Source organism: Mobula birostris, chromosome 3, assembly GCF_030028105.1.
Source record: "Mobula birostris isolate sMobBir1 chromosome 3, sMobBir1.hap1, whole genome shotgun sequence".
NCBI classification, from domain to species: Eukaryota; Metazoa; Chordata; class Chondrichthyes; order Myliobatiformes; family Myliobatidae; genus Mobula; species Mobula birostris.
In genome coordinates this window covers 66463975-66608153 of record NC_092372.1, presented here as the reverse complement: position 1 = coordinate 66608153, position 144179 = coordinate 66463975, and the positions used below count along the sequence as shown (strand labels likewise).

Below are 144179 nucleotides of genomic sequence, written 5' to 3'. Positions count from 1 at the left end.
TTCTGTAGGTGGGTGACCAAATTTGCACACAATACTCCAAGTTAAGTCTCACCAAGGTCCTATACAACTTCAACATAACATCCCATTATCTGTACTTAATATTTGATTTATGAAAGCCGATGTGCCAAGAGCTCCCTTCAGAAACCTACCTATCTGTGCCACCACTTTCAATGAATTATGAACCTATGTTCCCAGATTTCTTTGTTCCATCACACTCCTCACTGCCCTACTGTTCACTGTGTAAGACTTAACCTGGTTGGTCCTACACCAGGGTTGCTGTACTGAGACAGAGAGTTGGTTGAGGGTGGTGAGCAGATGGTCAAAGGTACCGTAGGATGCCACTTAGGGATTGTGTGTTCCTGTTAATGGATGGCTTGTTTTAGGCAAGCAAACTCGGCTGAGTCAATCAACACACACAAAATGCTGGTGGAACGCAGCAGGCCAGCCAGCATCTATAGGAAGAAGTACAGTCAACGTTTCGGGCCAAGACCCTTCGGGTTTCACTCATCCTGTCAGGAAAGATACAGGAAGCTTGAAACAAACACAGAACAGCGGAGACGATTTAGCAATGAGTGATATCTTTAATAATAAGCTGCAAAATAATAAGCGACGATAAGACCATAAGACATAGGAGCAGAATTAGGCCATCTGGCCCATCAAGTTTGCTCTACCATTCAATCATGGCTGATCCCTTTTTTTTCTCCTCCTAACTTCAGTTCCTGGCCTTCTCCCTGGAACCTTTGATGCCATGTCCAATCAAGAACCTGTCAATTTCTGCCTTAAATACACCCAATGACCTGGCCTTCACAGCTGCATGTGGCAACAAATTCCACAAATGCACCACCCTTTGGCTAAAGGAATTTCTGTTTTGAAAGGGCGCCCTTTTATCCTGAGGCTGTGCTCTCTTGTCCTAGACTCTCCCACCATGGGAAACGTCCTTTCCAAATGTATCTCTGTTCCTCATTTCCTCTTCCTGGTGATCATAATTTTCCTATCCTAATTGTACCTGGGGAGAAAGTGATAGTGATATGTGCTCCCATGACGAGGAGTGGTTTGGTATTGCTAGGGAACCTGCTGAGTCTTGCAGAAGAAAATTAAGAACCAACTCTACTCCGAAGTCACCAATGAACCACATGGGGCAAGGTTGGCACATTTCATCACATTTATGAGTCCATAGAACCATAGAACACTGCAGCACAGAAAATAGGCCATTTGGCCTTTCTAGTGTGTGCCGAAACTTTATTCCGCTATTCAAATGGGTTTTGTGGTAATTTCATGCCTGCAATTATGGATTGTGGTCTTTTGTTCTAGATTTATTTCAGGTGTCTACGTACTACTTTCTTTCTCTAAGCCATAAGTGGAATTGGTTTAACGCTTATCTCTGGATCATTAGTCCAGACCTTTGAGTTACTTGATGTTATTGTACTCCTCCATTTATCCATAATCGGAAGTTGGAATTATCTCGATGCTTCTAAACATGGAGCAGAGTGAACCTCAAGGGTTCCAGAGCTGGCACGCTACCATTCGTGAGATGATTCAGGGTCAAGAACCCCTAAGCATGATGGGCATGCCAAAGGTTGGAATCACTTCCTCCTGAAACAAAACTAGAAAGGTTAGCCAAAATGAGAAACGTGCCAGGGCATGAGGTAGCTGAATTAAAATATAGTGCATCCTCAGATTTTTGTTTTTACAGATGTCATTTCCATAAGTTAGGAATTACAAAAATATCACTCAATATGGTAATGGTATCATCAATATATTGTAATAAGTAGCATCAAATGCATATAGGACTGATAAGAAAGAACAATTTCTAAATTAGAGAGACAGTTGAAACTAATTCTGCAATTGATAGGAACGAAAGTACTGTATGTGCATATGTCAGACTTCTGAATTTAATAATTTCATGGGAGCTTGTTCTTATGGGTGAGTGTCCTTAAATTGGGCATTCATTACCCAGTGATGGCTTGTATAGTTTAATCTCATGGTGTTAATGCAAAGAGCTTTCACACATGTTTGTCTCTGGGGTGCACCTGGATGACAGACTTGAGTGGAGCACCAACACAGAGGCTGTTTACAAGAAGAGGGGGAGTCACCTCTACCTCCTGAGGAGACTGAGGTCCTTGGGAGTATGCATACCTCTCCTTTTCGTGTTCCACCAGCCTGTTGTCGCCAGTACAATCTTCTATGCCTTGGTGTGCTGGGGCAATGGCATCAACATGGGTGATGCTGTTATAGGAATCAAACTGGACACACTGGAGGCTGTGGTAGAACAAAGGACCCCACGGAAAACCCTGGCAATTCTGGACAATGTTTATCACCCTCTGCATGCCACCTTGGCTGAACGGAAGAGTACTTTTAGTAATACACTAAGACAACTGCACTGCTCCAAACAGCACTGAATGAGGTCATTCTTACCCTCAGCCACTAGGTTCTATAATGAGTCAACCTATAGCCGGGGAAATGACGACCCCCTCCTGTTACACTGCTAATAGTAACTTATTTTTTATTCTTTCTACTTCTCTTCATAAATATAAATATTTATAGTCATAGTCATAGTCATAGTCATTGTCATACTTTATTGATCCCGAGGGAAATTGGGTTTCGTTACAGTTGCACCAACCAGGAATAGAGTATAGATATAGCAATATAAAACCATAAATAATTAAATAGTAATATGTAAATTATGCCAGGAAATAAGTCCAAGACCAGACTATTGGTTCAGGGTGTCTGACCCTCCAAGGGAGGAGTTGTAAAGTTTGATGGCCACAGGCAGGAATGACTTCCTATGACGCTCAGTGTTGCATCTCGGTGGAATGAGTCTCTGGCTGAACATACTCCTGTGCCCAACCAGTCCATTATGTAGTGGATGGGAGACATTGTCCAAGATGGCATGCAACTTGGACAGCATCCTCTTTTCAGACACCACCATCAGAGAGTCCAGTTTCATCCCCACAGCATCACTGGCCTTACGAATGAGTTTGTTGATTCTGTTGGTGTCTGCTACCCTCAGCCTGCTGCCCCAGCACACAACAGCAAACATGATAGCACTGGCCACCACAGACTCGTAGAACATCCTCAGCATCGTCCGGCAGATGTTGAAGGACCTCAGTCTCCTCAGGGAATAGAGACGGCTCTGACCCTTCTTGTAGACAGCCTCAGTGTTCTTTGACCAGTCCAGTTTATCGTCAATTCGTATCCCCAGGTATTTGTAATCCTCCACCATGTCCACACTGACCTCCTGGATGGAAATAGGGGTCACCGGTGCCTTAGCCCTCCTCAGGTCCACCACCAGCTCCTTAGTCTTTTTCACATTAAGCTGCAGATAATTCTGCTTACACCATATGACGAAGTTTCCTACCGTAGCCCTGTACTCACCCTCATCTCCCTTGCTGATGCATCCAACTATGGCAGAGTCATCCGAAAACTTCTGAAGATGGCAAGACTCTGTGCAGTAGTTGAAGTCCGAGGTGTAAATGGTGAAGAGAAAGGGAGTCAAGACAGTCCCCTGTGGAGCCCCAGTGCTGCTGATCACGTACTGTAGTCTGCCAGTCAGGTAATCAAGAATCCATGACACCAGGAAAGCATCCACCTGCATTGCTGTCAGCTTCTCTCCCAGCAGAGCAGGGCAGATGGTATTGAACGCACTGGAGAAGTCAAAAAACATGACCCTCACAGTGCTCGCTGGCCTGTCCAGGTGGGCGTAGACACGGTTCAGCAGGTAGACGATGGCATCCTCCATTCCTAGTCGGGGCTGGTAGGCGAACTGGAGGGGATCTAAGTCTGGCCTAGCCATAGGCCGGAGCAGCTCCAGAACAAGTCTCTCCAGGGTCTTCATGATGTGCACTTGTAATACTACTGTGACATTGTAATTTCGTTTGGGATATATAGAGTATCTGTCTATCTATTGAGTTTGGCTTGAGACAACCACAGCTTTCCCAAGTTCAAGCTCAAGTGTAAGGTTTAATTTTAACTTTATTGTCACAGACATAGATACCAAGGTATCACCTTGGAGCTATACTCTTCCCCCCCCTCCCCCCACCTTTCTATTCTGGCATCTTCCTCCTTCCTTTCCAGTCCCGAAGAAGGGTCTCGGCCTGAAACATCGACTGTTTATTCATTTCCATAGATGCTGCCTGACCTGTTGAGTTCCTTCAACACTTTGTCTATGCTGCTTTGGATTTTCAGCATCTGCAGATTTTCTTGTGTTTATAAATACCATAAAGTTAGCTTTCTGCCACAGCATCACGGTACAAATGTATCTTAAACTAACATAAAATATACATAATTTTTCAGGTTGGTTCAAGAACCTGATGGAAGTAGCTATTGTTGAACTTTGAGGTTTGGGTCATCAGGCTCCAGTGTCTCTTGCCTGATGGCAATGAAAGGGTGTGGGTTGTGTTGTTGGTAGCCTCTCCGATAGAGAAAGGTTTCCTTATCACCTTACATTAATCATTCAGCATGTTTTAGGTACCACCACTCATTCCTGGGAACTGAGCTAATATGCAGTGACTGATCCAATGATCCAATGCCTGCTGTGGAAGGGCACATCAAGCACGTACTTTCTTTGAAATGTATAACCATGTGGTTTTCACATGTGTGAGGATTATGGTGGGGGTAGCGGATGCTGTCTGCCTTTCCCCCAACATGTGCACGCTTCTGGGCACAAGTGATCTTTTTTCAGCCACATGCGTGTCACGGATACATTGCACTTCATCTGCACTGAATTTTATTTCATTTGGCAGTGTTTGTAGGTCAAGCTCAGTGAAAGAGTACTTTGCATCTCCCACTAAGGCGCTGTGGCCTGCTGCCTGCTTTGCTTGCCTCTATCACTTTGTCTTGTGTTAGGGATTATTGTAAAGCATCACAAAAGCAGCCGTGATCCATGCAGTCAGGCTAATTAATAGACAATTCACTGAGCTATGCTTACGTGCTGATCCCTAGGCTACTGTTGTAATCATCAGCTAGACCTGGATCCTGAAAGCTGCATTTTAGAATCCACTGGACAACATAACCAACCAGCAGCTGTTGAATGCTCAAGAACATCTTTGCATTAACTCATTGAGATCATAATATATCTTATTTTGCCTGCCTTGTAGCCTGGCATAAAAAAAACTAAAGCCTGCACATTGTTTTCATGAGGCTGAGCAGAATGTGCTGGGGGAATCGAAGGGAAATATAAGAACGTAAGGCACAGGAGCAGAATTCCATTGTGGCTGATTTATTATCCCTCTCAACCCCATTCTCCTGCCTTCCCCCTGCAATCTATGATACCCTTGTGAATGATGTAACGTCCGCTTTAAATATACCCAATGACGTAGCCTCCACAACTGTCTGTGGTATTGAATTCCACAGATTTACCATACTCTACTTTAAGAAATTCCCCTCATGTTCTAAAGGGATGTCCCCCTATTCTGAGGCTGTGTCCTCTGTTCCTAGACTCCCCATTATAGGAAACATCTCCATGTCCACTCTATCTAGGCCTTTCAATATTAGATAGGTTTCAGTGAGATCCTCCCTCATTCTTCTAAATGCCAGCTAATACAGGCCAGAATCACCAAACAGTCCTCATCCATTAACCCTTTCATTCTCGGATCATTCTTTGAATCTCCTCTGGACTCTCTCCAATTCCAGCATATCTTTTCTTAGATAAGGGGCCCAGAACCGCTCACAATACTCCAAGTGTAGCCTTATAAAGCCTTAGCACTACATTCTTGCTTTTATATTCTAGTCCACTTGAAATGAATGCTAACATTGCATTTGTCTTCCTCGCCACCGCCTCAGCCTATAAGTTAACCTTTAGGGGATCCTACATGAGGACTCCCAAGACCATTTGCACCTCTGATTTTTGAATTTTTCCCCATTTAGAAAATAATCTATGCCTTTATTCCTTCTACCAATGTACATAACCAGATACTTCCCTATGCTGTATTCCATCTACCACTTCTTTGCCCATTCTCCTAATCTGTCTAAATCCTTCTGCAGACCCCCGCTTCCAAAAAAACTATCTGCCCGTCCACCTACAGTATCTTCATATTGTCTGCAATCTTTCCCAACTATACTTCCCCATGAATGAGAGGAGGTAATCTATGCTGCTCTTCTGTAGTCAGTGCAGAAAGTACCTTGGTCAATTTGGAACTATGAGTAAAGCTGTAAGTTCACCTGCAAACTGAAATTCATCCCTCTGCCTCGTTCTGCATTGCTAAGCCTGTTCTGTCAAAACACTCCCCTCACTATCAATTTGCCCACACACCTTTCTATCACTTTTCATGCCTTTCCTCATTGTTCCATCTATCTGACCCTGTGTGGCACAACTCAGTGATTGGCCATTTGGTCCAATTGACCAATGGGAATATTTATATTTCACCCATTCCAATTATCTTTTCCTATTGTTGACAACTATCGCCCGATCCCTTTCATACTTATGGAGATGTGAAATGAGAGTGGAAAGCCACATTTAAACGAATTGATGCTTTCTGCCTTAACAAAGCTCGACATTCTGATAATGACCACCTTCTGTTTATTGGTGACCCCCCTTTTATTCACTCTATTTCTTCTCACATGCCCTAATGAACACCTTCAGAATTTTAAAGACCTCTGTTAGGTGTCACTGAGTGCCCAGCCCGCTCAGTGGGCTGGTCTGGTCTGCATCAGAGCCCCTATCTGAGTCTCCACTTGTGACCTCCACCTGGGTCACCTTGAGGCCTGCGAGACCCGAATGGTGACTGGGCAGGCAATGTACCAGCCTTGGTCCTTGAATACTGGGGCTGGAGCTTTGCCCTCAGTCAAAGCCGTTATGGATTTTAACAATTTTAAACGAATAAATGATTTGCCTCAGAAAATACGTTATTAGTAATCAGATTATTTTGGAAGTTTACATTTGTTATTAATATCATTAACACAATTCATTTTCTTTTTTTCCCATCAATATTCCACTGGTGAACTACCTTAGGGATTATGTTACAAATTGATTTGTTTGTGTGTAGAATGTACTTTCATTCTGCTTTTGCAGAAAACTTAAATACAGTAGAACTAATTCCTAAATGGAGGTGCAGTTAAAGAAATGAATAAGGAATCCACCCAATTTTCTGTTGACCTGAATTCAGTGCCACTACTCAGAAGAGACCAGAGCTGCTGCTTGTCTTCGGCATTGTCCTTCCATCTCCTAACCAATAGGGAATTGTAACTAACAGGGGACTCGGAGAGATCCTCATCAGTTTTGGGCTGCTATTGCACAACAATCTTTACTATCCACTCTGCATGTCTGCCACCACTGATGCCGATGTCACCATATCAGCCCTAAACTACACACATTAAATGCTGAAGGAACTCAGTAGGCCAGGCAGCACTTATGGAAAGAGTACAGTTGACGTTTTGGGCCGAAACCCTTTGGCAGGTTTTGGCCTGAAACTTTGATTATACTCTTTTTTCCACACATAGGCTTATTCAGAAAGTCAGAAGGCATGGGATCCAGGGAAGTTTGGCCAGGTGGATTCAGAATTGGCTTGCCTGCAGAAGACAGAGGGTCATGGTGGAGGGAGTACATTCAGACTGGAGGATTGTGACTAGTGGTGTTCCACAAGGATCGGTTCTGGGACCTCTACTTTTCATGATTTTTACTAACGACCTGGATGTCGGGGTAGAAGGGTGGGCTGGCAAGTTTGCAGATGACACAAAGGTTGGTGGTGTTGTAGGTAGTGTATAGGATTGTCAAAGATTGCAGAGACACATTGATAGGGTGAAGAAGTGGGCTGAGAAGTGGCAGATGGAGTTCAACCTGGAGAAGTGTGAGGTGGTACAATTTGGAAGGACAAACTCCAGGGCAGAGTACAAAGTAAATGGCAGGATACTTGGTAGTGTGGAGGAGCAGAGGGATTTGGGGGTACATGTCCACAGATCCCTGAAAGTTGCCTCACACGTGGATAGGGTAGTTAAGAAAGCTTATGGGGTGTTAGCTTTCGTAAGTTGAAGGATAGAGTTTAAGAGTCGCGAGGTAATGATGCAGCTCTATAAAACTCTGGTTAGGCCACACTTGGAGTACTGTGTCCATTTCTGGTTGCCTCATTATAGGAAGGATGTGGAAGCATTGGAAAGGGTACAGAGGAGATTTACCAGGATGCTGCCTGGTTTAGAGAGTATGTATTATGATCAGAGATTAAGGGAGCTAGGGCTTTACTCTTTGGAGAGAAGGAGGATGAGAGGGGACATGATAGAGGTGTACAAAATAATAAGAGGAACAGATAGAGTGGATAGTCAGTACCTCTTCCCCAGGGCACCACTGTTCAATGCAAGAGGATATGGCTTTAAGGTAAGGGGTGGGAAGTTCAAGGGTGATATTAGAGGAAGGTTTTTTACTGAGAGAGTGGTTGGTGCGTGGAATGCACTGTCTGAGTCAGTGGTGGAGGCAGATACACTAGTGAAGTTTAAGAGACTACTAGACAGATATATGGAGGAATTTAAGGTGGGGGCTTATATGGGAGGCAGGGTTTGAGGGTCGGCACAACATTGTCGGCCGAAGGTCCTGTACTGTGCTGTACTATTCTATGTTCTATCTAGCCACAAGCAAGGTCCTGGAGGACTGGTGATTAGCTAATATTGTACCTCTATTTAAGAAGGAAACAAGGGAAAATCTCGGGAACAATAGACTGGTGAGTCTCACATCTGTTGTAGGGAAATTGCTAGAGAAAATTCTTAGGAATAGGATATTTGAGCATTTGGAATCCCTTGGCCTAATTAGGGAGAGCCAGCATTGCTTTGTGCATGGCAAGTCGTTCCTTACCAACTTGAGAGAGATTGCTGAGGGTAGGGTAGTGGATGTTGTCTACGTGGTTTTTAGTAAGGTGTTTGACAAAGTCCCTCATTGGAGGCTAATCCAGAAGCTTAAGGTTTATGGGGTCCACGGCAAATTGGCTTTTTATATTCAGCACTGGCTTGCACATAGAAGACAGAGGGTAGTGGTTGAAGGGACTTATTTGATCTGGAGGTCTGTGATTAGTGAGGTTCCTCAGGCATCAGTGCTGGGACCTCTGCTGTTTGTGAAGTATATAAACAACCTGGATGAATATATAGATAGGTAGGTCAGTAAATATGTAGATGATACCAAGATTGGTGGAGTTGTGGATATATAGAAGACTGGCAAAGAATACAGTGTGATATAGTTCAGTTGTAGATGTGGACTAAGAAATGGCAGATGGAGTTTAACCCAGATAAATGTGAGGTGTTGCAAAGGCAAGGAGACAGTACAGTATTAAGGGCAATGCCCTTACCAGTGTTGATGAGCAGAGAGGTCTTGGGGTCCAAGTTCATACTCCTTGGAAGTGGCTACACAGATCGATAAGATGGTTAAGAAGGCTTCTGAAATTCTTGCTTTTATTAGTTGAGGCATTACGTTCAAAGTCAGGAGGTTATGTTGCAACTTTATAAAAACTCTGGTTAGGCCACACCTGGAGTATTGCATACAGTCTGGTCCAGTCCACTATAGGAAGGAGGTTGAGGCTTTGAAGAGGGTGCAGAAGTGGTTTACCAGGATGCTGCCTGGTTTAGAGGGCAGATGTTATCACGAGAGGCTGGATAAACTTGGGCTGTTTTCTCTGGAGTCTCAGAGTCTAAGGGAAAATCTGATTTAGGTTTACAAGATTATGAGAGACGTAAATAGAGTGGACAGAGACTATCTGTTTCCCAGGGTTGGAATGTCTAATACCAGAGGGCATGCATTGAAGATGAGACAGGGTAGGTTCAAAAGGGGGTGTGAGGGATAAGGTTTTTACTCAGAGGGTGGTGGTTGCCTGGCATTCAGTGGGTATGGAGGTAGAGGCAAATACATTAGAAGCTTTTAAGAGACAATTGTGTAGGCACATGGATGTGAGGAAGATGGAGAGATATGAACATGGTGTAGGTAGGAGGGATTTGTGTTTGCGTGTTTTTGATTTGCTTTTTTAGCTATTTTGACACAACATTGTGAATCATGTTGGCCTGTTCCTGTGCTATACTCTTCTATGTTCTATGTTCTATGTCATTATAGGAAGGGGTTGGAGGCTTTGGAGAGGATGCAGAAGATGTTTGCTAAGACGCTGCCTGGATTAGATGGCATGTGCCATAAAGATTGGCTTCTATGGAGTAGTAGAGTCTGGGGAGAGACCTGATAGATGTTTATAAAATAATGAGAGGTATAGATAGGGTGGACAATAGTATCTCACAGCTATCTGGACTATCCCTCTTCTAACCCTGTCTCTTGCAAAAATGCCATCCCCTTCTCGCAATTCCTCTGTCTCCGCCACATCTGCTCTCAGGATGAGGCTTTTCATTCCAGGACGAGGGAGATGTCCTCCTTTTTTAAAGAAAGGGGCTTCCCTTCCTCCATCATCAACTCTGCTCTCAAACGCATCTCCCCGATTTCAGGCACATCTGTTCTCACTCCATCCTCCCACCACCCCACTAGGAATAGGGTTCCCCTGGTCCTCACTTACCACCCCACCTGCCTCCGGGTCCAACATATTATCCTCCGTAACTTCCGCCACCTCCAACGGGATCCCATCACTAAGTATATCTTTCCCTCCCGCCCCTCTACTTTCCGCAGGGATTGCTCCCTATGCGTCTCTCTTGTCCATTCGTCCCCCCCATCCCTCCCCACCAATCTCCCTCCTGGCACTTACCCTTGTAAGCAGAACAAGTGTTACACACGCCCTTGCACTTACTCCCTTACCACCATCCAGGGCCCCAGACAGTCCTGCCAGGTGAGGCAACACTTCACCTGTGAGTCAGCTGGGGTGATGTACTGCGTCCGGTGTTTCCGATGTGGCCTTCTATACATTGGCGAGACCCAATACAAACTGGAAGATCATTTTGCTGAACACCTACGCTCTGTCCGCCAGAGAAAGCAGGATCTCCCAGTGGCCACACATTTTAATTCCACATCCCATTCCCATTCTGTTATGTCTATCCACGGCCTCCTCTACTCTCAAGATGAAGCCACACTCAGGTTGGAGGAACAACACCTTATATTCCGTCTGGGTAGCCTCCAACCTGATGGCATGAATATTGACTTCTCAAACTTCCGCTAATGCCCCACCTCCCCCTTGTACCCCATCCATTATTTATTTATATACAGATATTCTTTTTCTCTCCCTCCTTTTTCTCCTTCTGTCCCTCTCACTATATCCCTTGCCCGTCCTCTGGTTCCCCCCCCCTTTTCCTTCTCCCTAGGCTCCCTGTCCCATGATCCTCTCATATCCGTTTTGCCAATCACCTATCCAGCTCTTGGCTCTATCCCTCCCCCTCCTGTCCTCTCCTATCATTTTGGATCTCCCCCTCCCCCTCCCACTTTCAAATCTCTTACAAGCTCTTCTTTCAGTTAGTCATGACGAAGGGTCTTGGCCCGAAACGTCGACTGTACCTCTTCCTAGAGATGCTGCCTGGCCTGCTGCGTTCACCAGCAACTTTGATGTGTGTTGCGAATATCTTTTTCCCATGGCTGAAATGTCTAATACCAGAGGGCATGCATTTAAAATGAGAGGGAAGTTGAAAGGCGATTTGTGGGGCAAGTTCTTTTACTGAGAGCGGTGGGTGCCTGCAATGCACTGTCAAGACTTTGGTGGAGGTAGGTATGATGGAGTCATTTAAGAGGGTCATGATTAGGTACATGAATATGCAGAAATGTAGGGATATGGACAATGCAGACAGAAGGGGTTTGTTTAATTAGGCATCATTAGCTTAATTAGTTTGGTCCAACACGATGGGCTGAAGGGGCTGTTCCTGTGCTGTACTGTTCAGTGTTCTTTATCTGATGTTCAATGATGAGTGGCTGGCTGGATAAGAGAGTTTTTCATGACACAGGCTATGACCAGAGGCAATGTTGGTTTAAGAACGATGAGAAGATTCTTTCTCACATTCTCTCTCATGTCATTCACCAGTCCTGATGAAGGGTTTCAGCTTGAAGTGTCAACTTTTTACTCTTTTCCATAGATGCTGCCTGGCCTGCTGAGTTCCTTCAGCATTTTGTGGATGACCTGCATTTGTCTCAGGCCAAGAATTGCATTGGTCCAAGGTGGGTCTTGAGTCAATGCCTGGCAGAGGGTTGGTCCTCAGACCTGGCCTGAGAAGGGTGCTGACTGATGGTGTTGGGAGGAACCTGAGGACCAGCAACTGGCATGTCCTGATGGCAACTGTCAGATGAGTTTTGAGGGTTGGAGCCAGGAATATCCCAAGAGGTTGCATCAGGAAACCTGCAAAAACATTGTTTTGGGAGCGCCCATTAGCCTAGAAATGGGTTGCCCTAAAGCATGGTGTCAGGGTCCTGAAGCTTGGTATCAGTAGGGCCCTGGGTGAAGGGCTAGACTTGCCTTGAACTATGTAGTGGTGAGATCAATAGTGCAATGAGATCTTCCACATCCATCAGGGTTCCAAAAAAAGCCCTGGTTTAACCTGGAAAATATAGAAAAATAGTGCAGCATTTGATTCTTTCTGCCTTCTCTGCCACTCACTACCATTGTGGTTAATTCTGTACCTCAATATAATGTTCATAGTCCCAGCAAGCACCTGCATTTTCCACCTGAACAGCTTCAAAGGTCAGAATTAAACTCGGGTCACGGGGGAGTGAGGCAGCAAGTTCACTATCTGTAAATGTGTGTCTCTGTGGGTTATTTGCTGGTTATTGCTGTATGTGTGGTGGGTGCAGTCTTTGTTCGAGTTCAAACTAGCGTTGACGAGTTGGAGGTGGCACTCGGGGCTGTCCATGCTGTTGGGAGAGAGAGGAAAGAGTGGTCTGATTTGGAGGTAGTGTCTGCGAATAAATGTTCTAGCTCTGGCAGGCTCCGCCTGGCGTTTGGAATAGTCTCCACCTCAAGAGGGGTGGAGACGTGCGAGATGTGGGTGGAGCGGATCTCTCAGTCGTTAGATGGGTGGCAGTGCTCAGTTGAGGGAGAGCGACAGGGATTGGTTGAAAGTTTGAGTAGGCGGGCTGGTGACGGTGATAGAACTGTCAGGTTCCCTTACACCGTAGTGACACCTGTCAGTTATTTGGAAGAGGGGGGAAAGTTCTCAGTGTGTCTTCTCTGGCTAGGAGGGCAGCTAAATTGCTTGCAAGGCCAGGGGGATCATTTCAGGGGGTCAGCCCCTCCTCTAGTTGTTCAGCTGATCAGAGAGGTGTTGGGAAACTTGGTGGAGGCCCAGTAGGGGAACGGCTTGGGGTCTCTGGGGAAGCACATTCCCAGCAATGTACCACGGAACTTCCGAAAGGAAAAGACCCTATTCCTGAAGGCTTAGAGGGACCACGCCCCAGGGTGTCGTTACGGATAGAGGGAAGCTATGCTAAAGCCATCCTCGACCCCGGGGCACAGGTCAAGTTTTTGTACAGTTCGTTTTACAACCGGTTTCTGAAGCATTTACCCTTGACAACCACAAGGGTACCGGAGATTTTGGGAACCAGTGCCAGTAGTTATCCAGATGACGATGATTGGTTAATGATCCTGGAGTTCATGGGGGCATTGTCTGGGCACTCAGTGTGTCGAGTTGCTTCTGAGGACGTGTGTAGCAGCCTTGAGCCGGTACCGAATTTAAGCCAAACCCAGCGGTGGTACGGCCTGGGGAAAGTAGCTGAGGGTGAGACCCTCTTAGTAGATGCTCCGAACTACCACGAGGGAGGGGAGTTGACCGCTGAAGGCACCTCAGTGAGAGAGAGGTTGCGGCAACTGGACCCTGGCGCCGTGGAAGATGGAGGCAGCATGTGTGTGGATTATGCGACGTGGTTTAATGTGCTGGATCTGAGGAGTGGATGTTGCCAGATCCCGAGAAGTGCGGCTGTCGAGCCAAAGATGGCCACTATTAGTTCCCTAGGATTATTCCGATCCAAAAAGATGCCCAAGGGCATATCCGGAGCCCCTGCATCCTTCCCGCGGGGCATGAGGAAGACCATGGGGGAAGTGAAGGTGTGTGGAGTTTTGGCGTATGTGGATGACCGCCTAGAGCTTGGATTCGCCTGGGGGGACTATGAAGCGAGGCGAGTGGTTGAGCCCGGGCGACAGAAGCGAAGTGTCAAATGTGGAGGAGTTTTTGGCCGGAGGAGTTTGGTGCAATGTGAGAAAAATGACCCGACATACCAGTTGAACTTCCTGGTGTTGGAACAGACGGTGGTGGACCTGGGGATGGAAACCCAGGTCGTCAATCTGAATGAGACACAGGGGAGAGAGGGGATTTGCACTGCTGAACTGAGTGCTCAGAAATGCCAGCCGGAGACTGAGTGCCGCGCTTGTGAGATGACCATTGCAGACTTGGAATTCACGCTCGTCAACATGGAGAAGGAGCAACAGAATTCTGAGCCGACACTGTGGTCATGTACTGATGAATTAATCCAGCGAGAAGAAACAATGACCCACCTTCGAAGGGATCAGCAGAAACTCAAGACGTCGATTCAGAAAAGATTGGAAGACTTACAAGTTGGGGATGATCAAGGAAGTGTTCTAACTAAGGCCAACAGAAAACCGAGAGCCCAGGGAGGGGAGTTTGACTACACTCCCGAGGAGGTGAAGAAATGGAGGACAGATCTCGGAAAAGGGAGGCGGACGCTTGAAAGGAACCTGAAGATGTCTATTGCGAGTTTAAATGAAGTGGAAAAACTGAAAGTTGATCTGGAAGATGTCATCAGGAAGAAACAACCGGAGGCTGAACATCCTTTAACTGCTGCTTTTCAGGTCAGGGTGGAAGAAGCTGGTGGGGTAACTGCGTCCCAGATTGAGATGGCCAGGAACCCTGAGTCAGAACTGCGGAGGCTATGGTGAGAGTTGAAGGAGCCCCCAAAGAAGCTGACATCTCGACTGCAGGAGGCTGAAGGGGTAGCCCCCGCTAAATGTTTCAGTTTGGATAAACTTAAACAGCAGCTACCGATCGAGGGAATGAGGAAGAATACGGATTCGAAGGATGATGTGCTGCACATGTGGTACATGCTGCCTTTCGCTAACTTCCCCATGATTGAGGAAGAGACCTTTGGCCCTTCTCCCACTGAGTCAGGTGTAGTGGGGAGAGCTAGCTGTGGGCAGTCTGAGTTACGGCAGGACCAGGAAGGAAAAGAAGCGGGGCCCCGGACACGGGACAGGGGGCTCTGAGCTGTAATGGTGGCCTGAGTGAGAGAGGAGTTGGCAAGCAGGCCCGAGGTATCCCTAGTAGTGTCTGAGCCTTTTGGGTTTAGGTGAGGGGGTACGGAGGTCTCGGAGGGTTAAGAAGCTCCCAGATAGGTTGGCCTATGTAGCGCCCGTGGGACGGGCGTAAGGTCCACAGTTTGGGGAGGACTGTCACTGTGTGTATCTGTCTACATGTGTGTTGTGTGGCTGTAGGCCTGGTTGACGAGTTATTTAGAAGTCATGAGGACATGACTTTATTTGGTAGGGGGAGAGTGTAAGGGGGTTTTGTCTCTTATGTTACTGTGTAGGCTAATTAAAATGGCTTCTTTGTTATGGTATACTTGGGAATGTTTCTTTGTTATGTTAAACGCTGAGGAAGTTTTGCGCTAGCAGCTTGTTTTGGGTTAGGAGTGTGATAAGAATATGTTACGAACCAATTGGGATAGTTGTTATGTTTTTGGTGTATTTGAAGATACTGTATGCGTGGGGTTTTGGGGCAGAAGGCAGGAGAGAGAGACAGAGGATGGACCAGGTGCTGTGAGTCCACTAACGGGGTTGGACCCCAAGGAGGGCGTTCGGCGAGGAGAGGAGATGGAGACGAACTTGTGTGGAGCATCTGGTCGACCACCGTTGTTGGTCCCAGGCGGCCGGTCGAAGTGGTCCGAGGGGTTGCAGGGTGAAGAAGAAGGGTCCTGAGCTCCAACTGTTTGTGCACGAAGAGTTTGAACTTTGATAAGTGTGGCGCCTTTTATTTTCCTTTTATATTTTATTCTCTATTAATTATATAGTTCCAGTAATATCTATAAACTGTAAATCATTTAATCGTATCTGGTGTATTGTCTGTTATTTGGGCGGGGTGGGGTACATCACACAGCATCCACACAAACTAATTACCCAGTTTGGCGGGGCCGAGGGCTGTTTCCCTAGACGACTACGAGCTGAGCGTCCCTGAGGTTGGCCAGGGGGGCTACACAGACAACAAGACAAAGTACAAACAACAAACGAGAAAATCTGCAAATGTTGGAAATCCGAGCAACACACACAAAATGCTGGATGAACTCAGCAGGCCACGCAACATCTAGGAGAAGATGGTTTGGTCCTGCTGAAGGGTTTCGGCCCAGAACGTTGACTCTACTTTTTTCCTAGACGCTGCCTGGCCTGCTGAGCTCCTCCTGCATTTTGTATTGTGAAAGTACAAACAGCACCCCTCCTTTACTTCTTTCAGAGCTCCACATTTTCCAGCTGGTATTATTACAAATTACCCCATTAAATTTTTCAGCAGGTTGAATAATACCGTCAGGTGCTCTTTTAACCTTCCCTATCATATTCAAAAGATAAACGTTGTAGCAAAAGGAAAGGTAGATAGGCAGAGAGGGTGAGGTGGCGCTGTTGGTAAAAAATGAAATCAAATCCCTTAAAAGGGACTACATAGGATGGGAAGATGTAGAATCCTTGTGGATAGAGTTAAGAAACTGCAAGAGTAAAAAGGCCCTGATGGAAGCTACATACAGGACTCAAACAATAGCTAGGATGGGACTACAAACAGGAGATGGAAAAAGCATGTAAAAAGGGCAATATTGTGATAGTCATGGGGGATTTCAACATACAAGTAGATTAGGAAAACCAAGTTGTTGCTGGAGACCAAGAAATGGAGTTTGTAGAATGCCTGTGATTTGGCTTTTTAGGGCAGCTTGTGGTTGACCCCACTAGGGGAATGGCAGTTGTGGATTGTGTATTATGTAATGACCCAAATTTGATTAGGAAGCTTAAGGTAAAGGAAACTTTAGGAGACATGTTAATAATTTGATAGATTTCACCCTGCAGTTTGAGAAGGAGAAGCTAAAATCGGATTTATCAGTTTTAAAGTTAAGTAAAAGGAATTATAGAAGCATCAGAGAGAAGCTGGCTAAAGCTGATTGGAGGGGACACTAACATGGATGACAGCAGAACAGCAAAACAGAGGGCATGTAATATAGCAAAAATTAATGGGAAGGAAGAGGACTGGGACACTTTTAAAAACCAGCAAAAGGCAATGACAAAAAGAAAATAAGCAGAGAAGAGATTAAATATGAAGATAAGATAGCCACCAATATAAAAGAGGACACAATAAGTTTTATCAGATATACAGAGTACAAGAGAGACGAGAGTAGATATTAGACCATTGGAAAATGACACTGGAGAGGTTGTAATGCAGAGACAAAGAAATGGTAGACAAACTTAAAAAAACTTCACTGTGAAAGTCACTAGCAGAATGCCAGAAATGCAAGAGTGTCGGGGGCAGAAATCAGTGTTATTGCTAGTACTCAGGAGAAGGTGCTTGCGAAGCTGAAAAGTCTGAAGGTGGATAAGTCTGAAGATGGACCACACCACAAGGTTTGGAAAGAGGGAGCTGAAGGGAATGCGAAGGCATTAGTAGTGATCTTTGAAGAATCACTAGATTCTTTATTGGTTCCAGAGGACTCGAAAATTGTAAATGTCACTTTACTCTTTAAGAAGGGAGGGAGGCAAACTAAAGGAAATTATCAGCCAGTTAGCCTGACTTCAGTGGCTGGAATGATTTTAGAGTCAGTTATTAAAGATGAGGTACTTGGAGGCACATTTCAAAATAGGCCAAAGTCAGCATTGTTTTCTTAAGGGGAAACCCTGTCTGACGAAATCTTGTCTGACAAAGTCCTTTGACAAGGTACTGCACATGAGATTGCTTAACAAGAGCCCCCTGCTTTGCAGGAAGGATACTAGCTTGGATAGAAGAATAGAAACATAGAAACATAGAAAACCTACAGCACAATACAGGCCCTTCGGTCCACAAAGTTGTGCGGAACATGTCCCTATCTTAGAAATTACTAGGCTTACCCATAGCCCTCTATTTTTCTAAGCTCCATGTACCTATCCAAAAATCTCTTAAAAGACCCTATCGTATCTGTCTCCCCCACCATTGCTGGCAGCCCATTCCACACACTCACTACTCTCTGCGTAAAAAAACTTACCCCTGATCCTCCTCTGTACCTGCTCCCCGGCAACTTAAACCTGTGTCCTCTTGTGGCAACCATTTCAGCCCTGGGAAAAAGCCTCTGACTATCCACATGATTAATGCCTCTCATCATCTTATACACCTGTATCAGGTCACCTTTCTTCCTCCGTCGCTCCAAGAAGAAAAGGCCGAGTTTACTCAACCTGTTTTCTGACTGGCAGGAGGCAAGGAGTGGGAATAAAGGGGACCTTATTTAGTTGGCTGACAGTGACTAGTGGTGTTCTGCAGGATTTGATGTTAGGACTGTTTCTTCTCAAGTTATATGTCACAGAGATTTGGATGAAGGAATTGAGGGATATATGGCCAGACTTGTAGATGATATGAAGTTAGGTGAGGGGCAGGTATTGTTGGGGAGGCAGTGTGTCTGCCAAAGGACTTAGACACATTGGGGAAATGGGCAAATGAACTGCAGATCGAATGTAGTGTGGGGATGTGAAGGAATAAAGGTATGGACTATTTTCTAAATGGGGAGAACATTCAAAAATCAGAGGTGAAAAGGGGATTGGGAGTCCTTGTGCAGGATTCTCTTAACTTGCAGGTTGAATTGGTGGTAAGGAAGGCAAAACCAATGTTAGTATTCATTTCCAGAGGACACGAATACAAAAGCAAACATAAAGCTGAGGCTTTATCTGACTGGTCAGATGGCACTTGGTGTATTTTAGGCAGTTTTGGGTCCCTTAGCTGAGAAAAGATGTGTTGACATTGGAGAGGGTCCAGAGGAGGTTCACAAGAATGAATCAAGGAATGAAAGGGTTAAGATATGAGTTACTTTTGATGACTCTGGGTCTGTACTCATTGGAGTTTAGAAGAATGAGTGGGAGAAATCTCATTAAAATCTATAATGTTTTGTAATTCCAAAACATAAAACTAATTGAAAGAAAAACATGGAGCCGGAAGCTGCGTGTCTCCTAATTTTTTTTTACTTTCAGTGAGGTGCGCATGTATGACTTGGTGGTGTAATGATGCACACCAGCCACGTATTTTTAAATATAACCCACATGATTTATGTAAACAACAATATATTTACTAATTTGCTGAGATATTAAATACATAACACTCCTGCCTGATTAGCTATAAGCTCCAACTCAATATAGAATGCATTTCAACTCAAATATGTAACATCTTGCTCTCTTGTCATACATATGTACACAGTATACAGTATTATACAATGGTATACATTTAGATGTGGAAATAGTTGTTGTGATGTGTCTAGTGTGGTAATGTAGTGGGCAGTGCTTGTCGCTCTCACTTTCAGCTTCCACTGCTGGCTAGCAGTCTTGCGGAAAGAGAGCTGCGTGTGTAAGTCTCTCCCTGGCAGTACATAGCCTCTCCAATAGCAAGCCTCATATAGTGCCTCCTTGCTGGCGACACATGGATGCTGGTGACACATGGAAACTGAACTTTCAGACTCAGGCTGAACTACAGAGGATGGGGACGAGGATTGGCCCCCGCACACAGGCCCACCAGTGTGTGGACACGCCCTGATGCTCGTGAGCCAGATCCCCAGCTTTGGATAAATAGCCCCACTGCCTTAAAGGCAGCCTCAGGAGAGAGGAGGACTCGGGAGTAAACCCAGACTGCAAATCTGGAGTGGAGCCCCTAAGGCAGCTGGATGTTATTGAACATCCTTCCAGCAGCTCCTGCAGACAAGCTGGTGCCAAACGTATCGCTTCATTAGCTTTCCTTTGGACGACACGGTGAGGCCAGGACAGGGATCCTGGTGGCTGGGCACCTCAGGATCTCCATACCTTCCATCCAGGCTTGTGATGATATTCATCACCACCCATTGTCCTTCGAGACAGATGGATGCCGACCACCACTATGTAATACAACTTTTATATTCACCTCCACAGCATAGTAAATTTTAAAATGTCGCATTCAGGCCTAAAGATTCACTCATAATGGAGGATTTCTTATTCCTGTGGGTTATCTTTCCCTACAAGGGGTGGGTGGGGGGGGGTCACTCTTGTGGATGTGAAACAATCTCAGCTTCAGGGCTTCCTCCATGGTGGTTGTAGGAATTGACTCTGGGACTGCAACAAGTGATTCTGATAGCTCTGGATACTTTTCTACTGAATGTTGGAATCCCAAACAGTTCATGGCAAGCTGCTTGATCTGCTGATCTATCCTAGCTGCCAAAGCTTTGATACCGCACTTTCATTTTAACCACTCCTTGATGACTGACATGTGGCTCCTCCAACACATCAGCTGTCAGCTTGGATGGTACAACAACTCTCAATCCCCACAAAGGGCAAAGCCTGGGAAGGACAAGTTCGTTCCGGCACTGGTAAAAATGGGGGATCTGGAGTTTCTGCTGCACATTCCAGCCATGTTGGGTGGTCATGTAGACCTGAAACAGTGTGGGGTCTTTTCTGGTTTCTCTTGGTTTAATTTTTGCCATAATAGGGAGACTTTCAATTTAGGGAGTTAGGGAGAATATGTCAAGAGGAGCGTCCTCTATTGTAAATTTTTCAGGTATTTCCTTTTCCAAGGATTAATGGGACAAACCATTAGCATTTCCATGATTAGTGTTCCTCTTGAATTTGATCTTGTCCTCCAAGAAACAGGGCCTATCTCTGCATTCGTGCAGCTGCTTTTAGTGGAACACCCTTCTGTGGACTGAAAATGAACGCTAGTGGTCGATGATCAGTAATGAGGGTAAGCTCACTCCCATACAGCTACTGGTTGAAACTTTTTACGCCCCAAACCAGACTCAAGGTCTATCCATCCATCTGTGCATAATTTTTCTCCGCAGCGGTAAGGGAACGTGATGCGAAGGCTATAGGCCATTCACTTCCATCACTCATAACATGTGACATGACTGCAGCTATACCATAAGGCAAGGCATCACGGACAAGCCTCACTGGGCAATGTGGATCATAATATGTGAGTACGGTGTCTGATGTCACCATTTCATTTGTCCTTTGGAAAGCCATCTCACACGGCTTTGTCCATTGTCATTTCTTCCCAAGCTGTAGTATTGAGTTTGAGGGGCGGAGAACAGAAGCCAGAATTTGGCAGGAACCTGTTATAATAGTTGACAAATCCTAACAAGGATGACAACTATATGATGTCCTTTGGCCTTGGGACATACACCACTGGTTGAATTTTCTCAGTACGCTTGTGTGATTCTTAAGCATCAATGGTGTGACCGCAGTAAGTGATGTTTGTTCACACTTCACACTTGTTGCAATGGGCTCTGAGCCCATAATCTTGAAATCTTTTCAACACTATCTCAAGATTTTGGAGATGTTCCTCGTCATCCTTACTGGTAACAATGATGTCATCCAGGTAAACTGTGTGCTTGGGCAGCCTTCCAGCTCTTGGTGCATGGCTTTGTGCTGGAGTACAGGTGCAGATGCCACTCCAAAAATATGCCTATTGTGGCAATAAAGCCTCCTGTGATTGATTGTGGTGAGAAACACTTTGGACTCTTTTCCATCTCCATCTGTAGGCAGGCCTCACCTGTCCACTTTGCTGAACTGTTTCCCTCCAGAAAGGTTTGCAAAGATATCCTTTATCCTGGGCAGAGAATAATGATCTACTTTCAAGACTGGGTTGATGGTGGCCTTTAAATCACCACAGATATTAACAGACCCATCCTTCTTGCCTACTAGGACTACTGATGTTGCACATGGGTCTTCTTTCAATCTTGGAAAGAATTCCTTCAGCCTCCATGTGATCTAGCTCACTGGCTAATTGGTCATGGATGGTTTTAGAAACCGGATGGGCTTTGTAAAACTTGACATTTTCATTTCACACAATTTTACCCTTGATCTGTTTGAGTTTTCCAATGCCATCCTTCAACTCTGATTAGCACCATGCTTTCCTAATTGACTCTATTGCAGAGGATGTGGCATTGTAAATCTCAGGGCTACTCAGTCCTGTGTCACTCTCATCATTATCAGGTTTTTCATCAACAGCATGCAGAGGTGCTCTTTTTGAAACTGCAACTGAATTTTTGATCTTTTTCTCTTCCCTACACAGTCCATTTATGTTTTGGTCTGCCCGACATACTCTTTGTATGTGTTCTACTTTGTTGCATTTTCTGCAAGTTTCACCTTTAAATCTACATTGGTCTGGTGTATGTGAGCCCCTGCCACAATAGTAACACACTTGTTCGGACAGGCAGGTTTCTGCTTAGACATTGCAATTTTGGTTCATGCTGACTCTCATTTCTAACTGCAACTCAATCGTGTTGCTGGCTGCTATTCCCATTAATGCAGAAATTTCAATTGCTCTTTCAAATGTGAGTTGCGCTTACATTTTTGAATGCTTTCTTGTAAAATTCGATAAACTAAATGATCTCTCAGTTCATCTTTAAGCACTGACAATGACAATGCTCAGACAATTTCTTAAATTTAGCCACATAAGCTGATATGGACTCCCCTTCCTTTTGATTCCGCTAATGAAATCTAATGCATTCTGCAATCAACAGTGGTTTTGATTCTAAATGTTCCTTCGTTACGTACACTATATCAGCAAAGCTTATTTTGGCTGGTTTGGTGGAGCAGTTAAACTTCTGAGCAAACGGTATGATTTTCCACCAATTGCACTCAGCAAAACTGGCACTCGTTTGTCATTGATTATCTCATTTGCCTTAAAATACTGCTCAATTTGATCAGTATCCATCATCCAGGTATCTTTTGTGCAGTTGAATGTGTCTATCCTTATAATGAAGCCAGCCATTTCTGCTTTTCTTTCTTTATTATTATTATCACCTGCTCTTCAACAGGTAGGTATTCATCTTGGGTTCATCGTAAAACTTACTGGTCACTACCGTTATGCTTTGTAATTTCAAAATATAACACTAATTGAAAGAAAAACACGGACCCAAGAAATCAGTGCCAACTACGTTTTACTTTTAGAGAAGTACGTATAAATGAAGTGGTGGTGTAATGACTATACCATTCATGTACTTTTACATCTAACCTGTAATTTATTATGTAAACATCAAGGAAAGCTTTATCAAATGATATATTGACAATATTACTGAAATATTAAATACACGACAGAACCTATTGGATACATAGCCCTAAATAGGGTGGATGTGGAGAGGATGTTTCCTATCGTCAGGGAGTACAGAGGGCACAGAATTAAGAGACATCCAATTAGAACAGAGATGAGAAAAAAATTCTTTAGCCGGAGGGTTGTGAATATGTGGAATTCATTGTCACAGACAGGCGTGCAGTGCAAGTCCTTGGATATATTTAAGGCGGAAGTTGATAGGTTTCTCGTTAATCAGGGCACCAAAGGTTACGGGGAGAAGGCAGGAGAATGAGGTTGAGATGGTTAATAAATCAGCCATATTAGAATGGTGGAGCAGACTTGACTGGCCGAATGGCCTAATTCTGCTCATTGTCTTATCGTCTTACGGTGCAAATCTGAAATAAATTTAAAAAAATAATCTGAAATAAATCATCAAACTATAAAAGTATTTTTTTTTGTTTCAAGGGCAAAAGAGGCAATTAGGGATTGCCTGCCTTGACCAGATCTCTTCTCCGCACTTCTTCTTGTACATGGGTTTGGTCTTTGGGTCTTCTCTGCTTCTCTAATTTGCTGCTACAGAACATGTGGCTTTCTGTGTGTGATAAGCACTTGGAATGAGCAGGCAATGATGGAAACAGATCAGCAATGCTCATGAAATGGTGATAAGGGTATTTACACTGCATTCTTCTAGACCTGGGCAAGTAATACATCCACTAACTTAAATCTCAATTCACCAAGTAGAGTGAGTTGCAGTAAACATGTGTGCTTATGATTTGTAATTCAGGGTGGAAACAAATTGGCGTCTGCAAATTATGCAACCTGATTTTTTTTTCCATTGGCTGAGAGTTCCATGTTTATTTACATTTTGAACTGCTGAAAAATTCTTTTCCCCATCAAATGCCTCTATATCTAGCTATTTCCTATCTTTCAAATTGTTAGATCAATTTTCTTTTGTTATTTTAAATCAGTTTTGAACTGTTTGCTTTTGCTATTTTTCTCAGGAGAGTTTTCATTTCTAGATTCAACAATAGAATGATAGAAAATAGTTACATTTTGAAGGAAAATCAAAAGGGTGTATTCAGAAGATTAATCTTGGATCCTCAGTCCTCTCTTTCACAGTGATTTCCTCTGTATGCATCGCTGTCCGTGTCAGTGAAACCATCTGGTCCCCACTTGCCACATGATTATGATTAAGTATGTGCCATGTGAAGGTACTAATAAACAGTAACATCACATTATTATATAAACCTTTACCTGACCAGCAGAGAGTTGATCTGACTATGCTTTCTGAAAACTGCAATTTTTTACTTTCACAATCCATCAGCCCTACAAAATTAAATAATCTCTTCCCAGACAGAACCAATTATTATTTATATAACTAAATAAGTTTTCAGGGACCAAGTACTTCAGTCAGTAATACATTCACAAGTCTAGCCCTGAAACTGTGAAAAGAAATTATTTTGCACATAGCCTAGTTTAATTTTCTTTAGTGCCGTGGAAGTAGTGGATAAGCTTCTCGAGGTGATGGATGTCATGAGATAAAATTAATCATTGCCTCAGAATACAGCGATTTGCATGGATTCATGAGAATTTGTGTGCCTACAACAACTCATGTGAAGTATCTGAACAATTGAAGAGATGAGTCAGTGCATTGACAATGAAATTATGGTGCTCTATACATTTATAGATACTTGTTACTTTTGAAACACATTTGTCTCAATCAACAGCAGCTTATATTTATGACGGTGCCTTATTGCTCAAAAGTGGCCTCAGGTGTTTTCTCAGCAGTGTAATTAGACCAAAATTAACATAAAGAGTGGTATGTTAGAGACAATAGACTATAGACAATAGACAATAGGTGCAGGAGTAGGCCATTCGGCCCTTCAAGCCAGCACTGCCATTCACTGTGATCATTGGCTGATCATCCACTATCAGTATCCAGTTCCTGCCTTATCCCCACAACCTTTGATTCCACTATCTTTCAGAGCGCTATCCATCTCCTTTTTGAAAGCATCCAGAGATTTGGCCTCCACAACCTTCTGGGACAGAGTATTCCATATATCCACCACTCTCTGGGTGAAAAAGTTTTTCCTCAACTCCATTCTAAATGGCCTACTCCTAATTCTTAAACTGTGGCCTCTGGTTCTGGACTCACCCAACATCGGGAACATGTTTCCTGCCTGCAGCGTGTCCAATCCCTTAATAATCTTATATGTTTCAATAAGATCCCCTCTCAGCCTTCTAAATTCCAGAGTATACAAGCCCAGTCGCTCCAATCTTTCAACATATGACAGTCCCGCCATCCCGGGAATTAACCTTGTGAACCTACGCTGCACTCCCTCAATAGCAAGAATGTCCTTCCTCAAATTTGGAGACCAAAACTGCACACAGTACTCCAGGTGTGGTCTCACCAGGGCCCTGTACAGCTGCAGAAGGACCTCTTTGCTCTTATACTCAATTCCCCTTGTTATGAAGGCCAGCATGCCATTAGCTTTCTTCACTGCCTGCTGTACTTGCATGCAGGTGACTTAAATCTTGATAAGTGAGATAGATTTAAAGAAAGAGGGAGATATAGAGGGACAGATATTTAAGGAAGTCTGGATAGAGTCATATCTTAATCAAATTATTACATAATTTGATATTAAACAGATGTGAATAAGATTATCTATTCACAAGACCATAAGACAAAGGAGCAGAAATTGGCCATTCGGCCCATCAAGTCTGCTCCGCCATTTTATCATGAGCTGATCCATTCTCCCATTTAGTCCCACTGCCCCATCCTCTCAACATAACCTTTGATGCCCTGGCTACTCATACCTATCAATCTCTGCCTTAAATACACCCAATGACTTGGCCTCCGCTGCCGCCCGTGGTAACAAATTCCACAGATTCACCACCCTCTGGCTAACAAAATTTCTTTGCATCTCTGTTCTGAAAGGGCGCCCTTCAATCCTTAAGTTATGCCCTCTCGTACTAGACTCCCCCAACATGGGAAACAACTTTGCCACATCCGCTGTCCATGCCTTTCAACATTCAAAATGTTTCTATGAGGTCCCCCCTCATTCTTCTAAACTGCAAGGAGTATAATCCAAGAGCGATCAAACATTCCTCATATGTTAACCCTCACATTCCCGGAATCATTCTAGTGAATTTTCTCTGTACCCTCTCCAACGTCAGCACATCCTTTCTTAAATAAGGAGCCCAAAACTGCACACAGTACTCCAAGTGAGGTCTTACCCGTGCCTTATAGAGCCTCAACATCACATCCCTGCTCCTATACTCTATTCCTCTAGAAATGAATGCCAACATTGCATTCGCCTTCTTCACCACCGACTCAACCTGGAGGTTAACTTTAAGGGTATCCTGCACAAGGACTCCCAAGTCTTGCTGATCTCAGAACTTTGAATTCTCTTTCCATTTAAATAATAGTCTACCAGTTTATTTCTTCTACCAAAGTGCATAACCATACACTTTCCAACATTGTATTTTATTTGCTACTTCTCTGCCCATTCTCCCAAACTATCCAAGTCTCTCTGTAGACTCTCTGTTTCCTCAGCACTACCGACCCCTCCACCTATCTTTGTATCATCAGCAAACTTAGCCACAAAGCCAGGAGAGAAAACAGAGTCCTGGTTGATATTTTTCTTTAACGTGAAAGGTTGTAAACAATGCTGAGTGCTACTGGATAAAACTGGGCAGAAATAACAGATAATACAAAAAGAATGAAAAAGAAAGCTTTAGAAGACCAAATGACCATAGGACCCAGGAGCAGAATTAGGCCCTTTGGCCCATTGAGACTGGTCTGCTATTTAATCATGGCTGATTTATTATTCGCACTCAACTCCATTCTCCAACCTTCTCCCTGTAACCTTTGACACCCTCAAGAACCTACCAAACCACTCTTTAATTATACCCAATGACATAGCCTCCACAGCCATCTGCGGCAATGAGTTTCACAGGTCTACCACCCTCTGGCAGAAGAAATTTCACCTCATATCTGTTCTGAAGGGTTGTCCTTATATCTGAGGTTGGGCCGTCTGGTCCTAGGCTCTCTCACTACTGAAAACATCCTCTTAATGTCTGCTCTATCCAGTTCCTTCAATATTCAATAGGTATCAAAGAGATTTCCTTCCCACCCCATCCTGCTAAACTCCGGTGAGTACAGGACTAGAGCCATCAAACACTCCTCATACATGAACTCTTTCATTGCTGTGCTCCTTCATGTAAACCCCTTCTGGATCGTCACCAACACCAACATATCCTTTCTTAAATATGGGGCCCAAAACTGCTCAAAGTACCCCATGCTTTTATATTTTAGTCCTCTCAGAATGAATTCTGATATTGCATTTGCCGCCTTTACTTATGACTTAACCTGCCAGTTAGTCTTTAGGGAACCCTGCATTTGGACTCCCAGGTCCTTTTGTACCACATAATTTAGAACTTAGTCTGGTAGAAGGAATAAAGGTGTAGACTATTTTCTATTTTCTAAGTGCATGACCATACACTTCCCTATGCTGTAGTCAACCTGCCACTTCTCTGCTTATTCTCCCAACCTGTCCAAGTCCTTCTGCAGACTCCCTGCTTCTTCAGCACTACCTGCCTCACCACTACCTTTGTATCATCTTCAAACCTGATGAAAGAGCCATCCAAATCATTAACATATAATGTGCAGACAAGCAGGCCCAACACCAACCCCTGCAGAACACCACTATCATTGGCAGCCAACCAGAAGAGGCCGACTTTGATCCCTTCTGCCAGTCAACCAATCTTCTATACATGCTACTATCTTTCCTGTAACACCATGGGCTCCTATCTTGTTTAGCAGCCAATATGCAGCCTTGTGAAAATCCAAGACAACAACAGCCACTGACAATTGTTTGTTTAAAGAAACATAGAAAACCTACGGCACAGTACAGTCCCTTCGGTCCACAAAGCTGTGCCAAACATGTCCCTACCTTAGAAATTACCTAGGGTTACCCATAGCTCTCTATTTTTCTAAGCTCCATGTACCTATCCAGGGATCTCTTAAAACACCCTATCGTATCCGTTTCCACCACCGTCGCCAGCAGCCCATTCCACACACTCTCGACTCTCTGCATAAAAAAACTTATCCCTGACATCTCCTCTAAATCTCCTTCCAAGTACCTTAAAACTGTGTCCTCTTGTGGTAACCATTTCAGCCTTGGGAAAAAACCTCTGACTATCCACATGATCAATGCCTTTCATCATCTCATACACCTCTATCAGGTCACCTTTCATCCTCCGTCACTCCAAGGAGAAAAGGCCGAGTTCACTCAACCTATTCTCATAAGGCATGTCCCCCAATCCAGGCAACATCCTTGTAAATCTCCTCTGCACTCTTTCTATATTTTCCACATCCTTCCTGTAGTGAGGTGACCAGAACTGACCATAGTACTCCAAATGGGGTCTGACCAGGATCCTATATAGCTACAACATTACCTCTTGGCTCCTAAACTCAATCCCATTATTGATGAAGGCCAATGCATTGTATGCCTTCTTAACCACACAGTCAACCTGCGCAGCAGCTTTGAGTGTCCTATAGACTTGAATCCCAAGATTCCTCTGATCCTCCACACTGTCAAGAGTCTTACCATTAATACTATATTCTGCTGTCATATTTAACCTACCAAAATGAACCACCTCATACTTATCTGGGTTGAACTCCATCTGACACTTCTCAGCCCAGTTTTGCATCCCATCAATGTCCCTCTGTAATCTCTGACAGCCCTCCACACTATCCACAACACCCCCAACCTTCCATTCATCATCAAATTTACTAACCCATTCCTCCACTTCCTCATCCAGGTCATTTATAAAAATCACGAAGAGCAGTGGTCCCAGAACAGATCCCTGAAGCACACCACTGGTCACCAACCTCCATGCAGAATATGACCCGTCTACAACCACTCTTTGCCTTCTGTGGGCAAGCCAATTCTGGATCCTTTCCTTGTCTCATTGGAATGTACCTGTAGTGTTCTTGTGCAGTGTGTTGAAACTCTGACTAAACACCAAGTAAAACTGGAGCCAATGAAGACAGAGTCATAGTAAGGTTAAACATTTACTGTTCACTCTTCCACATTAACATCGTATGGTGAAAACTGTTGATAAAAAAATACAAACATATACAGCGTCTGTTTCATTCTGGAGACTACGCGCGCTCTCTTCTTTTAGTGAGAGTCTCCAGCCGCCCCGGGCAGCGGGTGAGGGGGTCCCGTCAAACGGCCATTGAGCTCGAGCCGACCCCGCGTTTGAAATTGAAAAGCCGGCAAGCGCACCACCCCAACCGTCGCTTCTTTAACAGAAACCGCGTTAATATTTTTACTTCAAATACATTCTTATGAACTTATGGCGTTGCTTCTATAATTTTTCTTTGTGGGTAGAAACGGAGCTCTTCACGATCACGCTGCACACATGGCACCCACCTTCAAACCTTCTCCGAACCAGAGGTTACACATAAGATGCGGCAAAACCGGAGGTGACGTCATCACATGCCGCAATATACCATTGATAATGAATTTACCTTCGTTAAACTGTACTTATCAACCTTTAACTTTAACTAGAAAATAGTTATCAACAATCATTTAAAGCGCAGACCCAACAAAGTCAAATAAATGCCAAATGTCTTAAAGGCAACACAGTACCTATGCAGAACTCCTGACAAATAACCCCTGAACGTTTGCCACATTTCTTCTGCACATTTCCCTGAGAACATCTGTTCCCAATTTATGCTTCCAACTTCCTGCCTGATAGCTTCATATTTCCCCTTACTCCAATTAAACGCGTTCCTAACTTGTCTGTTCCTATCCTTCTCCAATGCTATGGTAAAGGATTTATCTTACTCTTTACTTTCTCAAGGAATTCCAACAGATCTGTCAGGTAAGATCTCTACTTAAGGAAACTTTGCTCATCACATGTTTCCAAGTACCCTGAAACCTCATCCTTTATAATGGACTCTGAAATCTTACATACCACTGAAGTGAGACTAACTAGCTGATAATTAACTGTTTTTTTTTTGCCTTCCCCCTTTCTTAAAGGATAAAGAGACAGCTGTGATATTCTAGTTCTCTGGAACCATTCCTGACTCTAGTGATTCTTGAAAGATCACTACTGATTTCTCCGCAATCGCTTCAGCTATCTTTTCCTGCCTGGTCCAGATGACTCATCCGGCTTCAGACCTTTCAGCTTCCCAAGCACTTCTTCTTAGTAACAGGGACTATACTCACTTCTGACCCCTGCCATTGCTCAGATTTGTACCATATTGTCAGTGTAAAATATTTATTCACTTTGTCCGTCATTTCTTCATTCCCCATTACTACTTCTCCAGCATCATTTTCCAGCAGTCCAATGTCCACTCTTGCCTCACTTTTACTCTTCATATACCAGAAAATATTTGATATCTTCTGCCATAGTCTGTCGTTTTCCTCTACTTCCGAAACAGTTCAGTTTCTTTTAATTCTTTTTGAGTCCTGAAGAAGGGTCTGAGCCCAAAATGTTGATTGTTTATTCATTTCCATAGATGCTGCCTGAACTGCGGAGTTCCTCCAGCATTTTGTATGTGTTACTCTGGACTTACAGCATCTGCAGAATCTCTTGTGTCTATATTTTACTTGATACTGTGTTATTCTTCTCATCTTATATGAGTCTGAAGATGCTTCTAGTGAACAGCAGGAGCTGATCTTTTATTCGTTCATTCTGCTGCACTGAATTTACACCACACTGTGTTTGACCACAACTTATTTCAGAACCTGGTGTGTGTTCATTTCCCTTGATTTTCAAATTCACAAATGGTGAAATAGTTCCGTTGCTCTGCAACAGATTTGCAATTGGGTGATAGAGACACAAACGCATCATTCACACCACTTGGGTGGTGGAAGTCAAGTGTGTCAGTTTGTTTGATGGATTTTAAATCCTACAGTACTGTGCAAAAGTTTTAGGCACTCTAGCTATATACATGTGCCCAAGACTTTTGCACAATACTGTATATACTAAATATTTACCAGTATTAACAAAAACTTAAGAGTCACAGATATTGCTGTTTTAAGGGTAAATAAAGGATGGAGATGGAGGTCTTTCAATCTTGCTTCAAATCAAGTCAAAATTACCTCACACAGGAAATGATATAAAAATAGCTTACAGTGCTGTGCAGAAGGGTTAGGCACCTTAGCTATATATATGTGCATAAGACTTTTCGCACAATACTGTATATTTGCACAAGTTACTATGATTAACATGAAGATACAAGAAGGACTGCAGATGCTGGAAATCTGGAGCAACACAATGAATGCTGGAAGAACTCATTTGGTCAGGCAGCATATACAGAGGAATATGGACAGTCATAGTTTTGAGTCAAACCCTTCATCAGGTCCTTAATCCAAAGCTCTCAACCATTAATATAAATATTTTGAAGTATTATATCTTGAACTAAATGAGGAGCCAATTCAGTTAACTTTATTGTTATGGAACAAAGGTTCCACTCCAAGTGTTAAAGTTGAATTCTACCCAATTATAATTCATATATTACTCATAGATTTTTAGAAAGATACAGTTAGGAAGCAGGACCTTCCATGCACCATGTCCACATCCATCACCAACCATTCATTCGTACTCCTTCTACATATGCTCATCTCATTCTATTTTAATTCGATTTTCTTACTTATTTAATGTCTTTTAGTGTGCCAAACTGCTGGAATTCTGAGGTGAAAATATTGTAAATACTGATCAGGACAATCAGCGTCAACATAAGAGAAACACGTTTCAGATTAAGAACCCTTCATCAGAAATGGAAAAGTAAGAGAACAAATGTGTAGTGAGGGGAAGGGGTGAAGAAAGCAAAAGGAATGTGTATAATAGGATGTGGGCCCGTGATATAATATAGCAATTATTAAAAAGGGGGCTAGTAAAGACTCAAGGGACTGCAGATGTTGGAATCTAGAATTTTAAAAAAACAAACTGCTGGAGGAACTCAGTTGGTCAAGTAGCAACTGTGGAAGGAAATGGCCAGTGAACCATTTGGGTCATGACTCCTCAACTGGATATAAAAGAAATAATGTGAAAGTGAAAGATCAAATAATATCCATGGAGAGAGAAAAAAAATGGATAGCTGCTTTATATCATTAATTTCAATATTAAATCATTCAGACCATGATTGCCCAGATGAAAGATAGTTATTATAATCCACATGATTTAACTGCTTCTTGAGTTTACAGTGGCCATCCCTGAGCAATGTTGGAAACAGAGAGGTAAGAGGACCACAGGTGTTCTTTGACCACTGGACATTGAGGGCTGGCTCCTGGGTATCAACATCTTCATGGTGTATTGTTTACAGGCGAAACATGAGCAGTATTGTTACAATGGAAGAGGATGTCTTGATTTGTTGGAGGAATTAATTTAAGGATGAATACCAAATGTATTTCCTGTGTATATTTTTATGAATAAAGTATATTGTTGAAACAAATAAATAGAGGTCAGAGGTTAAATTGACAAGTGCCTGGAAGCTCAGATGGATTGAATGACTCATTCTACCCGTGCTTTCTTCCTTGTTGTAAGGAAGACCACATCAGGAGCACTGAATCCAATATGTGAAATTGGAATATGCTAAATACAACAAAATACAATACATTAAAGTGTAAATGAAAAGCTACGTCACCTGAAAGGACTGATTATGTCCTAGATTTGCGTCCATGCCTTCTTTTTGCTGCTACCATTGGGCAGGTGGTACAGAAGCCTTGGTTTCCATGTCACCAGGTTATTACCCTACAACTACCAGGCTCCTGACCTGGTATGATTAACGTCATTCACCACTATTCTGAACTGATTCTATGACTCAGAAACTCACCTTCAAGGAATCTTTACAACTCATTTTCTCAAAAATTATTTTATTTGCACAGTTTGTCCTATATAAATTGGTGTTCTATCAGTCTTTGTTTATCTATAGTTGTTTTGTAAAATTCTGCTGTGTTTCTTTTTTCCCTATAAATGTCTGGAAGAAAATGAATTTCAAGGTGGTATCTGATAACATATTTACTTTGATAATAAATTTACTTTGAACTTTGAGTAGAGGAAGGTTAAGAAATAAAAGGGTGAAATTGTGCATTTACTGAGATTTCCATGTGGAATGGAAAAGTGTGTTGGTTCATGGAATTCTCCTGAAGGCACTTCCATCACATGCATTGCAGCACGTGCCGTTTCACTTTCAGCCTGCCCTCCAGCCAGGGACCCAAACATCTGCAATTTGCCAGCTCCATCACGGGTACTAACCTCCTGACCATCAACGACATCTTCAAAAGGTGATGCCTCAAAAAGAGACAACTCACCATTAAGGGCCCTCACTATTCTGGACATGCCCTTTTCTTATTACTACCATCAGAGAAGAGGTACAGGAGCCTGAAGACTTGCTCTCGGCATTTGAGGAACAGCTACTTCCCCTCTGCCTTCAGATTTTTGAATGGTCTGAATGAACCCATGAACACTACCTCAGTATTTTGTCTCTTGTTTTGCACTACTCTTCTAATTTTTTAAATGCATATATTTCTCATTGTAATTTATAGTGTACTTTATGTATTGCTCTGTAATACTGCCGCAAAACAACAGATTTCGTGAATATGTCAGAGATAATAAACCTGCTTCTGATTCTGATTTTGCCGTTTATCTGCCTGCTATCCTTCCTTGAGGAGGAGTGGTTTATTTGCATTTCTTTTAATCTAATGGCTTACACTTGCTGCTCACAATATGGTATTTTCTACAGTGGAGAGGCATGGCTGTTTTTCCAAGCTCTCTTCAGTCCACAAGGGCAACACTGAGTTTTCAGATGCCTGTCACTTTAACACCACTCTTATTCTGATACCTTTGTGCCTCTAACGTTGCTCCGAGGATGCGCAACTCAAGCTTGAGGAAGCACATTATCTTGCTTTTGGGCTTAACGTTGAATTTGACCTTCTTAGGTAACCACTCTTATTGCTTTCTCTCTCTCCACTGATGTGGCTGTACATTTCAATTTGTTCCTTCTTTGCTCTTCTGTATCGAACTGCTGGTTATTAATTATTTCCTTGACAGTTCCCTTTACACACTATCACAGACATTTCCTGTGTTCCCTCTGCCCTCTCATTTTCTGCAGCTTAATACACTTGTTTTCTCTTCCCTTCCATTCTGATGCAGGGTCTTTGATCTGAAATATTTTATTTTTATTTAGAGAGACACAGCTCAGAAACAGGCCTTTCTAGCCCCATGTCCCTGTGCTGCTCAATTACACCCATGTGACCAATTAATCTGCTAACCTCTATGTCTGGGGGTATCCAGAACTAGAGGGCATAGCCTCAAAATTGAGGGGTGACCTTTTAGACCAGAGGTAAGGAGGAATTTTTTAGCTAGAGAGTGGTGAATTTGTGGAATGCTCTGCCACAGACTGTGGTGGAGGCCAAGTCCATGGGTATATCGAAAGCGGAAGTTGATTGTTTCCTGATTGATCGGGACATTGTTGGATATGGCAAGAGGGTGGGTGTGTGGGATTGAGTGGGATCCAGGATAGTCTGTGGTGGAACGGTGGAGCGGATCCAATGTGCTGATGGGTTCTGCTCCTGTGTCTTATGGTCTTATGGTCTTTGGGATATTGGAGGACACTGTAGCACCAGGAGGAAATCATGCGGTCAGGAGAACGTACAAACATCTAATAAACAACAGTGAAATTGAACCCAGTCCACTGGTACTATAATAGTGTTATACTAACTGCTACGCCATCATAGAGCCCAAAATATTGACTCTATTTTTTTATGCACACATGCTGCTTGACTGGTTGAGGAGCATCTGCGACTTCATATTTTGATATCACAGTTTATGTATGTTTGTCACCTGTTAACTCACTTTCTGAGCATCGCCAGTGATGCACTGCAACACAGTGAAGTGACAAACACTCATTCCCTTTTACTTTGTTTTTAAGGCAGTCATCGTGCCTTCTGTGGAGATGGATTCTGTACAGTCACAATGGGGGATAGCAAAGCTTCATTAACCATTTGTATTTATAATTCCTCATTAGCCAAGGAGTGAGGTGCTTTTCTTTGGAAGTAAATCACTTAAAATTTTCAACTATTTTTATCATTAAAATAAGACTGAAGCCCAGTTTCAGGCTGAAGTCTATTGATATTCTTGAGTCATTTTTAATTATACATTATTCTTATGTCATAATGTTCTTTTTCAGAAATGTCCACATGCATTTTCCAGAACCTGATGGATTTCCTTTCTCTCATTTATTGCAGCGGAGAGAACTATCAACATGTTTTGTAGGGGTGGCTCTCCAGTGGCGTCTTCTTCTGTTTAGTTCTGGCAATGCAAAATATTCCAGCACCCAAATCAAAAACTCGCTGCAATGGCCATTATATCCAAAGAGGAATTTACAAACTTTGTAGTATGAATTGGTGTAGCACATTGTATTGGAACTAAATATTTTTAATACTTTCTCACATCTGGTTGTTACACAGAGAGTACACAATACTGGCTTAAATATTTAATCATTTATATCACTTTACCTTCTGCTGGTATAAAGGTGACCATGATGTAACCTTATTTATTATTGAGGTTCTAAGGATCAGCACTAGCTTTATCGCCCTTCACACCATTGCATTGTGATGGCAGTACTATATACGTGAAATACCCACTGACATCATAGAGAAATCTATTTACAGATTTTCAGCCGGCTGCAAGAGGAATTTTTCTTCTGAAAATAAAAACGATGTGAACTTATTTCTTCAATGGAAAATCCTGGGCTTAATGGCATAATGAAGGCAGAAGGAGAACTCCGGCAGAAAAAAGTAAGGTTTCGAGTATCTTCAGCAAATAGTGGAAGGGTGCTGAAGGAGGTGTACACTGATGGAGACCTGGTGGGCTTGCAAGTGTCTGAGTGTGCCAGCGTTTCTGAGACAGAGCAAGGCAGCGGTTACAGTGAAGTGAACGGATATAACAAGCAGCATTTCTCCCTGGAAACTGATGGCAGTGAAAGTGAATGCGATGACATGCTTCTGTTAGCAAGCACCACAAAAGACAGAGGAATCTATAGAAAGAGAATTAATATCTTGAGTAAAAATGGTACAGTAAGAGGTGTCAAGCACAAAGTCAGTGCTGGACAGGCACTTTTCAGTAACTTGTCAAATGGTGCTGTTCAGGTACGTCGCTAAGAATATAAAGATTGTTCAAACTGGCTCTTACCTCTGGTAATTAACACCAGCGCTGGCAATGGATTTTCTTTAAATGTGTGATATCAAAATACTTGCTACCATACGGTAATCTTAAAGATGTCATCAAGAATCTTAAAAAATTATCAAGTGAGTTAGGGTGGTGCCAGTATCTGATACCACCCACGTTCTGGATTTAATGTGTAGTTATTCTATGACACCATTGGCATCAATATATCACATAGTTTCTAGATTGTTCTTTACATCCCTTCAGAAAATAGTGCATGGTTGTATCTGGAATCCAAGCTGAGTCACAGCAGAAGAAAAACCTTTTGTGTTTTCTGTTGTAATAATCTAATGATGTAACAATGTCAAAGGTCATCTGTTGTTAGAACATAGTACTTACAACTGAGATATAAGGAAATAATGTAGGTAACTGTCTTACTTGTGGATTTCCATTTGATTACATTTGCAAGGACTGTACATGTTTTCAGTCTTAACTGCTGATTCACTTTGTTCTGAAAGGACTCATTGTATTGGGATGGCAACTGTTCAGTGTATTTTGTGATTGTGGCTGACCATATTCATAATATCTTCATCGCTCAGATAAATGTATGTAAATTGTTGTGTTCATTTGTCAAGTTCGTTAGCAATGAAATTTGTTTCCCATTGTTAAAAGCAATTCATAAGCACTTTTCCTATCCTCAATTGGCATCAATAGCTTTGGAAGCTGATCATATAAACATTAATAATCTTTTCAGTTGTTTAGTCTCCAAACTTATTAGCAAATCTCGGTAAATATATTGTCCTTTTTTAAATTCTACACTTGAATAAAATTTTCCTTCATTGCTGTTATTACCTATTTATTTTATCTTATCTGTTCAAGTAATGGAGCAGGTATCATATTACTGTGTTAAATGTTTAAAATCTTGCTAACAGTAATTTTTAGGCTTAAAACTACTGTAAAATGCTGTAAATAAAGACATAGCTTTTGCAGCACAGGAGCAGGCCCCTTGGCTGAGTTGGTGCATCTTCACACAAGCCTTCTCCCATTCACTTCAATTGATTAGAATAAGCTTTTCCTTTCACCCTCACAAATTTATGAGGTTTCACTTTAAATGCATTCATGCCTTTCAATTCAACCAATCCATTTTATTACAATTTCCAAGTCTTCTTTTCATTTCGTTTCTAGAGAAATAAATCTTCATTTGTAGTTTTAATGGCACTGTTAACTGGACTGTTATTTCTAATGATCTGTGCTCCTCATTTGCCTTATACCTGTACTGCTTTTGAGTGAGTGAGGGCTTCCATCAGTCAGAGTTGGCTGTAGATATTGCGTTCTAGTTGTCTAGATACGCAAGTCTGGCAGTACGATATGGAGAGCGAGCTGTTGCCCACGTAGCATGCTCCCCCTCTCCATGCATCTGACGAACCCAAGGGAATGGCAGAGACCGATACAGTTTGGCACCAGCAGTGTTGCAGGAGTTGCCTGTCAGCGGTGAACTCAATGTAGGGCTGCCTTAGGGACCCCAGCTTTGGATTTTTCACTCGGGGTTTACTCCCGAAGCCTTCCCCATGAGTGGGTATAGCCGCAAGGCAGTGAGGTTTGAGATCAGAGTTTTCCTTCTCTTAGATGAGCTGCCAGCCACCTGTCTGAAGCGACTGGTTTTAAGGTGCCAGTAACCTGTCTTTGTTCCTTCTCCTGTCAGTAGAAGCAGTTCCACTGGGGTTAGTAGCTAAACCACGCGTGAAGGCCCGAAGCTGGGCGTGGTTGTCAATAACGTGGTTATTTGAAGCCCACACTATTGGGGGCATTTGATAAGGAGCAGGAGCTAGTCCCCATTATCACTCCTGGCTATAACAAACTTAAGGAACCTTACTGCTTTTAGACACATGTAATTCAAGGAGTAGATGGTCTCCGTTCATTCCAACAAATGCAAGTGAATGTTAGCTTTCAAGTGCAAAACCACATCAAATTTTATTTATGTTCTTTGATAGCAATTCTTCCCCCTTCACCCAGTAAACACTTGCATATGGTCACATTTTAAATTGGGAACTCGATTTCTTGGATTGAATTTCAGTGGACCATTTCAAACATAAGTATTTCATTTATCTTTGTGAATATTTTGTTGAAATTTGAATGAAATCTTTTGCCTCGACTGTTTTCGTTCAACAACGTAGTGCTAATTCTTTAAGCATCTTTGTTACTGTTGCACTAATATTCATTTTGCGAGAAATCACAAAGACGATCATCATTTTTAATATTCTCTGTTCATTAGAAAATCTTTGAATCTTAGCTGTTTATGATTACTCTGCTACATTTGTAACATTATACTATTTTTTTGTAATTCTCAACATATTTATATATAAATGTTGTAATATTAATCCTTGTTCTGTGTGTCCAGTAGAAATCCCATCACTTATTAAACTAGTAATCAATTCAATAATTCTTCATAATAATACTTATGAGTTCAACCAAAAGGATTTTGTGAAACACTTTGTGAGTGAATTTCTAACATCAAATGCAAGACTGGAATTTTGAATACCTGATTTGGAACTTTGCCCTCATTGGCAAATGTTAGGAAATTACAGGGCATCATCCATAATGTACAAATGTGTATTTGCACTGTGAGTTTTGCCCTACCATTCAGAGTACTTGGAAAATTACCTCATTAAATTAAATTAATATTATTCACTAGTTCAATTACAGAATAAAATAGACCTCCCATCTACAAGTATTTGATTCTGTAAAAACACTTAAGCCAAAATTTGAAACAGAAATTACCAATGTAATTACTTGTAATGAAAAATCGAATCTAAACTCATGCATATTTAGAATAGAAAATGTTTTCTGAGGATATTAACATTTTATCATGGAAAATGAGCATAGAAAGGTTTTATCATGAGATTTAAACACAAAATAATCTGCAGATGCTGGGGTCAAAGCAACACTCACAACCCTTGGTCTGAAGAAAGTGGGAAGAGCCAAAAGAGAAGTCATTGAGTGTGAGAATCAGTTCCGCCAACTGGACCAAGGGTGTAGCTATGGGAACTCGCATGGGCCCTAGCTATGCCTGCCTCTTCGTTGGTTATGTGGAACAGTCTGTGCTCCAAACCTATTCTGGTACTGCTCCCCAACTTTTCCTTCGGTAAATTGACGACTACATTGGTGCTGCTTCCTGCACCCATGCTGAGCTCGTCAATTTCATCGACTTTACTTCTAACTTCCACCCAGCCCTCAAATTCACTTAGTCTATCTCGGACACTTCTCTCCCCTTCCTCGATCTCTCGGTCTCCATCTCTGGAGACAGACTGTCCACTGACATCTTCTATAAGCCCACTGACTCTCATAACTACCTCAACTATACCTCTTCCCACCCCGCCACATGCAAAAATGCCATTCCCTATTCCCAGTCCCTCTGTCTCCGCCGCATCTGCTCCGAGGATGAGGTTTTCCTTTCCAGGACATCTCAAATGTCCTCTTTCTTTAAGGATCGTGGTTTCCCTTCTGCTGTCATCAATGATGCCCTCACCCGCATCTCCTCCATTTCCAGCACTTCGGCTCTCACCCCATCCTCCCGCCACCACAACAGGGACAGAGTTCCCCTTGTTCTCACCTACCACCCCACCAGCCTCCGGATCCAGCACATTATCCTCCGCAACTTCGGCCACCTTCAACAGGACCCCACCACTAAGCACATCTTTCCCTCTCCACCCCTCTCCACCTTCCGCAGGGATCAGTCCCTCCGCGACTCCCTGGTCCACACGTCCCTCCCCACGGATCTCCCACCTGGCACTTATCACTGTAAGCGCAAGTGCTACACCTGTCCCTACACCTCCTCTCTTGCCACCATTCAGGGCCCCAAACAGTACTTCCAAGTGAGGCAACACTTCACTTGTGAGTCTGCTGGGGTCATCTATTGCATCCAGTGCTCCCGGAGCGGCCTCCTCTACATCGGTGAAACCCAACGCAGATTGGGGGACCGCTTCGTTGAGCACCTCCGCTCCATTCGCCACAACAGACAGGATCTCCCAGTAGCCACCCACTTCAACTCTGCTTCCCACTCCCATTCGGATATATCCATACATGGCCTCCTCTACTGCCATGATGAGGCTAAACTCAGGTTGGAGGAGCAACACCTCATATACCATCTAGGTAGTCTCCAGCCCCTTGGTATGAACATAGAATTCTCCAACTTCTGGTAATTCCCTCCCCCTCCGTTCCCCTATCCCTATGTCACTCTGCCCCCTCCCCCAGCTGCCTACCTCCTCCCCCTTAGTTCCGCCTCCTTCTACTACCCATTGTGTTTTCCCCTATTCCTTCTTCACCTTTCCTTCCTATCACCTCCCTGCCTCCCTTCCCCCACCCCTTTATCTTTCCCCTTACTGGTTTTTCACCTGGAACCTACCAGCCTTCTCCTTCCCACCCTCCCCCCACCTTCTTTATAGGGCCTCTGCCCCTTCCCCCTACAGTCCTGACGAAGGGTTCCGGCCTTTTCCACTGATGCTGCCCGACCTGCTGAGTTCCTCCAGCGTGTTGTGAGTGTTGCTTTATCATGAGTTTGTTAATGAACAACTTAATGTAATTTTGTAAACTGTTTACAAATTTTTTTGCAGTAACTGAACTTTATAATGTTCAAAATAAAATTTCAAACAAAATATATTTGATAAAAATATAAATAAATTGGCCACTAAATTGCCTTTTGTGTTTTTGTTCATACTTCCATTCAAAGGTAGGGCACTAATTCAACATATGTACAGTAGCTCACAGTATTAGGCTAGAATATTCAATCACTCATATAAGTATTTTGCATATGTGCAGTTTGTAGAATTTCCAAACTAGCAATTCATGCATCAAGAAGAGAGATTAAATAATGTGATTTGCTCATCCTCTGAGAAGATAACAATTATGTCACTTTTTCCAAAAAAGAAAAGCGAGATAATATAAAAATTGAATTCTCAGTTTTATTTTAGACCATAGGATATAGCAGCAGAATTGGCCCATTTGGCCCATCATGTATGCTCTGCTATCCATCATGGCTGTTTTGTTAGCCCTCTCAATCCCATTCTCTTGCCTTCTCCCCATAAGCCTTGATGCCTTTACTAATCAAGAATCTATCAACACTCCGTTTAAAAATGCCCAATGATCGGGCCTTCATAACTGTCTGTAGCAATGAATTCCACAGATTCCCCACCCCCTGACAAAAGAAATTCCTACTAATTTCTGTTCTAAAGGGATGACCTTGCATTCCGAGACTGTGCCCTCTGCTCTTTGACTTCTTCACTATAGGAAACATACTCTCCACCTACACTTTATCTAGGCCTTTGATTATTCAATAGGTTTCAATGAGGTCCCTCTTGTCCCTATAAATTCCAGTGAGTCCAGGCCCAGACCTATCAAATGCTCCTCATAAACTAACCCTTTCATGCCTGAGATCATTCTCCCGAACCTCCTCTGGACCCTCTGCAATGCTAGCACACTCTTTCTTAGAAAAGGGGCAGAAAAATGCTCACAATACTACAAGTACGGTCTGACCAATGCCTCATTATTAATCCTCAGTATTACATCTTTCATATTCTAGTCCTCTTGAACTGAATGCTAACATTGCATTTGCCTTCCTTAACATTGACTGACCATGCAAGCTAACCTTTAAGGAATCCAGCATGAGGACTCTCTGGTCACTTTCCACCTCTGATTTCTGAATTTTCTCCCCATTTAGAAAATGGTATGTGTCTTTATTTCTTCTACAAAAGTGCATAACTATGCACTTCCCCACACTACATTCCACATGCCATACCTCTTTGCCCATTCTCCTAATTTGTAAATCCTTCTGCAGAATCCCTACTTCCTCAATTCTACCTGCCCCTCCACCTATCTTTGTATCGTCCACAAACTTGGCCACAAAGCCATCAATTCCATCATCCCATCATTAACATATAACATAAAATGAAGTAGTCCCAATACTGATCCCTGTGGATCATCACTAGTCACTGTCCGGCAACCAGAAAAGGCTCCCTTTATTCCCTCACTTTTCCTTCTGCAGTCAGCCAATCTTCTATCTGTGCTAGTAGCTTTCCTGTAATAACACGGGCTCTCATTTTGTTACCAGCCTCATATGCCTCGTGCAGCACCTTGTCAAAGGGTTTCTGAAAATCCAATTAAACAACCGTAAGGAAACCATGCTGACTTTGACCTATTTTACCATGTGCCTCCAAGTACCCTGAAATCTAATCCTTAATAATGGACTCCAAAATCTTCCCAACCATTGAAGGGAGTGGTTTTACCACTAGCCTTACAGCTTTTTTAGTTGCCTTCTGTTGGTTTTTAAAAACTTCCCAATCTTCTTAACTTCTCACTAATTCTTAATGTATTATATGCCCCATCTTTTCCTTTTATGCTGTCTTTGACTTTCCTTGTCACCCGTGGTTGCCTCATCCTCCGTTTAGAATACTTCTTCATCTTTGGGATGTATCTATCCTGTGCCTTCTGATTTGCTTCCAGAAACTGTTCTGCCATTATCCCTCCTCATGTCCCTTCCAATCAACTTTGGCCAGATTCTCCCTCATGCCTCTGTAGGTCCCATTACCTGACTGTAAAATTGATACGTCTGACTTGAGCTTCTGTCTCTCAAACTTCAGCGTGACTTATGTCATATTATGATCACCGTTCCCTCAGTGTTCCTTTACCTTAAGCTTCCAAATCAAATCTGGTTTGTTACACAATACCCAATCCAGAGTTGCCTTTTCCCTTGTGGGCTCAACAACAAGCTGATCTAAAAAGCCATCTCATATATATTCTGCAAATTCTATGTTTTGGGATCCAACACCAACCTGATTTTCGCCATCTACTGTACCTGTGTATTGAAATCCCCCATGATTATCATAACATTGACCTTCTTACATGCCTTTTCTATCTCCCATTGTAATATGTTTGCCACATCCTGGCTACTGTTTGGAGGTCTGCATATAACACCCATTAGGGTCTTTTAACCTTTGCAGTTTCTTAACTCTACCCACAAGGATTCTACACCTTCCGATCCTATGTCACCTCTTTCTAAGGATTGGATTTCATGAGTTAGCACCAAAAATATTAACCACGTTAGGTCGTTTGAAAACTTAGTTGGTTCACAAACACAATTCAGAAGATCGAACCTGCTATCACTACCTGATGCACAAACTCTACATCACTCTATGTTGTGTTTACTCTTAATTACAGATGTGGAGGCCCAGTCAGTCAGCTACTTGTAAGCGATCATAACAAGGAATGGAATTGTGAGGCACGAACGAGGGGCTTGGTATTCTTCTGCTCTTTTGTGACTTCAGGTTATAGAAGAAAACTCTCTATAACTTGAATTCAGGTGATGAATTAGGAAATAGTACTGAATAAAGCAAAGGACGTGCAGTATATTGTTCTTTGAGAAGGTAACTTGGTTGTTTCTAGTAGCAATGGTTTGGCATATGCACCAATGGTCAAACTGTCGTGGTCTAGAAGGACATTGCAAGCCTGCTTCAATACAGAAGGCAGGTATAGATAATGAGGTTTAAGACTATGAAGATGTTGAGTACCACAGTAGCGTTGCGATTAGTTTGACACTATTACAGTTTGGGGTGTTCTGGAGTTTGGAGCACAATTCCGGTGCTGTTTTGTACGTGCTCCCTGTGGAATATATGGGTTTCCTCTGTTTGCTCCGGTTTTCTCCCACGGTCCGAAGCCATACTGGGTAGGCTAATTGGTCATTGTAAATTGTCCCGTGATTAGGTTAGGGCTAATTGGGGTTGCAGGGTTGCTGGGGTGCCATGGCTTGAAGGGTTGGAAGGGCCTTCTCAGTGCTGTATCGCTAAATAATAAATAAAATAAAAATAAACAAATATTAGGAGCAATGCCTTCTTAAGTAAGGTGTGAACCTCGTGAAATTACAACTGTGTGCCAAATCCCAGCAATGACAGGTCAATGATAGAGCTCTGGAGTCTCACAATCAGGTGATGAGGTCAAACTCCAGTATAGCCAATCATATCCTGCGGAATATAATCATACTTGGGTAGCAGGAGCAGAATACTTTGTGAACTTACACATCTTCATCCTTGGTGTCACCCACACAGTGCAAGGGGAAGGATGAAAAGTTAGCAGATGCCTTCTGTCAGAAGGGGCTCAGTCAACTGCCGTATTTAACCTTGTCTGAAGTACAGCTGTCACAGTTATCATATCCAACGAATTTGGTGTGGCTCATGTGGTGTTAAGATGTTTCTCAGTTCAGTTCACAAAGCAAAAAGCTCTGGACTCTGACCACGTCCTAGCTGTAGAGCTGAAGACATGTACTCTAGCTGACCGAGAAAGTCACTGATACTGCTGTCAAATGAAATCTACTCACTAATAATCTGTTTCACAATGCTCACACCAACTCAACCCTTGAGTCTTTTACAAGATTGATTCAGATTCTGTTGCACAGCCTAATGCTTGAGGAGAACTGAGAGCTGCTGTCCTCAATATCAAAACACCATTTGATCAAACTGGGCTGCGGGAATCAGGCTCAACATACAACCAATAAAAAGAACCAATCAGCACAGTTGTGGACGTCAGCGGGATAGACCAGCCCGAAGAGTTTAAAGAGAGACAGCTTTATAGAGAGGGGGCTGGAAGAGCGGCAACAGAGTAGATGAAGTCAGAATAGGAGGGCTTTGGCTCAACGGGCCTTCAGCGATAATGGGTCGAGGCGAGATATGTTACCTGTGAAGAATAGAAACAGCAAGTATGTCTGTGAGGCCGGTGTTCTACTGGGTGTCAGATGTGGGAAGTCTGGGAGACTCCCAGCCAGCTTCCCAGAAGGCCATATCTGCCCCAGGTGCATCGAGCTGCAGCTTCTTAGGGACTGGGTTAGGGAACTGGAGCTGCAGCTGGATAACCTTCATCTGGTCAGGGAAAGTAAGGAGGTGTTAGAGAGGAGCTATAGGCAAGTAGTCACACTGGGGCCTTGGGAGACAGATAAGTGGGTAACAGTCAGGAGAGGGAAGGGCAGGAGTCAGATACTAGAGAGTACCCCTGTGGCTGCTCCCTTAACAATAAGTACTCCTGTTTGAGTACTGTTGTGGGGGATGACCTACCTGGAGGAAGCAACAGTGGCCACACCTCTGGGACAGAATCTGGCCCTGTGGCTCAGAAGGGTAGGGAAAGGAAGAGGATGGCAGCAGTGATGGGGGCCTCTATAGTTAGGGGTCAGACAGATGATTCTGTGGATGCAGGAAAGAAACACAGATGGTAATTTGCCTCCCAGGTGCCAGGGTCCGGGATGTTTCTGATCACATCCACGATATCCTGAAGTGGGAAGGTGAACAGCCAGGGGTCATGGTACATATTGGTACCAATGACATAGGTAGGAAAAGGGAGGAGGTCCTGAGGAGATCTGACTTGTACGGCCAGATTTGGGAGCAGCTTCTTTCCAACTGTGATAAGACTGCTGAACGGATCCTGACCCAGATTTGGGCCACACCCTCCAAATATCCAGACCTGCCTCTCGGTTTTTTGCACTACCTCACTTCCCATTTTTCTATTTTCTATTTATGATTTATAATTTAAATTTTTAATATTTACTAATTTTATCTATTTTTAATATCTTTAATATTTAATATTTGTAATCCAGGGAGTGTGAAGCGCAGAATCAAATATCGCTGTGATGATTGTACATTCTAGTACCAATTGTTTGGCGACCATAAAGTATAAAGTATAAACTATAAAGCAGACTACAGGGAGTTAGGAAGGAAGTTGAGAAGCAGGACCTCAAAGGGATTACTGCCTGTGCCCTGTGACAGTGAGGAGAGGAATAGAGTGAGGTGGAGGATAAATGTGTGGCTGTGGGATTGGAGTAGGGGGCAGGAATTCAGATTTCTGGATCACTTGGGCCTCTTTTGGGGCAGGCATGACCTGTACAAAAAGGACGGGTTGCACTTCAATCCGAGGGGGACCAATATCCTGGCAGGGAAGGTTTGCTAAGGCTACTGGGGAGAGTTTAAACTAGAATTGCTGGGGGTGGGAACCGAACTGAAGAGATGAAGGAAGGGGCGTTTGGCTCACAAATGGAGTAAGTTTGGAGACAGTGCAAAAGGGAGGACAGGCAAGTGATAGAGAAAGGATGTGCTCAGACCGATAGTTTGAGATGTGTCTATTTTAATGCAAGAAGCATCATGAACAAAGCAGTTGAGCTTAGAGTGTGGATCAGCACTTGGAGCTATGACGTTGTGGCCATTACAGAGACCTGGATGGCTCAGAGGCAGGAATGGTTACTTAGAGTGCCAGGCTTTAATTGTTTCAGAAAGGACAGGGAGGGAGGCAAAAGAGGTGGGGGCGTGGCACTGCTGATCAAAGTTAGTGTCATGGCTGCAGAAAAGAAGGAAGTCATGGAAGGATTGTCTGTGGAGTCTCTGTGGGTGGAAGTTAGAAACAGGAAGGGGTCAATAATGCTGCTGGGCGTTTTTTATAGACCACCCAATAGTAACAGGACATCAAGGAACAGATAGGGGGACAGATTCTGGAAAGGTGCAATAATAACAGGGTTGTTGTGGTGGGAGATTTTAATCTCCCAAATATTGATTGGCATCTCCCTAGAGCAAGGGGTTTAGATGGGGCGCAGTCTGTTAGGTGTGTTCAGGAAGGTTTCCTGACACAATATGTAGATAAGCCTACAAGGGGACAGGCTGTACTTGATCTGGTATTGGGAAATGAACCTGGTCAGGTTTCAGGTCTCTCAGTGGGAGAGCATTTTGGAGTCAGTGATCACAATTCTATCCCCTTTACCATAGCATTGGAGAGAGATAGGAACAGACAAGTTAGGGAAGTGCTTAATTGGAGTAAGGGGAAATATGAAGCTATCAGGCAGGAACTTGGAATAGATTTTGAACAGATGCTCTCAGGGAAATGTATGGCAGAAATGTGGCAAATGTTCAGGGGATATTTGCTTGGAGTTCTGCATAGGTACGTTCCAATGAGACAGGGAAAGGATGGTAGGGTACAGGAACTATGGTGTACAAAGGCTTTTGAAAATCTACTCAAGAAGAAAAAAAAAGCTTACGAAAGGTTCAAAAAAGTAGGTAATGATAGAGATATAAGGCTAGCAGGAAGGAGCTTAAGAATGCAATTAGGAGAGCCAGAAGAGGGCATGAGAAGGCCTTGGTGAGCAGGATTAAGGACAACCCCAAGACATTCTACAAAAGCAAGATGATAAGATGTGAGAGAACGGGACCAATCAGTTGTGACAGTGGAAAAGTGTGTATGGAACCAGAGGAGATAGCAAGGGTACTTAATGAATACTTTGCTTCAGTATTCACTATGGAAAAGGATCTTGGCGATTGTAGGGATGACTTGCAGCAGACTGAAAAGTTTGAGCATATAGATATTCAGAAAGAGGATGCGCTGGAACTTTCTGAAAACATCAAGTTGGATAATTCACCGGGACAGGACAAGACGTACCCCAGGCTACTGTGGGAGGTGAGGGAGGAGATTGCTGAGCCTCTGGCAATGATCTTTGCATCATCAATGGGAACAAAGGTGGTTTTGGAGGATTGGAGGGTTGCAGATGTTGTTCCCTTAGTCAAGAAAGGGAGTAGAGATAACTGAGGAAATTATAGGCCAGTGAGTCTAACTTCAGTGTTGGTAAGTTGATGGAAAAGATCCTGAGAGGCAGGATTTATGAACATTTGGAGATGCATAATATGATTAGGAATAGTCAGCATGGTTTTTCAAAGGCAGGTCATGCCTTATGAGCCTGATTGAATTTTTTAAGGATGTGACTAAACACATTGATGAAGGTAGAGCAGTAGATGTAGTGTATATGGATTTCAGGAAGGCACTTGATAAGGTACCCCATGCAAGGCTTATTGAGAAAATAAGGAGGCATGAGGTCCATGGGGACCTTGCTTTGTGGATCCAGAACTGGCTTTCTCACAGGAAGCAAAGAGTGGTTGTAGACAGGTCATATTCTGTATGGAGGTCGGTGACCAGTGGAGTTCCTCGGGGATCTGTTCTGGGACCCCTTCTCCGTGAGTTTTATAAATGACCTGGATGAGGAAGTGGAGAGATGGGTTAGTAAATTTGATGGTGACACAAAGGTTGGGGGTGTTGTGAATAGTATGGAGGGCTGTCAGAGGTTACAACAGGACATTGATAGGATGCAAAACTGGGCTGAGAAGTGGCAGATGGAGTTCAACGCAGATAAGTGTGAGGTGATTCATTTTGGTAGGTCAAATATGATGGAAGAATATAGTATTAATGGTAAGTCTCTTGGCAGTGTGGAGGACCAGAGGGATGCTGGGGTCCAAGTACATACGACACTCAAAGCTGCTGCGCAGGTTGACTGTGTGGTTAAGAAGGCATACAGTGCATTGGGCTTTAAGAACCATGGGATTGAGTTTAAGAGCTGAGTGTTAATATTACAGCTATATAGGACCCTGCTCAGATCCCACTTGTTGTACTGTGCTCAGTTCTGGTCACCTCACTACAGGAAGGATGTGGAAATTATAGAAAGGGTGTAGAGGAGATTTACAAGGATGTTGCCTGGATTGGGGAGCATGCCTTATGAGAATAGGTTGAGTGAACTCAGCCTTTTCTCCTTGGAGCGGCGGAGGATGAGAGGTGACCTGATAGAGGTGTATGAGATGATGAAAGGCATTGATCATGTTGATAGTCAAAGGCTTTTTCCCAGGGCTGAAATGGCCAACATGAGAGGGCACAGTTTTAAGGTGCTTGGAAGTAGGTACAGAGGAGATGTAAGTTTTTTACGCAGAGAGTGGTGAATGCTTGGAATGGGCAACCCGCGACTGTGGTGCGGGCGGATACGATAGGGTCTTTTAAGAGACTCCTGGACAGGTACATGGAGCTCAGAAAAATAGAGGGCTATGGGTAACCCTTGGTAATTTCTTAAGTAAGTCCGCGTTCAGCACAGCATTGTGGACCAAAGGGCCTGTATTATGCTGTAGGTTTTCTATGTTTTCTGATAGAGGGAAGTGGCTAACTGAAAACTATCAATGGAGGCAACCCAAATTGTGCAGTCATGGGTGACAGTTCTTCACGTTTAGATCAATTAACCTTTCTTGGCTCTGAAATGTTCTCACACAGCCTTTTTTTCAATGAGAAATGACTGTGAGTGGGAGTTAAAGAGAACACTGTTTCAATGGCTTGTCTCACTGCTGGCACAACTGAAGATAATCCTGGTTCTCAGAGAGTAATTATCATGGTACCAACCCAATATTGCAGTGTTTCAAGGCAGGGCTCTCAACTTATCCATCTTCAGCTGTTTCAGTAATTTCTTATCCTCAAGGCCAAGGGCAGGAACCCACACTTTTTTGGTGACTCAAGTGTTTCACCTGGAGCAGCCAATCCTCTCTTGGCTGCATAACAGATGCCTCACTTGTTGTCGGGTATCAACTATCCAGAAAGCTCAAACATCTTGACATACCATACATTCATTAACTACAAGCTTAAATTAACCAACAATATTTACATGAGCAAAGCAAACCTTCGGGACTCTGCACCTTCTGATTCATCTAATCGTCTCTACCACCTACATGGAAAGAGTAGCCTCAACAGCTTGATCAGTGCTTAATTGCCACCTCCTCCATTTCCGTTAATGTTACCTTTAGCTAGTCTGACATCAGCTGATAAGAAAGATAAGTGAAGGAATGTTGTGGGATTGTCATTATCTCACCCCTCCCCATTACACATTCCGCTAACTACTAGAATCTTGTCACTAGTCAGAATCTTGGAAGTCCGTACCTCAGTTTTACTTGCTTATCTACCCAGATTCCAACAATGGAAAGAGAAAACCTATTTTCACTTATTCACCACCAACCACAGACTGACAATATACCTGGTCTTATCATTGTTGCCTGCATCCCAAGAGTATATAAAATAATAATACTATTGGCGATCTCTGACACTCTAAAGCCTCATAGTCATATTACAAGCCAATGAGAAACCTATGGCTTATCATCTTGGAGCTTGTACAATAATACCAAATTTTAACACCATAGTCTGCATGCTGTTCCATCTTCAACCATTCCCAAATACTCACAGATTTTGACTGTGTTTCTAACATAACACAAATGTACTTTATTCTTCTTGAGCAATATGTTTGATTCATAAGTAATTGCGATGATATTCAAGGCATATGGTACCTCAGAGGCAATTTGATATGGAAGTTTTTCTTCTATGTTTGGATTGCTTACTTATTACACACACAATATTTTTTCTTCTATTGAAATCTATAGGTCAAAACAAACACAGAAACATTATGATCACAAAAATCAGACCTCTCTGCCAATATTTTCTCATTACCTCTCCTGGCCAGTTTTTTTGTTTGGGGGACTGTTTTTGGATGTGTGACATCAATAGTCTGATGAAAACAATTTAAACCGTTAACCAGTGCTGTACACAAGCTGTAATGGAAACTCACAATGACAAAACTTGCAAAAAATGATAATAAAATTCAATTTTAATTTTCTTGTTACTAAAAAAACAAGAAAATTAGAAGCTTGTTATTAAAAAAGCTTCCTTGATTACTTTCTTTCCCATATCTTATTCACTGAGCTTGGAAGTACTTGGTGAATCCAACCGGTTACGTATATATGAATTGATTTGAATGCATTAAGCATCCAATGTTGCGATGGGCACAGAAAATAGCAGATGAATCAAACTCATTCACCTTCTGCTTTCTTTTGTTCATATCATGGATGTTGCAAACATAAAATGGGTTTTTTTATGGTTGTTCTTTTTTTGCACACTTCATTAGCTGATTATGAATATGATGAATTTCCTCATTCACTCAGTTCTCAAAATAGTTTTATGTCACCCTCTGAAAATAATACCTACTGTAATAATTTGTGCTGCACTGGCCTAAATTTCTCCCTTCATGACTCATTGGTTCTGTAAAATTAAAAAAGACTTTAAGAGTGGCAGGCAGGAAAGAACTGAAACTGGAGGACCGATTAATTGTAAGGCTCTGTGCCAGCTATATAATATTAATTTAAATTGTTATGTGCACTAAAACTAATAGAAATTGGGAAACTATAAATAACTATAAGCTCCATTTGGAGTTATTAAAATATCTCTTTCAGCAAAATTTTGGCCATTGAGATGTTTTTTTCTCAGGTCGCTGATTTATGTCCTCAATGATTGCATTTTCAAAATGCTGGAACCACAAGCTCTAGTGAATTGAAAGTCACTTTGCAGAAAGACTCTGGAAACCCATTGGAGAAGGGGTGAAGAAACCTGGCACAAGAGCTACAAATGTCCTGATCTATGATGCTCGTCTGATCAAACCAGCAGGAGAGTTCTTGTGTTCATATGGAATGAAGGCAGTGGGAACCCCAGCATGACATGGAATTTAGAACATCCGACTACAGAATGATGCCACTTCAGAGTTGGCTGACTATTGTGGAGATGACAGGTCAGGGAGATCTAATTTTCCCTGTTCAAAAACTGCCCTTAACATGTTTTTTGTCAGTATACATGTCCCCCTCTCTAATAGAACAAATACAAACTCTCCTATCAAAGCCCTGACAGAGGTTCCAGCTCTTCTAGTGTGCTCCTCCATGTTCTCCTCAGTAAGGTTTAGAATCTTATGGCCAGCAAGAGTTCTAGTATTCCCTAACATCGAATTGGTCTTTCATAGTATAAATAATTTAGAAAAAGAAGTCGAATGCACAGGTATTAAACTGAAGATCAAGTGGAGACAGAGAACTCCTTTATTTCACCTTTCTAGATTTTAAACAGCTGTCAACCTATTAAAATAACTATTTATTTCTTAAATATATAAATTAACCTCTTTGCTGGCACTTGCATCAATTGCTGACCATTACCTGAGGAAAGAGGTTTCAGTGGTATCTCAAGGCTGATATTTGTGTCAGTCATAGTCATGAAGTTATAGAGTTGTACAGCACAGAGAATAGACCTTTGGTTCACTGCATCTATGCTGACCATCATGCCTACCTATACTGAGTCCACTCATCTCTATTTCCTTTCTTCACTGTCTTATATAATGTATACCTACTATGTTTTGTGTGTTGTCTAAACCTGGGTGCTTGTGATATTACTGCAAGTTTTTCATTGTACTTGTACCTTGCAGTACTTGTGTACGTTACAATGAACTCAACTTGACTTAATCTGACTCACTTACCTGCATTAATTCATATTCCCCTGTGCTCTGCTCATTCAGGTACATCTTAAATGTTTTTCCCGTTCCTGCTTCTACCACTTCCTCTGACAGCTTATTCCTGACACTGTCTACTCTTTGTGCAAAAATGTGTATCCCTCCAGTTCCCTTTAAATCAACTCCTTCTAATTTGTCTAAGCTTTAGACACCTCTAGTATGGGAATCAGGCAATAGTTGTCTCTGTTTCTGATAATTTTATATAGCTCAGGTACTGTGCACTTGAAGAAGTATAATATCCTTTTAAGAACTGGCAACTCACCAGCGATGAAGATATAAAGAAATGAGATGCTGCGTGAGTCAAATATATTGCAGACTAACTCTTGGGTTCTGATCACTAATTATCCAAGTTTCTTTGGAGGACACCGCAGTAGACAATATTTTATGAGTGTCACATAAAAAAGCCCAGAGTAAAAAGGGCATTAGAGTGCTGGGAACAGAAAGTACTGTTGTGCTTTAAGTGAGAGATAAAACTAGTTCAATGATTAATCACTATTTAGCTTATCATTAACTCTAGGAAAGTACATTGGAATTTTTGCTGAAAGCTCTGATAAGGAAACTTCCAGGGACAGAAGTATAATATAAGTAAAGTCAACATAGATTACTTAAGGGTTATTTTTTAGTCCATAGCAAGTTCTTTAAAGAAGTCAGAGGCAATTAAACTTCTGAATTCTTTACCTGAAGTGTTGTGGAGTCCAGATCAATGGAGGTGTTAAAGAGGAGATAGCTATATTTTTGAAAATTTGAAAAATTAATGTTTATCCAGAACTGGCACAGGCAAGGAATTAAGACCCAGGTTAGATTATATTGAATGATGGGGAAGGCTTGTGGTGCCTGGTGACCTACTAATGTTTCTGTGTTCTTGTATCGCATGAAGAAGACAATGACAGTTTTGCAGATCTGCTCTACGTGGACTTTGAAAAGATGCAGCACAAGAGGTTCTTGAGCAAGTTATCAGATGCAAGATGGCTGCAAGTAAGAGAACATGGAATCTTCAGGAAAAGAATACAAGTGTCGAGTATGGCAAATTGTGTAGTGTTGGCATCATGGATCTGTTGATCCACTGCTCCACTGTCTTCTGGAATTGGAGATGTGGTTTCAAATCTGCAGATAATCCTAAATCAACAATAACCTGACTGAGAAATATATCATCACTCCTTTTTTGTCTCTGGGTGAAAATCCTGGAAATCATGACAGAATTGCACTATAGGACTAGCTTCACCATAAGGACTGTAGAAGGCGGTTCATGCTACCTTTTCTAAGGAGGTTAGGATGAGAAGTATGTGCTAACCTTGACAACAAAGGCAATATCTCACAAGTGAATAAAAACAATAGGTATGGATAATAAAGTGAAATCTTTCACCAAAATAATGAGTAAGCATGTGGTGTGTTAATAAATGGCAAATTGGTTGAAAATAGTCGTACAAATTGATCAAAATGGTAGCATAAAATGATCTACTGATAAAAGTGCAAAGGAAATATGGATTTCTAGAAATGTTCATCATCCCTGGGTGTATTATTTTAATCTCTAGATGGCCAATAGGCATTTGGTCCATGAGCCTAAATGGTAGATCCAGATAGCCCAACATGCTACCTTCAGCTAACAGGATGGTGGGGTAGTTACTAGACAAGTAACTTCAAAATGTCACAGACAAGAGAAAATCTGCTGATGCTGGAAATCCAAAGCAACACTCACAAAATGGTGGAGGAACTCACAGCAGTCAGGTAGCATCTATGGAAAAGAGTAAACAGTCGACGTTTTTGGGGTAAGATCTCTCATCAGAAGTGTCAGTTTAAATTTCACCAAGGAAGCTGTGAAATTTAAATCCAGTTAATAACTTGGATTTTTTTAAGGCAATCAGTCTCGATGAATGATGACTATGAAACACTAGATGGTTTCTTCAAAGCTGATCCTGCTCACCAATATCCTTTGTATGTAGAAAACTGATATTCTGACCTGGGTTGGATTACATTGTGAACCCAGGCATGCAACAATGTGGTTGGTTATCTTAACTGCTTGAAGCAATAACAAGTATAAAACTGATGGACCACATGGACTTGACTGGACACTGAATTGAGACATGTCAAATTGAATCCAACCCAGTTGATCTTGTAAAGACTTTCTCACAAACAATTGAGGGTTCCTGTCTGATGTAAGTCATCCTAACAGACTGCTTCAGGGCAGTCCTGGAGTATATCCTGTCTCTTACCATCAGAACAAAGCTAACAAAAGTAGTGGTGGTACAGTGTTTTACAGGTGGGAGTGAACTGCTCCGCGAGTCTTCAGTGTTGACTCTGGACTCCATGAAATATGCACGCACCGGGGACGATACATCACCTATCATTCTGCTTCATCTGATGAGTCATTACAGTTCTATGTTGAAGAAAACGTGGAAGAAGCAGTGGGAACCAAATCACTTTTGGTGGAGGACTTCATTGTCCACCATTAGAAGTGAGACGATCGCACCACTGCAGGCTGAGCATTGAACTATTGTACCAGCTCATGAATGAACAATGCACTTGAATCCTTGGATGAGAGGTTTGTTGGATGAAGAAAGATTAATATCTCTGGATTTTATATATAAAAAGGAGGTGAAATCTTATCAAACCATAAAATTGTATGAGATTTTGACAGTGGAGATTCTGTGATCATGTTTTTCCTGTGGTGAGTCCAGAACTGTAGGGAAAAGTTTCAGGATAAGTAGGCCAGCCACATACACAAGAGATGAGGTAAAGATCTTCTCTCAAATGGTTGTGATCTTTGGAAATTCTCTCTCCTAGAGGAGTCATCTAGACTAAAAGTTTTGAACTACTGAGAATCAAGGATAATAGGATTTGGACAACTGACTCTAGTCAATTGTCATCATGTTAAGCAACAGGAGAGAGTTGCTACTTCTTCCAATATACCTGCCCTTCGGGTCACCACCAATTAGACACGAATGGCTGTTAACTCCCAAAAACATATTACTCATGCGTTATTACATTTGAATGCAGGGGATGAAGGTCATCTGTCTGATTTCTGGCTTTATGAATAGAACGTAGAATGAAAGGATGTGTTAATGTGTGCACAGAAACATAGACAATAGATGCACAAGTTGATCATTCAGCTGTTCGAGCTTGCTTTGCTATTCAATGGGCACCAGGCTGTTGCTCTGTCTCAATGCCATACTCCCATACCATATATGGGGATCGATCTACTTCCTTCTTAAATGCATTCAATGACAGAGGCTCCAGCATCATCTGTGGCAGAGACTTCCACAAATTCATTATCTTTCAAGTGTACGCATTTCTCCTCACCTCAGTCTTTCATGTTTTACCCCATACCGTAAAAATGTAACTCCTCATTCTGGACCCCTCATCCAGAGAAAGCATTTAGCTGGCATCCACTTATGATCATAGGCAGAATTTTGAACATTGCCATATGTTCTTTGTTTCCTATATTTTAGTAAATGCAGGCCTCATTGCGCTGACAAATAATCTGCTGGAGGAGTTTAGTGGGTCATGCTAGAGGAACTCAGCAGGCAAGGATGCTGCTTGACCCACTGAATTCTTCCAAAGTCCATCATCTGTTGTCTCTTGTGTCTTCTAGTTGAACTAATCTCTGCTCAAACAACAGTTCTGCCATTCCAGGGATCTTAGGGACCTTTGCTGCACTTTTTCTTCGGCAAGTATATTCTTTCTTTGACAAGGGGACCAAAACTTCATAGGTGTGGGCCTGTACAAATCTACGAGATGTCCTTCTGTACTCAAAACCTCCTGCTGTGAAGGCCAACATACCTGATAGAAGTACTTATTTATTTATTGAGATACAGTGCAGTATAAGCCAGCTGTGCTGCCCAGCCTAGGGTTTAACCCTTCGCCCAGCCTAGGGTTTAATCCTAGCCTAATCACAGGCCAATTTGCAATGACCAATTAACCTACCAACCAGTAAATCTTTGGACTGTGGGAGGAAACCAGAGCACCCGGAGGAAACCCGAGTGGTTACAGGGAGAAACTCCGTACAGGCTATGGTGGAAATTGAATCTGAGTCACTGGTACTGTAGAGCATTGTGCTAACCATTATGCTACCGTGCCACGCATATGTAATTTCTTTCCCATGTTATGGGTATCAAATACAAAAGGGCTTAACTTTATGGTAAGAAGATGGAGTTTTGAAGAGAACCTGGGGAGTAGGTTTTATATAGAAAATGATTGATATTTGGAATGTACTGCCAGAGAAGGTGGTGGAATAAGATAGATTTAGAAAGAAGCTTAAAAAGGCAAGGCATAAAAGGGTTCAGTCCTAATATAGGCATATGCGATTAATTTAGATGTGCAAAAGGATGGCATAGAAATGGCATAGGCCGTCTTTGGTAGTATGACTGCATGACTATGATTCATGACCATTTGCTTTCTTAATTAATTGTAGCACTTGTATGTTTTCGATGTATAAGCAAGCGTAAATCCCATTGTGCATAAACATTTCTCCATGTAAATGGTACTTCATTTAGTTGCATTTGCAATGATCAGGAATTTGCAATTTGCTTAAAACAGAATGAAGCCTCTTTGCATCCTCCTCACAACATGCGATCCCATCCAGTTTTGTATTGCCTGCAACTTTAGAAAAAAATACATTCCATCCCATAATCCTAATCATTGGTGTAAATTGTAATTAGCTGGTGCCTAGGCATTGATCCCGCTAGTCAATACCTGCAAGCTTGAGAAAGTCTCATGTATTCTTTCTCTCTAATTCCTGTCTGTCAGCCAATTTTCAATGCATGCCAATATATTCTATATATGCCAACCTCTTATGAGGGACTTTATAAAAGACTTTTAAAGTTCCAAATACACAACAAAGACTGGTTCTGCCTTATCTATCCTAGCAGTCACATTCTCAAAAAAAAACTCCAGTAACTTTGTCAAACATGATTTCCCTTTCATATATCCATGTTGACTTTGTCTAATTCAGCACATTTCCTGTTATAATAATGACTCCAACATTTTCTATAATACTTATGTTAGTCTAACAGAAAAATTTCCTGCTTTCTCTTACCTTCTTTTCTTGAGTAGTGAACTTTCATTTGCCACTTTATGATCTGCAGGTGACTCTGTGATCTATAGACATTTGGAAAATGCCAATCAAGGCAACTATTGTTTCCATGGTTATGTCTGTTAGTACTCAAAAGATTCAAAGTACATTTATTATCAAATTAAGCATGCAGTATACAATTATGAGATATGTCTTCCCGCATATTTAGTCCAGCTCAGATCAGTTCCATCTAGTGCTGTGTTGTTCGTTATCTGAAGGCAACCCCGATCAAACATGCCCAAAGTAGAAACAAAAAAAGGAACAACCAACAATCAGAAAGACATCATGAAATACAGTGTTCAATCCATAAACTGTGTTGATGAAACCTTGCCCAAGACCCAGGACTCCAGCGCAATCCTCCAACAGCATCAAGCGAGAGGGAGAGAGAGAGACCATTCAAATGCAGGGACCTTCTTCTAGGACCAACTAGCCATATGGAGACAGAGAGACCATCACTCTCCTCCAGCAGCTGCGAGCCGGAGGCTGGTGGATGGTGCTGAACACCGGCTCACGTTCCGCTTTTGTCTCGATGATTTCAATCTTCTTTGATGCTTCAGTCAGCGAGATCAGTGAGAAGTGGAATTGATCCTGGGGTCGCGCCCTGTCTCCCGGCTTCTTGGTCTTGAAGCCGCACGCTTTGCTCGAAATCTCACTGAACACCCTCGGAGATAGCAAAGTGCCAGTTCATTCAATGGGCTAGAAAACACACAACCAAAATGTAGGTCACAGGCTCCAACAGTAGCAGAACTACATTTGAATGAAAAAGAAGGTGTAAAGGAAATGAAAGGAGTCATTTTGTGAACAGTCTGGAGGATGTCGCTCTTGGCTATGTTGTTCATTGACACTAACTTCTCCCAGAATCTAGATCCATGGATTTATTGGCTTATAGTGCCTTTAATTTCTTCATCATTTTGTCTTACTATCACTGATTTCCTTTAATCCCTTCTTTTCAGTAGGCTCTTGGTTTCCTAGTATTTCTAGAAAGTTATTTGAATCTTCATCTATAAAGTATGAGGAGGGGAGGAGAAGATGGCGGCTTGACGCAGTGCATGCGGCTGCTCCAAAATGGTATCGTATTTGTTAAGTAGGTACCGTGCACAATCCTGATTTGATGGAGACAGACATGAGAAGCACGGAGGAACATCTGGAGAAACTTCTGAAATGCCTGCTTCACTGCCACTGCTACTGTGCGATCGAGAATCTGTGAAGGGGAAGGCCCCAAATTCTCGGCTTTGCCTGTTGCCTGTTGCCGGGGCCGGGGTCGAAGCGCTCTGCAGAGATGGTGCTTGGTGCTCGGTGTCGGAGGGCTGGTCGAAGACTCGAAGTTTTCGGACGGACTCAAGAGTTGGCTGTGGTCGGGTGCTTCCAGGGTGCTGCACTGGCAAGTTTGCAGCGTTGGAGGTTGGAGGTAGAAGTTTCTCTTCCTTCTACCATCTGCGTGAGATGATGGGACTTTCGAGAGACTTTGAGACTGTTTTTTACCGTGCCCATGGTAGGTTCTTTATCAAATTACGGTATTGCTTTGCACTACTGTAACTATATGTTATAATTATGTGGTTTTTGTCATTTTTTTAGTCTTGGTTTGTCTTGTGTTTCTGTGATATCATACCAGGGGAACATTGTATCATTTCTTATTGCATGTATTACTAAATGACAATAAAAGAGGACTGTGTGTCCTCATAATCTAAATCTAATCTAAATTTGTATAATTGCTTTGCCATTTCATAGTTTCTCATTATAAGGAGCCTACATTTGTTTCACCAATCTTTTTACATTCTTACAGAAACTTTTATGTGTCTTGCAAGTTTACTCTCATGCTTTATGTTTCTTCTTGTAATCAGTTATATATTTTTAATGAATTTTAATCTTCTCTCAAACTTCCTACAGTATCTGTTGTTTTTACTGGTAACTTACATGCCTCCTCTTTGAATCTAATTCTATCTTTAATGTTGTTCTTAAATCTTTGTGTCACTTTCCTTTTTTTTGGCTCCAGAAATGAATATATAGATGTTAGTTTACTTGCTTCTTAATGTTGACATCGTGTGGAGGCTTGTCAGCTTCAAGGACTCCATCAGGTGATGCCAATCAAGGCCACTCATGTTGGAATGCCTGTGGACAAGACGCCAGATGAAAATTGATCCAACCCTGACACCTGAACAGACAGACTCATGTCTGCCCCTCCTGGGCCATGACATACAAAACAATAACAACTTGTTTCTTAAACTTAGCCATTGCTTAACCATTATTGTGCTTTCCAATGAAGCTCCCAATCTGTGATAGCCAATTCACTCCTCTTACTTTTAGTTTCTTCTGTTTAAATTTAAGACCCTAGTTTCAGATGAAACTACCTCATGTTCTACTTCATTTAATGAAGAACCCCGTCATGTTGTAGTTACTCTCCTCTAAAGCACCAACACAAAATGGTTAATTAATCATAAATCCTTATTGAATGGTGCACCATTCAATTAGGGAACAAACTCAATACTTGGTCTAAAAATAGCTATCTGGAACACACTCAGAAGTTCACTCTCATATTCCTAACTAATGCATGAGATCTAGCCAGTGCCAAGACTGACCAGGGTTGCAACTAGCGTTAAATTGCTGTCTCATGATAGATAATATAAAAGATCAAGAAATTATAGCAAGATAATGGTATGCTTCTGAGTCTGAAATGAAATCACACAGGTAGAAACTAGTGGAGTTGCAAGCCCAAACATCAACTCTAAGTGTTTTAATGCTACAGTTTCTCTTGGTCCACCAGAGATAGCTTGCCTATGTACGGGCCTTCCGTAAATCCTGAAAAGTGGGGGGAGGATTGTATGGAGGGGAAATGGAAGAACTAGTTCCTCTTGTTGGGAATAAAGAAAGGCAGATATTAAGATTCTTAGTCAAAAGCAAGAAAAGAGAGAAATACAGAAATTGTAAAAACTCAGAAAACAATTTGAATATAATAAAAACCAATTAGTGTCTGAATGTCTGGATTTCACACAAAAGCAATGCTATATCTTTGATTCAACTATGGAGTTGTCATAAGATGGCAACATGCTTGGTCAGTGAGACCTCTCTGAGCCAGCCAATGGTGTAACAGTTCATCTTTTATGTCTTTTTTACGATTGTGAGACACTGCTCAATAGTAAGAACAGCAAGTACCGCAGGCCTTCATCGCTAGTGAGTTGCTGGATAGTGGTGAAACTGTGGAATGGGCTTGTGTAGTGTATTGTTGCCTGCTGTGGCCACCTAGGGAAGAAGGTGTTGGAGGTGATGCGTGGTGCAAATGATTGTCTGGGACATTTTTCTTGTGATTGCAAGACCCTTTGGACATTGACAATGTAGAATACTGCAAGTCCGGTTCACTGGTTCATCAGTGAGAACAGTAGCAGGAGAGCTGCGTGCCCTGGAGTGCTGCATGGACCAGGCCCCCAAGCCCCAGCGTTGCCTGTTGCAGCACGCTGGGGAGGAGGTGTGGGAGAGAGCAGAGATGCAGCAGGCACACTGGAGTCTGTGCTGGGCTGGGCTGGGCTGACCCCCGCTGTCAGAGCTGCCCTCCACTGTTCACTCACATGAAGACAAGCTGGACTGTGTTCATCTGCGCATAATGAGGAACTGCTGTGTGCTTGCTCTTACAGAATCATGGCTCCAGGACCAGCATCCCATGCAACATCAACCTTCAGGCCATGCCACTCAGGGACTTGGGTTAATATATTTTTTTGTGTGACTGTATATGCTATCTTAGCTATACGTGCTAGGTGCCGGTTACTGTGTGTGACTGTATGTACTGTGATTTGCACCTTGGCCCCAGAGGAATACTGTTTCCTTTAGCTGTATACATGTCAATGGTTGAGTGGCAGTTGAACTTGACCTTGAACTTGTACAGACCCTGCTATACAAAGGATGTTAGAGAAATACAATGGGCCCAATGATGATTCACTGAAATTATATCAAAAAGAGAAACAACAAAAAGGCTTTAAAACTAAAACAATTTTATAGCAACAGAGAACATGAAGGGGATTTTAGGACCTTGAAATGAATTGAAGAAGTGAACAGCAATAAATTGTTTCCAGTTGTCAGTAACAAATACATAAGAAATTTGGAATAATCACCCACTAAATAAATGTGTTTGTGGGGATGATAATGAGAACATTGTGTGCTTTACAATTACGACATCGATTGAAACAGAAACAATAACATCATTTAAAAATGTAATGGTTTAGAACTTAAAATGGAGGTGTTAACCAGTAGTACTGGGGAAAGACAACACAATGGGAATACAGTGAACAGTATTGGATAATGGATGAAGTAGATTTGCAACCAATTCAAAGACCTAAGTATGTTTCTGAACTCGTTCACTACATGCACAATGTCCTGAGGATAGGTAAGTTATCGTTCTAACCTTCACCGATATTAGAAAATCTATTCCCTGGCAGTAAAGTAGCATTCTAAAGTTAATCATTATATATTACTTTTAGTATAAAGATAAAATGCTCGCGGCATACCATCCTAGAAATGTTCATTGTTGCATTCCAAGAGAAAAGCTGACTATCTGGAATGAATATTTACAGATGTAAACTGACTACCTATATTGTTTATTTATCTCTTTCACTTAAATTTCAACACAATTAAAAGCATTTTACCATCAACAAGCGGTAACAAAAACACTCCTATTCTGACAGACTGATCCATACATTTACAAATATTGAGCAAAAAGTAATTTGATTCAAAATCAGGCTGAGATATCCCTAGGTAATCATACTTCGGCGCAGATGACTCACCATTTACTCAAACAGAGATGCAATGTGGGAGGGATGTTGAGGTGTTGCATTGGGTTGCAGTGAGGATTCTGGATGGGGAGCCTTAACATCAGGTGTGAAACTAGCCACAGGTCACATTTAAAATATTCTTGTGCATGTTGGCTACTTGAAAACCAAGTATGTAGGGCATAGTGAGAGTGTGTGAGGAACTTTCAGAGTATCAGGCATGAGTGTGGGGAGGATGTTGCAAATGCCAAATGTTCAGAGATTGTTGAATGAGCTGGGGACAGTCAAAGAGTTGGATATATGCGTATGGAGATGTGAAGAATGAGGGAGACGGGAAATTATGCTTCGAGTGGAGGAATCAGAATTACTGGACTAGAGGATCAGTGTGAGTGAATGGAAAATGACTGGAGGCATTTGGGAGTACGGGAGACTCTACTTGAGATCTGAGATCATTGTAAGGAAGACTGATTAGCTTCTTGGGCCCAGAGGAAACATCTTTTCTCCTACTGACCCTCGAGCAAGCTTGTAAATGCACAATGAATTAAAGAAACTGGGATTAAAGACTGGACTTTTCAGCGCAGTTTGAAATTTAATAAAAGAATTAGAAAGAACTTCAAAAGTCTGGCATTTCTCATTACTACTTACCTGCAGAGATTCCTTATCTGCAGACAATTCAGCTGTCGTGCTTTAAAAATAACAATTCTATTAAAATGCATTTATGCAGCTTCCCTGAAGTTTTCAGCTGACTGAAAACAAAGATAGGTGGACTGGAATTTGGCCTGATATTTAAAAGTCTTTCATTCCCACCTTTTTCAACTCTTTCTCTTTAGTGGCTTGAAAGAAATCCCTAATGTGAATTAAAAAAACATATTATTTGGAGAAGCGTGAACTCATTTGTGTAAAATATTCATTTATGAAGGGCAGTTATAAATTTTACTGTAATATTAACTCAGGTGAAAAAGCTCACTAGTTATGGTTAGCACAAAATCTCACTGAATATCAACATATTATGAATTCAGCGTTGCCTTTCATGATTTATCATACGTATATGATACTTGACTAAGTCTGTTTAGAGATAATTCTCTCCTGTTTTCCTTGGATTTCATTGTTCTTTTAATCATCCAGAGATCAAGTTGGTTTGGGTGATGGAGAGAAAGGTTCATAAGGCGTCACAATTGTGTGGAAATCGAGCATGCATGCTTGTGTCCAACTTAAAAACATAAGTTATTCGGAGAGTTAACACAGAGAGCTACAGGCGATGCTATCTTTAAAACTTGTCTTTATTTGTTGCAGCCACCACTGGCTCTCGAGTTTGGAAGAATAGTAATCTACACTACTAGCCTTCGTGTTGTGAGGGCAACGTTTGATCGATGCGAGCTAGTAAGGAAAATTTTCCAAAATCACAGAATAAAGTTGGAAGAAAAAAACGTTGCTTTGAACAGTGACTATGGAAAGGAGCTAGAAGAGCGTTGCAAGAGAGCAAATGAATCTCCTTCCTTACCTGTAGTTTTCATCGATGGCTGTTACCTAGGGGTAAGTTGAGATGTTCTGACCAAATACCAAACTCTGTATATGCTCTTATAATTATGCTGACATATGGGCCAAACTGCAAATCAAATAACATGCTTCATCATTTCAATGGCAAACCATTCTGGTTTTTGCATTGTTCCTATCATCTACCTGCTTGAGCTACCAATTATATTGGTGAGCTGATAGAACAACTCAGGTTAATTGTCCCAAAGGGGATGGATTTTAACTTCACTGCTTTTCGAAAGAAAGCACTAGTTATTTTCATTGCGCTCGTTCTAATTGAGGCCAGTGAACCGAAAAAGATATAAAATTTACAGGTGGACCAGTGAGCTCCGAGGAAGAATCATGACTTTGCAGAATTGCTAATGTTATGCTGTTTTGAAGAAGCTGCTAACTGTGCAGCTACAGCAAATGCCACAGACAGGATATGGACTTCTGTATAAGAGCAGTTACTTCAGATGAAGCCTTCTATATGCTGCTGTCGTTTTTGACCTGATCTCTTTTACAGAATTGCACAAAGAACAATAATTGTCTTGAACCCACAGTGGTTCCATTGGTTTCAGGATATCTATTGTCCTTTACACAATTCTGTTAAGAATATAGTAGAGTCATAAAACATAGAGTCATAGAGCACTACAGCACGGGAACAGGCTCTTCAGCCCATCAAATCCATGCTGAACAATTATTCTATTAGTCCCAAGGACCATTGCCCTTATACCTTTCCCATCCATGTACTTATCCAAGGTTCTCTTAAAAGTTGAAATTACACCGGCATCTCATTCCTCATTCTCATCAACCTCTAAGTGATGAAGTTACCCCTCATATTCCCCTTAAACATTTCACTTTCATCCTCATCCCATGATCTCCAGTTCTAGTCTCATCCAACCTCAATGGAAAAAGCCTGCTTACATTTACGTTGTCCTTACCACTCATCATTTTATATGCTTCTATCAAATCTCCCCTTATTCTTGTATGCTCCAGGGAATAAAGACCTAAACTTTCTATCCTTTCCCTAATATTCAAGTCCTCAAGTCCCAGAAAATCCTTGTAAAGGTTCTCTGTATGTGTTCAATCTTATTAATATCTTTCCTACAGGTAAGTGAACACAACTGCACATAATACTCCAAAGTAGGCCTTACCAACACCTTACACAACTTCAACATAATATCCTAACTCCTGTACTCAATACTTTGAATTACAAAGGCCAATGTATTAAAGACTCTCTTTATGTCCCTATCTATTTATGACACCACTTAAAAGGAATTATGAATCTGTATTACCAGGTCCTTCTGTTCTGTTGGTGCATGGCCAGATAGTTAAGGCATTGGTTTAGTGATCTGAAGGTCGCTAGTTTGAGCCTCAGCTAAGGCAGCGTGTTGTGTCCTTGAGCAAGGCACTTAACCACACATTGCTCTGTGATGACACTGGTGCTAAGCTGTATCAGTCCTAGTGCCCTTCCCTTGGACAACATCGGTGACGTGGAGAGGGGAGACCTGCAGCATGGGTAACTGCCGGTCTTCTATACAACCTTGCCCAGGCCTGCAGCCTGGAAACCTTCCGAGGCGCAAATCCATGGTCTCACGAGACTAACAGATGCCTATATATGTCCCACCATACTCCCCAGTGCTCTACCCTGTGTAAGTCCTACCCTGGTTTGTCCTTCCAAACACATAATACCTCATACTTGTCTGCATTAAATTTCGTCTGTCATTTTTCAGCCCATTTTTCCAGCTGCTCAGATCCCACTGCAAGCTTTGATAGCCTTCTTAAATCAAAGTATTGAATATAGGAGTTGGGATGTTATGGGGAGGTTATATAAGACATAGTGAGGTGAAATATGGAGTATTGTGTACAGTTCTGGTCACCGAACTATAGTAAAGATATCAGTAAGATTCAAAGAGTGCAGAGAAGATTTACTAGGATGTTGCCGGGTCTTCAGGAGTTGAGTTACAGGGAAAGATGTAACAGGTTAGGACTTTTTTCCTTGGAGCATAGAAGAATGAGGGGAGATTTGATAGAGGTTTACAAAATTATGAGGGGTGTAGACGGAGTAAATGTGAATAGGCTCTTTCCACTTAGATTAGGAGAGATAAATACGAGAGGACATGGCTTTAGGGTGAAAGGGGAAAGGTTTAGGGGGAACTTCTTCATTCAGAGAGTGGTGGGAGTGTGGAACGAGTTGCCATCTGACGTGATAACTGTGGGCTCACTCTTAAGTTTTAAGAATAAATTGGATAGGTACATGGATGGGAGAGGTCTGGAGGGTTATGGACAGGATGCAGGTCAATGGGACTAGTGGAATAATGTTTTGGCACAGACTAGAAGGGCCGAACGGCCTGTTTTCTGTCCTGTAGTGTTCTATGGTTCTTGGCTGTCCACTATGCCCCAGTTCTAAGCTCTTTACAAAATATTCTGGAATGGAGAATGTGAAAAGTACTTGATAAATTCAGGATACCAGTGTCCCATGTCTAGTGAAATGAAAGCAGAGAATTCTGAAAGTACCATCCACTTCAGACACCATTTGTGAGGGAGAAACTTGTGTAATTGCACTGATCTTTCAATGAATTTGAAATGTTAATGCCTTTTCTCTCTTCACAGATTCTGCCTGAGTACTTCCAGCCCTTTCTGCTTTTATTTCAGACTTTTTCTGGAACACTTCATCAGAGCCAAACTATCCTAGTTCTGATGAAGCAGCAGATTTAAGCATTATTTGTAGCAGATCTCACTAACTCTATCAGAGACAGCTTATTCACTGATGTCCATGGACTCTTGCAGCTACCTCTTCCCACCATGTTAATTGTAAAGTCGCCATCCCCTTCTTTCAATTCCTCTGTCTCTGCCACATCTGCTCTCAGGATGAGGCTTTTCATTCTAGAGCGAAGGAGATGTCTGCCTTTTTCTAAGAAAGGGGTTTCCCTTCCTCCAGTCTCAACACTGCCCACAACCACATCGCTTCCATTTCATGCACATCTGCTCTTACTCCATCCTCTTGCCACTCTACCAGGGATAGGCTTCCTCTTGTCCTCGCCTACCACCCCGCTAGTCTTCACGTCCAGCACATAATTCTCCGAAACTCCAACGGGATCCCACCTCCAAGCACATTTTTTCCTCCCCCGCACTTCCTGCTTTCCACAGGCATCTCTCCCTACACAACTCATGTCCATTTGTCCCTCCCCACTGATCTCCCTCTTGGCACTTATCCTTGCAAGTGGAACAAGTGCTACACCTGCCCCTACACCTCCTCCCTCACTACCATACAGGGGCCTAAACAGTCCTTCCAGGTGAAGCAACACTTCACCTGTGAGTCTGTTGGGGTCATATACTCTGCCTGGTGCTCCCTCCTGTATATCGGTGAGACCCGACGCAGATTGGGAGACTGCTATGCTGAGCACCTACGCTCTGTCTGCCAGAATAAGCAGTGGCCACCTATTTTAGTTCCACTTCTCTTTCCCATTCTGATATGTCTATCCATGGCCTCCGCCACTGTCGTGATGAGGCCACACTTAGGTTGGAGGAACAACACCTTATATTCCGTTTGAATAGCCTCCAACCTGATGGCATGAACATTGATTTCTCGAACTTTCAGTAATGCCTCCCATCCCACCTCCCTCCTTCACCATTTCCCATCCCCTATTCCCTCTCTCACCTTATCTCCTTCCCCGCCTATTGCCTCCATTTGGTGCTCCTCCCCCCTTTATTTTCTTCCATGGCCTTCTATCTCTTTCACCAATTTACTTCCCATCTCTTTACTTTATCCCCTCCCCCTTCAGGTTTCACCTATCACGTTGTTTTCCTCTCTCCCCACCCCTCACATTTTAAATCTACTGCAACACACATCAAAGTTGCTGGTGAACGCTGCAGGCCGGGCAGCATCTCTAGGAAGAGGTACAGTCAACGTTTCAGGTCGAGACCCTTCGTCAGGACTAACTGAAGGAAGAGTTAGTAAGAGATTTGAAAGTGGGAGGAGGAGGAGGAGATCCGAAATGATAGGAGAAGACAGGAGGGGGAGGGATGGAGCCAAGAGCAGGACAGTTGATTGGCAAAAGGGATATGAGAGGATTATGGGACAGGAGGCCTAGGGAGAAAGAAAAGGGGGAGGGGGTAAGCCCAGAGAATGGGCAAGGGCTATAGTGAGAAGGACAGAGGCAGAAAAAGGAGAGAGAGAAAAAAAATGTGTGTATATAAATAAATAAATAACGGATGGGGTACGAGGGGGAGGTGGGGCGTTAGTGGAAGTTTGAGAAATCTACTCCTCAGAAGGGTTTCAGCCGGAGACATCGACTGTACTCTTTTCCATAGATGTTGCCTGGCCCGTTGAGTTCCTTCAGCATTTTGTGTGTGTTGTTCGGATCTCCAGCATCTGCAGATTTTCTCTTGTTTGAGATTTAAACATTAACTGCTTCTCCTTCCAGAGATACTGGCTGACCTGTTGAGTGTTCTCAGAATCTTCTGTTCTTACTCTGTTTGTGGTCTTGTATACTGTTTACACTGATGCAGGATGTGCTTTCATAGTTTGAATAGCAGCATCTGATGTGCAGCGAACTGCACATTAATAAAACTAATTTTTTTTTATTTCAAAATATACTTTATTCAAAAATAAATATATACAATAAACCATTCAATACCTTTTCATCCTTTACATACGTTTCCATTATACTCAGTAAAATATCCGTGTTTATAGCCACCCACGTGGCACTCCAGTAGTTCAGCTTAGCATCTCATTGTTGAGGGGTATACTCCTCGCCCACCGACCCCTCCCACTCCCACGGGTGGAGAAACCTATACTGTGGTCCTTCCCCACCGGGCCCTTGCGGTGGCTGCACCAAGTTTCAGTGCGTCCCTCAGCACGTACTCCTGCAGCCGAGAGTGTGCCAGTCTGCAGCATTCTCCCACGGACATCTCCATGTGCTGGTAGATCATCAAGTTTCGGACTGACCAAAGAGCGTCTTTCACCGAGTTGATGATCTGCCAGCAGCACTGGATGTTGGTCTCCGTGTGCGTCCCCGGGAACAGCCCGCAGATCAGAGAGTCCTCTGTTACGCAGCTGCTGGGGATAAAATGTGACACTAGCCCGTCCATCCTCCTCCACACCCTCTTTGCGAACTGGCACTGTGCAAAGAGGTGGGTCACAGACTCCTCCTCACTGCAGTCCTCCCGTGGGCAGTGGGGTGCAGGGACGACATTCCGGGCGTACAGGAGGGCTCTGACTGGGAGGGCCCCTCTCACCGCCAGCCAGGCGAGGTCTTGGTGCCTGTTGGTGAGATCTGGCGATGAGGCATTTTGCCAGATGAACTGGACAGTCTGCTCAGGGAACCACCCCACTGTGTCCATCACGTCCTTCTCCTGCAGTGCCTGCAGGACACTTCGTGCCGACCACTGCCTGATGGCCTTGTGGTCAAAGGCGTTCTCCTGGAAGAACTTTGCTACGTGGGACAGGTATGCCGGCAACGACCAGCTGACTGGGGCGTTGCGCGGGAGTGGGGCCAGACCCATCCTTCGTAGCCAGGGCGACAAGTAGAACCTGGGCACATAGTGGTACTTGGTGCCCACATACCTGGGCTCTACACACAACCTGATGCAGCCACATACGAAGCTGGCCATCAGGGTGAGGGCGACCTTGGGGACGTTCTTGCCCCCGTTGTCCAGGGACTTGTGCATGGCGGTCCGTCTCACCCGCTCCATCTTGGATCCCCAGACGAATCTGAAGACAGCCCGGGTGATTTCCGAGCTGAGGGAGCGGGGGACGGGCCAGACCTGCGCCAAGTACAGCAGCCCTGAGAGCACCTCACACCTGATGACCAGGTTCTTGCCCGTTATCGACAGGGAGCGCCCTCCCCACAGTCCCAGTTTCTGTTTCACCTTGGCAGTCCGCTCCTGCCGCCTCAGCCCCTCCGAACCAGATCCCCAACACCTTCACGTGGTCAGACCTGATGGTGAAGGGGACGCTGGATCGGTCGGGCCAGTTGCCAAAGAGCATGGCTTCGCTCTTCGTGCGGTTGACCCTGGCCCCCGACGCTAGCTCGAACTGTTCGCAGGTGCCAATCAACCTGCGAACTGACCTCGGATCAGAGCAGAAGGCGGTGACGTCGTCCATGTACAGGGAGGTTTTCACTAAAACTAATGGCTACTCACAGGGCTTGCACAAGCTGATCAACCTTACAATGAATTCAGACAGCGTAAACTCATATACACTCTTGATTGAATTATAGTTGAAATAGCATAAAATTAAATTTAGTTGTGTATATTTCTTGGCATTATCAACTTCAATAAACATCTGCTGCAAATTTATATATTTGTAATACAAACCATGTGCAGTGAACCCACTTTAGTACGCAGAGTAGACCATATATGATGTTACACTGTGCATAATGCTAATTAATGCAGGGGGTTAATGCTTCAGTTTACACCTTGTGTTATAGTTACCTGTGCTTTCCAGTTCTTGTGCTTAGCTACAGAAAGGACCCCACATGTACCACATGAAAGTACTTTTAAGATGGTGGCAAACTTCTGTGCCTCAATACATCTTGCAGTTCTTTAAACTTGCTCAAGTCCACATAACTTCAGTTTAGTATTGCATTATCTTGGATCCTGCTCTCGGAATGAGCTCCAAAGGCCTGCTAGCTCCTGTGCACCTTCTTTTAAAAGGTGTAGGCTGGCTTTAATTCAGGCAGAATATCATTAACGTCACAGAGGGTTCCCTGTTGAGTCATGCAGTCACTCAGCAACACGATGAGAACTGGAAGCATACAGAAATCATGTAAATGTGCAGCTGGGATGACACTGGTGAGCCACCTACGACAGAAACTAAGAAAAGACTTAATTGTACATTGCAATCCCCACCTCCATTCTGAGCTTCATCTAACTCAACCTCCTTTAGTTCTCATTGCCAATCACGGAATCCTTGTTTTTGAAGTAAATAATTTCATCCTCTCTTGGGAAGCCCACTGGTTTGTTCTAATCACTTTGAGTTACAGAAAATTAACATTTATCAAGGAACTGTCAGGAATACTGCTGGGTAGAATACTGCTAAAGCTCTACACTGGCATTCACAACACATTTAAATATGCTTTAGTGAACAGCAATACCTGACAGGCAAATATTAATTCCCATTATGCGGGCCCTTCCTGATCAGGTAAACACGTACTCTTTTCAGTGAACTAAAACATCCTGTCACGTTTTATTTGAACTCTGTATGAGGCAGTTTGTTAAACATAAAAGAGGGCCAAGCTCATCATTTTGATTGTTTAAAAATTCTGTTAGAACTCAATCTAGTGTTGAAATAAAGAAGTGAGAATTCAGGTCAGGCATTCTGACACCCATCACTGAATTCACAATATGATTCCTTGCTGTCTGAGACTTGGAGCGGAGGCACCGATTATATAATATCCATTTTTGGGGAGGACTTAGTGTGCAGAGGCCACGACAGATTTAGTAACTAGGTCTAATATTTAGAAAGTTCGGTATCGCAAGAGCCATTCTATATAAGATATTAGTGTTGGTGGAAGCTGATCAACTGGGGGACTTCCCATCATTTAAAAATGAATTAATAGTTAGGCTAGGCTTCTAAAGTTCAATATTAAAAGTGTTTACATGCGCATTATTTAAGCGATTGATCAATGTTATGAACTGGTGAAGCTGTAGCGCAGATTTGCACGTAGAGTCATCATAGATCCTTCCATGGAAGCTCCCATTTTTGTGTTGTCTATCCTCTGGTCAATTTGCTACACTAGCCAATGATTGGCCTCCATTTCCTGACCTCTAATTTTCAGTGACAATCCCTTGTCTATCTAAATGAACTTCAGTTTCTTCATCAAAATTTCAGATTTTTGATCAGATATCAGATCAAAAAGTACAACAGATTCATTACAATCTACATTGGCTTTCGCTAAGATTTCTCTAAGTGTGCAGTTATTTAGTCTTTATTTATACCTGACATTTGTCTAACAAATCTATAATATTTAGAATATTCTCTTAATAAAATGTCTATTAATTAGGTTTAGCATTTTATAATCAAAAAGCACTGTAAGATTATTGTTAAAACATCAATAATTTCATCCCATTTCCTTTAAGACACGGTGGTGGTGGGGGGGGGGGGGGGTGGATTTATCTGGTCCTGGAGATTTGCCATTCTTTAATGCAATTAATGTTTATGATACTGTATTCTTATTAACTGTGTTATCCTTAGTGAAGTTCAAGCCTTTTGTTGCCCATGGTTTTATTTGCTGCACATAGTTCTTTCCCCATCAGCAGTATGCATTAGTCGTATAATAAGCAAATTTTCTTTTTGAACACCTGCTCTACTCAAATGCACTTCCAAATTTGACATGTTTGCTTTAATCAGATTCTGTCTTATCCTACTAAAATTAGCCCTTCTAGCATATAAAATCCAATTAATTGTCCCGAGTTTCAAATCTAATATTGAATTTGGACATGTATTTGTCATTGCTACGGTAAGCCCTGGTGCTGATCAATTAGTAACTGAAACTGATTCCAAACTAATGCTGCAAAATTGCAATCTTTTGGGTAGGAAAGGTTGTTCAAGAAAACTATTGTGAATGTTCTTGGGAAATTCACAACACTCCAGATCTGAGCTCTGGGCTTTTCTGCATCCGTAAGTTAATAGTCTTCTTTGGAAGCAATTTTGCTTTTGCCTCTTCAGTTTCTGGATCAGTTCCTTGTATCATTGATGTTATAAGGAATCTTGTAGGCATCACATGCAATAGTTTTGTCCTCTCTTACTCCTCAGTTCCCTGATGATATACAGTATTTACATTACTAATTTCCTTTTGTATTAATCATGTTATTGTGTTGATCATCCTCCTCATATTGATTAACATCTTTTATAAAGAATCTTATTGTCTAGAAAACTTGATTCAACATCGTGACCAAATTGCAGCACTAGCTCCACGGTGACTAACATGTTATGTAACCTCAAAGCTGCATTTAAGCTTCTCATGTCCTCATTTTCCTTTTTAGCATCTGTGTGCTAGAATTTAATTATCTCTTCCTGGGAATGAGAAATCCTAAGTAGGTCTACTGTCCTGATGCCAATCTTTTAATTTCACCAGACATATGGTTAAAGCTGATTTTGTCACCTATGCGGCCTTACTTCATAACTTAACTCTGCTAACTCCTGATATTCCTTTCGCAGAACTCCTCCTTTAAATTTCACATATCTTTAAGCTTGACATGGACCACAATCTCAGGTTCATCTCTCTACCCTTTCCAGCCACTCTGATCCTGATATCAGTTAGCAATACACCTTTGGAAACTCTTAATTGTAGCTGTTATAGCTACTATTGATCCCTTCTTTCATTGTACTGACTACAACTACTTCATTTCCTTTTACTCTTCCATCTTTGGACAACCTCTTGCTCCACTGTCTAAGTCAACTTTCTGAATGACTCCTGACCCTACATCTTACCAAAGACTTTCTCTTTATCCTCACACATAGTAGACAGGTCTATGGTCTTTAATGTATGTTCTTCTGTCTCCCCTGATTCTCCAATCTTGCTATGTGACAATCACAGCCTAACCTTCATATAGCTTTCTTCTGAGATGTACATCTAACTGGTGAAAACTCTCCAGATCTCCCCCTCTCTCTCTCTTACATGTCAGAGTGTCTCTAACCTGCACACAAGTTCTGAACCAGAATGCCTTAGGATGGGCAGTTTCTGCATATACAAGAAGCTGAAAGCACGTCACTGATCTGAAATTCCCACAAATCACAGTCCCAACGCAGAACATGCACCATCATCTAAATTCATATTTATTTAGCTATTTACTTGATGCCATTAATTTCATCTAATGATTTTGAGACCTGCATTATATTTAATAGGTGAAGACACAAGAATAGATGTTTTGATTCAGGTCTACTTGTAAGTCCTTAGCTTCAATTTATTAAATTCTTTACTTTAGTATTATTTCCTCACTTAGTATTCATTATTTATGTAACTATGTCTTTTATCAAATTTTAATTTTATCTTTTGAGATGTGATTCATGCTAATGGTGATTTATTTATTTATATACTGCATATTGACTTATAGATTTTGTCACTTGATTTAAATTACCCAGCACCTCCTGCCTCTTTGTGACAAACTGCCAGTCTCATCGAATTCTCACAGACTCTCTGCTTAGGTAATTCTTCTAATTCTGTGTTGACAGCTCTTGTATGGAATTGATATTTTCCAGCATTCAAAGTTTCATTGAGAAAATAGCAAGCAAACTGAACGACTCACAATTAAACTAATGCGTAGAGTATGTAAGTGAAGTAAATATGTGTTGTAGGGTGGGTTAAATTATGATGATGTTAGAAGATGGAGAATATTCAATTGTCCTAAATGCCCTCATGTATGTGGTAGTGAGCTGCCTTCTTGAACTGTTGTCATCCTGAGGTGAAGGAATACCCACAATGCTATTGTCCAGGATTTCACTAGGCTATGGTGAAGGAATAATTATTTATTTCCAAGTCAAGATGATGTGTGACTTGGAGGGCAACTTTCAAGTGGCAACTTTTGCTTGTGCCACAGACTTTAGGATTGGCTTTTTAAAGTGTAAATGCTAATATTTTAATTATGAAGTTATTGTATTTAAATTGGACAAAGTGAAGATTTTGGGTGATCCTTTATGTAGTTCTCCTCATTGGAGAACAACATGCTTAATCATTTGTGTTCTCAGAATCAGCATTCTGTTTCTTCAGTGTGGACTGTACTGAACAATGCACATTTATGCTTCTGCTGCATTACCATAATGGTGTACTGTATACAAATTAGTAAATTATCATATGCCCTGAGATATTTTGTTTTGAATGACATCCATACAGAACTATTCACTATGATAGTGCAATAAAGTAATACAAGGTAACATAACAACAGAGTGCAGAATAAAGAGTTACCATTACAGTGCAGGCAGACAATAAGGTGCAAACCATAAAGAGGTAGATTTTGAAATCAAGAGTCCATTTTATCATGCTAGGGGACAATTCTTATAAAAGCAGGATAGAAACTGTTCTTGTGCCCGATGGCATTGGTGGGGGGAGATGGAGAATATCCAGGTTGGCTGAGGTCTTTGATTATGTTGGCTGCTTTATCTAGGTAGCAAGAAGTGCAGAATAATCCATGAAGGTGAATCTTTTTCCAGAAATGATTTTACCTCATTCTTCAGAAGAACAACTGAGTTATTGCCCACATTTGATAATTTCCATCTTTTTCCTATTTTATCACTGCTTCTATAATTGACTTAATATTCACAGGAGGTACCTAATAATGTGGTCACTGAGTGTATGCTCATGTTCTTCAGCTGCTGTAGCTCATCCACTTCAAGGTTCAATGTGCTGTGTATTCAGAGATACTCTTCTGCACTCCACTATTGTAACATGTGACTATTTGAGTTCCTGTTACCTTCCTGTCAGCTTGAACCAGTCTGGCCATTCTCCTCTGACCTCTCTCATTAACAAGGTATTTTCACCCACAGAACTGCTGCTCACTAGCTGTTTTTGCTTTTGCACCATTCTCTGTAAACTTTGGAGACTATTGTATGTGAAGATCACAGGAGATCAGCAGTTTCTGAGATACTCAAACTACCTGTCTGGCACCAGTAATCATTCCACGGTCAAAGTCACTTGGATCACATTTTTTCCCCATTCTGATGTTTGGTCTGAACAACAACTGAACCTCATGACCATGTATACATGAGTTGATGCCATATGATTGGCTTATTAGATATACAGTATACATTAATGAGCAGGTGTATAAATATACTTAATAAAGTGGCCTCTGAGTGTATATTTAATGAACAATTTTAACTATTGATACCACAATGTAAATAGATATTTCTGAAGATCTTTTGTATGACTATCTCAGGTGACCAATAGTATATTTTTTCCAAGTAGAACTGATCGTCCTGTTTGAAATTGTAGATTTATTAAAGCTATTTTAGTTAGATGCTGTTTCTCATCTCACTTCATCTATCATACCCAGCATACAGTGGACTGGAAATTCAATTTCCACCTGATTCCACCTGGAAATCCTGTTTCAATCCAATGCATCCCACTCCCTCTATCTCAATCATTCCTCACTAATAACAGGAACATGAGTCATCTAATGATATAGTAGCCATGACAGAGGCTTGGTTAGAGAATGATGAGTTTGGTTGGGAGAGTTGGGAGAGAGATCTGATGGCTGGTGGAAAGACAATCTGGGCCTGGTTTGGATTGGTGGGGAAGGTAGGAATAGTATTCAAAGAGGTTTGTGCCTGGGAAACTTGAGTTCGAGGGGCACCCAAAGGGAATCAGGGTTTTGTGGGAGGGTCCTTTGTAAAAATTAGGGAATGGGAACAAGCGTGGTGGAAAGGAAATTGAGGTTTGGGGTTTCAGTGGCTTGCGCAGCAATGGGTGCTAGGTGGTTTTGGAGATCATGAATTCCATATTGAGCTTCAAAGAATTAGAAGGTTGGTCTTAGGCTTCAGAATCATCAGAGAGAGTCAATCTATCAGAAGGTCTTGAACGTTTGGGTATTGGCTCCTCAGGAGAACAATCTGTGGTGGATCAGAGGTTCAAAGGATTGAGGGGTCAGAATCTGGGCCTTGTGGATGTTAGTGAGACCAGGCGGAAATAGTATCTTTTCAAAGTTTGTGGAGAATAGAACACGAGGGGTGATTGATAAGTTTATGGTCTAAGGTAGAAGGAGTCAATTTTGAAAAACCTAGCACATTTATTTTTCAGCAGAGTCCCCTCCTACATTTACACATTTAGTCCAGCGGTCGCGGAGCATACGGATCCCTTCTTTGTAGAAGTCAGCGTCTTGGACCTCCAGAAAATGGTCCACAGCAAGGTGATTGATAAGTTCGTGGCCTAAGGTAGAAGGAGATGTGTTATTAACTTCAAACTTTCTGAATAATCACTCAAGGAGTTGAACTGTACGTGCATGTAAAGAGTGCTGTATAACTTATCTCCTTCTACCTTAGGCCATGAACTTATCAATCACCCCTCGTATACTGGTTTCTATGAGGTCTCAGATTCTTGCTCCCTGTGTGGATGAGAGTGGGGGCTGTAGGAAGGATGAGCAACCTAGCTGTGGCATCGTAGTTCAGGGAGTCATTCAAGAGCGGGGAAAGAAGAGAAATGTAGTGGTAATTGGGGATAGTACAGTCAGGGGAATAGACGGAGTTCTCTGTTGCAAGGATACAGAGTCCCAAAGGCTGCGTTGCCTGCCTGGCATCTTATCTGACCAGCAGAGGAATTTGCAGTGGGAGGGGAAAGATCCAGTTGTCGTGGTTCATGTGGGTACCAATGAACATTGAAAGAGGTTCTGCTAAGGGAATTTGAGCAGCTAGGGACTAAATTAAGAAGAAGAACCAAAAAAGTGGTAATCTCTGAGCTACTTGAGCCACATGCAAATTGACAAAGGGTCAAGAAAGTTGGAGAGCTAAATGCGTGGCTCAAGGATTGGTGTAGGAGAAATGGGTTTGAATTCATGGGAAATTGGCACAAGTATTGGGGAGGGAGGGAGCTGTACCAATGGGACGGGCTCCACCTGAACTGTGATAGGAACATAGAAACATAGAAAACCTACAGTACAATACAAGCCCTTTGGCCCACAAAGCTGTGCTGAACATGTCCTTCCCTTAGAAATTACCTAGGGTTACCCATAGTCCCCTGCCTGCTGGTGGCTTAGTGGCATCAGCGCCGGACTTCAGAGCAAAGACTCCAGAGTTCAAATCCAGCTGGCTCCCTTGCACGCTTTCCATCTGTGCTGGGTTGAGCGTTGAGCTAGCAATTTGGCCTTGTAAAAATAAGAAAGCCTGCTAAAAAACGCCGTCATGATGGCGTCCCGATGACTCCACTCGGAGTTAAGGGCTTTCTTCTTCTTTTTCACCTATAGCCCTCTATTTTTCTAAGCTCCATGTACCTATCCAGAAGTCTCTTAAAAGACCCTATCGTGATGGGGCCTGGATCCTAGTGAATCGCATAACTAGGGCTATGGATAGGGCTTTAACCTAAATAGTAAGGAGGTGGGTTCAACAGAAAAGTAAGAGTGGAGTGAAGAAAAGTCAAATGCAAAAGAGTAAAATATTACAAGATTTTAAAATGAGTGTAGGGCCACTTTATTTGAATGTCTGTAGTATTTGAAACAAAGGTCAGTGAACTTGTAGCACAAATCAGTACAAAGGGTTATGATTTAGTGGCCCTAACAGAGACGTGGTTGCAGGATGGAGAGGATTGGGAATTAAATGTCCAAGGATATCAGGTAATACGGAAGGATAGGCAGGATGGTAAGGGAGGTGGGTGAGATCAGGGTGATAGTGAGAGACACTATAAGGCCTCAGGAGCAGAAGGTTGAATCCACCTGGGTTGAGATTAGGAACAGTAAAGGGAAAAAAGTCACTGATGCGAGTTGTCTATCGGCCACCAAATCATAACATTACGGTGGAACAGGCAATAAACAGAGAAATATCTGAGGCACGAAAGAATGGAACAACAGTTATCATAGTGGACTTTAACTTGCACATAGATTGGGTGAATCAAGTTGGTTGAGGCAGTTTTGAGGCAGTCTTCATAGAATGCATCCGTGGTGACTTTCTTGAACAGCATGTCACTGAACCTACAAGGGAATGTGCTATCTTAGATCTCGTCCTGTGCAATGAGACAAGTAACATTTGTGATCTTGTAGTTAGAAAGAGTGATGACTGAGTTTCTCATACAAATGGAGGGTGCAATAGTTTGATCTAAAACCAGTGTATTATGCCTAATCAATGGAGTCTATAATGGGACGAGGGAGCATTTGGCTAGTGTAGACTGGGAACACAGGCTATATGGTGGGATGGTTGAGGAACAGTGGAGGACTTTCAAAGAGATTTTTCAAGGTGCTCAAAGGTATGTTCCAGTTAAAAGCAAGAACAGTAAGGGCAGAGGGAGCTAGCCTTGGATAACAAAGAAAATAAAGGAAGGCATCAAACTAAAAGCATGTGCATACAGAGTCACCAAGAGTAGTGGGAAACTGGAAGATTGGGAAAACTTTAAAAAGCAACAAAGGATCACTAAGTGAGCGATAAAGGAAGGGAAGCTAGATTTTGAAAATAAACTAGCACAAAATATAAAAACAGATAGTAAAAGTTTTTATAATTATATAAAGCAGAAAAGGGTGGCTAAAGTGAACGTAGGTCTCTTGGAGGACGAGAAGGGGGAACTGATATTGGGTGATAGGAAATAGCAGAGGCTTTGAATGACTATTTTGTGTAGGTCTTCATGGTGGAGGACATGTCTAACATGCCAAAGAGAGATGTTATGGATGTGATGGGAGGTGAGGATCTCAATACAATAGCTATCACTAAAGAGGTAGTGCTGAGCAAACTTGTGGGCCTGACGATAGATAAGTCCCCTAGTCCTGATGGAATGCATCCCAGGATACTGAAAGAAGTGGCAGAAATTATAGTAGAGGCTTTGGTGATAATTTACCAAAATTCTCTGGGCTCTGGGCAGGTCCTGGTGGATTGGAAGATGATGAATGTCACACCATTATTCAAAAAAGGATGTAGGCAAAAAACAGGTAACTATAGACCAGTTAGTTTAAAGTCTGTATTTGGGAAATGCTTAAAGCTATCATTAAAGAAGAAATAACGAGGCATCTGGAAAGAAATCAGGTAGATGCAGCATGGATTCAGCAAAGGCAGGTCCTGTTTGGCAAACTTACTGGAATTCTTTGAGGATATAATGATCACAGTGGATAGAGGGGAACAGATGGATGTTATTTACTTGAATTTCCAGAAGACATTCGATAAGGTGCCACATAAAAGACTTATTCATAAGATAAGGATGCATAGAGTTGAGGATGATGTATTAGCATGGATAGAGGATTGATTAACTAATAGAGAGCAGAGAGTTGGGATACATGGGTTTTACTCTGGTTGGCAATCAGTGGTGAGTGGTGTGCTGCAGGGGTTGGTGCTGGGCCTGCAACTGTTCAGGATCTGGAAGAGGGGACCAAGCGTAGTGTATCTAAGTTTGCGGATGACACTAAATTAAGTGGAAAAGCAAATTGTGCAGAAATTACGGAGAGTCTGCAGAGAGATATAGATAGGTTAAGTAAGTGGGGAAGTGTTAGTATATGCATTGTCATCCACTTTTGAAAGGAAAAATGAAAGTGCATATTATTATTTAAGTGGTAAAAATTGCAGCATGCTGCTTTGCAGAGGGACTTGGGAGTGAAACATAGAAACATAGAAAACCTACTGCACAATACAGGCCTTTCGGCCCACAAAGCAGTGCTGAAGATGTCCTTACCTGAGAAATTACCAGGATTACCCATAGCCCTCTATTTTTCTGAGCTCCATATACCTGTCCAGGAGTCTCTTAAAAGACCCTATCATATCTGCCTCCACCACCATTGCCGGCAGCCCATTCCACACACTCACCACTCTCTGAGTAAAAAAACTTACCCCTGACATCTCCTTTGTACCTACTTCCAAGCACCTTAAAACTATGCCTGCTCATGCTAGCTACATCAGCCCTGGAAGAAGCCTCTGACTATCCACACAATCAATACCTCTCATCAACTTATACACCTCTATGAGGTCACCTCTCATCCTCCGTCGCTCCAAGGAAGAAAGGCAGAGTTCACTCAACCATGAATCATGAAAGGTTGGTTTGCAGGTGCAGCAGGCTATTAAGAAGGCAAATGGAATTTTGATCTTCATTGCTAGAGGGATTGAATTTAAGAGCAGAGAGGTTATGCTGCAACTGTACAGGGTACTGGTGAGGCCGCACCTGGAGTACTGTGTGCAGTTCTGGTCTTCATACTTGAGGAAGGACATACTGGCTTTGGAGGCAGTGCAGAGGAGGTTCACCAGATTGATTCCAGAGATGAAGGGGTTAGACTATGAGGAGAGATTGAGCCGCCTGGGATTGTTCTCGTTGGAATTCAGAAGAATGAGAGGAGATCTTACAGAAACATATAAAATTATGGAAGAGATAGATAAACTAGAGCCAGGAACGTTGTTCCACTGGTAGGTGAAACTAAAACTAGGGAACATAGCCTCAAGATTCGGAGGTGTAGATTTTGGGACTGAGATGAGAAGGAACTGCTTTTCTCAGAGAATGGTGAGCCTGTGGAATTTTCTTGCCAAGTAAGCAGTGAAGGCTACCTCAGTAAATATACTTAAGACAAGGTTGGATAGATTTTTGCATAGTAGGGAAATAAAGGGTTATTGGGAAAAGGCAGTAGGTAGAGATGAGTCCATGGCCAGATCAGCCATGATCTTACTGAATGGCAGAGCAGGCTCGATAGGCCAGATGGCCAACTCCTGCTCCTATTTCTTATGTTCTTATATTAATTTTTTGTGATTTCTGGCTCTTTATTAGTAGCTTATTAACATAGAACATAGAACTCTACAACCCTTTGACCTACGGAGTTGTGCTGACTTCTTCATCTAAAAATCAATCTAACACTTCTCTCCTGCAGAGCCCTCCATTTTTCTTTCATCATGTGCCTATCTAAAAGTCTCTTACGTGTCTGTCCATGTTAAGGTTGATTTTCACTTTTCCATTTTGAAGAGTGACAGACTGAGGGTTTTGATGAGTAGGGATGTTACCTTTATCAGAGGTACTGTAGATTATAGGACCTAGAATAGTACAGCACAGAGCAGACCCTTCAGAAATGGCGTTGTGCCAAATTAATTAAACTAATGGCACCTAATCCCTTTTGCCTGCACAGATCCATTTTGCTCCACTTTGCATATTCATGTTCTCATCTAAGGGCCTCTATTGTATTTAGTTCCAGAACCACAATCCAACCCCCATCCTTTGGCAGCAGCATTCCAGGCACCAGCTACTATGTTTAAGAAAATCTTGCCCCGCACATCTCCTTTGAACCTTCCCCCTCTCGTCTTAAGTGCATACCCTTTAGTATTAGACATGTTGACTCTCCTTATTCAAGGAGGTTTTGTCCACATCCATTTCCATGCATTCTGTGGTGGCTGGGGAGGCCACTGATGGGATCTGCAGTGTGGCAGCAGGGAAATGGAGTGAGTAGTTTGCATTGTTCGGGTTATAAAGCCCAGGCTTCTGCATACTACTTAGAAGGAGATTTGAGCTTTTCGAAGGCTATTCTCCATTCTGAATTATAATGGACAAAGAATTGCCATGAGTTGGGAAAGATGTTCTTTTTCCTAAGGAAACTTTGTAAATGTCCTTAAAGTATTTCTACAGACCTCCTGATAACCTTTTGCAGTGATGGTTATTTTGGGAATCCGGTGTTGGGTAAATGAATGAAATTATTCCGAGTTTTGATGCTGAGGAAGTCATTTGGGAGAGGATTTTGGTTTACTTGATTATTTTGCCTGTGGTATGAAAGACTTTGTAGGGCCTGTGTTGAAGGGACGAGTGCAATGCTTTGAGGTACTTGCTGGTGGTCCACCTCGCTAAAGATTGGGCTTATTACTGCCTGGGAGACCATAACTTTTGTGCCAAGCTTTAAATCTTGATCTTTGGATGTCCTTCTCTTCAAACTGCCAAAGGCTGTGCTGGCACGCTGATTGATGCCTGCCTTCCATTAAAAGAGGCTCCCAAGATATGTCTATTTCAGAGTCTCCACTGGTGCTGCTTGATCTGCTGAATCCTTCCAGATATTTTTAAAAATTTTTCTCCCAGCAGTCTTTTGTATCCCCAAGATATGTTAAATGGACTATTATGGACTTCTATTGCTGGATGAGGGGGGCAGTGTTGTACATTGGGAAGGGATAGGGAGCCTTTGACTTGCATTGTCATATATTGAGCTCCTCGAAAGTGTGATTTGTGGTACCAGAGCTAGTTATTCATGAGGTAGGTGATATGGTGAGGGAGGTGAGAGGAATGGCAATTTGGCTGTAGTTCCTGATGAAACAGTGGTAGCAGTTGTAGAAGTCCAATAAGCACTGTGACTGTTTGAGGGAGAGTGGTCGGGGCCATTCAATGATGGTATGCACTTTCTCTGGTTCCATGGCCTTGGGGTGAGAGGACATAACTGAGGAAGGAAATGATTGGAGTGTGAAACTGGCATTTTTCTAACAGTACAGTTGTTTTTTAAGGAGATGCTGAAGGACTGAACGGACGTGACAGATGTCGTCTTGGGAGTCCGTGTCATCGAGGTAGATGAACACATACCAGTGTAGCATATCTTGGAGGATTTTGTTAATGAAGGCTTGGAAAACAGCTGGACTGTAGGAATGTCCAAATAGCTTCATCAAGTATTTGTAGTGGTCAGTGGGCGTTATAAATGCCATCTTCCATTCATCTCTGTGGCTGATGCAGATTGGATTGTACGAAGTTTGTAGAGCTAGTTTGATGATGATCTGGGCCCCGCAGAGTATTTAGAATGCATTATCCAGCAAGGAGAGAGGGTAGCAGTTCTTTATGGTGATCTTGTTGAGTCCATAGTAGTCAATGCAGGCATGGAGACTTCCCATTATTCTTTTTGACAAAGAAGAATTCTGCATGGCTCAGAGCTGGAGTGTCGGATGAAGCCATGCTGTTGTGCTTTGGAGATGTAGTCATTCATGGCTTCTGACTCAGGAGGGGAGAGGGAGAAAAGACAACCCTGGGGAGTGGTGGTGCCTGGAACGAGGTCGATTGCACAGTCGTGTGGGCTGTGAGGCAGAAGGATGCTGGCCTCCCTTTTATTTAAAGCGATGGCTAAGTTGTGGTATTCCTGTGAGAGTTTGGTGAGATCAAGGGTCTTTTAATTCCCACGAATTTATGGGGTGATTTATGGGCAGGTGGGCCCACAACTCAGCAGTGAACCAGATGACCAGGCAAAGTGAGGGTCATGAGTGAAGAGCCAGGGGTAACCCCAGGCAGGGGAAGTGTTGGGTGAGTCGATGAGGAGGAATTGGATGGATCCATAGTACTCTCCAATGTTCATGTGCACAGGCTGTGTGCACGTTCTGACCATCTCAGACCCCAAGTCAATGGCTTTGATGCATAAGGGGTGAGAAATAGGCTTGGTAGGGAGTCCAAGCGGCACACTCAGAGTCTGGTCCTGAAAGCCTCCTGTGTGCGTAAAGCCTTCGGGGTGTGGACTCCCCTGAGGAATGAATGACAGTTAAATGTTAGAATCCCAAAGCCTCCAAAGCAACAACCCCTCCCCAACCAGCAAAAAGCATCAGCGTCTCCCACCGAGCACTCAAGCATGCAGCAAAGCATCAATAAAAACACAGACTTGCAGTACCCCAAAGACTACTCGTTCACCCGGTAATTTGACATACCACAGGCTCTATCTCTCTCTAATAAGGGAAAAAGAGGTGTCCCCGTTTCACAGCGAGAGAGGAGACATAACAAAATAACTCGCTGATTTATGGTGTTAAAAATCTGTTGCGTTGCTTCTTCTGAGCTCTATGCCCAAAGAACTCAGGTCTCTGAGCACATAGCCAGCAGCAAGCTCACTGCTTTTGATCTTCTGTGTACTCCCACGACAGGGAGGAATTGGAGCAGGGGGCAGGGATTCAAGTTTTTGGATCATTGGGACCTCTTTTGGCGCAGGTGTGACCTGTACAAAAAGGATGGGTTACACTTGAATCCTAGGGGGACCAATATCCTGTCGGGGAGATTTGCGAGGGCTACTGAGGTGACTTTAAACTAGAATGGTTGGGGGGTGGGAATCAAATTAAAGAGACTAGGAGAGAGGAGGTTAGTTCACAACAGGGGGATGGGGACCAGTGCAGAGAGACAGAGGGGTGTAAAATGAGGGTAGAAGCAAAAAGTAGTAAGGTGAAAAGTAAAAGTGGCAGGCTGGCAAATCCAAGGCAAAAATCAAAAAAGGCCACTTTTCAACATAATTGTATAAGGGCTAAGAGTGTCGTAAAAGCGAGCCTGAAGGCTTTGTGTGTCAATGCAAGGAGCATTCGTAACAAGGTGGATGAATTAAAAGTGCAGATTGTTATTAATGAATATGATATAGTTGGGATCACAGAGACATGGCTCCAGGGTGACCAAGGATGGGAGCTCAACATTCAAGGATATTCAATATTCAGGAGGGATAGACATGAAAGAAAAGGAGGTGGGGTAGCATTGCTGGTTAGAGAGGAGATTAACGCAATAGAAAGGAAGGACATTAGCCGGAAGGATGTGGAATCGATATGGGTAGAGCTGCATAACACTAAGGGGCAGAAAACGCTGGTGGGAGTTGTGTACAGGCCACCTAACAGTAGTAGTGAGGTTGGGGATGGTATTAAACAGGAAATTAGAAAGGTGTACAATAAAGGAACAGCAATTATAATGGGTGACTTCAATCTACATATAGATTGGGTGAACCAAATTGGTAAGGGCGTTGAGGAAGAGGATTTCTTGGAATGTATGCGGAATGGTTTTGTGAACCAACATGTTGAGGAACCAACTAGAGAGCAGGCTATTCTAGACTGGGTAGTGAGCAATGAGGAAGGGTTAATTAGCAATCTTGTCGTGAGAGGCCCCTTGGGTAAGAGTGACCATAATATGGTGGAATTCTTCATTAGGATGGAGAGTGACATAGTTAATTCAGAAACAAAGGTTCTGAACTTAAAGAAGGGTAACTTTGAAGGTATGAGACATGAATTAGCTAAGATAGACTGGGAAATGACACTTAAAGAGTTGACGGTGGATATGTAATAGCAAGCATTTCAAGATCGCATGGATGATCTACAACAATTGTTCATTCTAGTTTGGCAAAAGAATAAATCAAGGAAGGTAGTGCACCCGTGGCTGACAAGGGAAATTAGGGATAATATCAATTCCAATGAAGAAGCATACAAGTTAGCCAGAAAAAGTGGCTCACCTGAGGACTGGGAGAAATTCAGAGTCCAGCAGAGGAGGACAAAGGGCTTAATTAGGAAGGGGAAAAAAAGGTTATGAGAGAAAACTGGTAGGGAACATAAAAACTGGCTGTAAAAGCTTTTATAGATATGTGAAAAGAAAAAGATTGGTTAAGACAAATGTGGGTCCCCTACAGACAGAAACAGGTGAATTGATTATGGGGAGCAAGGACATGGCAGACCAATTGAATAACTATTTTGGTTCTGTCTTCACTAAGGAGGACATAAATAATCTTCCAGAAATAGTAGGGGACAAAGGGTCCAGTGAGATGGAGGAACTGAGGGAAATACATGTTAGTAGGGAAGTGGTGTTAGATAAATTGAAGGGATTAAAGGCAGATAAATCCCTAGGGCCAGATGGTCTGCATCCCAGAGTGCTTAAGGAAGTAGCCCAAGAAATAGTGGATCCATTAGTGATAATTTTTCAAAACTCTTTAGATTCTGGACTAGTTCCTGAGGATTGGAGAGTGGCTAATGTAACCCCACTTTTTAAAAAAAAGGAGGGAGAGAGAAATCGGGGAATTATAGATCAGTTAGCCTAACATAGGTGGTGGGGAAAATGCTAGAGTCAGTTATCAAAGATGTGATAACAGCATATTTGGAAAACAGTGAAATCATCGGACAAAGTCAGCATAGATTTGTGAAAGGAAAATCATGTCTGACGAATCTCATAGAATTTTTTGAGGATGTAAGTAGTAGAGTGGATAGGGGAGAACCAGTGGATGTGGTATATTTGGATTTTCAAAAGGCTTTTGACAAGGTCCCACACAGGAGATTAGTGTGCAAACTTAAAGCACACGGTATTGGGGATAAGGTATTGATGTGGATAGAGAATTGGTTGGCAGACAAGAAGCAAAAATGGGAATAAACGGGACCTTTTCAGAATGGCAGGCAGTGACTAGTGGGGTACCGCAAGGCTCAGTGCTGGGACCCCAGTTGTTTACAATATATATTAATGACTTAGACGAGGGAATTAAATGCAGCATCTCCAAGTTTGCAGATGACACGAAGCTGGGCGGCAGTATTAGCTGTGAGGAGGATGCTAAGAGGATGCAGGGTGACTTGGATAGGTTAGGTGAGTGGGCAAATTCAAGGCAGATGCAATTTAATGTGGATAAATGTGAGGTTATCCACTTTGGTGGCAAAAACAGGAAAACAGATTATTATCTGAATGGTGGCCAATTAGGAAAAGGGGAGGTACAATGAGACCTGGGTGTCATGATACACCAGTCATTGAAAGTGGGCATGCAGGTACAGCAGGCAGTGAAAAAGGCGAATGGTATGCTGGCATTCATAGCAAGAGAATTCGAGTACAGGAGCAGGGAGGTACTACTGCAGTTGTACAAGGCCTTGGTGAGACCACACCTGGAGTATTGTGGGCAGTTTTGGTCCCCTAATCTGAGGAAAGACATCCTTGCCATAGAGGGAGTACAAAGAAGGTTCACCAGATTGATTCCTGTGATGGCAGGACTTTCATATGATGAAAGACTGGATCGACTAGGCTTATACTCGTTGGAATTTAGAAGATTGAGGGGGGATCTTATTGAAACGTATAAAATCCTAAAGGGATTGGACAGGCTAGATGCAGAAAGATTGTTCTTGATGTTGAGGAAGTCCAGAACGAGGGGTCACAGTTTGAGGATAAAGGGGAAGCTTTTTAGGACCGAGATTAGGAAAAACTTCTTCACACAGAGAGTGGTGAATCTGTGGAATTCTCTGCCACAGGAAACAGTTGAGGCCAGTTCATTGGCTATATTTAAGAGGGAGTTAGATATGGCCCTTGTGGCTAAAGGGATCAGGGGGTATGGAGGGAAGGCTGGTACATGGTTCTGAGTTGGATGATCAGCCATGATCATACTGAATGGCGGTGCAGGCTTGAAGGGCTGAATGGCCTACTCCTGCACCTATTTTCTATGTTTCTATGTTTCTATGACACATAGGGCAGCGGCACTGGCCTCGAATCCGCCCGCCTCCAGAACCACAAAAATCTGGCACCCTGAATGCGCGCTAGTCTTCCAGGCCGCATCCCTGGCATATTGAAAAGCGGCCAGTCGTGAGGCCCTGAGAGCAGGTCCCATTTCCGCAAAGAACCGAAGTCAACATGTAACTCCAGGTCAGGGTGTTCAAAAGAACCTTGAAAGGGAAAAAAAGAAATCAACGATAGAAATAGAGCTGTTTCTGAAGATGCAAGAAAAGGAGTTGTCATTAGGCACCATCATCCTCCTAAACTCCAGCCAATGGGATTTAGTAGAATTGTTAACAGTTCTATTTGTTGCCCACAAAGCATTGCCGTGTCTCGCCATCTTCTGGCATTTTACTTCAGGTCCTTCAGTTTCCTCCTACATCCCAAAGATATTTGAGTTGGTAGGTTTACCGGCTATTGTAAATTGCCCCACTGTAGATGAGAGCTGGAATTAGGGAAGAGAGATGAAGAATGAGAGAATTAGTGTAGGTTTAGTGTAAATGGGGGTTTGATGGTAGCCAAGGAGTCAGCTTCCATTCTATCTGTCTATATAACTCTAATAGTCTCGGCAATACAGTTTCCGCAATACATGTAGTCGAATGGAGCTACATTTCTGAGGGAAGCCAAACCTGTGAAGGATTCTTCATAATCTTTCTCAGCTGTAAGCGTTAAAGCCATTTATATCACATTGTAAACATTTAGAATGATTTTGAATGATTCTATAAAATCAGTATGTCAAATATTACATTCAACTAGAATTAAAAGGTACTGTACACATTGTAAAGATTACATTCCGTGCAATTTAGATGCAAATGGAGCTGTGCTGGAGCAGTAGAAAATCAAAAGGAAATTAGAGAAAGATATTACATCAGGACTAATGTGGAATAGTTAAATCGGATATTGGCACTATTCAATATTACTGTTGATGGAATGTGCTTCATTTTCTGAGAACTCCCCCTCACTGTTCGTCAGTGAGAAGGTGCTAATCAGCTGCTGGGCATTCTCATACAGGGAAGGAGATTCGGAGGAAGACATTCAGGACCACCTGTGCACGATTTGTAAAAGCTGTTTGCAATACAGTTGTCAACCAACTGTAATTAAATTGCAGGAAATAATAAACTGAAATATTTGATAACTGTGATGAAGGAAAAGATGAAGGTGTGGACAATTTCTTGGCATGTGTGTTTGCCATAATTTTATGCTTGTATTTGTTCTTAAATTACTTTTAAAGAATGGAGATAAAAATAATTTATCTCTGAATTTATGTTCTGAAACAAGTAAAAATGTCTGTTTGCAGAATTGATTACAACATCTTGCAGCATAGGTATGTTGTACTTAACGATGCAATATAACTAGATGGCCCAGCATAAAAGAATTTGCACCTACTACACTAACATCTGCATGTAACCAGCTGTAATAATGATGTAACTCATGTGTGATAGAACTATTATTGCAGATAAATCAGCAATTCGTGTATATATCACAGTACTGCAAAAAAGTTATCAGAATAATGAAAGGAAAAACAAACTGAAGGGATCCCTAGAGTACTAGCAAGCTATTCAAATAAACATCTGCTGCAATTCTGCTTTTCTTTATCTTGATCCTTTTTCTGTCTAAATCAGTAGAAATATGACACCTGACTTCTGCAGCCCAGAGTTAGTGAGGCAACAAGAAGCATATTTCACACAACGGTGAATGCTGCCCTGCCGGAAACGGAGAAGTGAAGACTGCACTGAGCTTAACAGTGGCTCTCCTGCAGTTAAACAAAGTGTTGACATGCGCTGGCTTGGCTTGTACTCATAGGGTGAGGCAAAATATCGTCAAAACCTTAGCGGGAATCATTGACTTCCGGGGAAGAAAGGAGGGAGGAAGCACAAGGGGAGTATATTGGCAAACAAATGTACACTAAGAATTTTTAACTCTTTTGTCTATATTCTTAAAACAAATGAGCTATGATTATCAGCCTGCTGATGTGTACAGTGCAAAATGAAACTAAGTTAGTTCAATTAAAAATGATAAATACTCATGAATTTTGGGGATTTGATGTAAAGCTTCTCAGAGCTACTGTGCATTTATTTGCTAACAGGGTGCAGAGAAAATATTGTCAATGAATGAATCAGGAGAGCTGCAAGATCTCTTAACAAAGATTGAGGTAAATATATTTTTAAACGAAAATAGCGTGCTTTAGGTTTAGACAACTCTTATATTTGTTAATATGCTTGTATTGTTTCCTGCTTAATACAATCTCAGAGTTTAGTACTGAACTGCAGTTTGTAATCTGTAGATTGCTTATTGGACTCTGATGGCCTTAACATCTATTCTTGTTTTTGTTTTTTGGCCCCATTCATTATGCAGACAATATTATTTAACTCCCTCTATACTGCACACTTTCTAACTGATTGTTTCTTTTCTCTTGATGCTTCTAAATAAAATTAACATAATATGCTTTTTTGGTTTTTCCATTATCTGACATGATTTGAGACCTTAAAACCATTTAGAGATTAAAATGTGCACTGTGATCCATTGACCATTAATTTGAATAAACTTTCATATAATTATGACTACCCAGACCCAGTGTAGCTGAATATGATAATACCCAAGGAATGTGAGAATGCCTGGGACATGATTTTATGGCCAATGTCAATTTTCTTCCTTTTTTCTGAACAACAGGTGGTCAAATTGAAAGGGCAATTTTGGAGTTGATCTATGGTGGATAACAGTTGTGGGAAGGGCAGAATTTTGGACACCCATTGCAGGATATAGAAGTCCAGAGCTGGACTGGTAGATAAGAAAAAAATCATTTTGACAGGTTGTAGATCAAAGATAGAGCTTGGGCATGAGAGAGAATATGAAAGTGGAAGGCAGGGATAATAGTTAAAAAGGTAGAATGGGGAGTGGACAAAGGGCCTCTGGAAGTCAATAATATAGCAATGATTTTTGTTGACCAAAATTAATGTGAATTAATTACTATAAACTGATGGGATCAAGGTGTACACTAAGCAAGCTACTGCTTTGCTACCCTTGTGAAGCAATCTGAGCTTTCACTGCAGCCAACATTGTCCTGATGTTTGCACTATGTGCTGTCTTCAAGTGGGTGGTCACAAACTGTAAACACTTGCTGCCTCATCAGTAGAGCTTCTACCTGGACCAAGGCAGCTGCTGCACAGGAGCTTTAAATCTGGTAAAGTGGACTCAGATCACACAGCAGTCTCACAAGGAAAGTTTCCTGTCCACTTGTGGCTTCCCATTTCCTCACCACAATCACTGTGGAGGGATTTTAATGTGGGGAAGCGGAATAAATCCTGATCATATTAAATGGCAGGGCAGGCTTGAGGGAGCAAGTAGCCTGATTTCTTATCCAGCATGTAAGCTGCTAACACAAGCTTTCACTTTCTTTCTGGACTGTCCAGAGTGCCCTCGTGTCTGAGGACTCACCACATGGAAATAGATCATAGAACACAGAAAATACAGCACAGATACAGGATGTTATATTGCACTAATTAATCTTGCATCACATAATTAAAACAGCCAGCCCCTCAGAGATCCTGCCCTCTCCTGTCTGCAAAGTGCCAAGAGCTAATCCGGTGGCTGTGAGTGCCGGGTGCAAGGAAATAACATCTACTCTGCCATTGCAGTTCTGTCAGAATACCTTGCACATGAAATGGCAGAGGCCCATTCATATTAAAGGGTGGAGGACAGAGACGAGGGTCACACTTGTACAATTGTATGGGACTGACAAGATTGTGGAATGAGTGGGAAGTGGGATTTGAGCGGTTTACAGGGATACACATGGCTAAGCCCAGGATAACAACATTCTCCCACGAGATTTGGGCATGCTAGCATCTCCCATTTAACACCAGCTGCCCCAACACCCCCACCCCAACAGTCTACCACTGCTACCTCTCCAAAACAGAGGGAAGAATGTTAATGAGGGAGTTTCGGTGTTTATGGGCATTGCTACCGTGGGTCAACACCTGTAAGTGAGTGAAGGGTTTGACATACAGAATAACTATGAGTGTTGGAATGGAGGTAAATATGTGACTGCACGCACTAAGCTGGCATTCCCATAAATTAGATGAACTTGCTCATTAACACTCTTGGAGCACTGAAACTGGGTACAATGGGCATTAGTCTTTGCAAATGCTCTCTCCATTTCTGCCCAATGTGCTTAAAGTTCTCCTCTTCCTCCAGTGCTGCCAGTTGGTTCTCACTCCTCCCTAATGGGTGTGAGAGCTTCCCGCAACAGCTAGATTCAGAGATTCTGAATGAGACTGAATTTATAAATCACTCAGGCATGCCTGGAAATCATAAACACAGCTGTAACTTTCACAAATTCGTACACTCCTGTTTGAGGCAATGAGGACTCTCTGTGCCAATTGACCTTTTCACATTAAGGACCAACAGGGTATATCATTACATATTTAATCAGAGTATGTGAGGCAGATAATGCCAAGTTAATGCACAGGGGCATGCACCCAAGGATTCTAAAACCAAGGATACTGCAGTTGTTGGGTGGTCATTGCTGGTCCATATTTAACTTGATTTTAGAAATCTGCAAAATGAGGTGGCAACAGCTGCTCATGAAAGTAGTTTCAGAGACTGAACACAAATCATGAATTGAAATTAAAGTCGTGTGTTTACTGAACATAGCAGAGCTATACTTAGACTTTGCTAAACACCAGAAGGCGCATTTAGCAGCTTTACCGTAGTCAGGGAATTTCACAGTGAATCATGCTTACAGGGGCTTAATATAATAACCACTTGCATACAACATAAGGTTGTTAGTACAAAATGCTGGCAAGTAAACTTACAACTTCCTCAAAGACTAATACCGAATCCAACTGCAAAAAGCTTTAAAATTCAAAATGCATGAGAGTCAGCATCTGCAAGGCTTTGATCTGCTTATTTTTGACTGCAGTGTGTGTATATAGAATGACTGTGTATAAATGAAAGAGGGAGAGAGGGAGAGAGGGAGAGAGAGAGAGAGAGAGAGATTTGCACTGGGCAATACACAAGCTAACAACAAAATGCCTTTGAGTATTGGCTATAGTGCATGGTACTTGCTGCCTTTTCTAGCATTTCTGACAGTGGCATAGATAGGATAGGTGGTAGGAATCATTCTCTTAGGTGGTAGGAATCATTCTCTTAGGACAGTGGAATCTAGAACCATTGGACACAGGTTTAAGATGAGAGAGGAGCAATATAAAGGAGATTTGAGGGTTATGTTTTAACAAAGAGGGCGAAAAAACGAGTTGCCCGAGGAGGTAGTGGAGACAGATACAGATACAGCTCATTAAAGGTGTTTAGGAGGGTAATTGGTTAGGAGAGGCATAGAGAGTTGAGGCCTAATTTGGAGAAATGGGATAAACGTTGATAGGCATGAACAAGCTGGGTCAAAATGTCTCATTCCTAAGCTGTACGTTACTATGACTCCATGATTCAAGGTATTACTGTGGCTGGGCAACTTAAATCAAAAGTTTTGATTGCTAGAGCACAGAAAAGGCCCTTTGTCCCATCATGAACATCTATAGCACCCATTTATACCACTCATTTACCTACATTAGGACAATTGCCTTTTATGCCTTTCCAATTCTAAAACTTCAGTAAAACTTAACTGTTTTGAAAGTTCCTGCCTCTGCCACTTCCTCAGGCCCTTCCACATTCCAATCACCCTTTTGAAATAATTCCCTCTGAGATCTCCTCCCTGTCACCTTCAACTCGTGCTGTACATTCATACATTCATAGGCAGTGAAATTGGAATCCCTAAAATTTGCAAACCTCTGTGGCTGTCAGATGTTTCCCTCAAGTAACAGGTTTCTGTGCGTTTCAATGGTTGTGCTTTATTAGCAGTTTATAGCTGTTACTCCATACTAATAGACATGACATTTAGAATGTTAACAATGTTTCCTTTGACAAAATCATTTCCCATTTTATGCACTAAGAAGGTTAATTATTTGGTGCTGTCCATCATACTTGCAAGGTGTCTAACTTGTCCTTGGTATTTCTAAGGATCTCCAGGAATGTTTGTAGAGTTCGGCACCACTTCAGGCACCACGGTAGTGTAGTGGTTAGCACAATGCTATTACAGCTTGGGATGTTGGAGTTCAGATTTCAGTTCTAGCACTGTTTATTAGGAGTTTATAAATTCTCTCCGTGACCACATGGGTTTCCTCCGGGTGTTCCAATTTCTTCTAATAGTTCCAGGACAAACCAGTTACTAGGTTAATTGGTCATTGTAAATTGTCCCGTGATGAGACTAGGGTTAAATAGGTGGGTTGCTGGGCAGCATGGCTTGGTAGGCTGGAGGACCTGTTCCCCACTGTATCTCTAAGTAACAAAAATAGGTAATAATTTTCCTTTACTTAGGAAAAGATTGGTAAATTATGCATTAGGTTAATTGAAAATTTAGCCAAGCATTTAATTGTGCATTACATGTAGGAATAATGCAGTGACTATTTTTAGAATATTAGAAAGTATTTAATTTTGAAATGTAGCCTGAATGATGATTTAAATTTCCTTTGGGATTAAATAAATGCTAAGGTAGTCAGTCACCTTAAGTGAAACCACCAGCGAATAAAAAGGAGATTTCTTCATCCATAATATACAAGCGTTTGTAATTAGGCAAAAAGGCATACTGTGATAAGATAAGAAATTCTGAAGAAAACAACTGTTGCTAGAGAGCTGTCAGACAATATTTTCGAAGTATAAAACAGAGTGACTTTATGGGCTGAGAATCCTTTGCTTTATCTAAAAGCAGCAGGAAATTGAAAAGCCAAGGAATGGTAGAGCACAGGGCTTTTTCGCCAACTGTCTAATTTAATTTTACTAAACAGAGAATTATTGAGACAACTCAGGCAAATTCTTGTTCAGCACTGCTGGTCTATTCTGGCGCCACACATGCCTTGAGTGTATTTATCATATAGGACATGACATTTACTATGTTCCTTGAAGAATGGAAATTATGCAATTGGACTGCTGTTAGTATTAAATAATGCAAATGTAAGATGGGGGAGTGATACCTCAGAGTTTTTGAACTCATCCTTAAGGAAAATAAAGAGAGATTTTACAATTGCATCTTTAAAATTTTCCCTATGGCTCATCACTCTTGCCTCGAGAGTTTTTTGTGAGAATGAGATGATCTCACTCCTCCTTTTCTCTGTAACATCCTGCAGCATTACAACCCTCTTAGACTTCCTTGTCCCTTCACTTCTGCACTGCCGTGTGCCTCAGCTTCCTCTGTTTTGCCACCAGCAACCATCCCTTCAGCAATCTAAACCCTCTGACGTTCTCGCCCTGCACATCACCATCTTCTTCTCTTTCTTATACAGTTCCTATGAACTAAATCCTGAAGCAAGCTTTGGTAAATTACGCTATTATTACATTCTTTAGCCTGAAATTTGACCATTTTCTTGCTTGATATTGTAGGATATTTTATCATGTTAGCTATACTCAGAAGGAAACTGGGTATGTATTTGAAAGTAAAAGTCACAGTGTGAAGGTGGGTGGGGAAATGGGACCAGTATAAGGCATGGAATCAATGGGCCAAATGTCCTCCTTATTATACATCTATGCTAAACAAAAGATTTTTTTTCTTGAATTGTTAAGAATAAAATTGAATATGATCAATCAGTTGGGACTGATATTAGCTCATCCATCTACAGGTGAATTGTTTATTGACACAACTAGCTGGGCACTTGGACTTGATGGATAATGTGCTGCTCCTTATATCTATTATATAATTAGATATAAAACAGCAGAGAGACTGTAATAAAAGCCTCTAGTTGTTGCCAAGCACATCTTCATGCCATGAATTCATTTCCTTTATAACACCCACCTAGAAGAAACATATCACCATTTCCCATATTCTAATTACAATCATCCCTGCAGCTCCAGACAATAGCAATGTTTATTTGGTGTCTTGTTTGAGTCAAGGATAAATTTGAATAATACTCTTGAGATCTTTTAGTGTTGACGTTGTTCTCTGATGGTAATTTTAGTCGCTTCTTTTCTGAGTGAAGCTATGTGCCTAAATTTTTTTTAGACATTTTCAAAGCAAAGGCACGATACTAAAAGAATGTATTTGCCTCTTTTTCTTTTAGAAAGTCCAGCATCCACTGGAGTGTTCAGCTTGTGGAGGTTTTGCATTTGTTCCGTGTTCAGTGTGCCATGGGAGCAAGATGTCCGTGTTTCGAAATTGCTTCACTGATTCCTTTAAATGCCTTAAGTGTACCTCTTGCAATGAAAATGGATTACAGCATTGCAGGCTCTGTGTGAAGTCACACTCCCATCATCATGGAAAATAACATTCTAATGGCATTTGTCATGGCTCGACAGTAAATGTGTCCATAGGAACCTGCCTTTTCTGATCTTAATTTCAGCACACTAATTAATTGCAATGGAAATTAAAATCCCAATTGCCACTCTACTTTTGCTGGAAGAGCAAAATAAATAAAAAAAATCATTAGGTACTAAATTGTGAGTTGCCTATTCCGAAAATTAAACTTGATTTGTATTTTGGGACAAAGAGGGTTACATTTTGCCTCCAGCCTGCTTCACCTTCATTCACAAAAACTTTCAAACATTAGGTGCAAACATTGTTGTTCATTCCTTTTGTTGAGAGGCATGAACAGGGCATTGGGAGTGTATGTGTAGTAAAAAAGCTGGGTAGAGACTACAAATCACAAGTAATATACAACACTGAAATACTTAATGGAACTGTTAAAGGACAAATAAAGGAAACCATATGAAATCTATGAGAAATACTTTTATTTGGACTGGTTGAGTCTTTTTTCCATCCTGTTAACTTGTACTTTTTCTTAAAATATATGGATAAATTAACTATATCTAACTATGGACTTACTTACTTGCTGACCATTAAGCCATTGATGTTTAGGGCAGCAATGGAGTTTCTCCATCTTTGTCTGGACAGAAGGATTTTTTATTGCTATTTTCGTAGCAATAGTTTTTTGACCATTCAGGGGTTTTAGCCCTGAGCTGAACCCCTGAACCTGGAGGACCAGTGGACCACTCTTAGTCTGGCCTCTACCCTTTGACCTGTTTGGCATGGGTTACCCTACCAAGAGCTAAAGCACAAGGCCCTGATTCCAACCAACGTAGCTCTTCAAGTCTTTAAGGCACGCAAAGCTCCAAACCATACAACAAGGTTGTGGTCCTCTTGGAGGGACCATGGGCTAGTACTCCTTTAATTTAGTATGTGCATCACCTCCTGCACACACAGGTACAACTTTTACAGTAACAATCAAGGTAAAACTCTCACTGGAGACTAAAACAATAAATACTTTTTCATGCATTGTTGGTTTTCTTGGCAAGACCAGTGTTTATGGCTCAGCTCCTAATTGCTTTTGACTGAATAGTTGACTAAGCTGTTTCAGGATACAGCTAAGTGCAAACAATATTGTGGTAAGGCTGGAGTCATAAAGAAGCTGGACTGGATAAGGTCAGCAGTTTTCCTTCTGTAAAGGACATCCGTTAATCAGGTGTTTTTTTTAACAGGAGTCTGGTAGTTTGTTAGGTCCCATTGCATTTTGATTTCAGGTTTATTGGAAAACTTCCAAGCTGAGATGCCAATATTTGAACCTATGTCTCCAGATTATAAGTATAGGCTTCTGGGTCAATAACTTAGTTACATAACTGTTGTGTATGTAATAGTTCAGTTATATTTGAGTAGAATTGTAAATATATCGATTGATTAAGCATTCTTGTTTATTTAATTAATTTATTATCAGTTATATGTAAAAGTATGTGAATGGCATATATCATCATGCCAACATGTCATATGTGTGAGCCTCACGTAAAGTAAAAACAAAATTAACGTACACATAGTCCGTACTCCCATCTTTTTCTTTTAGTTAGTTTTATGTTTTGGAGTTAAAAAATGTAACAGTGGCAACAAAGAAGTTTTAAACAAACCCGAGGTGACGACCTACCTGTTGAAGAGTAACAAGAAGTTTGAGTTTAAATAAAATGCAACAAGATGTTCAAATTTAAAAATGCATAAGAGAAACGGTTGAGTTTAAAAAAAAAGGCAGAAAACAGATGCGTTCACAGGTTCATCAACAGTGAGCACCAGATGATAATAATCATAAATAAAAGAAAGCAGAAATGGCTGGCTACATCAGCAAGATAGGCTCATTTGATTGCAATACACATAACTGGCTCATGTATATTGAGTGAATTGAACAGTTATTTTGAAGCAAATAAACTAGCCAATGAGAAGCCAATGCCAGTTTTGTTGAGTGCATTGGGGTTAAAAGCAAACAGTTTGCTTAGAAGTTTTACTGCTCCAACAAAACCCACCAAAATGAGCCTTGCTGATATCAAGAAAATAATACAGGAACATTTGGAACTGAAACCATTGTTGATTGCAAACTGCTTTAGGTTTCATAGGTGGAATCAAAAGAAAGGGGAGTCCATTACAACTGATGTGGCTGAATTCAGCAAGTTGTCCAAGCATTGTCAGTTCAATAATTGGCTTAATGATCCACTGAGAGATTATTTAATTTGTGGAATCTCACAAGAACACATTCAAAAATGGCTCCGAACTGAATCACAACTTACATTTAAAAAGTAGTTGAAATCGTTGTATCAAAGGAAACAGCAAAATGAAAGTGAGCATCAACAAAACTGCAATGTCCAAACAGAAACATGCCTGGCTGAACAGAACGTGTTACCATTGTGGCAGGGGTTCGCATACACCAGACCAATGCTGGCTTAAAGGTGAAACTTGCAGAAAATGCAACAAGGTAGGACATATACAAAGAGAATGCCAGGCAGACAAAAATAAATGGACAGTACAGGGAAGAGAAAAAGATAAAATCCATGTTGCAGTTTCAAAAAGAGCATTAATCTGCATGCTGTTGATGAAAAATCTGATAATGACAAGATTGACACAGGACTGTGTAGCCTTGAGATTTATGATGTGAAAACTAACAATATGGCTTACCCCAGATGAGAATGGCAAATTAATTAAAATGGAATTGGACACTGGCTCAGCTGTTTCAGTTATACAATAAAATGTGTTTGAACTGCATTTCAAAGATACCTAAACTGAAACCTGCACATGCGCAATTAAGAACTTATGCTAGAGAAAAGATCACTCTTGTGGGTATGACATTCATACAGTCAAATACAACAATCAGCAAGCCACATTGGGCTTGTACGTGCCATAAACAGGAGGGCCAGCATTGTGGGGACGTTTGTGGTTGAGGCAATTGCAAATTGATTGGAGATTCATCCACCATTTGCATGCCACATCCCCGTAATAGAGTCAACTGAGAGTGAATTAAAAAAGATACTGGATGATGCCACAGCAGTGTTCATGATTGGCATTGAAAAACTCACACATATCAAGAGTGTTAAATGAAAATGCCACACCAAGTTTTGCAAAGCTTGTCCGGTTCCTTATACCATCCATGATAAAGTAGCAAGTGAGCTAGATCTCATGGAGCTGAAGGAATTCTTTCCAAGGTTTAATGGAGCCCATGAGCAACACCAGTGGTCACAGTAAACAAGAAGGATGGATCTGTCAGGATCTGTGGTGATTTTAATGTCACCATCAATCTAGTACTGGAAGTAGACTAATACCCTCTGCCCAGGATAGAGGATATCTTTGCAAACCTTTCTGGAGGGAAACACTTCAGCAAAGCTGAGACCTGCTTACAGATGAAGACAGAAGAAGAGTGCAAAGTGTTTCTCACCATAAGCACTCACAAAGTTTTTTATTACTATAATAGGCTTATTTTTGGAGTAGTCTCTGCACGTGTACTCTGGCAGAAAGCTCTGGACCAGGTGCTGCAAGGCTGCCCAGGCACTCAGTGTTACCTGGATGACATCATTGATACCAGTAAGGATGATAAGAAGCACCTCCAAAATGTCAAGACAGTGTTAAAAAAAGATTAGAAGATTATGGGCTCAGCTCACAATGCAGTGTGTGAATTACTTAAACCAACCTTCACTACTGTGGTCAGACCATCAACTCACAAGAATTCCACAAAAGTGCTGAGAAAATTCAAGCAATGGTAGATGATGCTCCAAGGCCAAAGGACGTGTCATATTTGCAGACCTTTTCAGGATTTGTAAATTACTGCAACAGGTTCCTGCCAAACCTGGCTGCTCCGCTCCAGCCACTGGACTCATTATGACAGATCATGAAGGAAGGGTAATAGACAAAGCGGTGTGGGGTGGTTTTCAAAAAGTAAAGCAAGTGGTCACATCAGACACTGTACTCATACATTATGATCCACCTTGTCCATGTACCCTTCTGGATGCCAACATGCCCAGAACGAAGGTATCCAGATCTGTCAGAACCATTTCTTCTAGTCCCAGAGTCAACTCCTACAACCATCACAGCCACAAGTCTCACCTGCCAAACAGAGTGATCTCCCTTATTAGGAAAGATATTATCCCACTAGAGTAAGAAAGCCTCCACAGCTGTTAAACCTTTGGGCTTGTATGGGACAATTTAAATCTGTATTTAATATTTCAATAATGTTTGTGTAAAATTGTAAATATATTGTTTGATTAAGCATTCTTAATCATCTAAATAATTAATTACAGGTTATATGTGAAAGTGTGTGAATGGCAGATGTCATCACACCACCATGTCATACAAGTATGCCTCGATTAAAGTAAAAACTAAACTAATGTACACGCATCCCGGACATGTCTTTTCCTTTTAATTAATTTTATGTTTCGGAGTTATGAAACATAATAATAACCACTACAGTACTCTCTTGTTTTGTGAACTGATGCTTGCATTGCTTTGTCATATGACCATTGAATCATTCATTTTCTCTAATTTTAGATAAAAGTATGAATGGTGGGCAAAATTCTCCATAATCAGAATTATAAATAAAGAACGCTTGTTTATTTTTGAAGCCAGTTACAGTAATGTTATTGATTTAAAATTTAACTTTGCTGATAGGTAAAATGTAATGATGAATTACTTAATGCAACTTAAGAAATTTATGCGGCTCACAGAGTTTATAAGCCGGAAAACTATCCATCATAGATTAGAAGTGAAGAAGCCTCTCGGATGAATGGCGAAACGTCTTCTAGACTACACAGCAAGTCCAGTTGCCTTGATTTACTACTGCTTGATATACAATGACCTGGATGACTGAGAACCCTCACAGACTTAATGAAACTTTCTTTCAGTGTTAAAAAGAAACTTCATGTGGCCCAGTTAGCAATGCTGGTTTTGCTGAACAGGAAATCATAATTCTCAAACAATTCAAGTATTTCTTATTGCATGACGTAATTCTGTTATATTTTTAGAGCATAACATTTGATTCAAATCTGGAAAAGTAAATGACGGAATTGAAAGGAAATGCTAATATTTTTAAGAGTCAAGAATAGCTTGTTAAGGGAAGGAGTGTTACTTTGCATGGAGGGAATTAATCCATGGGCTTAGGTGCAAAGCAGAATTGGAGTGGGCTCTACTAGGAGAGATGATCATGAAGTTAAAAGTTGCTTATTGTGGACACGTTACGTGAAGAGATAACATCTTGTCGGACTTGCTATATGGAAAGGTGGAGGGAAAGAAAGGAAGAGGAAGGCAAAGAACAAAGTGGCTGGATAACATCAAGGATTGGACTAAGCTGGACAAGACTAGGGATGTTGTGGACAAGTGTCGGGACAGAGCAGCATGGAGGGAAATTGTCCGCCAACTGGAAATTCCAGATGTGACCTAACGACGATGACGACTACTGCACAAGAACTCATGGGTTCCTTGACAAGAGAGTTAAAATAAAATTGATGTTTCCCACCAAAACTTCCACATCTCCCACCTCAACCACCACAGTTATTCTTTGTTGTTGGAATATGAATAAAATGTGGAATGTGTGGCTCAGGGTGAAATTGTTGATCGATTGTAGTGAATGTTAGGAACAATGTATAGAAAAGGGAGGATATGATGGGAAGGATCACACATACCTTGCAGAACATGCCCAGTTTTTCTTATTTTAATTTTAATTGAAGGAAAGCCCAGATGGATGTGCCAACACCTTCTCACAGTTTCTTTTCTGTATTCCACTGAGACAATATTGAACATAAAAATCAACCATAATGTAAAGTTTCTATTTCATCACAGTGTTGAATTAGTAAGTGAATACTGCACCAGGGAATCAGGAAATATATCACGTTGGTTATTCTATTATCATTCTATGGTAATTCTATTCACCTTATAACCTAGGTGGATTAACATTTATTTTTCTGAAGCTTATGTTTTATAACATTAATGCAACGTCTTTTAGATATTTATGGAAACAAAGGAGTGTTTTTTGTTGTTTAATTTACTGCGCAGATCCACAAGAAAATTAGCATAATGATACCATAGTTATTTCCAATCAATTACTGTAATTGTATCTAATTTTATAAATCTAATTTGGTTAACTTTCTAAAGAGCACATCTTATTATGTAACTGAAAAAGTACCCAGCAAGAAAAGGCCCACGTGTTTCTCATCCTTAAATAATTTAAACAACTTAAGTATGTCGAAAGCTCAAATTGCATTTAATTATTTAAATCTCCTCAAGACTTGGCACATTACTGGCACCCAGGGAAGCCCATCAAAGTGCAACAAATATTGGAAAAGAAATAATATTTGGAGAGCTTTCGTTTTGTAATTCACATATGCCATTTTCTGATTCAGGTTATTAAGTCAATACCTATCTTTAAATAGAGTGCAACATTCATTGCTGATCTTTCTATATCATCTCAGACTCAGATGGCATGACATTCTTCACATAACTAGAAAATTACAAGCAAAAGTGAAGTTGCAGGGTCAAGATACAAGGCATATTGCTAACAGCATGACTTAAATTAAAGAAATATTACCCCATGAAAGTCCATTGTCTAGGATGAATAATACATGGTGTCAATCTAGGTAGCGTGAAGCTTCCTCAAATTGTGTGTAGGGAAAATAGTTGGGAGAAGTTCTGAGAAACCTTTCTGTAAAAAAATTAAGAGGGTGTGATATTTATGACATTTCTTCATGGGATGTGCAGGATAGATTCGATTGCTATTTCAATCACCATCTTTTTTTTTTGTTTTGGTTCCTGCTTAGCTTTGTTTCCACTTCCTGCCAGCAGCTAATCAGATTAAGAAGCTCCAGCTGGTCTACACTTTTTGGAAGAGGCCACGTTTGGGAAGAGGAAAGAAAGGTAAGTTCAGAAATACTGGAGAAGAGCAGAGCTGGAGTAGTGGAGCCAGGGCATCATGCATAGTTGGAGATGGGGTGGGAGAATAATTGGGTCTCTGGGGAGATAACAGGTGAGTGTGTCCAATTGCAGCATGGATGAAGCACGAGAGCTGGATCCAACAGACAGCATATTTACATAGTTCAGGAATTCTCATCTCCTTTCAGCTGCAGGATTCCAAAAACTCGGGAAACCTGGTTGTTTTGAGTTGGAATGATCATTTGTCTTCCTGCAAAATGTGGTTCAGCTAGAGTGGGTTGGCAAAGTGTTACAGTTTTTTAAAACAATTTAGCAACTCAAGTTCTACTGTAGGGTTAAAATTACACCCTCCCCTTCGTAACCAATCCCTTATTGGTAGCTTCATATTTAATGATTAATCCTAGTTTATGGCAATATACTAACTGCAGAATGCTGTAGACAGCTATTGTGTGTCTTGTTAATGCATACTTAGAAACGTAGAAACGTAGAAACATAGAAAACCTGCAGAACAATACAAACCCTTCAGCCCACAATGCTGTGCTGAACATGTCCTTACCTTAGAAATTACCCAGAGTTACCCATAGCCCTCTATTTTTCTAAGCTCCATGTACCTGTCCAGCAGTCTCTTAAAAGACCCTATCATATCCACCTCCACCACAGTTGCTGGCAGCCCATTCCACGCACTCACTACTCTCTGCATAAAAAACTTACCCCTGACATCACCTCTGTACCTACTTTCAAGCATCTTAAAACTGTGCCCTATTGTGTTAGCCATTTCAGCCCTGGGAAAAAGCCTCTGAATATCCACACGATCAATGCCTCTCATCATCTTATACACCTCTATCAGGTCACCTCTCATCCTCCATTGCTCCAAGGAGAAAAGGCCAGGTTCACTCAACATATTCTCATAGGCAATGCTCCACAATCCATGCAAAAACCTTGTAAATCTCCTCTGCACCTTTTCTATAGTTTCCACATCCTTCTTGTAGTGAAGGGACCAGAAATGAGCACAGTACTCCAAGTGGGGTCTGAACGGGGTCTGAACAGGGTCCTATATATCTGCAACATTACTTCTCGGCTCCTAAACACAATCCCATGATTGATGAAGGCCAATACATCGTGTACCTTCTTAACAACAGAGTTAACCTGAAGAGCAACTTTGAGTGTCCTATGGACTCGGACACCAAGATCCCTCTGATCCTCCACACTGTCAAGAATCTTACCATTAATACTATAATTATAATTGAGCTACCAAAATGAACCAACTCACATTTATCTGAGTTGAACTCCATCTGCCACTTCTCAGCCCAGTTTTACATCCTATCGATGTCCCGCTATAACCTCTGACAGCCCTCCACATTATCCACAACATCTCCAACCTTTGTGTCATCAGCAAATTTACTAACTCATTCCTCCATTTTGCTTATCCAGGTCATTTATAAAAATCATGAAGAGAAGAAGTCCCAGAACAGATCCCTAAGACACACCACTGGTCACCGACCTCCATGCAGAATATGACCTGTCTACAACCACCCTTTGCCTTCTGTGGGCAAGCCAGTTCTGGATCCACAAAGCAATGTCCCCTTAGATCCTATGCCTCCTTACTTTCTCAATAATCCTTGCAAGGGGTACCTTATCAAATGCCTTGCTGAAATCCATATGCACTACATCTACTGCTTTACTTTCGTTAATGTGTTTAGTCACAACCTCAAAAAATTCAATCAGGCTTGTAAGGCACGACCTACCTTTGACAAAGCCATGCTGACTATTCCTAATCATATTATGCTTCTCCAAATGTTCATAAATCCTGCCTCTCAGGATCTTTTCCATCAACTTACCAACCACTGAAGTAAGACTCACTGGTCTATAATTTCCTGGGCTAACTCTACTCCCTTTCTTGAATAAGGGAACAACATCTTCAACCCTCTAATCCTCCAGAACCTCTCCTGTCCCCATTGATAATGCAAAGATCATTGCCAGAGGCTCAGCAATCTCCTCCCTCGCCTCCTACGGTAGCCTGGGGTACATCTCATCTGGTCTTAGTGACTTATCCAACTTGATGCTTTCCAAAAGTTCCAGCACATCCTCTTTCTTAATATCTACATGCTCAAGCTTTACAGTCCACTGTAAGTCATCCCTACAATCGCCAAGATCTTTTTCTGTAGTGAATACTGAGGCAAAGTATTCATTAAGTACCTTTGCTATCTCCTCCGGTTCCATACACACTTTTTCACTATCACACTTGATTGGTCCTATTCTGTCATGTCTTATCCTCTTGCTCTTTACATTCTTGGAGAATGCCTTGAGGTTTTCCTTAATCCAGTCCGCCAAGGCCTTCTCATGGCCCTTCTGTCTCTCCTAATTTCATTCTTAAATTCCTCCCTGCTAGTCTTATAACCTTGCAGATCTCTATAATTACCTAGCTTTTTGAACCTTTTGTAAGTTCTTCTTTTCTTCTTGACTAGATTTACAACAGCTTTTGTACACCACGGTTCCTGTACTCTACCATCCTTTCCCTGTCTCATTAGAAAGTACTGTGCCTATGCAGAACTCCACACAATTACCCCCTGAACATTTGCCACATTTCTTCCATACATTTCACTGAGAACATCTGTTTACAATTTATGCTTCTGAGTTCCTGCCTGATAGCCTCATATCTCCCCTTACTCCAATTAAACACTTTCCCGACTGTTCGATCACACGGAGTCTCCCATGGGGGGGGGGACGGGTGGCGGTGTTACTGTCATGCTGTGATGGTCCGGTCTGTGAAGTCTGCGTTCCGGTTCACAGTCCGGTCCATGGACTATGGACGCTGGGTCTTCTGGCTGTCCCTTGTTTCAGTTGGACTGAATCAGAGGCACCTGATGCTCATCTTGGGGCTGGGGATATAAGTGGCCCTGGGTTCGAGTGTTGTTGCTGGTTTGTCTTGTCACTATCCCGTTCTTTCCTCTGTGGAGTAAGTCAGGCCGTCTTTGCCATTACCCTGTGGTTGGATCTGTCCCTTCCTGTCTTTGCCTCCGTTGGGTAAGGCAGGCCGTCTTTGCCATTACCCCGAAGCTGGACTGTTCCCTTCCCTTCCCCTTCCTTCTGAAGCCTTGCCAACAACCTGTGTCTGGAGCCTTGCCTGCAACCTTGTCAAGTTCTACCACTGGAGCGAGACTTGCTATGTCAAGATAAGGAACTGCCTATTGTTGAGTTGGAACTGTCTCTGTGTCCATGCCTTCGCTAGGTAGGTCCGGCCGTTTGCCACTACCTAGTGTTGGAAAACCGTCTCTGTGTCCATGCTTTCCCTAGGTAGGTCTGGCCATTTGCTGCTCCCTAGTATTGGGAACCATCTCGTTGCATTCAGCATTCTGTGTAGAGCCCCGGCCCCAAGTCCTATTCACAAGGAGAGGTCCTGGCTCTGTGTTCCATGTCCCTGTGTTCCTGTCTCTCAAGTCCAAGGCTCCGTGTTCCCATGCTCTAGACCAAGGCTCTGTGTTCCTGTCCTCCCCAAGACCAAGTCAAGGCTTCCGGCTTTGTGTTCCGAGGTTCCTGTCTCCCAAGACCACGTCATGTCTTCACCTAGTTCCGGAGTCCGAGCCCGAGTCAAGACCCAGGTTCTGGGTCCTTGTCCAATCTCTGGCTCAGAGTCTGAACCCAAGCCTCATCATGTCTTCGCCTCGAAGTACCCAAGCCATGACCAGTCCCGTAGCCACGTCATGTCCTCGCCTAGTTCCGGGGTCTGAGCCTGAGTCAAGACCCAGGTTCTGGGTCCTTCTCCAGTCTCTGACTTGGAGTCCAAGCCCAGGCTCCTAGTTTCCAGTTCCTTCTCCTGGTCCCGCTCGCCTAGCCAATGTCCTAGACCAAGTCTGTGTTCTTGTCCCAGCTCTCTAGTCAACTCCTGTTCCTAGTACTTCATTGTCTGTGTCTTGCAATTGGGACCGCTCCCAACGCCCCCTTATGACAGTCTGTTCCTATCTCTCTCCAAATCTATGATAAAAGAGATAGAATTGTGATCACTATCTCCAAAGTGCTCTCCCACTGAGAGATCTGACACCTGACCAGGTTCATTTCCCAATACCAGATCAAGTATAGACTCTCTCTTGTAGGTTTATCTACATATTGTGTCAAGAAACCTTCCTGAACACACCTAACAAACTCCACCCCATCTAAACCCCTTGCTCTAGGGAGATGCCAATCAATATTTGGGAAATTAAAATCTCCCACCACGACAACCCTGTTATTATAACACCTTTCCAGTATCTGTCTTCCTCAGCTCCTCGACGTCCCTGTTACTATTGGGTGGTCTATAAAAAAAAACACCCAGTAGAGTTATTGACCACTTCCTGTTCCTAACTTCCACCCACAGAGACTCCGTAGACAATTGCTCCATGAATTCCTCCTTTTCTGCAGCCGTGACTCTTTCTCTGATCAGCAGTGCCACGCCCCTACCTCTTTTGCCTCCCTCCCTGTCCTTTCTGAAGCATCTAAAGGCTGGCACTCCAAGTAACCATTCCTGCCCCTGAGCCATCCAAGTCTCTGTAATGGCCACAACATCATGGTTCCAATTACTGATCCAGCTCTAAGCTCATCCGCTTTGTTCATAATGCTCCTTGCATTAGAATGGACACATTTCAAACCATTGGTCTGAGTGCATCCCTTCTCTATCACCTGCCTATCCTCCGTCTTGCACTGTCTACAAGCTTTCTCTATTTGTGAGCCAACCGCCCTTACCTTTCTCTCTTCAGTTTGGTTCCCACCCCCAGCAATTCTAGTTTAAACTCTCCCCAGTAGCCTTAGCAAACCTCCCTGCCAGGATATTGGTCCCCCTAGGATTCAAGTGCAACCCGTCCTTTTTGTACAGGTCACGCCTACCCCAAAAGAGGTCCCAGTGATCCAGAAATCTAAATCCCTGCCCCCTGCTCCAATCCCTCAGCCACACATTTATCTTTCACTTCATTCTATTCCTCTACTCACTGTCACATGGAACAGGCAGTAATCCCAAGATTACTACCTTTGAAGTCTTGCTTCTCAACTTCCTTCCTAACTCCCTGTAGTCTGTTTTCAGTACCTCTTCCTTTTTCCTGCCTATGTCGTTGGTACCAATATGTACCATGACCTCCTTCCCATTTCAGAATATAGTGGATGCGATCAGAAACATCCTAGACCCTGGCACCTGGGAAGCAAACTACCATCTGTGTTTTTTTCCTGCGTCCACAGAATCACCTGTCTGACCCCTAACTATAGAGTGACCCCTGTCACTGCTCTTCCTTCCCTACCCTTCTGAGCCACAGGGCAAGACTCTGTGCCAGTAGCGCGGCCACTGTTGTTTCCCCCAGGTAGGCCGTCTCCCCCAACAGTACTCAAACAGGAGTATTTATTGTTAAGGGGAACAGCCACAGGGGTACTCTATAGTATCTGACTCTTGCCCTTCCCTCTCCTGACTGTTATCCACTTATCTGTTTCCCGAGGCTCCGGTGTGATTACTTGCCTATAGCTCCTATCTATCACTTCCTCACTCTCCCCACCAGACAAGGTTCATCGAGCTGCATCTCCAGTTCCCTAACTGGGTTCCTAAAGAGCTGCAGCTCGATGCACCTGGTGCAGATGTGGCTGTTCGGGAGGCTGGGAGTCTCCCAGACTTCCCACATCTGACACCCAGTACAGAACACATAGAATTTGCTTTTATTAAAACATTTTATCAACTCACATTGGATAAAATAAATACCTAACTTTACTGATAACTGGCAGATTAAAAAAAATAATAGAATACTATTACGTAGCTGAATTCTCTCTAATAATCTATTGTGCTCCATGCAAACATTTGCAGTTGTATCATCTCTTTCTAACTGATAAGCACTCTATTTCTCCAACTTCTCCATTTACCCATTAGTCTACAATGTGACCTAACTATTCAATCACACTAGTGAATTGTTGCTAAAACTTAATACCTAAATTTAGTAGGACACATAGTGTATGAGCAATGCACTTACAAATATTTGGTTTGATCCTCCATACATATCATGTGTGTAGACACAAAGTATGCTAGGCATACAAAGTCTACGATGGGTCTGGGCCCTAAACACTAAAAGGTCATTTTGACCTGAGGAAGCGGGTGGCATTAATTAATGTCTTAATCTAACCTTAGGCTGCGGCAGGGAATGCAGCACTTCCAAACAGACTCAATGCAAACCTTAGTGGCATTCTTGGAAAGCACGTGTAAATACAAAGGGACACTGATGTTGAAGCAGGGCATAAGGCATATGAGGTACATGTCAGAGCACCTTAAAGCTGACCATGTCCAAGTCCCTGGGATTCAGCGCATGCATCCTCCCACAGGAAGGTACTATTGATGTTTGCTGCTTCTCCTGTGCTTTTTTTTCACTCTTCCCCCTCAACTCTAGCCCTGTTCTCCACACTTCAAGCTCATTGCGACCATGGCCTGATTCCAACTTTTGATCTGTCAAAGCTGTAAATCTCCCTTTCTCTCCACAGTGCACTGTTAACCATAAATCCTGTGAACATGACTTGCCCAAGTTCCTCTCTAGTTACACTGTTGTGGGACCAGCGAGAGAAAGGTAGGCTCATTTTATTGTGCCTGGTGCCCTGCTTCTCATGCACAGGCAAATATCGCTGCAGTAGCCCAATGCAAGGCATGAGATGGCCTCTCTCAATGTGGAATAACTTCTGCACCAAGGAATTGCAATAAATCTATATATTTAAAAAAACTAATTCAGTTTCAAATGGATTACTGTGTCCAATTCTTTATAGAACACTTTATAAAAGGGTGCTAAGGCCTGGGAGAAAGTGCAGTCCAAAAATATTAGAATGGTCCAAGAGATTATACAGTAGTTTCATTTTATTTAATTAGAGAATTGGATTGTTCCTCTTGGAGCAAGGGAGGTCAAGGGGACATTCAAAACTGGTTTAATATTATCAGGGACTTACACAAATTAAGTACAAAGCATTCATTCTTTGTGACCAAATAGTTAATACACACTGGCTCAGAATGAATGTAGAACCAAAGGTCAAAGAGCAGTTAGCATCTGGAGTTCATTGCATTTCGGAGTGATAGAGGCAGATTCAACAGCTGCCTTCAAAATGCAGCCAGAATAATACAGTACATGAAGAAAAAAATTGGAGGGGATATTGGGAAAGCAGTAAGAAGAGATTAACTAAATTGCTTTGTGAAAAGGCCAGCAGACTTAACGTGTATCTGAACTGCTTCCATACTATTCTTTGCTTCTATTGTGTAAAGAAGATGAAATTCAGATAGAGATATTGCACCAGATTTAAAGGTTATTGATAAAGGAATAGGCTTTGTTTTCATTTCACTTTTGATTACCAACAAATATTTTAGACTTCAGCAAGGCAGCTTTTGGGATTTTGAGATCCTTTCCGCAGCAGCACATCCGACAGAAAAAGCAACAGTTCACCTCCACCATTAATAAGACTGAAGTATCCTTGGATGATGCAGGAGGTAATTTAGTTTTGAAAACAGACTTGGCTGGTATCTGAACGAGGTGTCCACCTTCCTCAGATCCACCACTCGCTCCGGAGATGGAGTCAGGACTGGTTCAGAATTTGGGAGGGGTGGGGTTGGAGAGCAGTAGAGTGAGGAGTGAGGACCTATTATCAAGAGACAGGTTGGCAGCTGAAACTTTTCAATGAGGCTGTGGACTTATAGTGTTTTGTTTTTTATTTTTATTCTGCTTTGATGGCTGGATGATTGTTAAAGCCTTTACAATACTTTTTGTAGGCTGGGTAGGGCAGGATCATTTTCCTGGCACAAGAAACCATTCTGAAAACTACCCATGATCTGTTCAGTTTTGTCCGCTACAGTCACAGCCCTATCAATTATCCACCAAATAATCCTGTGATATCTGCCATCCAACGTCTCCCTGTCTTCTCATCTGCTCGATCCTTCTGTGGTAGAACTTCCGTATCACCTTGTCTCACAGTATTCCACAATTAGTCAAAGTTAAAGGAAGCTGGTAAGGACCAGAGCAGGGTGTCAGTAAGTGTGGCCAATACAACTACTACAAATGGTTCAAATCAACAATGTTTGTTTTTGGAAGGAAATATAAATTACTGTTAATCATGTCTATTAGAGATAATTAGTAACAATTATGGCTTTTCATATCATTAAATATGAATATCCCAACACTAATATTGTTTGGGTTGTTTTGTGTTTAATTATTACATAAACTTCATCAAGTAATTCCCCTACATTAATTTCCAGCGCTGTTTGTCATTGAGTTACAAGTACAATGTTGGTTGCAGAAGAACAGGAGAGGCCAGGCAGAAGTTGCTGGACTCCAATGTCTTGATATGCAGGCCCTTCATAAAAGTGGTAAATGCAGAGAACCTTGTGGTCAGTCTCAACGAAAAATCTATATCAATTCTGTTGGAAGTTACAATTTAGAAACAGGCTCTAAGTTAATGGGATTCTTCTACTGACCTGTTAATTGTGGAAGGAGAGTTGAGGAGACAGTTTGTGGGTGGATCAGACAGATTTGTACAAACAGCAAATAGATATTCTCGAATGTAATTACCTAGTTGTCATCTTGGGATAGGGAATAACTAGACATAAAAAGAAGGATGAAATTCTGAAATGTCCGTCCGGTTCCTCCCTTTCTTCTATTTGGACAGGGAATATACTCTGCCATATCTAATAGATTCAGGCAAATGAATTAAGTATATCTTAAATGTGGTCTGTTTGTCAGGAATTAAGGTTTATAATGTTGGCATCTAAGAGAGCAGATTTTAGAGAGATGAAGTGTGGATTGAGTCATGGTGGGAAGAAGAATTGTCACACTGGAAAATAAAGGAGGTTATAGAGATCAAGGATGCTGGGAGGAATGGGGATAGATATGCTGAGGTCCTAGAAATAACATTTCCTCAAAAGTAGGTAGAGTTAACTTGAATAATTACATTCTTGCTCTTTATACCAGAGGCATTTTTGGAATCCCTAATTAAGGAGAAATTTACTAAGTAGCTGAAAAAAACTCAGAGCAACGAATCTGGACTTGATTGTGTTTGACAAATAGAATTATGAAGTCATAGAGCAATATAGACTCTTTGTCCCGACAATTTCATGCCAGCCATGGCACCCACCCAGCTAGAAACAATTTCCTGTGTATGTCCCATATCCCTCTACCCACCCCTTCATTTATCTAAGTGCTTCTTAAATGATACTATTTCACCAACTTCCTCTGACAGCTTGTTCCATACACTCACCACCCTCTGTATGGAAATGCTGCTCCTTGGGCCTCTAGTAAATTTTTCCCCTCTCCCCCTAAACCTATGCCCTCTAGTTTTGGACTGTCCTATCCTGAGGAAAGACTGCTACCATCAATATTATCTAAGTCTCATGTAATTGTAAACATTTCTAAAAGGTTACCTCTCATTCTTTTACATTCCGAGGAATAAAAACATTGCTGGATCACCCCTTGCTATAACTCAGATCCTCAGGTCCTGGCAACATCCTCATGAATCTTTTCTGCCTGTTGTGTTCTTTATAGTAATATGTACCATGGGTTACTAATAAAGAAACATATTCTGGAAGACAGAACTTTTATTTACAGCAACAACCAAACCATGTTTTTATAGTACCATGTTCTCGATCATTCTATCATTTCTGTACATCTCTCCAATCACGTTCATATCACCACACTGCCATCCTTCAGTTGAATCATAAGTTTCCTATAACAGGGTGACCAAAACTGAACCTGGTATTCCCAGTGTGGTCCCACCAATGACATGCAATTGCAACATAACGTCCCAACTCCAGACTCAGTCTGAGTGCCCTGAGTAGTGAGGGCCAGTGTGCTGAACACTTTTTTCACCAACCTTCTACCTGTGATGCTGCTTTCAATGAGCTATGTACTCCTGGGTCTTTCTGTTCCATTATACCTTCTGGTGCCCCACAATTCATAATGTAAGTCCTACGTTGGTTTGACTTTCTAAAATGCATCACTTCTCAATTATTCGTACTGAAATTCATTTGCCACTCCATGGCCCACTTCCCTAGTGAAGCAGAGATCCCTGTAATCTGTGATAACCTTTTTCAATATCAACAACACTTCCTAATTTGTGTCGTTGCAAACTTAAGAGTCAAACCTTGTGCATTTGCATCCAGATCATTGATATAAATAATGAATAACAAGGGTCCCAACATGAATCCCTGTGGCACACCACTCATCACTGGCCTCCATTCTGAGAAACAACCTTGAACAACCACTCATTGCTTCCTACCTTAGAGCCAATTTTGAATTCACCTAACTAGTGCTCCTTGGATTCCATTGGTCCTAAGCTTTCAGACCAGTTTGCTATGCAGGTCCTTATCAAATGCCTTGCTGAAGTGCAAATAGACAACACCAACAGCCCTACAGTTACCTAGCTTTATGGTTGCCTCTTCACAAAACTCTAAATGATTCATCAAGCGTGACTTTCCATGCAGAAATCCAGGCAGACTCCTCCTGTATCCTCAGGATTCCCTCCAGTAACTTCCCTATTACTGACATCAGGCTGACGGGCCTGTAGTTTCATTGATTGCCTTGCCATCCTTCTTAAACAACTTTCTTTCCAATCTTTGAGAACTTCACAAATGGCCAATGATGAAGGGCCTCAGCAGAGGATTCCATAATTTCATTTCTAACCTCTCACAAAAACAGATGCGCGTGGTCAAGCCCTGAGTATTTACCCACATAAATGTGCTGTAAGGCTGCAAATACCCCTCCCTGCTTCTATGACTGTCCTCCAAGGAATCTCCACTTGTTTCCCCTAGCTCTTGAACAACCATGATTTTCTTCTTAGGGAAAGGGAAAATATACATTAAAAATCCTACCCATCTCCTGTGGCTCAAGATATAGGCAGCCCTGCTGATCTCTAAGGCGAGCTGTTCTCTCCCTAGCTACCCTTTTACTCTTAATTAGCTATAGAACCTCCAGGGATTTTCCTTAAGCTTACCTGCCAGATCTTTCTTATATGCTCTTTGCCCTCCTGCTTTTACTTTTAAGACTATTTCAATCTTTTTACAGTCATGAAGAGATTCACTCAACCTCAATTTCTTAAACCCAATAGATACATCCTTTTTTGTTGACCAGAGCCTCAAAATCTTTCATCATCTAAGGCTCCCTAAACTTCCCAGGGTTACCATTCAACCCAGCAAGAACATGATGCATTTGAACTCCTGATATCTTAAAAGCCCCCCAGATACTTTCCGTTCCATTCCCTTCAAACAGACTCACTTGATCAACATTTGTGAGATCCTGCCTAGATCCCCCAAACTGGTCCTGCTTCTGTTTGTCTCCATCAGTCCTATCCTTTTCTATCACTGGCTTAAAACTAATAGAGTTATAGTCACTAGAGCCAAAATGCTCCCTGATTGCCACTTCTCTTACTTGTCCTATTTCTTTCCCTAAGAAGAGGTCTAGACTTCAACATCCAGAGAAGAGTCCACTATATATTCACTCAGGAAACTTTCCAGGACACATTTCACAAATTTTATCCCACTGAGGCTTTTAACACTCTGAGTAGTCAAGTCAATACCAGGAATACCAGGAATACAAAGAATTAAGAACCTCACTCTAATGTAACACTTTTATTTTAACTATGATGAGTAATTTCTCTACACACCTACTCCTCAAGTTTCTGTTGACTGTTGGGGGGGGGGGGGGGAGGTCTATAATATAGACTCACTAGAGCAGGGTTTCCCAACCTTTTTTTATGCCATAGACCTATACTGTTAAGCAAGGGTCCTGTGGACCCTAGTCTGGGAACCCTTGAACTAGAGTGACCCTTCCCTTCTTCTATGTTCTTATCCACATGGCCTTGACAATCCCCCAAGAATGTCATCTCCCAAGTAATGCTGTTGTGTTTCCTCCCCATCAAAAAGGCAACATCTCCTGCTCACTTAACTGTCCCTCTGTCAAACCTATAGATCCCATGGGACTTGCCCCTTCTCAGAGTCCCACCCTCATCAATCTAATTTAAAACTTCCTGTGTAGTAGTTCCCTGTGAGGATATTGGTCCCCTTCTGGTTCAATTGCAACCTGCTTCTCTCATGCAGGTCACTTCTACCCAGAGGAGATCCCAATGGTCCATGAACCTGAATTCTTGCTCCCTGCACCAGCCACTCAGCCACAAATCCCCTTGGCCGATCCTTCTATTTCTGGTACCGTTAACACATAGCACTGGGACTAATCCATAGATCCTAACTCTCAAGGTCCTCTTTTTAACTTCTTACCTAATGCACTATACTCATTTTGCGGGACTGCACCTCTCGTTCTACCTATATCACTTGTACCAGCATGTACAATGACCTCTGATCAACTTCCCCCTCAAGAATTTTCTGCAGCCATTTAGAGACAGCCTTGACCCTGGGACCTGGGAAGCAACACATTAAACTGACTTTTCTTCTTTGGACTTCCTCACCATTGAATCTCCTATCACTATAGAAGTCTGACTGCACCCTTACTGAGCCTTAGTGCTAAAGTTGTTTAAACATGACAATGAAAGGCAAAATGTTTGGGAGGTTCAAGTTCATAAGCTAGTAGTAATAGCATCCCAGATGAACCAGGTTATAGCAATAGAAAACTATTGATAAATTGGTACAAACTTCACATAGCCATTATAAGAGTAATGGCTACAGCTTTGCATTTAAAGTTAGGGTGGGAGAACACAGCAGGAATACTCGTATGTTGCCTGGTATGATGGATTACAATTCAGCCACTTGAGTGTATGCTGGCTCCCAGAGTCATTCCACACCTCTACTAATTTTCCCTCGAACCTATTCCTCTCACAATTCCATCAATTTCTCCCCATGTTCTACCACAAACCTATAAACAAGGGACAATTTATGGTGGCTGATCTACCAACCTACCTGCGTATAGGATGTTTATGGAAAGCAAGGGCACCCAGGGGAAGCCCATGCAGTCACAGGGAGAACATGCAGAGGTCAGGATTGAATCTGGTCACTGGATCTATGAGTCAGGAGCTTTTAATAGCCCACTGATGACCTGTGTCAGATGAAAATACTGCCTCCTGGCCCCCAAGAGAGGCTTAAACATTAAAGTCAAGTTCCAAAAGAGTGAATGTTGAGACCCCGATCTAAAGGAAACATTTTTTGCAAAGAAATATTCATTTAATACACAAGGGCTATTTAAGAGAAAACACTGGGACTCAGACCATTATTATTATTATTATAACAGTTTAGTGGGTTACTGTGCTGTGGATTTCTGATGGTAGCAGAGAATGCCAAGAACTATTACTGAATCATATGCTCACCATGAGCTGTAAACAGAATAATGGTTCTTTTCTATCAAGCCATTTCAACATTGTATTGTTTGTTGTCTGCCAAGGAAACACTACTAAAATGCTTTGAAATCACATTTATGCATAGATTATGAGACCGTCCTGTTGAATCTGCAGTGCTTTGATCTAGTGAAGTGACGGGAAATGCATCCCTGGTGGGCAGTGCTAAACATGATATATTGTAGCACTGGTACCTTATATTCTGCTTTTGAAAGTCATTCCAAATGGAATGAGTAATGAAGGCAGAAACATAGCTGCACCAGCAATGAATCACTTGCCAAATGGCTTCAAGCTATTATGACCTTTGTTAAACTTGGAGAGTCAGAAATTTAATTGGTAGGCACTAATCCATAACCTTTAATAAGTTTGGAATCGGATGAGTAAAAATCAATTAAACAATTCAAATAATGGTAAAGCATAGTAAATAATAAATCATATTTGAGCAGATATACAAACTTGTCAGAGGTAAAGCAGTTGACTGAAGTAAAGTCTAACCACAAGATCTTTAAGATCCCTGCAAATTAACATGAATAAACTTAAACTAAGGAGAAACAGGATAGCCAAAAGCAAATGACTATAATTTACTTTAAAACAGCGAACTGTGAAACTCAGTGTGACAAATCAATTTTCCTTTGTTAGACTTGGCTTGGTAAGACTATCTGCCACCACGGCTAAGGTTATCTTAATCAACACAGGTCATAGATTGAAAATGAGTGGTCTCTAACAAAGGTCAGTTTAAAACAGTTTGTCTAAATTTAATAAGAGGAGTACCTTACCCACTTATTTAATAAAAAGGGGCCTCTTAATTTATCCTGTAGAATTTTGTAAAGGCATATATTGTGGAGCATTATGATTTTCACACCATTTTTTTCCCTATTACAAAATTTTAGCATCACTATAACCTGGTTAGGATTATTTCCGAATCTGATAAATTTTTGAAAGAACGTACTATCATAGAAATTACTATATCTGGCAAGTTGTAACTTTCCAAGTACTTAACAGGAAAGTACCTGCAGTGGGGTTTAAGCGTTGATCACAGAAGAGACTAATGGCACAGCGACAGAGAAGGCAATGACAAACTGATTTGCACACAAAAGCTCTGCATCAGAATGTAGTAAACATGCCTGTGCAATCACCTTGGGAATCAATGGACTGGCTGGTTGCTTTTATTACTATCTATTAGATTAAAAACAACCCTGTCCTGCATTATCAAACATCTGCAACCTGCATATGAGGAACTCACAGGTCTCTAAAGGCGAAATTGAGGCCACCTCTTCAGCTACATCACCTGTTTCCTGTTTCTCTTGTTCACTCCTGGGTCATTTGGGAAGAAAAAAAGTAATTGTCTTCAATCCTTGTCATGTTTTATCTGTTCCTGGTACTTTGCATACTTCAGGATAAACCGGCCTTCTTACAACACTTGCATCCTCTTCCGTCAGGAGTTACTTGTAACTCTAAAGACAGTCTATCTTCACCTCGACAATATCACCCTGCTTCATTTCTATCTCAGCCCACTCGAATGCCTTCCAATTTTTGGATCTGATTCAGATTTATTTCTCAGATGTGCATGGAATTATACAATGAAATATGTCATTTGCATTAACAACCAACACACCCAAGGATGTGCTGGGGGTGGCCTGCAGGGGTCGCCACATATTCATGTTCGGCAGGGCCACACAAAACACAACAAAACAGAACCTATCAAGCAACAAAGCAAAAATAATAAAACAAGCCCCATTCCTCTCTCCCTACCACCCAGTCACCCCCGCACATACGCAGTCCTCTAACCCCAGAACAGGTCGTGCAGATCAACACTGTGCAGGTTCAGCCAACATAGATTGTATCACTCATTTATGTTAATCCTACGCTACTCCCACTTTATTTTCTAATCATTCCCATCAACACCTTCCAGATCACCTACACATTTATAATGGCCAATCAATCTACCAGCTTGGGCATCTTTGGAATGAAAATGAAGCACCCGGAGGAAACCCAGGAGTTGATAAGGAGAACTTCACAGAAACACTATGACCTACATAATCCAATGGATCCAATGGAGCCTACAGATGGTGGAATCTGGAACAACAAGCACGATGCTGGAGGAATTCAGAATTCAGTGGGTCAAGCAGCATCTGTGGAGGGAAATGTGAAGATCCATCACCTGGACGGAAAGGTGGAGGGGAGACGGCTAGTATGAAGTGGTGAAGGGATGGAGTGGAGCAAGAGCAAGAGCTTGTAAGCAATAAGTAGATCCAGGTGAGGAGGGGTGATAAGCAGATGGATGAAGGCACAGCAGGATTAGCCACAGATGGAAGGTTATAGCTGGAGGCAACAAAGGGCTGCAAGTAATGTAAAGGAAAGGAAGTGGAGCAGCAAACCAGATAAGGGAGGTGGGGTGTTTAGAAACAGTGGAAGAAATCTGTGGACGATGGGTGGTTGGAGTGGGTGGACAGACAGGGTTGAGTTATAGACTATTCAGAAAGAATATGAGGTGTTGTTCTTTGACTTTGTAATTAGTCTCACCCTGGCAGTGGAGAAGGCTGAAAATAGACACGTCGGTGTGAGAACGGGAATGGGAATTAAAAAATGGCTGCTAGCCGAGAGCTCCCCAGTGCAGTCAAAGTGCAGGTGCTTGGCAAAGCAGTCAGCACTTGGTTTCATGGATGCAGAGAAGGCCACATTGAGAGCAACAGAAGCAATAAACAATGTGAGAGGAGGTATATGTGGAAGTCTGCCACACCTGGAAGGGCTCTTTATGGCCTTGGATAGTGGGGAGGGAAGAAGTGTAGGAACAGGAGGTTAGAATTGAATTCAGGTCACAGCAGCTGTAGAACAACTAATTTAATAAATCCTCCTTTCTTCCTTGTCTTCTAAACTTCCCTTCCGGAATCCTTCTTGTTGTACCTTTTTCTTTGAATCCTTCCTTAGTTCTAAATTCTGTTTAGATATGTGATTTCCCTTCCTCGTTCCTTTTATTTGACAGTGCTCATTTTCTGATCTGTCTGTGAAATGCCTTAGGCTACTTCTTTGTTTAAAGTACCATATATTGGCTGCTACCAGGTCAATAAGGTAATTTGAAGGCTACACTTTCTATAATTGATGGAGAATTAATTTAAATTGACAGAAATTTGGGAAGCCAGCAATCCAATCTGGGCAATTTTATTTCCACTTGCTCTTCCCTAGAGATTTTATTTTGCGATACAGCGTGGATTCCAGCCTTTCAAGCAACCCCCAACAAACCTGATCAAACTTAACCTCATCAATTAAACTATCTGTATGCTTTTGGACTGTAGGAGGAATTCAGAAAACCTGGAGAAAACCCATGCATTCAACCAGGAGGACGTACAGAATCTCCTTTCTGAATGGTGCTGGAATTGAACTCTGAATTCCAGAATGCCCCAAGATCTAATAGCATCGCACTAACCACTACTTTGGCACCCTGAATGCACTCGGTTTTTAAAGAGTGCCTCCCTTCTGATGGCATTACATCAAATTGCCACAACTAGATCTGTTTGCCTTTCTTAGTACGGGTCTCTTTTTCCAATCCCTGTAAGTGATGTATAGAAATGAGCAAATACTAAAATGGCAAGGATCAGAAATAGCAAATTAATGTTTGTTTCATACTCCTCCTTCACTGTATTTCCTGAAAATATAATTAGGCTGTCATTTCCCATGAATGTCTTGCTCTTTGTCTTGGTTCACAAATAAACAGTATGAAGGAGGTTGTTAGTAATTCAAGTTAAAGAATAGGTGCTGTGTGGGTTGGAAAATATTGGTGTTAGTAAAGGGCAAATATAAATATCCTGCTTGTGTTCCATTCTATTAATTGGCTGTCCAGGCAGCCAAAATTGCCTGGGATTTTCTTACAATGGGGAGATGTTCTTCATGTCACTGCTGTTAAAGTTTACAAGTGCTGGACTTTGAGTCAACACATTTCCACTTATTGTGGGTTAGTGATGAACTTGAACTGCAGGCAAGAAGCTCAAAGTAACAATTTTATTTATCAAAGAAAAGTTTCCAGTTTCTAGTCTTTAAAAAGATCTGTTCCATGATTCTGGGTCTTAAATGGAGGATGAAACCACCAAAAAAGCACGGTGTACTGAAGGAGACAACGTTCAGTTTGAAGGAAACTAGCACATGACCACGGAGAGTTGGTTCTGAGTTAGCTGGCGCATTTACTAAGTCTTTTGTTTGCATTTTGCAGCCACTGTTGTCTGAAAGCAATAAAATGAAACCTGAAAAATTAATGATAGTACTGGCAATGTCATGTCATAGGAAATTATTTCAAGAAGGAGAATTTTAAAATCTAGGTAAAACATTTGAAATTATTCTTGATGAAGGTTTTCTTCAAGAGGCTGTTACTGGATGGCATCAGTATATAAATTAGTGGCTACTTAGGAACGATGTGTTTGTCTAATGCTCTGATATTGCAATAGTAACTCAGAGCTCTCTTGCATCGTGTGAGAGATTGGTGTGAGGCAGAAAATGCTCTTTTTTGAAAATGCCCTTTTGTCAAAATTTGTTTGGCAACACACCCAGATGATTTTTACTTTCTGGAAATTGGATTGCTGGTCTTGCTCTCTTATTTAAGTGAAATCTAAGTCTAATGCTATCCACTTCAGTTTCTGCTGCCAAATCACAAGATCCTTCAATCTTTCCAGTAATCACCTGATTAATCAGCAAAAGCTGTTATTAAAGTAATGAAAAAGAATGTTAATCCTCCTCTAATAAGCAGGAAGTAAATTAACCAAAGAAAATTTATCCAATTCCACAGATGCAGTTTTGAGTATTGAATTTTCAAACCAGTAATCAAAATAAAAGTAAATTAAAATTGATAATTTTCCCATGGTATGCATTACTTATTTATTCAAAATCATGTGGCAGCATTCGCAAGCTCATGTCATGTGATCAGATATCACATGTTCAGTCTTCTAGGAATGTTCCAAAACAAAATAGGCGACTTTAACTATGAATAGATTTGTTTTTTTTTGTCTCTCTCTGTTGTCCGTTTGAATTACCAAACTATCCCATGGCAAGAACTTCTATTTTTCCATTCATTTGATGGCTGCAGATATTGCTGCCCTTTTGTAACTTTTTTTAAACAACTAAATGCCTGGCTCACTTATTTCAGAGATAACTGCACTCCTGTGGATTTAGAGTCAAAAGAAACTCATTACATTGGTAAGCCAGACGGGTTTTTACAGCAGTTTGGAAGCTTCGCAATCTCCTGAACTGAGGGAGTTAGATATGGCCCTTGTGGCTACGGGGATCGGGGGTATGGAGGGAAGGCTGGTGAAGGGTTCTGAGTTGGATGATCAGCCATGATCATAATAAATGGCGGTGCATGCTCAAAGGGCCGAATGGCCTACTCCTGCACCTATTTTCTATGTTTATTTACCAGCTTCATATGTTACATACCCTGTAACTGGGTTGCCAAACCAGCAGAAATGGAACACTCGTTGGAGTCTGGGTTACTAGGAACTAATAAAGTTTTATTAAAGAAATAAGTAATATAGTACACTAATTGTAAGGATATAAATGTAACAGGTTGGCAATGATAATACACACATATACACAGAACTAGGGTAATAGGAATCAACCAAGCTCTATCGCAGTCTAGGGGTGAAATGATCAGTCTTACGGTAATGCAGAGCTCATTTCAGCTTAGTGCAGTTCGCAGTAATCGCTGTTGTACTGTCGGAGAGAGAGAGAGAGAGAGAGAGAGAGAGAGAGGGGTGGATGCAATTTGGTTCAGGCAGACCTTTGATGTCTTCGCAGTTGGTTTCGGGCAGACCCTTTTATGTCTTCGATCCCGCTGTGGTCACCGACTGTGACCCCTCCATTCTGGATACGATTGTTCTTCCGTGGTGAACCTAGCACCCAGGCAAGGGCGGACACACACACCAGGTTCCCACCGATTGTACCTTTACACCCTGTGAGCCTCTGGTCGGTTCCCGCGAACCAGACCTCCAAACTCCCACCACTTGTGGGGGCACACCGCTCTTTCCAGGGTCTCGTTGTCTTGTGGTCTCGTGGTGTCCTGTGCCTTAGCGAACCTGCTCTTTTTATCCTCCTGCTGGGGTATCACCTGTCCATCAAACGTCAAACAGTTCAGGTTCAAAGCAACCGGCCTGTCAATATTCTGAATTGTGTTTCTTTTCCGTTAATCTGTCTCTCCTCTCTTATTAGCATTTTGACTGTTTCTCCGTTGTCGGTCTTATCTCTCTCATTAGCATCAATTGTCCGATAGCTTGGTTTGGCGTCACACCCCTACCCTTCAAAGGGTTTTTACCGGGGTAAAAATCATGGGCATGAATGCACATTGTTAGATGCACACTAATATACAGGGTCATCAGCTATTCGGCTAGTACAGAGAACCTTAAGTTTCAACACCTTGACAGACAGTCAGCGATCACATTGTCCGTTCCTTTTATATGTTTTATTTTAATATCAAATTCCTGTAAGACCAGACTCCAACTTAGTAACCTTTTGTTTTTATCCTTCATAGTGGCCAAAAACACTAATGGGGTTGTGATCAGTGTAAATTATCAGTGGTTTCCATGCTGGACAAATATAAACCTCAAAATGTTGTGATGCTAGTATGATTGCCAGTAATTCCTTCTCCACAGTGGAATAATTTCTCTGATGGACATTAAGTTTCTTAGAAAAATAAGCCACCGGGTGTTCAATTTCCTCTTTGTCTGTCTGCAACAGCACCGCCCCGGCCGCTTTGTCGCTAGCATCTGTTGCTAAGGAGAAGGGTTTTGAAAAGTCAGGCGCACTCAGCACAGGATGGTGACACAGAATGGCCTTCAGACTCTCGAAGGCCTGTTGACAAAGGTCATCCCACACAAACTTCACATTCTTTGGCAAGAGCTTAGTAAGAGGGTGGGTAATATCCGCAAAGTTTTTGCAAAATTTCCGATAGTACCCCACCATCCCCAAGAACCTTCTCAGGGCTCTCTTGTCCGTCGGGATGGGAACTTCAGAGACAGCCTGCACCATAGCCTGCATCGGTGCCAGCTGCCCCTGTCCTACCACAAATCCCAGATAAGTGACCTTCGCGTGGCCGAATTCACTTTTTGCGAGGTTCACCGTCAGGATGGCTTCAGACAGCCGTTTAAACAGTTCCTCTACCGCCACAATGTGCTTCTCCCATGTGTCACTCTAGACCACTAAATCGTCAATATACGCTTCTGCATTCTTTAGCCCTTTTGTCACTGAATTAATCATCCTATAGGGGTTTTGCTTACTAGGCTGACCTAATGTGACAACAACATCATGTACCGTCCCTTTGCATCGCCTCGGGACATCCGGACATACGTCTGCGTGCCAGTTAATTAGCTTTATCAGCAGCTCGCTCTGTTCGGGGGTTAAGTGAGAGTCCTTATCAGGAAAGTTGGCCAAAACTATACAGCTCTCCAATCTGGTTGGCACCATACTTATCTCTTCAAGATGGGTTTTCCCCTTATCAGGTGGCACCCTAGCCTCATTAATTTTTGTGATAACACCGACTAGGTCTGCTTCCTTATCGTGGTAAGCGGTTAACATATTAATAGGCTCTAACTGTGTCAGCTCATGTCTACAATACTCGATAATATCCTTCCTTATGTTCGGCCAGTAAAACTCTTTCATTATTCTATCGACTGCCTTCCTCACCCCAAAATGTCCACCGAGGGGTATCTTGTGAGCCAGGTTAAACATCTTGTCCCTATAAATTTTCGGCACTACCACCTGGTGCACCACCCCCCATTCCTCATCTGCGGGCATGGTACTTGGTCTCCATTTCCTCCTTAGTACTCCCTCCTTCACATAATAGCCCACTGGCTCCCTTTTTATTTCTGCTTCAGAGAGAGCTGTCTCCGTCAGAACCATCTGCTCCTCGTCTCGTTCCTCTGCCTGTATAATTTCCTTCCTCGCTAATGATAAGTCTATCTCAACTCCCTCGCTTCCTTCCGCTCCACTATACTCCTTCTTCTCACTTTCTAACCCCTCTTCGTACAAGGCTGGTAAAAACATCTCAGCTAAATCTATATTCACTTCGGCAGCCTTTCTGGACATGCTCCGAGTCACTGCGGAAACGGGATAAACCTATGAGTCCATGGGCAGAGCCTCAATCCTGGCAGGCTTGCTTGTCAGCTTTACTGCTGGGTAAACCTCTCCGCCTGCAAGGTCATTACCGAGTAAGACCTCCATGTCTTCCATCAGTAATTCGGGCCTCACCCGTATCGTGACCGGTCCGGAGACCAAGTCACTTTTTAGGTGTATCTGGTGCAAAGGTACTGCTTCAGTCCCTTTCCCAATGCCTTTTATCACACTGACCTCCCCAGTCTCGGTCTCTGAACTAAAGTCTAACACACTCCTTAAGATCAATGACTGACAAGCCCCAGTGTCTCTCCAGATCCGTACGGGAACTGGGTTAGACCCCTCCTTCACCGACACCAATCTGGCCGAAATAAACTTCTCGCGTCCTTCCTGAACTCTATCAGACCTCTTCTCCCCTAGCCGTTTGTTTGCCAGCTCAATACAGCCAGTCGGAGTCATCGTTTTTCCTTTCCCCGTCTCCTTATTTGGGGCAAAGCATCTGGACGCAAAGTGACCGGCTTTCCCACAATTATAGCATACGACCCCAGGAGACTTCCTACCAAACTGCTTCCTGTCTTCCTATCCTTCTCACTAGTCCCCGGCTTACTTTCTGGCTTTTCCAGCGGACTCTCCCTGTCATCTTGACTACCCTTCTGGTAGCCTTTACTCGGGGTAAACTTCACTTTGTGCGTTAATGCGTATTCATCCGCTAACTTAGCAGTTGCGGCTAAGGTTTCTGCCTCTTTCTCATCTAGATAGGGTCTCATACCTTCAGGGACACAACCTTTAAATTGCTCAGTCAGTATTAGCTGTAGCAGTCTGTCATAATCCTCATTGACCCCTTTCGAGGCGCACCAACGCTCACAATACATCTGCATCTCACAGGCAAACTCTAAATACATGCTAAATACACTGCTTCCTCACATTCTGGAACCTCTGCCGGTATGCCTCCGGGACCAAATTATAAATCCTAAGTATTGCCTCTTTCACCACATCATACCTCTGGGCATCTTCTGCGGACAATGCCGAGTAAGCTTGCTGAGCCTTCCCTTTAAGTATGCTCTGAAGCAAAACAGCCCACTTATCCCTCGGCCAGTCCTGACTTGCAACGACTTTTTCAAAATGTAGAAAGTACCGATCAACATCGGCCTCCTCAAATGGGAGAACCAGGCTAACCTCCTGGGTCGCCCTGAATCCTCCACCTTGGTTCAGCATGGGGCCCTGCGCTAGCATCATCCTTAACTTCTCCAGCTCAAATTCCCTGTCCTTCTGCTTCTCTCTCTCTTCTCATTCCAGCTGCTTTACCCGGAACTCGTGCTCGAGTCTCAATTTTTCCATCTGCAGCTGCACTGCTTCTCCACTAGGTTTGCTCATAGATACCACCTCCAGCTCCCCTTGGGGAAACACACCTTTAGGTACATAATGCTCAATGATAGCTCCGTGCATCTCCACTCCCCTCATTGTCGGCTTGCCCTTAAAAAGATTCAACCGTTTGACAACAGTCGCCAATTCTGATTTCCTGGCATCCTCTAATGCCTCCAAGGTTGGGGCCTTTATAAATTCCTCAATCTCCATTTCTGCTGTTTGCCCTTTCTTTCTTTCGGGAATTTTAACCCAATCAATTTACCCAGTCCCAAATTTGGCATTCAAAATCCCGGACGAGATCCCCACTTATGTTACGTAACCAGCAGAAATGGAACACTCGTTGGAGTCTGGATTACTAGGAACTAATAAAGTTTTATTAAAGAAACAAATAATACAGTACTCTAATCGTAAGGATATAAATGTAACAGATTAGCAATGATAATACACACCTATACACAGAACTAGGGTAATAGGAATCAACCAAGCTCTATTGCAGTCTAGGGGTAAAATGATCAGTCTTAAGTGACGCAGAGTTCATTTCAGCTTAGTGCAGTTCGCAGTAATCGCTGTTGTACCATTGGGGGGGGGGGAGAGAGAGAGAGAGAGAGAGAGAGAGAGAGAGAGAGAGAGAGAGACGGGGGGATGCAATTTGGTTCAGGCAGACCTTTGATGTCTTCGCAGTTGGTTTCGGGCAGATCTTTTTTGATGTCTTCTATCCCGCTGTGGTCACCGACTGTGACCCCTCCGTTCCGGATACGATAGTTCTTCCGCAGTGAGCCCGGCACCCAGGCAGGGGTGGACACACACACCAGGTTCCCACCGATCGTACCTTCACACCCTGTGAACAGATGGTGGGGGAGCTGTTTGGCCTTGGTTAGAGCAAGGACTAGGCCTTAGGCTGTGAGGTCGCCTGTTTACAGCCACCCAGGAGAAAGACATCCGGGTCAGTGCGCTCTACCGGAGGCGGTGTGGCACAGTGTCCAAGCCGGAGTCAGTGCTGACCCCCAGTGTTTGCTTGGCAGAAGACAAGCTATATTGTGTTCGACTGCAGATTTCTGCAACATCCATGGAGTCAGGGTCTTGGACTACATATTTTTTGTGTGACTGTATTTTACTGATATATTAATGTGCTTACTATGTGCCTTGTGCTGTGTGCGACTGTTGGCACCTTGGCCCCAGAGTAACACTTTCATTTGGCAGTATTCATTTGTGGTTGAATGACAACTAAACTTGAACTTGAATGATGAAAATGAAAACGAAGAAGATGACAATGTGGAAGGATATAGGAAGAAATCAGATCTGATGTAACGGATGGCAGTTTATGGGTGGAGAGATAGTTTGATGATGGAGCATATTAGCCGTTTCTTAAAAAAACAAATTCCACTTCAGCCACTGCTTTTCACAGGGAAAATTTATATACCTGAAAGAAAAAGCACAGACTCGTAAGTCACACCATATCCACTAGAGGGAGGTTTGATGTTTATTGTGGAAAAGTCACCTGTCTCTATAAGCATTTGTCATACAAATAAGAAGGAATAAAAATAAGTGAATACAGTTTCTATAAAAGTATGGTGCCCATGATTTGTTATATAATATTTTGTTATTACTTTAAACCCATTGCTTAAAATGCAGAAATCTTGTTTCCTTTTCCTTCCCCAGAATGATTAATCTTTCGGTAAATTCTTCTTAAATGGAGATATAGATTTGATTTACATGCACATTTTTTAATGGTACTTTCTCCCTTCTCAGGTTGCTTACATTTTTCTCGTTCATTTGTGCATCTACAAGAGAAAATGGTTTAAAGAAATAAAACTTGTATCTCTTGTTTAACGCTAGACAAATTTTGTGGTGATGCTATTACCTTTGATCAGAATCCATTTAAGTGTATTTTACCCAGTTGCTTTATACTTTCATGGGACACATGTATGTCCCTGGTACAAGTGTACGGTAGCTGCATATGCAAATCTCTTTTTATATCTACACGTATATGTACTCACATCTTATTGCAACATAGGCTAGAAGTATCTTTCTGAGTACCAAACACTATTCATTAAGCTTGAAGCCAGACAAAGGAGTCTTTGCTGGATTCCAGAATTCATGGTTCTCTACTGTTCAGGAAGATTGATCTCCTGTCTCAGGTAGTACCAGTACTGTCTTCACTCCCTTGTTTGCAGCCTTCAAAGAAGGCCTTTATAGGGTGACATTAGTTGCTGTTGAGATTCTTCACTACTGACCACTTGAGCACAGTTATTGCTGCCCTGGCTTGCTGTTGCCCTGGTTTGGCCTTCCATAAAATTTCTTCTGATCAGTGAGTAAATGAGTACTGTTGTTTAACAGGCAAACTTTATTGAAAATCATGTTTTGAAAATATAATTTGTGGATTTTGTTCATAATGTTTAAATGTAAATCGGGCTGAAATATTAAGAACTGAATTTCTCAGTGGACATTAATACAGCCCGAACTTGCTACAATAGTTATTCCCTCAATTAAGCCAATTTTCAATTTAATAGCATTGATGCTTTTTATTAAGTTCTGCAAAGGAATTTTTAGGCCAGATATATTCTACCTTTAGAGAAACACAACCATGCAATCACTTCTGTGTTGTGTTTGAAATACCAAATTTTGTAATTCACCTTCGAGGGCGCAATCAGCGGCAGGAGCAGGTCACAGCAACGAGGTTTCTCACAGGACGGCAAGACCTGTTTAAAAGGAGAGCTTTGCTGGCGTTCAGGCTCATTCTGGGGGCCCAGTCGGCGGCAGGAGCAGGCCACAGCAACAAGGTTTCTTGCGGGTTGGCAATGCCTGTGTAAAAGTACAGAAGGGACCAGCGGGGTGGCCAATGTCAGGAGCAGGCCAGTGGTGACAGCAGGAGTGTCAGGCTTTGGCTTGAAAGAAGTGTTGACTCTGGGTCAACAGAGAAGTAGTTACCCCAAAGTTACAAGAGGCAAGTAGCTGGGTGACTGTCAGGAGAAATGGAAATGTGAATAGGCTGTTAGCCAAAGCATTTCTGTGGCTATTCCTCTCAATAATAAGTATTCTGTTGTGGGGGTGACCTCCCAGGGTAATGCCACGGAGACTGGGTTACTGGCACTGAGGATAGGTCCGTGTTGCAGGAGGGAAAGAGGAAGAAGGGGAGAGTGGTAATAATACGGAACTCAATAGTCAGGGGAGATTCTGTGGATGTGAATGGACACCCGGATGGTATGTTGCCTCCCTCGTGCCGAGGTCAATGATGTCTCAGACTGTGTCCACAGCATTTTGGAGAGGGAGGGAGAGCAGCCAGAGTCTTGGTACATATTGGTACCAATGACATAGCAAGGAAAAGCAAAGAGGTCCTGAAAAGAGAATTTAGAGAGCTAGGTAGAAAGCTGAGAAGCAGGACCTCCTGGGTAGTAATATCTGGATTGCTGCCTGTGCCACGCGCCAGTGAGGGTAGAAACAGGATGATTTGGCAGTTAAATGTGTGGGTGAGAAGCTGGTGCAGGGGGCAGGGTTTCAGGTTCTTGGATCATTAGGATCTCTTCTGGGGAGGTATGACCTGTTCAAAAGTGACGGGTTGCACCTGAACCCGAGGGGGACCAATATTCTCACTGGCAGGTTTGTTAGAGCTGTTGGGGAGGGTATAAACTAGTCAGACTGCTGGGAAGGGCAGGCAGATGATAGGGTAAAATAGTAGCCAGCAGGGTGAATATCAGTCCATTAGGGGTGTAGAATTAAAAAGGGTAGCAAATATGGTACTCACAGTGTTATATCTCAATGCATTGAATATAAGAAAAAAAGTGGATGATCTTGTTGCACTATTACAGATAGTCAGGTATGATGTTGTGGCCACCACTGAATCGTGGCTGAAGGATGGCTGTAGTTAGGAGCTGAATATCCAAAGGTACATGTTGTATCAGACAGATAGGAATGTAGGCAGAGGGGGTGGCATGGACCTGCTGGCAAAAATGGCATCAAATTAGTAGAAAGATGTGACATAGGATTGGAAGATATTGAATCTTTGTGGGTTGAGTTAAGAAGGTGCAAGGGTAAAAGGACGCTGATGCCAATTACAAACGGGGCTCCGAGGAGTAGCTGAGATGTGGACCACAGATTACAGCAGGAAATAGAAAAGGCATGTCAAAAGAGCAATGATGATAGTCATGGGAGATTTCAACATTTAAGTCAATTGGGAAAATTTGGTTGGTAATGGATCTCAAAGAGAGCGAGTTTGTTGAATGCCTATGAGATAGCATTTTAGAACAGTTTGTCAAAGAGCCTACTAGGGGATCAGCTGTTCTGGACTGGGTGTTATGTAATGAACCGGAGGCAATTAGGGAGCTTAAGGTAAAGGAACCCTTACGAGACATTGATCACAATATGATTGAGTTCAACTTGAAATTTGTTAGGGAGAAGGTAATGTCTGACATAGCAGTACTTCAGTGGAATAAAAAAATTACAGTGGTATGAGAGAAGAGTTGGCCAAAGTAAATTGGAAGGAGCTGCTGGCAGGGATGACAGCAGAGCAACAATGGTGTGAGTTTCTGGGAAAAATGAGGAATGTGAATGATTGGTGTATTCCAAAAACAAAGAAATGCTCAAATGGCAAAATAGTACAAGCATGGCTGACAAGGAAAGTCAAAGCTAATGAAACAGAAAAAGAGAGAGCATGCAACAATGCAAAAATCAGTGGTAAGACAGAGGATTGGGAAGCTTTTAAAAATCATCAAACAGCAATTAAAAGAATCAATAGGAGAGGAAAAGATGAAATATGAAAGCAAGCTAGCAACAATATCAAAGTGAATAGTAAAAGCTTTTTCAAGTATCTAAAAAATAAAAAATAAGATGAAAGTGGATATAGGACCACTAGAAAATGAGGCCGGAGAAATAATAACAGGGGACAGGGAGATGGCAGATGAACTAAATGAGTATTTTGCATCTGTCTTCACTATGCGCCAGATGTTGATGGGTGTGAGGGAAGAGAAGTGAGTGCAGTTACTCTTACAAGAGAGAAAACACTTAAAAAGCTGAAAGACCTAAAGGTACGTAAATCCCCTGGACTACATGAACTGCACCCTAGGGTGCTGAAAGGGGTAGCAGTAGAGATTGTGGAGGTCTTATTAATGATCTTTCAAAAATCTTTGGACTCTGGCATGGTGCCAGAAGACCGGAAAATTGAAAATGTCACTCCACGTTTTAAAGAAGGAAGAAGGCAGCAGAAAGGAAACTATAGACCAGTTAGCTTGACCTTAGCAGTTGAGAAGATGTTGGATTCAATTGTTAAGGATGAGGTTATGGTGTACCTGGTGACACTGGGAAAGATAGAACAAAGTCAGCATGGTTTCCTTAAGGGAAAATCTGGCCTGATGAACCTGTTGGAATTCTTTCAGGAGATTACAAGTAGGATAGATAAAGGGGATGCAGTGGATGTTGTATATTTGGACTTTCAGAAGGCCTTCAGTGAGGTGCCACAAACGAGGCTGCTTTCCAAGTTAAGAGCCCATGGTATTACAGGAAAGTTACTGGCATGGTCAGAGAATTGGCTGATTGGTAGGAGGCAGTGAGAGGGAATAAAAGGATACTTTTCTGGTTAGCTTCCAGTGACTAGTGTTGTTCCGCAGAAGTCAGTGTTGGGACTGCTTCTTTTTATGTTGTACATTAATGATTTAGGTGATAGAATAGGTGGCTTTGTTGCCATGTTTGCAGATGATACGAAGATTGGTGGAGGGGCAGGTAGTGTTGAAGAAACTGGTAGTCTGTAGGAGGATTTAGACAGATTGGGAGAATGGGCAGGAAAGTGGCAAGTGAAATACAATGTTGGAAAATGCATGGTCGTGCACTTGGTAGAAGAAATAAATGTGCAGACTATTTTCTAATTGGGGAAAAAACCCAAAAATTTGAGATGCAAAGGGAGTTGTAAGTCCTTGTGCAGAACACCCTAAAGGTTAACTGACAGGTTGAGTCGGTGGTGAGGAAGGCAAATGCAATGTTAGCATTCATTTTCAAGAGGTCTAGAATACAAGAGCAGGGATGTGATGCTGAGGCTTTACAAGGCACTGGTGATGTCCCACCTTGAGTTCTGTGAACAGTTCTGGGCTCCTCATCTAAGAAAAGATGTGCTGGCATTAGGGAGGGTCCAGAGGATATTCACGGGGATGACTCTGGGAATAAAAGGGTTATCATAGGAGGAACATTTGATAGCTCTGGCTCTGTACTCGCTGGAATTTAGAAGGATAAGGGGGATCTTACTGAAACCTTTCAAATGTTGAAAGGCCTAGACAGAGTAAATGTGGAAAGATTGTTTCCCATGGTAGGGGAGTCTACGGCAAGAGGGCACAACCTCAGGATAGAGGGGTGTCCATTTAAACCAAAGATGTGGAGAAATTTCTTCAGCCAAAGGGTGATGAATTTGTGGAATTCATTGCCACATGCAGCTGTGGAGGCCAGGTTGTTGGGTGTCTTTAAGACAGAGCTCAATAGGTTTTTGATTGGACATGGCATCAAAGGTTATGGGGAGAAGGCTGGGGAGTGGGGGTGAGGAGTGAAAAAAAGGATCAGACATGATTGAATGGGAGAGAAGACTTGATGGGCCAACTGGCCTAATTCTACTCCTATGTCTTATGTTATGTTCAATAGGTTTCAATAGGTGCATTTAATGTCAGAGAAATGTATACAATATACATCCTGAAAATCTTTTTCTTCACAAACATCCATGAAAACAGAGGGTGCCCCAAAGAATGAATGACAGTTAAATGTTAGAACCCCAAAGCCCCCCAGCTCTCCCCTCCCATGCACAAGCAGCAACAAAGCAACAATCCCCTCCCCAGCTCCACCAGCAAAAAAGCATCAGCACCCCCCACCGAGCACTCAAGCATGCAGCAAGCTTCAATAAAGACACATAGTCTGTTGCTTTGCTTTTTCTGAGCTCTGCACCTAGAGAGTTGGCCCTGGAAATGTGCAGCCCTCTGGACATGAAACCCATGGCAGCTAACCCGCTGTTCCTGATGTTCCGTGTTCTCCCGCGATGCTTCAGTCAAGGACACCTGCCTAGAATCAGCACATCTCCAGAGCCACGAAATCCAGCACCCTGAAAGCCTGTTAGTCTTCCAGGCCGCATCCCTGGGAAATCAAAAAGCAACCGGTTGCAAGGCTCTGAGAGCCGGTCACATTCCTGCAAAGAATCAAAGTCAGAGTGTAACTCCAGGTCAGAGTCTTCAAAAGTACCATCAAAAAGGAAAAAAGAAATATCAAAGATAGAAATAGAGCTGTCTCCAAAGCTGCAAACAAAGGGGCCGCCATTTAGTGCCATAGTAACTTCGCTCCACCCCTTCTTATGTTATTATCAAGATTTTTGAAAACTGGTCAAAACCACCTGTTAAATATCAGATTTTATTAATTATTGCAGAAGAGAATGGAATTTCATTTGTCTGTATATGCTGAGTTCATTTATTATTCCTTTACCATATCATTAGGTTCCATCAGGCCCAAGGAGTGAAGCACTTGAAGCCTATTGCCCTCTCAGAAGGGGAATATGCCCTGAGGTTTTGCCCCATGATCAAATCTGTTGCTGCACTGATGGTGGCTATGAAGAGATTTACAATCAGACCGTTTGATAAACTGGTGGTCCTGATTCTCCTCCTTTAGCAGCAGAGGGAGCTAGATGCTTACTTGTGAAAGGTAGATCTGCAGCTGGATCTTCAACTTCCTCACAGACAGGACTCAGGCAGTAAAAATAGGGGACAAGCTTTCCTCTACAATCACTCTGAGCACCAGTGCCCCACAAGGCTGTGTAATCAGCCCCCAGCTGTACTCACTGTACACCCATGATTGTGTAGCCAAGTTTCCATCAAACTCAACATATAAATTTGCTGATGACACAACAATTGTAGGCCGTATCTCGGGTAATAATGAGTTTGAGTACAGAGAGGAAATTAAGAACCTGGTGGCATGATGCGAAGACAATAACCTATCCCTCAACGTCAGCAAGATGAAGGAATTGGTTGTTGACTTCAGAAGGAGTAGCGGACCGCACGACCCAATTTACATCAATGGTGCGCAAGTGGAACGGGTCAAAAGCTTTAAGTTCCTCGGGGTCAATATCACAAATGAGCTGACTTGCTCCAACCAAGCACAGTTCACTGCCAAGAAGGCCCACCAGCGCCTTTACTTCCTGAGGAAACTGAAGGAATTTGGCCTGTCCCCTAAAACCCTCACTAGTTTTTATAGATGCACTGTAGAAAGCATTCTTCTAGGGTGCATCACAACCTGGGATGGAAGTTGTCCTGTCCAAGACCGAAAGAAGCTGCAGAAGATCATGAACACGGCGCAGCACATCACACAAACCAATCTTCCGTCCTTGGACTCACTTCATACCGCATGCTGTCGGAGCAGTGCTGCCAGGGTAATCAAGGACACGACCCACCCAGACAACACACTTTTCGTCCCTCTTCCCTCCGGGAGAAGGCTCAGGAGCTTGAAGATTCGTACGGCCAGATTTGGGAACAGCTTCTTTCCAACTGTGATAAGACTGCTGAACGGATCCTGACCCAGATCTGGGCCGTACCCTCCAAATATCAGGACCTGCCTCTCGGTTTTTTTGCACTACTTTACTTTCCATTTTTCTATTTTCTATTCATGATTTATAATTTAAATTTTTATATTTACTAATTTTTACTATTTTTAATATTTAATATTTGTAATCCAGGGAGCGTGAAGCGCAGAATCAAATATCGCTGTGATGATTGTACGTTCTAGTATCAATTGTTTGGCGACAATAAAGAATAAAGTATAAATTACTTGTCTACAAACTGTTGCACAGTGAGAGGATTTCCTTGGACAAGAGAAGCTATGAGTGCATGGGCGTGTCAAGGGGTCAGGTTTGATAGAGGTGTACAGGACCATGGCTGTAGAAAGGGGTCAGACTTGATAGAGATGTACAGACCATGCGTGTGGCAAGGGGTCAGATTTGATGGAGGTGTACAGGACCATGATGGGTTTAGACAGGGTAAACAAGAAGACAATGCTTCCATTGGTGGATCGGATTTGCAGGCGGGGAGTGTGAATGTCTTAGATGCAAAATGAATGGCAAAGCATACAGAGGCCTGTGAGGAAAAACAATTTCTGCTCATCAAATTTGCATTTATTGTCATACACACAAATACTTGTAAGCGCAGGTGCAATGAAAATCTTCCTTGCAGTGGCTTCACAGGCACATGGCATCATATAGGCAGTATTCACAAGAAAGCCTGAAATTGGGTATAAATTCAACACAATGTTTACAAGAAGGAAGGCACTTAGAACAAACTCAAACAAAATCTATTTTATTGCGAAGACTGTAGTGATTAGAATCGTGCCAATTGGTTCATGAACCGAATGGCTGAAGGGAAGTAGTTGCTCTTGACTCTGCTGAGAGGAACACGTATATACAGTAGAGCAAAGTTAATCGGAGCTTTCAATCGGGAAAATAATTTGTCAGCCTATGTTCATAAAACAGGGGATAAATGCACTGGATTGCCCTATCGCGATAAAGATGGATTCGACAGGCCAAGTGGGCTCTCTCTTTGCCATAATGATTCTATGGTTTTAAGCATCATGAGTTCCAGTAAGTGATGGGTGTTTGCTAATGGTTGGAAAACTTGTGGCAATTAGATCTAGATCTTCTGTGTCTGCAGAGATAGAGGCCATTAAGCACATATAGCAACATCACATAAGTCTGAGACTGAGGTCCTTTAACATCTGCTGGACGATGCTGAGGATGTTCTACGAGTCTGTGGTGGCCAGTGCGATCATGTTTGCTGTTGTGTGCTGGAGCAGCAGGCTGAGGGTAGCAGACACCAACAGAATCAACAAACTCATTAGTAAGGCCAGTGATGTTGTGGGGATGGAACTGGACTCTCTGACAGTGGTGTCTGAAAAGAGGATGCTGTCCAAGTTGCATGCCATCTTGGACAATGTCTCCCATCCACTACATAATGAACTGGTTGGGCACAGGAGTACATTCAGCCAGAGACTCATTCCACCAAGATGCAACACAGAGTGTCATAGGAAGTCATTCCTGCCTGTGGCTATCAAATTTTACAACTCCTCCCTTAGAAGGTCAGACACCCTGAGCCAATAGGCTGGTCCTTGACTTATTTCATAATTTACTGGCATAATTTGCATATTACTATTTAACTATTTATGGTTTTATTACTATTTAATTATTTATGGTGCAACTGTAACGAAAACCAATTTCCTCTGGGATCAATAAAGTATGACTATGACTATGACTATGACTAATTGCACATATGAGGTCCAGAACAGCATTCATCTGAATTTTGAGCAATGCTCAAATAGAAATTCAGTTTCTTACCCACATTTCAGTTTTTAGACTTGCACAAGGTCAACAAATGTCTTCATTAGAAGGGACATGTAATTAAATAAGCAGTCAAATGATCTTCAGATCTTTCACTTATATAAGTCATAGATGGATAATGAAGTCAAACACAGGGATATTGTTTATTTTATTCAGTCATACACTTGTTAGCAAATTTATTCCTCAAAAAAAAAACAGAGAAATGTGGAAAACAAATGTATTTCTCTCCAAGTTAAAATTAGTAGATGCTGGAGCTATCTGATAGGTTTTGACAGATTCTGGAAAGATGAACACAGGCCAATGTTAAGATGTCCTTCCTCTTTCTAGATGTTGTGCATTTCCAGCATTTTCTATTTTCATTTCTGTCTTCTAGCATTTGCTGTTATTTTAAATTCATACAATACTTCATTTAACAACAAATACACCTTCAAGTTATTTAACTATTGCATCTGTATGTTATGATTGCAGTATTCATTCACAGTACTCTTTCTCTGCTTTTCCGAGGACTCATTAAGTCTCGACTCTTTCCACCTCTTACCACCCCTTATCACCTTTTCTAATTCCCTCAGACACTGAATTACGTATTATTCTGACTCAGAGAAGGATTATAATTAATCAACATGCTGCAAGATGCCTGTAGAGGGCACTGCTGTCGGGTTCTGTAAGCAGTAGTTACGATTTCTATTGTATCTAAATGGATGTGCTGAACCATCATTGAGGGAGGCATGGTGATAATTATTTTGATTATGGGCTTTTTTTTCCTACTAATTTCAGTGATGTCAGAGGCTTAATACTTCTTACTGTCTGTTCATGCTTCATTGCAGATTGTTTTCAAGAGTGATTTTACTTAACAGAGAAATTGTGCTTGTGACAGTAACTGAAGTGTGTTACAATATCACTCCATTTAGTTATTGCTATGTTTTGAAATTAAGTGCACTCTCTTGGGGGTTTACCTGCTGCCATCTAAGCCATGTAGTAAAGTAGAGATATTATCACTGCTCCCCCCTCCAAACCACCCCTGACAGGGAGCGCAGTAGCATAATGGTTAGAGTAATGCTATTAGACTGCCAATGATCACCGATTGGGGTTCAACTCCTGCCTCTGCCTGTGAAGAGTTTGTACGTTCTCCCCATGACTGTGTGATTTTTCTCCGGGTGCTCTGGTTTCCTCCCAAATTCCAAAGGTGTATGGTTAAGGTTGGTGAGTTGTGGGCATGCTATGTTGGCACCAGGCGTGTGGCGACACTTGAGGACTGCCCAGCACACTAGTTTGATTGGACACAAACAATGCATTCCACTGTACGTTTTGACGTACATGTGGCAAATAAAGTTAATCTTTAATTTCATGTGTTACTGTCAAGTTTCATTTACTCCCAGCTCTACCTCATCACAGCTGACCCCTTTATCCATGAACTCTTCCAAGTTAAATTTCCCTCCTGCATTGTTGGGTAATGGACCCTCATTTACATGTATTTTAATTCTCTCTTAACTGCCTCAAAGAAGTTATCTGCATCTAACTAGAAAATCAGTGTATTTTCCTAGTCTCCTTATGCTTTCCTTTATCTAGGCCGATGCTCCAGCGATGTGCTGTCTTTCAGAAGAGCCCTGTGCTCAAGGCTCAGTCTGCTCACTTGGCTGCTTTCTTCTGACTATTTATTGCCCTAAGGTTTGATAATATCGGTAAATGTTGATGTCTCTGTGTTGCAATTTCATTCATAACAATGTGTCAAAGCAAACTTCTTAAGCTGGCCAATAATAATTCTAACATACATCAATCATACTTCTAATCTTTCCATTCTTCAAATGTTTTTTGGAGTTTTAATATTCAGTATGCATAAAATGTGACTGCGTTCCTTACAATTCAAGTTCTTGTATTTACAACTCATAAGTAAGTCTTCTAATCATTAGTCCAAAGCACATTCAAGATATCATATTGTTATTTCCCTAGGTTCAGTTGTTTCCAATTAGATATAAAATACCATAATGAAGTATATTGTACACATGGCACATTTTATGTAGGTTTACAAAATATTTGACATAAAACTGCACAGAATAACAACAAAATAACATACATATTTAAGTCACTCAGTTATTTTTTCCCTCTCCTGTCTTTGCCATTTACCCATTCTTTGTAAACTCTATCTCGACTAATAGAACTTCCATCCTTTTGATTCTTATTAACATATCCAAATGACATTCACCTAAACAGTTTCTCAGCTTGTTTTTGGGTTGATTTATTAGGCTAAAACCTCGCTCACAGTCCGCAGTGGACGCAAGAAAGGTTCCCCCAATGTCCATCAACTGCGCAAGGTCGCAAACTGTTCATTTTGAAGTATAAATGCCACCATTTGGACAAAGTTTGAAATCGGTTTAGATTTAATTTTTTCTTGCATGGAAAATTTGAAATCATTAAACTGTCTAACTATTACAGTATTTTCAGCTAGAAAATCATGAAATTTTAGACACAAGGCATTAACTTGTTCAACGTCAAATGTGAAGTCACAATCTGCAATTGTGGAGAAATCAAAAGCTGACCATTCTTCTACCTCAACTTTGATCTCCTCTGGGTTTGACCGTTTTTGCTCTCGCTCATCTGCACTCAACCATAACATGTAGCACTCCTGTAACGGGTAATGATGGGTTCTGTTGCCTGAGCTTTTGTACACCGTCCAAATGCGATTTACTTGCCAAATAACGCTTCAAAAAGTCAAGTTTCCAAATATCATCCCACTTCTTTCCACTAGCGAATTCTCCAGCAACTTTCGCATCACGACAATACAGAAAGATAACTCCAGTTTCCAAGTCATACATAAATATTTCTCTTAGCTGAACGTTCATGACCTCATGAATTTTCAGTGTAGCAGTTTCTACTATTTTGTTAAGCCATTCAACCTTAAACAAATTTACAGTTCTTTTGCGCTTCACGCCCTTCACTTCTTTTGAATTGGACATAGCGAGTCACTATTTTTTTCAATAAAAACTTAGTAAGCTATCTACAGGATTTGAAACAGATCATTGTAAACTTTACAATATGAACATTATCCGCCAAGCATGATGCAGCTGTACAAACTGGAGCAGGAAAGGTGAGATGACATAAATTAGTGACGTGCATTGTGGTACAGGTTTCCCCTGCCATCCGAAGGTAGAGCGTTCCTCTGAAACGGTTCGTAAGCTGAAATGTCGTAAAGCGAAGAAGCAATTACCATTTATTTATATGGGAAAATTTTGTGAGCGTTCGCAGACCCAAAAATATCCTACCAAATCATACCAAATAACATATAAAACCTAAAATAACAGTAACATATAGTAAAAGCAGGAATGATATGATAAATACACAGCCTATATAAAGTAGAAATACTTCTCTACAATGATTGCCTGCACAGATCTCTGTAGCGAAAATCTCACGCAAGCGCTCTCGGCAGAAAATCTCACGCAAGCGCTGTTGGCATAAGCACGCTCTCCAGTAACCTTTAAACTATGAAGCTCCCAAATCTACCAAATAACACGTAAAAATACACAGCCTATATAAAGTAGAAATAATGTATGTACAGTGTAGTATCACTTACTGGAATCAGGAAAACAGCTTGCCGAGCACACTGATGATGGTGTGTTAGACTGAGTCGTTGCAGGTTGGTGTGGTGCAGTGGCCCCCACCCTCCAGGCCGCCGACTGATACATTGCCGCGAAGAACGCAGTGGTAGCCGGGAGGCACACAGCACATCTTTAAGAAAAAAGCCAAAATAAACATGCTAATTAATTAGGTGCTGCCCGGCACATAAATGTCGGCGCAGATCAGTGTCGATTGCCGATTGCATCGCCTCTGATCTGGGCCGACAATTACGCGCTAGGTGACACCTAATTAATTAGCATGTTTATTTTGGCTTTTTTCTTAAAGATGTGCTGTGTGCCTCCCAGCTACCACTGCATTCTCCGCAAATTGGTACAGTATCTGTTCGGGGCCCGGAGGTTGGGGTGGTGGGGGTGTCATCTCATCCATTGCTTCAGTTTCGCTACTGCATTCGGTTTCGATTGTTATCCTTTCCTCTTCCAATTGCATCAGCTCTTCATCTATCAGTTCTTGGTCATAAGATGCCAAAACCTTTTCAACATCATCTTCATCAACTCCACAAGCCAAACTCACTTTGTCCTTGCTTCGTTCACCACAATCGAAATGCTTAATTATGTCTAGTTTTACGCTAGGTGTAACACCCTTACGAGCTCTTTCAGGCTTTTCCGACACCTTAGAACTCATCTTGCTAACGGCTGCGCAATACAACCTGTTTAAGCAATGTCGTTCCGAATCCGGGGGTGAGCGGCTGCTCGGGGTGCGCGCTGCCTTTTATCGCGCGCTGAATTTTTATTGCACGTTGCCTTTCTTCGTAACAGTGAAAACACCTTCTGAAAGCGAAAACAGGGTACTAATGTAGGTTTTTCGTAACAGTGAGGTTTCGTAAAGCGAACGTTCGAAAAGTGGAGGACACCTGTATTTGAAAAACCAACTGACTAGTTAACGGAAGCAGTTAGCTAAAAGGTTATTTTCAGTAAGTATAATATTAATTACTACATTATTTTAAGTAACTAACCTTTTGTGCACACATTAATTTCATTTGTGCGCTAGTTGAAAAACGTGTGTGCGCGTGCACAGCTTGGAGGGAGCTATGATTGTGAGGGGTGCTGTCGAGTGGTGAGGCCCTCTTTGCTTTCTCAGCTGGACATAGAAGACCCACAGGCATAATTCAAAATTCTAGGATGAGCTCTTCCCTGTGCTCTTACCAATATATTTCAACTAATATTTGTGAAATCAGTATATCTGGTGATTATTCCATTACTGTTCAGGGAACCTGCTGCACAGAAATTGGCAGCCAGCCTTCTGGAAAGGTGAATTGAACAAAAATGCACAATCACCTTGGACTTGGATCTATTTATTTATAGATTCACAGAGTTATACAGCATGGAAACAGGATATTCTTATAGTCTATGGCTGCTGACACAGATAGAAATTAAGAAAGAAGATTTGAATGATTTTCTATCTATTGACTCTTAAGAGAAGCAGTTAAAAAAGACAATGCTGTCTGTATCTGTAAAGTTGATGACTTTAGTGCTTTCTATTTGTTATAGCCTCCTCTAACCTTAGCTATTCATTTTGGGTCATTGAATTTCTTATGCCATTGGTGTGCCCGAATAGACTTCCTTTAGGTGAAAACTGAGTTCAGTAACAAGTATTACCTCTCTCCTCTGCAAGTTTTAAATTGAATTTCTTCCCAAACAGTTCTTAGATTTCAAGAGCTGCATTTTCATGAAACATTTAGGAATAACCCCTCTTTTACAATGTTAGCTGCTGCAACTACTTAAGACTGTTTTGAGTTCTCAAAGGTCAATGTCACCACTGCTGGAAGCCCGTTTTGAGTTAGACCCCCTTGTTTAATTCAGCTGGATGACACAATGAATGAAAACTTGGCTGGATTGGATTTCTAATCTGACATCTGGAAGGAAATTTGCATCATCAGAATATTCAATTGCTCTCATAGTCTCTAGATCAACACTTGTCTAGAAATCCAGTATAAGACATGATTCCTTCCTAACTTTTCAAAGAGTTCAAAGATTCAAGATTCAAAACACATTTTTTAAAATCAAAGAATACATAAATTATACACCTTGAAATTTGACTGCTTACAGGCGGCCACAAAAAAAAGAAATCCGAATAACTCAATTTTAGAAAAAGACCAGAAAACCACTGCACAGAGAAGGAGAGAGAGAAAAAAAAACACACACACATCATGCCAAGAATGGAAGCAAGCCAACAGCATTCTGAACCAGATTGAATCTCAGAGCAGCTGGAGTAGGCCCTAGCCTCGGTCCCCTGATCCTCACATCAGTGGGCAAAGACGCACAGCAGCTGGATCAATTCACAGCCTCAGCATCATAGAGAAAGGAATGAACATTCGCAGGAGTTGAGCGAAATCAGTATGACACCTGCCTCTGTTCCTGAAACTAGGGCTTTTCAGTCTGTCTGGGCCGACGTTTAAGTTGCCCAAACACTGGGTAATGCCACGTTCCAGGACCCAGATCTTGATGCCCCAATATGCTTGGGCCACCCAGCCGGAAGTTGTCCTCGATCTCACCAAATCGGTTCAGTGCTTGGAGCAATTGAACCTCGCACCTAGGTTAGGTGAATGGGTATCAAACCTCTTCTTTATTCCTCATCGACTCATCTCCAAATTGCTTGCGCCATGTCTGGCAGCGATATGAACTCTGTCTGTGATCCCAGCTCAAACACATTGCATCTCTCAAAACCCCAGCATATCTCATCCCCTGAACCTGCCTCGCTCCTGCCTGTGGCAATAGTTTACCACAATTTGCTTCGGAAAAGATGTTACAAGTAATGTTTCTAGTCGAATCTCTTGCCTTATGATCTACCAGTAAGCTGTCGCACATCTTTGGTAGCACCATCTTAAACCAGAAATACCGAATACCAATATCAAGGGCTGACAATATCCACTTTTCCCCACCCAGTACTGCTATGCCAAATTTTCTCTTCAATTCTCCTTTGGCAAATAACTTCTGCTCACCACTTGCTCGCTACTTTGATTCCCCAACTGTCTCACCAAAAATACATTGATGCTCTGGATTGTTTCTTCCTCATAGCCACTCTTCCCTACCTCCTCTACATAAAAACTCGTGAAGTGCTGGAGTGCTTCTGAAAATAAAGGGAAGTTGCAGATCCAAGGCCCAACCCATTTTGCCACCAATCCCACCTCTCCAGAGTTCCAGAGCCCAACCTTACTGATGACAAGAGGTGCTTTATTTATTTCCACACAGAAAGTGCAATGTTAATTCTCTTGGATGCAAGACCTCAAGCCTCAAACTTTGGTCACAATTTTGATGGTGGTGGGAGACTGGCAAGAGCAATCATTGACTCCAATCTCCCTATACATCAACCATGTTTCAGTGTTTCCTTTAGAGAGCAGTGAAAATTAGAGGTATCATTCTTCTGTAAAAGAAAACATCTTACCCAGAAAATCTGATGAAAATGGAAGCTAAGACACAAAGTTGGTTATTCTATGACCTTTCCTACTGAGGCAAATTTGATGTATTGTGATGAGTAAGAGGAATGAAATAAAGTTGTATTGGAGAAGATTAGGAGGTGGTGGAGCAGAGGGTGGAGAGTGATAGACTAAAGATATAGACTAAAAGAAATGATCAATATAAATGAATTGTAGGGTATATACAGAAAGGCATGTACCTAAGAGTTTTAAACATCAAAATTTGTACTATGAAGATATTTTAAATGGAAATCAGTGTAGATCTACAAAACGATATGGATGAAGAATACATTGTATAAATCAGGACACTGACAAATGAGTTCTGAATGAGGTAAAAAAGGTGGTTGTAGGTTGGACTGTGATGGTATTGTTTTTGGTGACCTCAAAGTTCGAAAATCACACAAAGATCTTAAGCCTGGATACGAGCTTGGTGAGGAAGCTACCTAGTCTGTTCTATTAGACTGAGGGATTTCATCAAACAAAATTCATTTGAGTACTGTGTTGTCCTTACCTCTGTTCTAAAGTGTCACCACTCAATTTTGAGGCTGTGCCCTTTAGTTCTGGACACCTCCACCAGAGGGGACATCCTCTCCACATCTATCTTATCTAGTCCTTTCAACATTCAGTAGGGTTCAGTGATATCCCCCTGCATTCTTCTAAATTCCAGTGAGTACAGGCCGAAAGCTGCCAAGCACTCATCATATGTTAACCCCTCCAATCTCAGAATCATCCTCATGAACCTCCTCTGGACTCTGTCCAATAACAACACATCCTTTCTGAGATATGGTGCCCAAAACTATTGACAATACTCCCAGTGCGGCCTGAAAATTGCCCTATGAAGCCTCAGCATTATCTCCTTGTTTTTATGTTCTATTGCCTTTGAAATGAATGCCAACATTGCATTTGTCTTCTTTACTGAAGACTCAACCTGTAAGTTAATCTTCTGGTAGTCTTGCACAAGGGCTCCCAAGTCCCTTTGAGCCTCTGATGTTTGAATTTTCTCCCCATTTAGATAATAATCTGCACTTATGCTCCTTTTAACAAAATGCATTATCATCTATTTCCCAACACTGTATTCCATCTGCCACTTTTATGCCTATTCTTCCAATGTGTCTAAGTCCTGCTGTGATCACATTGCTTCCTCAGCACTACCCACCCCTCCCCCTATCTTCTTATCATCTGCAGACTTTGTCATCAATCCATCAATTCCATTATCTAAATCATTG

General features: G+C 42.1%; 1 protein-coding gene across 1 annotated transcript; it reads left to right on the top strand.

Moving 5' to 3' along the window:
• Positions 1 to 35915: 35915 nt before the first annotated feature.
• Positions 35916 to 96412, top strand: grxcr1a (glutaredoxin and cysteine rich domain containing 1 a). The gene is made up of 4 exons (XM_072251852.1): positions 35916 to 36299; positions 63617 to 63856; positions 89720 to 89785; positions 95733 to 96412. Exons 1-4 carry the CDS (start codon positions 35916 to 35918, stop codon positions 95934 to 95936), a joined length of 894 nt encoding a protein of 297 aa, XP_072107953.1. The 3' UTR covers positions 95937 to 96412.
• The last annotated feature ends 47767 nt before the right edge of the window (positions 96413 to 144179 follow it).

Coding starts and splice junctions, on each gene's coding strand:
- grxcr1a (XM_072251852.1), top strand. CDS start 35,916: ATGAAGGCAGAAGGAGAACTCCGGCAGAAAAAAGTAAGGTTTCGAGTA. Junction 36,300..63,616: donor TGTCAAATGGTGCTGTTCAG/GTACGTCGCTAA, acceptor TATTTGTTGCAG/CCACCACTGGCTCTCGAGTT. Junction 89,786..95,732: donor ATCTCTTAACAAAGATTGAG/GTAAATATATTT, acceptor TTTTTCTTTTAG/AAAGTCCAGCATCCACTGGA.